This window comes from Salmo trutta, chromosome 14 (genome assembly GCF_901001165.1).
Source record: "Salmo trutta chromosome 14, fSalTru1.1, whole genome shotgun sequence".
In the NCBI taxonomy this organism is placed as follows: Eukaryota; Metazoa; Chordata; class Actinopteri; order Salmoniformes; family Salmonidae; genus Salmo; species Salmo trutta.
In genome coordinates, this window is record NC_042970.1 from 52,177,678 (window position 1) to 52,321,856 (window position 144,179).

At 42.7% G+C, this 144,179-nt stretch overlaps 3 protein-coding genes across 10 annotated transcripts; 2 read left to right on the forward strand and 1 right to left on the reverse strand.

Moving 5' to 3' along the window:
• The first annotated feature begins 52,456 nt into the window (after window positions 1–52,456).
• Window positions 52,457–96,901, forward strand: LOC115208366 (replication termination factor 2). 3 transcript variants are annotated; one of them, XM_029776364.1, is made up of 9 exons: window positions 52,457–52,639; window positions 53,685–53,779; window positions 54,085–54,178; window positions 54,267–54,406; window positions 56,497–56,575; window positions 80,249–80,356; window positions 82,793–82,847; window positions 95,368–95,445; window positions 95,933–96,901. In XM_029776364.1, exons 1-9 carry the CDS (start codon window positions 52,571–52,573, stop codon window positions 96,124–96,126), a joined length of 912 nt encoding a protein of 303 aa, XP_029632224.1. In that variant the 5' UTR covers window positions 52,457–52,570; the 3' UTR covers window positions 96,127–96,901. The 3 variants fall into 3 exon arrangements, with proteins under 3 accessions (XP_029632224.1, XP_029632227.1, XP_029632226.1); XM_029776367.1 differs by lacking the exon at window positions 95,933–96,901 and adding an exon at window positions 95,533–95,878; XM_029776366.1 differs by having other exon boundaries at window positions 52,459–52,639; window positions 95,936–96,901.
• Window positions 62,159–74,388, reverse strand: LOC115208365 (beta-1,3-galactosyl-O-glycosyl-glycoprotein beta-1,6-N-acetylglucosaminyltransferase 7). Of its 2 annotated transcripts, none has more exons than XM_029776362.1 (4): window positions 73,587–74,388; window positions 71,158–72,188; window positions 69,708–69,803; window positions 62,159–62,892 (listed from the first exon to the last, which is right to left on the reverse strand). In XM_029776362.1, the coding sequence occupies exons 2-4, from the start codon at window positions 72,122–72,124 to the stop codon at window positions 62,654–62,656; spliced, it is 1,302 nt and encodes a 433-aa protein (XP_029632222.1). In that variant the 5' UTR covers window positions 72,125–72,188; window positions 73,587–74,388; the 3' UTR covers window positions 62,159–62,653. The 2 variants fall into 2 exon arrangements, with proteins under 2 accessions (XP_029632222.1, XP_029632223.1); XM_029776363.1 differs by lacking the exon at window positions 73,587–74,388 and adding an exon at window positions 72,732–73,572.
• Window positions 96,902–98,464: 1,563 nt separating the features above from the next.
• Window positions 98,465–114,029, forward strand: LOC115208367 (transcription factor AP-2 gamma). 5 transcript variants are annotated; one of them, XM_029776370.1, is made up of 8 exons: window positions 98,465–98,535; window positions 102,468–102,917; window positions 103,123–103,174; window positions 104,791–104,874; window positions 105,902–106,124; window positions 109,698–109,816; window positions 111,281–111,422; window positions 112,414–114,029. In XM_029776370.1, the coding sequence occupies exons 1-8, from the start codon at window positions 98,506–98,508 to the stop codon at window positions 112,706–112,708; spliced, it is 1,395 nt and encodes a 464-aa protein (XP_029632230.1). In that variant the 5' UTR covers window positions 98,465–98,505; the 3' UTR covers window positions 112,709–114,029. The 5 variants fall into 5 exon arrangements, with proteins under 5 accessions (XP_029632230.1, XP_029632232.1, XP_029632229.1 ...); XM_029776369.1 differs by lacking the exon at window positions 98,465–98,535 and adding an exon at window positions 100,855–101,305 and having other exon boundaries at window positions 104,791–104,862; XM_029776368.1 differs by lacking the exon at window positions 98,465–98,535 and adding an exon at window positions 100,867–101,305.
• Window positions 114,030–144,179: the final 30,150 nt, after the last annotated feature.

Genomic DNA, 144,179 nt, shown 5'->3' on the forward strand with positions numbered 1-144,179 from the left:
GATCCATGGCCGAGCCTAGGCGGTGGAGGAGGCCGGCATGTTGGGAGACCTGCTCAGCCATGGATGGCGCTTCTGCTCCTGCTGACTCCATAGGTTTAGGTGCGGGATTCTGTCAGATGATTCTAGGAGTGGTGGTTGGAGTCAGGCGCAGAGAGCAGAGGTAAAGTATACAGTCTTTATTTTCTCCGGCAACAAACTGGTCACGCCAAAACAGAAGGGCGCGTAATAATAATGACCAACCCAAAACACAGGGCAAAACGGTCCGAAGAGAGAAAATAAGACGTCAGCCAGCACAAAACACAAAAACACAAAAACATCCAAAATACGACTAGCGAAGCAACTACATTCACAGGCCCACCGTCCTGAGTGGACAACAAACAATCCCGCACAAAAATCCCAACTGAAAACACACATTAAATAAGTCCCCACTAATGACATACACAAAACAGGTGCGGAACAGACAGACAAACTAAACGAAACTGAAACAACGATCGGTGGCAGCTAATAGGCCGGCGACGACGACCGGCGAGCGCCGCCCGACCGAGGAGGGGCGCCACTTTCGTTGGATCCTGTGACACAGAGCCTATCCGCACATTTTTTAAGGTTCATTTGACAAATGCAGGTGTGTTAGAAACCTTAGATTTTGCTCTTTCTGGTGGTATATAGGAAGCAAAAAGTTTGGGCTGTATGCCACTCTGTAGGAGGATTTGCATTTACACAGGCAGCCTAATTCTGATGTTTTTTTTTACTAATCAGATCAGCACTGAAAAGGATCTAATGTGAAAAGATCTGATGTGATTGGTCAAAAGACCAATTAGTGGAAAAATGATCAGAATTGGACTGCCTGTATAAACGCAGTCTCTTCATTCACAATTGATAATATTGTCACCCATCAGACTCGTCAGTTTAATTTTGTATTTTGCCTATATCTATTACATGTGTTTAATTCGTTTCAATATAGTTTAGGTGTTGTTTCTACGGCTCATTATCAGTTAGGGAGGCAACTGTCAGCTGAAGAAGGAGCAGGGAGAAAAAATGATGGCCTCAAACTGAACACAACCTCTTTCTTAATGTACAGAACTGACAGAATCTGAATCATCCACATAAGTATTAGATTTCAAATATTCCACTTATTAAATGTAAGCACATCAATAAATTGTACAGTTATAGCAGGGCAAAACCGTTAAACAGAACTTTACAGTAGCTCATATTCTTGAGCATGTCTGCACACAGCATGGTGTCATTTCATGGCCCATCCTTTCTACCCATATAGAATCATGAAAAGGCTTTTCAAAAGAACCTAACTTTTTTTTTTTTTATCCCTGAACTGGCTGAAGTATCACTCTGTCCTCCATCATTTCCTTGTCTGCTCTCCAAGTGGAGTTTGAAAGGCCAGATGAAGTACAGCCTCAGGTTTCTACCAGTGTGTGTCTGTGCGCGAACGTGTGTGTGTGTGTGTGTGTGTATGTTCATGTGTGTGTCTGGAATGGGGTCTAGTTCTGGTAGCCCTGGCCAATTCAAACAGAGCAATTCCTTACCAATTAGAAACGCTAAATGCATTTGACTCAGTGCCATGCCCAGTCTGATACGTGCAATTAATGTGGCCCTCGTCTCCACTGACTGGTTCAAATGGATACAGTTACAGTTCAAGGCAAGTGGTGGTGTGATTGTGCAGAGACGATTGTAGACCTTTAAACAGAGCTGACATGAACATTCAGTGGCTGTGGTGCTCAATGTTTCAGCCGGGGGTGTGTAACTTTGGTAGCAATAATACTTGTAGCCATCAAGGGTTGAATTTCAATTGTGAGGGGAAGTACTGCAGGGCAGTTGATGATATTATATTGCCACAGCGGATGGACTATAGGAACATTGATAACTGTATCATTACACAGGGGATAAACTGTGACAAAAGCTTGAAAATGTCACTTGATTTCAGGTGAATGACTTCTACTCATAGTTATGCACATAAGGCTACTGTACGCTAAATATGATACATTCTGTTTCCATCCGTGTTTGGTCCATCCCTGTCACATTGTGGCTCACCTCTGGGCAAAAATTGGTTGAGTAAACATAGTTTAATTGTTATTTGTACACTACTACTACTACTACTACTCTACATACCCATGTTACATGATTGGTTGACTTTTCAAAAAGTCATCAACCTGCATAGTTTTAAACCAACTATTTTTCCGCCAATTTTAACCCAGATTTCAACCACAAATGCCCAAGTCTCAACGTTTGGTTTATTTCAAGTTGAATTCCAGTTTGTTAACAACAATAAAATCTCAACCAAAACTGGATGGTTTTTCTGACTTTGCCACAGTGATAGAAGGCCAGTGTCAGGCTTGGAGTCTTGGCTTTCATCAGATTAGGGAGTTTAAGTATTTCAAAGAGAGTTTACTAACAGTGAGAGCAATCCATTGCCTAATGAAAATCCATACCTCAAAACATTTAGCTGTGTGTGTGAGACAAGAAATGTAATAAGAACATCTGAATTACAGGAAGGGCTAATCCAACCAGCCGACATAATGGAGAAGCATTTGTCTTTGTTTGTCTATTCGTTTATTTAGTATTTTTGCATATCGAAATATGACTGCAAGACCAAATCCCCAGAAATCTATTTCTTGCCCCAAATTATGTTCAAATCTGTTTTTTTTTCTGGCCTGATTTTCAAACAGCTAATCAATCATTAGGCCATAGATGTCTACACAATGTTACCACTCCACTAACTAATGGTCACTCTCAAACAATCACGTCGATGGTAAACTAATCTGAACCCTGGAAGGCACAGGAAACCAATCTTATTAGCACTTAATGAGCTATCTGCCAAGGAAACTTTCATCTTGGAACCGGCCTGACAAAAAGCCTAAGAGCAAGTCTGATGTGACTCACCACTTCTGTGTGAATGCCTACTGTAGGGGTGACCGGGGCAAAAAGTAACATTTACAGTCTTTTGCTTATTTATGAAAATATTAGATTCATAATATTTTTATATAAACATACACTTACTCCACATTGAAAAACTCCCTAGAAAGGCAGGAACCTAGGAAGAAACCTGGAGAGGAACCAGACTGGGGCGAAGGTTCACCTTCCAACAGGACAACGACCCTAAGCACACAGCCAAGACAACGCAGGAGTGGCCTCAAGACAAGTGTGAATGTCCTTGAGTATCCAAGCCAGAGCCCGGACTTGATCCTGATGTAACGCGGGTCGTATAAAGGGGACCAAGGCGCAGCGTGTATAGTGCTCATATTCACTTTTATTATGAAGACACTAGAACAAAACGACCGACAACAGTTCCGTCACGTGAAATACACTACACAGAAAACAACTACCCACAAAACCCAGGAAGAAAAACCCCTACTTAAATATGATCTCTAATCAGAGGCAACGAGGATCAGCTGCCTCCAATTAGAGATCAACCCAAACAATCCCAACATAGAAATAGAAAAACAAGAACTTAAACATAGAAATAGAAAACATAGAACAAACACAAAAACACCCCCTGTCACGCCCTGACCTACTCTACTATAGAAAATGACATCTTACTAGGATCAGGACACCTGATCAAACATCTTTGGAGAGACCTGAAAATAGCTGCGCAGCGACGCTCCCTATCCAACCTGAGCTTGAGAGAATCTGCAGAGAAGAATGGGAGAAACTCCACAAATACAGGTATGCCAAGCTTGTAGCGTCATACCCAAGAATATTCAAGACTGTTTCCAAAGGTACTTCAACAAAGTAAAGGGTCTGAGTAATTATGTAAATGTGATATTTCAGTATTTTATTTTTTATACATTTGTCATTATTTGGTATTGCGTGTAGATTCATGAGGGAAAAAACAATTTAATACATTTTAGAATAAGGCTGTAATGTAACAAAATGTGGAAAAAGTTGAGGGGTCTGAATACTTTCCGAATGCACTGTATAGGGCTATATATCAATCTAGAACAGGATTATCTATTTTGGATGCAATTTGAATGGAGTGATGGAGAGAGAGAAAGACTACGAGAGAGTGATTGTGCGTGCACTGATTTAAAGCAACAATATTCGAGTGTTAGGCTGTTTTTAAAACTATGCAGCTGCAACTAAAACAAATTACAATCTTTACAATTGAAAAACAAGGTCAAGATTGGTAAATTAGAGAGCATTTGGTCTTTATATTACTGTAGCATAGGATATGCCGCAGAAAATGTAGGTCTACCTGTCACAAGAAAAAAAGTTACCATGATGAGATGACACTGTAGGTTCTTATGCATTGTGAACTGCACTCCATACTGAGATGAGCTGTCAGTCCCCACCCTGAGTGTTGATTCATCATGCAGAGGCCATAGAGAAACCAGATTTAGACATTGTATATCATTTAACAGTTCCATTTCATGCCATGCTATTCATATAAATAATTTATTATAATTTACCGGTTTCTCGCAGTTATTTATACCGGGAAAAGGGAGTGGGCGGTAAATCCCGGTAACCTGGTTCCCGCCATTCAACCCTAACTCACACTGGCTGCCCTCAGATATGCTTTGGCGTCTGTATCTTATCATTCTTGTACTGTACATGTCATTACTTCTGCTTATATATTTTCCCAGGGAAGAGAAAACACACTGTGAGCACAGCCAGCGAATATCTGAATTTCAGGAGGGAGGCCGAGGCCTCATTCATGCAAACGCTTGAGGCCCAGTGTCAGCAGCAGGATCAGCACTTCAATCAGATGCTTGAAAATGAGGCAGCAGCCAGTGTAGCAGACAGGACAGCCAGGGTGGTTGAAATGGCCCAGACCGCCTCATTTAACAACCGCTTCATAGCTTTTGAACAGTTTGCCAAGCCATAAAAGGACGTCAGACACCAGCAGCAGACATGTCACTAAACTAAACTGGTTCTTAAGTTCTTATGTAAAATACTTTTTTTTGGTTCACTTAAATTTGTACTACAACAAAAGTATTGTGTAGCTGGGTTTCAATTACTGTTAATTGAATATCGCCTATTGTTAAACAATGACAATAATGTACATTTTGCAGATTTTGGAGCAATAAACATCTTAAACATGCTTACTTGTGTTGATTTTAAATGTAGGAAATAACGATTAGGGATACATTCGTCAAACATAGAAGATAGAGTTGTGTAGTAGGGTATTCACAGGGGATAAAACGTATAAGGACATAATGTATGTCTAATGGTAAAATGAAAATATATTTGGTACTTTAATAATCCCCAAGGGTAAAATTGTGTGAGGTGTTTTAGTAACCAAAAAAGGGAGAGAACCAGTGAGCTAATGGACCAGGCTTGGTCTGTCATGCTAGAAGTTCTGTTTTTGGCCCAGGCCAAATGGTGATGGTGGAACTGGGTGTCTGTAACAGGAGGGAGAAAATCACAAAGAAAGAAAATAGAGAAAATATTTTATTAAACATTGTGTTCATTTGTCAATGGAACACATATCAACTCCCCATAGCATAGGTGGAGATCATATAGTTGGTTACTTTTCATCTGATTAGGTCAGGAAGGGTTTCTCATAAGAATGTGCTGCTAAATGACTCTTGCAGTATTGAATGAGGACAGTTAGCTATAACACTTGCAATATGCTGTGTATGATGTAGGCCTAGGTATGTAAAATGTATATCTATCACAAAGACAGATACACATTACGTAGCTAGCTAGCTAAATAGATGCATTGTACATGCATCCTAGGGTCCTATCACACACAGCATACTGCACGAGTAATACCGTATTGCAGGGTTGCACCTTATTGTAAGCAACTGTAATAGCTGTCCTCATTCCAAATAAGTCTTTCGATGCGTAAACTGTTCTTTCAACCGGCTGTAGCGATCCTCTCCTTGCATGATAACTTACAGTATGTTGTGTAATTGTCTCCTCTTGTTCAGTCTCCATTGCTGCCCACAAACAAAAATGAAAAGGATGGCACAAAACTCCTGGTTAACTCTTCCAGTGCGTCTTCCTCCTCCTTCCAAAAAACACCAGTCACCGAGGATAACAACAATGTCGCTGTCAAACCAAAAAGGCTAGTTCGTGCTGGTTCCGGCACGGCCTGGCACGGTTTGGTTTCTCTGGTGGAATTGTGCTATTTGTGGCCCGCCTGTTAGCTTGCACGATTCTTGCCATTCTCCTTCGACCTCTCTCATTAACAAGCTGTTTTCGCACACAGGACTCCCGCAGACTGGATGGTTTTTGTTTGTCGCACCATTTTCAGCAAACCTTAGACAATGTCGTGTGTGAAAAGTCAAGGAGGACGGCAGTTTCTGAGACACTGGAAACCGGCGCACCTGGCACCGATGATCGTACCACGCTCAACGTCACTGAGGTCACTCGTTTTGCCCAATAGAACAGTAACTGAATGCCTTGATGGATGTCTGCCTGCTTTATATAACAAGCCACGGCCACATGACTAACTGTCGGTAGGAACAAACCATTTTTGTGAATGGGGTGGTGTACCTAATTAACTGGCTGCTGAGTGTACATACAGTGCCTTCGGAAGGTATTCAGACCCCATTACTTTTTCCACATGTTGATAGGTTACAGCCTTAGACTAAAATGTATTAAATTGTGTTTTTCCCTCATCAATCGACACATAATACCCCATAATGACAAAGCAAAAACAGGCTTTTAGATTTTTGTTGCTAATTTATAAAAAAAATAATTAAATATGACATTTACATAAGTATTCAGACCCTTTACTCAGTACTTTGTTGATACACCTTTTGCAGCAATTACAACCTCAAGTTTTCTTGGGTATGACGCTACAAGCTTGGCACACCTGTATTTGGGAATTTCTCCTATTTTTCTCTCCAGATCCTCTCAAGCTCTGTCAGGTTGGATGGGGAGCGTTGCTGCGCAGCTATTTTCAGGTCTCTCCAGAGATGTTTGATCGACTTCAAGTTCGGGCTCTGGCTGGGCCACTCAAGCATATTCAGAGACTTGCCCCGAAGCCACTCCTGAGATGTCTTTGCTGTGCGCTTGGGTCGTTGTCCTGTTGGAAGGTGAACTGTCGCCCCAGTCTGAGGTCCTGAGCGCTTTGGAGCAGGTTTTCATCAAGGATCTCTCTGTACTTTGCACCGTTCATCTTTGCCTCGATCCTGACTAGTCTCCCAGTCCCTGCTGCTGAAAAACATCCCCACAGCATGATGCTGCCACCACCATTCTTCACCGTAGGGATGGTGCCAGGTTTCCTCCAGACGTGACGCTTGGCATTCAGGCCAAAGAGTTTAATTTTGCTTTCATCAGACCAGAGAATCTTGTTTCTCATGGTCTGAGAGTCTTTCGGTGCCTTTTGGCATACTCCAAGCTGGCTGTCATGTGCCTTTTAGTGAGGAGTGGCATCTGTCTGGCCACTCTACCATAACGGCCTGATTGGTTGAGTGCTGTTGAGATAGTTGTCCTTCTGGAAGGTTCTCCCATCTCCACAAAGGAACTCTAGAGCTCTGTCAGAGTGACCATTGGGTTCTTGGTCACCTCCCTGACCAAGGCCCTTCCCCGATTGCTCAGTTTGGCCGGGTGGACAACTCTAAGAAGAGTCAAAATAGTTTATCAATACATTTCTACCTTTATAATGTTGAATGTTGTAAAATTATTGAATTCCTCTCACCTGGTATCAAATAATTCTCAATTTTAGCATTTTTTAAAAAAGATTGATATATTATAAGTATTAATATTGCTGAGCTAATCGTATTTTGAGAATTCTGTGAATTTTTGAGAATGATAACGATGCGTTGGTATTGTGACCCTGCATTATTGCATTGACATGGAATTCTAATTAATGTGACTTCCAAAAGCAAAAGTCCCACTTTAAATATTGTAAAAATTACCTGTTATAAATTTTTAGCACCCTATTTCTCTTACACCGTTTAAGCTAGAAACGCCATTCAAACTTTACAACGTGCAGACTGATCTGGATTAACTTGCTATTATGCAACTTTTTGATAACATTTATACTTTTTAAACTTCGTGTTGACCTTAAAAAACATTATCCACTTTGATGGGATTTCTTCAACATTCTGAAAGTCTCATTATTAAAAACTCACAGACTTCCAACATTCTATTAATTATTAAAAACTTTTTGACACAAATGAGCTACTTTGAGCAGTGTCCCAACAAGTTAGACAAACACTGAGACGGTATGGAATCTTAGTCTACTTCTCTGATATTCAAATCTGAAATCAGAACAGAAATGTATTCTGCTAAGATAAATTACCACTGTTTAAATGAACTCCCTCAGAACTTAATAATTATAGCACTGGGGGAGTAGTATGGGTAGCTAGCTAGAGACTCGTCTTTTGGCAATCTCATATGTTCCATATGTAGCTGGATTTCCAGTGGAGTTTTTTATTTCCCCTTTGTTTAACCAGGTAAGCTCGTTGAGAACAAGTTCTCATTTACAACTGCGACCTGGCCAAGAAACAACACAGAGTTACACATGGAATAAAACAACGCACAGTCAATAACACAATAGAAAAAAAAGAAAGTCTATATACAGTGTGTGCAAATGGCATGAGGAGGTAAGGCAATAAATAGGCCATAGTAGCTAAGTAATTACAATTTAGCAGATTAACACTGGAGTGATAGATGAGCAGATAATGATGAGCAGATGTTGGTGTGTAAGTAGTGATAATGGTGTGCAAAAGAGCAGCAAAGTAAATAAAAACAATATGGGGATGAGGTAGGTAGATTGGGTGGGCTATTTACAGATTAACTATGTACAGCTGCAGCGATCGGTTAGTTGCTCATCGGTTGTTGGAAATAATATTATTTCTTTCCATGACAACATGTTGAGCGTTGAAAATAGAATTAGAATTAGAACAAAGTCAAAAACAAACATTTAGCTGTCAGCTAGGCAAGTTGTTGTATTTTGAGCTAAGACTTTTTGTGATTGGAATTGCAGTCTGTATTTAGTTTATGAATTTACACTTGAGCTAGCAACTTTTCACAGACTGGTTATTGCCTGAACAACAAAAAACGGTTGATAACAACCGAACGCCAACGAGATCTGTGGACGGAAAAAAATTATAGAGTTCTAACATTTGCATAACCTTTGTGACTGGAGGGTAGCTATGAGGGTTATCGAATCAGGATCAAATCCTCTGATCTCCTGGAGCTCATTAATGATAGAATGTTCATATTGGAAGGTTGAACAAAGGCCAGTCTTTTCGGGCAAATTACAGGAGTGGCAAGGAGTGGAATTTTAGCTAAAAAGACTGGTACGGAGGCTACTGAGGGAGCACATTCTAAGAACGAGACAATTAGTAAACAATGTAACTTTTGACACATCAGCTACTTTCACCACTTTCTCAATAACTTAGACACAAATTAGAGTGTATGAAATCTTAGTCTACTTTGCTATTCAAATCTGAAATCAGAACAGGAATAATGTTATGGGTGTAAGATGGCACAGTGATGCCATCTGTTGGTAAATGTTAATTACTGCAACTCCAGGGTCTTTACCGTGTGCTTGAGATACCCGGATGTATTGCAATGTACTGAACAAGACTGGTTACTCGCATCAATGCCTCTGTCTCGTCATTTAACATTCAAACATGGTGTCTGAGTCGGATAACTAACCATGCTTTCCGCAAATTAGAGTCCCCTGTTCTGGTTTACCAAAAAAATGCTTTTTGAGTAAAACTTTGCCGGAATTTACTTTAGCTAGAGTGAGTTTGCTAGCTAGATTCAGTGTTGTTAGCACCGGTTAGACATGACAGCGTACATTCCCTCTCCCGCCGTTATGAAGCTCAGCGGAGATTGGAGCAGGAACTGGGATACGTTTAGAGATGAATGGGAGGACTGCACTAGCCATAGGACTTCTGGAAAAGGACAATGAGGTAGTGGCTGCCACTTTGAGGACAATAATGGGAACTGAATGCCAACACGTATACAAACACAATCTGAACCTAACAAAAGTAGCTCAGCAAGGTAACGCAACAGCTATTCTTGATGCTTTTGAACATTACTTTAAGCTAGCAAAGAACGTTATCTACGAGCGTTATGTTTTCGGTTGTTGCAAACAGGCGGACGGGGAGTCCATTGACAGCTTTGTCACTAGGCTAAGGGAAAAGGCAGCTACATGTGACTATGGTGCTTTAAGAGATGAACTGATCAGAGATAAGATAGTGCTTGGCATAACTGATGAGGGTAGACGTTTGCTGAGAGAACGTGACCTGACGCTGGTCTTGGCAGTGGAGACATGCGGTGCAGCAGAGCCCTACTGATATACGGATAAGGTCCATGGAGCTAGAAAGGCAATATATGGACAATGTCAATGCTACATTCAGGCAGCCAGTAAAGAAATTCCCCTTTGCCACAGCTAATGCTAATACTATAGCCAACTCTGTATTAGCCAACTCTGCGGTAGACAACCCCAATACGTGCCGATATTGTGGCATTTCTCATCGACGGGGAAAAGAACACTGCCCAGCCTATGGAAAAATATGCAAATCCTGTGGTACAGCTAATCACTTCGCAAGGGTCTGCATGAAAAGCAATAGAAAGGAGGGTAAAGTGCACTCCATTGAAACAAACACAGATGAAGGGAACAACAGCACAGATGATGTATACGCTAGTGAGTGCATAGGGGCAGTGAGGGCACTCTGCTACTTAATAATAAACCAGAGCAATGCCAGCTAGATTCAGGGGCCACGTGTAACGTTATGAGCCTTAAAGAGAAAAGGAGGCTCGGGCCCAGAGACAAACTCACACAGAGTAGCACCAAGCTGAAACTATTCAGGCCAGTTCATGACCTCTTGTTTGTGACAGAATGTGTTTTACCTGGCCAGAAACACACCCTTGAGTTTGAAATAGTTGAGGGTAGTCAACAGCCATTACTGTCAGGTTCTACATGTGAGCGCCTTGGGCTTATTAACTTCACCATCCCAGCTGATCTTAACATTATAGACAAAGTCCAGGCTGGGCCCCTGAGCAAGGAGACACTCCTAAGCAAGTACCATGATGTCTTCAACGCACCGGTCGAGTCAGTTCCCGGCGAAGTCCACTTTGAGTTGGACGCAGCAATCCAGCCTGTCCAGTGTGCACCCCGCAATGTATCAGGGGCCACAAAAGCAGCTATGAAGGCTCAGCTTGACAAATATGAAGCAGATGGCCACATCATATCCGTCACCGAGCCTGCAGACTGGATAAGTAATATGGTTATCGTCAAGAATCCAGACAAGCTACGGATATACATTGATCCTAAACACCTCAACCGGGCTCTGCAACATTCACATTACATTATGCCCACGTTGGAGGATGTTCTTTACAAGCTCCCGAAGGCCAGAGTCTTCACGCTCGTGGACACTAGAGATGCCTTCCTACATTGCAAGCTCGACGAGCCCAGCAGCAACATGACCACTTTTTGGACACCCTAGGGCAGGAAGAGGTGATTGAAGCTCCCGTTTGGTGTCTCCGTGGCTCCAGAGGTGTATCAGCGGAAACAGCACGAGCTGTTGATGGGACTCAGTGGCGTGGAACCCATAGCAGATGACATCCTCGTAGTGGGCTGTGGGGACAGTGATGAGGAGGCAGAATGTGACCATGACGCCAAGCTGCTGGCCCTGATGGTCAGATGCAGACAGGTCAAGCTAAGGCTAAGCATAAAAAAAGCTTCAGTTTAAAGTGCCAGAGGTCTGCTTTCATGGGCACATCTTAATACAACTACTAGCATCAACAAAAACATTTAAAAGCATTGAGGCTGATGCAACAGATCAGAACGTTTAGCTTAAAATGTCGATAAACTATTAGGCTATTTCTTCACATTACACACGGCAGTTGCTTCTAAGCGCTAATGTTCCAAAATGCAACCAATTAGCGGGAAAACACTGTTCTAAAAAGTGACCACAAATTATGCATGTGATTCTTTAATATAAAGGTGCATTTCTATGGTGAAAATTATCTTCACCAAACTTGAAACGTGACGCCTATGTATGCCAGTTGGGCTCTACACCGGTTAATGTGCTTAATTTTAAGAAGTTATTTAGACACTTTAGTTGTGATACAAACCTTATTAAAACATATAGGCATATGGGCTAAGCTACATGAGGTGTGCAACTATGATTTGATAAAGTCGCCAAAGTCATGTTTCTTGCCTCACTGCACACAAGCTGGGCATTATTCACAAGCGATAACATATCATTCACAAGTGATAGGCTAATATTGTCACCCATCAGACTATTCTTGATTTAATCTTGTCTTTACATATACTAAATAATGTGTTTGACATTTGTTTTGATTTATGTATAATGGACCAGAATGGTCCTGTCTCGAAATGGGCAGGGGAAAAAAAAATACATGTCATCAATTCACTTAAATAGCGTATGGAGGACGATTTTCCGATGGTTCATTTTCATATACTCCTGTTGTAAAAAGAAGCAATGTGCTTAATATTAGGAAAGTTGAGGAATAAACAAAGTAGGCCTAGCCTATAGAAAGCGGATGGGACCTTCCTATTTTTAATAGAGGCCATCAAAACTCTGTATTCTCACACAATTGCATAGCCTATAGAAATATTCTAAAACATGAGCTCATGGGCTCTCAAGAAGTGTTTGATTAGATTTTCAATTACCTTTGCGTTGATGTCAAAGTGATTAGAGGGACAATAGAGTGCTGAGTACCAGGCAGTTAGCAAGTTTGGTAGGCTACTAATGACAATCAGCAGCATCAGAGCTTGGAGAAGCCTAGTTACCGTGACTAAACGATCACATGGAATTTGACTGTGGCCACGACTTGTGACTGCCGGTGTGGTGGTAATATTGTCCAAGTAACAGCCCTAGGTGAGGGTGATATGTGTAACCATTTTCACCAAATGGTTCTTTGCATATCAGGAAGAGCTCTTTACTGGTGTGATGGTTGTGAAGAACCATCCTGTCCTTTACCTCTCCACCATGTTGTCCTTTATGCCATGAAATGCTACTACATTGTTAAAAAGTTTCTGTAATTTTACGTTGCAGTGAAAGTATGGTAAACAACAACAAATTACTGCATTTTGTGCATTTGTGCCAACAATCAGTGGAAATATTGTACCAGTTTGTGTCTGATGGTTATGTTGTCAAAGTTGAGCACCTCTTTTAACACTGTCACTTCTGTAATTTTTGTAAGAGTATGTGACAAAGAGCTGCACTGTTAAGAGGTTACTGTGCATTTCACACTAACTTAATGGCAGTTAGTTACCTATTTTGTGTTACCTAACTGGCAACTAGCTATCAGTAAAATATTCTAAAATTCACAGCAACTTAATAGCTGTTAACTGATAGTAACTTACTTGTAACTATCTGCCAGTAACTTACTGTACTTTAACTAAACATTTTTGATTACAGGATTAGTTAAAAACTACTAAGCATTAGTTGTGGTGAGCATACTTAGGACTCAGCCTCACCTGTCTCACCTCTTGGTTGGCAGCAAATGTACCTTCCTGACCCACCATCAGGTCAGTGAGTGTGACAGAGATCAGCCACACTAAGTTACTGTAAACAGTAAATTATTGAAAAATATGCATGAACTTCTTGGTGACCAACTGCCATTAAGTTACTGGAATATGCACAGTAACCTTTTGAGTGCAGCTCTTGATTGTCACAAGCTCTTACAAAGATTGTAGAACTGGAGTGAACTGTCACGCCCTGACCATAGAGAGCCTTTTTATTCTCTATTTTAGTTAGGAACACTCCCCCTAGTCACACCCCGACCTATCTAGTTGTTCTGTTTCAATGTTGGCCTGGTATGGTTCCCAATCAGAGGCAGCTGTTTATCGTTGTCTCTGATTGTAAATAAAAGATGTCGAATCGATTCCACGCTGCACTTTGGTCCGTGACAGAAGATCCCACCACAACAGGACCAAGCAGCGTGCCCAGGAGGAGAGAGTATCCTGGACATGGGAAGAGATTTTGGATGGGAAGGGATCCTGGACTTGGGAGGAAATCCTGGCAGAATAGGATCGCCTTCCTTGGTGGCAGACGCAAGGAGAGAAGGGAGAACAGCGACGATGCCGGGGTTCGTGGCCACAAGGAAAGCCCAAAGGACAGCCCCAATTTGTTTTGGGGGTGTCACACGGGGTGGTTGGCAGAGCCGAGGAATGAGCCAGAGACCATCAGGGAGTCGAAGGAGAAACTCGATGAAAGATTCTGGAGAGAGGTGGTGGTGATGAGAGTGCTGTAGCGCGGGCGTGCTGAGGAGCATGACACCAGTCCGGTGTCATCTGCACCGGTTTCACGCATCTGGCCTTCAGTGCGCCTCCCCAGTCCGGTACGTCCTGTGTCTCCTCCTCATACTCGCCCTGAGGTACGTGTCCCCAGTCTGGTACGTCCTGTGCCTGCTCCCTGCACTCGCCCTGATGTACGCCTCCACAGCCCAGTACGTCCTGTGCTAGCTCCCCGCACTCGCCGTGCGAAGTGTGTCATTGTTCTGGTACAAGTTCTGCCGGTTCTACGCACCAGGTCTCCAGTACGCCTCCACAGCCCAGTACGTCCTGTGCCAGCTCCCTGCACTCGCCGTGCGGAGTGTGTCATCTGTCCGGGACAAGTTGTGTCAGCTCTACGCACCAGACCTCCAGTACGCCTCCACAGCCCGGTACGTCCTGTGCCTGCTCCTCGCACTCGCTCTGAAGAGCGTGTCACCAGTTCGGTGCAACCTGTACCGGCCCCACGCATCAGGCTTCCAGTGCGCCTCCCCAGTCCAGAGCTTCCGTCGACGGTCCCCAGGCCGGAGCCTTCATCTGCGCCGGTGCCCAGTCCAAGCACGGTGTCCAGTCCCGCTCCATGGCAGGAGCCTTTCTCTGCACCGGTGCCCAGTCCAGGCACGGCGGCCAACTCAGCTCCAAGGCCGGAGCCTTCCTCTGCTCCGATGCCCAGTCCATGCATGGCGGCCAACTCAGCTCCATGGCCGGAGCCTTCCTCGGCGCTGGTGCCCAGTCCGGGTGCGGCGTCGACCCAGTTTTTTTTGTGCGGTTCACCTGTAAATAAAAGATGTCGAACCGATTCCACGCTGCACTTTGGTCCGAGTGTTCCTATGATGAGCGTGACATGAACAAATTAGGTACTCAACCTTCATCAACATAATGATTAACCACTTAAACTGGTACAACACTTCCACTAACGGTTGGCACAAATACAACTTATTTTAGACCATGCCCCGCCAGCACATTGCCCCCACCTACATTTCAAAGTGCAGTAATGATTTCACTTTATAATTAAAATATTGTGTAGAAAAATGTTCCATTTACCAAAATTTACCAGTACCATGTGAGTACCTTACAGTGTGTGCCATTAGTGCATTCTAAGTATAACTGTAGAACCTGTCATTGGTTCTACCTGGAACCAATGGGTTCTTCATGAGAAGGTTCTAAATGGAACTCAAAAGGATTCCCCTACAGGGACAAATCAAAGGGTTCTACGTGGTACTCAAAAGGGTTACGTGGTACTCAAAAACCCACCTAGGGTTCCTTATGAGAGGGTTCTAAAAAAATGGAAGGGTTCTACAAGGCACCCAAAAGGGTTCCCCCATAGGGACAAATGATAGAATGTCTATTGGTTTTAATCTCTGTCATACCCACAGACCCAGGGGCATAGCAGGATATTCAGGTCGCTGGCAACTGAAAGCTTGTGAGTTCAAATCCAAAATGTGGTTCACTCCCAAGTAATCAGAATACAGCAGAATAATGTCCCTTACAACAATAATACCTTAAACCAGCTAAAAAAAAACTGACTTTTTGTATATTTTCCATATTTTCACAGAAACCAGTGTGTAATGACTTCTCTTATGGTTCCTAAAATCACATTCTACTTTTAACAAAAACACTCATAATTTTTCATATTTCATGCACAACGCATATGACGGACACTTCATACATTTTTAATTACATCACAAAATGACAAACAAAATGACATTACTGTTCTATACATCACCTCTGACCATGTTCTATGTTAGAAATATTGTTACAGTATTCGCTTTAGAACGTGTTAGAGTTTCAGCGGGAAAAGTTCTGTTGAAACAAAATACATTCTTCTGGTGAACATTGGAGAGGGAGAGCGGAATGTTCTGTCCTTGATTTAAAACAGGGCGTGAGTTGTTAACCCCCCCCCCCCTCGGGGTCTGGTTGAAGTCATTCATTGCAAACATTATCTGACCTATTTGGATCCTCACAGGACAGTCATGACAGTGATAAGGGTATAGCTGTAAGGCACCAGCAGACAGTCTACAGGGATGACCTATGGACCTCTGGGGGAGAAACTGGTGATTAATGTAGCTGTAGAGTCAAAGAGCTTCAGGGTCTATTTTCAACTTTACCAAGACTGGTATTTTGCTCGCAACCTTAGGCGATCCTAGTATAAATCCTCATTAAATGTTCCGCTGTGCATGTGCGTTTATGCTTGCACAAGCACCACATGCCAAGGGCAAGAAAAGCAAGAATCCTGGTAGGCTGCAACCTGGGCAGAGTGAGTCTGACGTCACCATTTAATTTCCATGACCGTATGTCAGTAAGAATCGGCGCCGAACTCAAGCCATATGCCAAGGGGGCCTGTAGTGGTTTTACTATAAGTCAATGTGTCTTAAACCATTGTAGTGGCGATAGGTATGAAGGAGTCTATTTCATAGCTATGTTATCCACGGAGGAGCTAACCTCATGATGGAAGTACTCTATAAGCACTGAACCAGTCATACGCGGTGTGATCATGGTTCATGATTTCTAATAACTTTCCTCCTGAATGGAGGGTTCTATTTATTGGTGGCATGTGTGTTAACCATCAGAAGAGTGTTTTGGTGACTACTACCTCATTTGTCGCTGTTATCAAGGGCAATTCGAATTGTTAGGTCTCTAACCTTACTGACTGTGGCTGGACTGACTGTTGCTGCCATTGGTAATGGTACCCAAGGGGACCAGCTACTCTACCAATTGCTTACATAATGTTATCCTACCAGAACACATGATTAGAGGATTTTACTAGCTGCATTGTAGCTGAGACTACGCATGGCAAGGAGTGATTATTGTTACCATTTTTTGGGGGGAGGTGGAAAGTCCATTGGACTTCTTTTACGACCAGTGTGGGGACACCTCAGTGATATCTCAAGATGTATTTTAAGGTTATCCCCGTCGAGGGGCTTATCCGCTCCTCTCTGTTCTTGTGGGGAAGTTTACAACTTGATTTGTTTCCTGATCGGGCAGCCTCATACAGTGTTGCACGTAGTCCCCCCCCATCCCCCACTGGCCTTGAAGAGGCTCATCATGGGTCTGGGCTAGTATTCCCCACCCTTTTTGTCTCGGGACCCCCCCACCAGCGGTTGGTGTTGGTGTCCGAGGCACAAACTAAAAGGTCAGACCCTTTGTATGAGTTGTCAGCAGCCACGTTGTTAGTAGGTTGGCTGTAACCTTTCAACCAAATCTCCTGGTGTTTGTGATTCAAAACATTCAGTGGCTGTCGTGGCCTGCTATTTACCACAGTGCCCGCGTGTGGCAACTGTTCCAGTACCTGCGAACTGAGACAAGGATATCTTTCACCAGTTGGAGTCGCCGGGTCAGTGGTGGGACTGACACCATTAGTTTCATTGTAAGGGGTTTCAGTCCCCCTCAAAGCGGAAAATATATCATCGTAAGCAGAGTCCACTCTGAACGTTGATGCTTTGTTTCCTGAGACGGCCACGGTGCTTGTGGAAGTGTCTGAAGGACAAAATAAGTTCATCTTAGCTACAGTATCACATGACTCCAAGGAGGAGGGAATTTGCTCACTCACAGAGACTGCTGCTCAAAATCATGAAAATAATAGTCAATCAGGTTTGCTGATTGAACGTGACGAGATGTAATATCTGCTTGATTCAGATTCTGCACCAAGAGGTATTGAAATGTCTTTTTCCCAAGGGGTCCTTTCGACAGATACTCCTTGTGGATGACTGTGTTGCAGCTAGCGTTAGGAGAAGAAAGTGTGGTCAATGGAGACGGCACGGTTACTTCTGACCATCATTGGTAGTTTTTCCCAATCCATCAGTGGGACCAAACGATCCATCAAGTCTGCTCCGAGTAGCAGGTGTTCAGTGTTGAGGCTGGTAACATACACAGGGTGAACAAGCAATATGTCTTGGAAGTGTAGTTTCAGCATGAGTCGCATTGTGAGAGGCGAGTAACTTCCGTATTTAACCAATGTGAAGCTGGGTTCACAGCCCTTTTGAGATCATTGAAAAACGTTTGAGAGATGAGAGATGTTGTCGAGCCCTAATCAATTAGCGTATCACGGGTTAAGCAGTCCTCCAGGACTGTTTCCAGGTCGCAACTTTCAGAGTTGCATTTTGTGGTCATATTCCCCACAAGGTGAGGTGTTTGTTCGGAACAGCATGATGTGTCATTTGTGTTCATGGTGAAAAAAGATTTATCGGCGTTTGAGTGGAATTTGCTATTGCGATGTTTACCTTGTGTGTCGCAACATTTGTATCTGAGTCTATAGTCAAAGCCGGTTGGCTTGTTTCTTGATTGAGCGGGCCCTGGATAGGGTTTTGAGTGAGCGGGGGTAATTTGATAATTTACGTCCTCGCTAATGGTGTTAATTTCGCAGCACTGTTCTCTGGCAAATCGACACCTAGTCATGGCGACTTATCTTTTTCCTCTTTGTCAAATTTTTGCCACTTTTGTACTTCTCTTAGCCTCTCTAGGGTATGTGGGACGAACTCGTCCCACCTACGTAACAGCCACTGAAATCCAGTGGCGCGATTTTTGAATCGTTAGAAATACTATTACTTCAATTTCTCAAACATATGACTATTTTACAGCTATTTAAAGACAAGAATCTCGTTAATCTAACCCCACTGTCCGATTTCAAAAAGGCTTTACAACGAAAGCAAAACATTAGATTATGTCAGCAGAGTGCCCAGCCAGAAAAAATCAGACACCCATTTTTCAAGCTAGCATATCATGTCACATAAACCCAAACCACAGCTAAATGCAGCACTAACCTTTGATGATCTTCATCAGATGACACACCTAGGACATTGTGTTATACAATACATGCATGTCTGTTCAATCAAGTTCATATTTATATCAAAAACCAGCTTTTTACATTAGCATGTGACGTTCAGAAAAAGCATAACCCCGGCAAACTTCCGGGGAATTTACTAACAGTTTGCTAAATTACTCACGATAAACGTTCACAAAAAGCATAACAATTATTTTAAGAATGATAGATACATTACTCCTCTATGCACTCTATGTCCGATTTTAAAATAGCTTTTCGGATGAAGCACATTTTGCAATAATCTAAGTACATAGCCCGGCATTACAGGGCTAGCTATTTAGATACCCACCCAGGTCAGCCTCCACCAAAATCACATTTCCTATAAGAAAAATGTTCTTACCTTGCTTGTTCTTCATCAGAATACACTGCCAGGACTTCTACTTCAATAACAAATGTTGGTTTGGTCCCAAATAATCCATCGTTATATCCAAACAGCGACGTTTTGTTCGTGAGTTCTAGACACTATCAGAATGCTTCTTCACGGTCCCGCGCATGGCGCATTGGCGTGTCAAAAATGTCTAAATATTCCATTACCGTACTTCGAAGCATGTCAACCGCTGTTTAAAACCATTTATCTCGTAGATAAGTGATAATATTCCGACCGGGAGTATGCATTGAGCCTAAACAGCCGAATAAAATTTATCCTCAGGAGCGACTCGTGCACACGCCTCATTCAAAGGTCCTCTGAGTCGACACTTACAAAAGGTGATAATGTGTTTCAGCCTGAGGCTCCCTCGTAAACCTTCAGTTATTTCCCGGGCTCTGAGAGCCTATTGGAGCCCTGGGAATTGTCACGTTACAGCTAAGATCCTTACTTTTCAATAAAAAGATGCAAGACGCACGACTCCTTGTCAGACAGGGTACTTCCTGCTTGAAACCTTGTCAGGTTTTTGCCTGCCATAGGAGTTCTGTTATACTCACAGACACCATTCAAACAGTTTTAGAAAATTCAGTGTTTTCTATCCAAACCTGAACAATAATATGCATATTCTAGCTTCTGAGTTGGTGTAGGAGGCAGTTAAAAATGGGAACATATTTTTTCCAAAATTCTCAATGCTGCCCCCTAGCCCGTAGAGGTTAGCAGATCTTTTAGAGAGCATCGGTCTACGATTTGATCATCATTGAAGCCCTTCTTACCCTTGTGCCCTGACAATTTGTGTGGGTTGGGTGTAGGAACGTAGCGATCAGGTTGATTGTAGCTATAATTGTTTCGCTGGCGATGTTCTTTATAGTTATTTTGACCGCGGTGGTTATTGGTATCGTGGTTTTGTGGTAGATTCCATTGTTGTGCATCATCTCTCACCGCTCTTATCCCTGATGATGCACCCTCTAACTGGAGTGAGTGCTCCTGTTCAATATTGAAAACCGAGATGTCACGGCTATTAGCGCGGCTCACTTTTGATGCCTCAAAAGCTATGCTCGCAAGCTTTCTGAGTTATGAGATTGACAAACCAACATGTGACCTTGTCACATGTCTATTTGACGTTGGCTTCAACAGGTAAAGCCTGTCAGTACACGTAGCGTTCGGGTAGCCATCCAAGGCGTCATCTATGTCTGCTAAAAATGTCAGTGTCGTTTGGCTTCCCTGGAAAGGGGTCAAGGGTGCAGAGGTTTTTGACGATCTTGTCAAGGCGTTCCGCGCTAAGTGCGCGGAGAGGGTTGACTTCATCCTGTGGGGAATTTTGGCCGAAAGCCCAAGAGGACAAGCCAAGCTTTGGCTTTGTTGGCGCCATATTACTCTGTGCCGAATGGCCATGAGGAAAAGACAGAGACACCTGAGAGAGGTAAAGTCCGAAACCTTCTGTTGTCTTCACTCCTTTGTGTACCGAGCTCCGGTTGCTATGTTGCGTAGTCACACTGTAACGTGTGACTGTTCTGGATTTCCTAAGGGTGGTATTCTGCTGGGCGCTTAGAGTACTTATTTTAGACACGTGAGTGTCGCAATTGCTCCGTTCTGCCTCATAGTTGTCTGTAATGGTTTGCAGGTAGAGGTCTTGAGTGCGGAGCGAGAGATTCAGTGATGAGATTTCCTTCACTTGCTTAGAGATAATTTTGTCCATATTCCTCACCTGGGTTCTTTCATCATTCATTTGGTCAACAACTTCAATGAGTTCTGTTGTTTTTGTCATCTCAGGCTGGGTGGAAATTAAATTGGATACTGTTAAATTGATAAAGGTAGCTCAAAGTGGACTCTTCCATCCAGAGGGAGCGGGCGCAAGACCTGTGACTTGCTTTGCTTTCCGGACCAGAGCGCCATACTGGGGTGGTGTTAAAGGGATACTTTGGGATTATGGCAATGAGGAATAAAAAAATATATATATATATATTTAACCTTTATTTAACCAGGTAGGCCAGTTGAGAACAAGTTCTCATTTACAACTGCAACCTGGCCAAGATAAAGCAAAGCAGTGCGACAAAAACAACACAGGGTGTTGAGGTAAACAAATGTACAGTCAATAACGCAATAGAAAAATCTGTATACAGTGTGTGCAAATTAAGTAAGGCAATAAATAGGCCAATAGTGGTGAAGTAATTACAATTTAGCAATTTACACTGGAGTGATATATGTTGTGACGGCCCTGAAATTTCCTGAACCGTCTCAGTGCTTCTCCTTCCAATAGAGCGCTTTCCCTTTAATTCCCAATTAAATAGTGCTTCTCCTTCCAATAGGGTGATTTCCCTTTAATTTTCAATTAAATAGCCAGCATCAGCTGCGCAAAAGTGGATGGAAACGTGAATGAGGATGTGTTCAACCCTCAGTTCTGAAGCGTCTCTCTTCCGTTTGTTGTGTTGCTTTAAAAGTGCTTTGTGTAGCCTAATAGCAAATCTACCCAGGATCGGATCCACTCTTTGCGTCCATAGACTACACCTCTCCGTAGTTTTTCGTGGCCTTTCTCCGCTGGAGATCTGTCGGTGGATTGGCTTGTCTGACTGACCGACTGACTACAACCTTTTTGTATACGGTATTTCATTTGTTTTGGTGTGATGTATACCGTGATGATTTATGTAGTTAGTTGTGAGGGCGTATTAAGATTTGATATGCTTTATAAGTGTTTGTGGTAAAATATTTGTTATTTTGATTGTATGATTGACACTGGGTTTACGCTACATTGGGATGAACGGCCAAACATTGCGCGACTAAGGTCACTTGAGTTCCCTGAACTTGTTTACCGGGCTGGACTCTTTTAGGCCCGAGGTACAGGACATTTCTGGAGGAACTAGAGCTGTTTAAAGCTCATTATTGTATATTGTTATATGTGTGTGTGATCATTTGTTAGTAATACAACCACGCAAAAGAATACAGTTGTTGTTTTGTAAGTTCTTTCCAATGTTTTAAGGGTTTATGAAAAGTGTATTTCCATCCTGACTTTTACATGAGTCCTTTGTATTGGTGTAGACTTGATGGACCAGATGGGACTCATTCCCTCCCAAACTAAAAGGAGAAACCAATATTTTCTCTGGTAGGCACAACCTACCTGGCACCCCTATAAATGATAACCTCAAGTCAAAACCGTTACATAAAAAATGGCACCCCAGATGGGACCTCAACATTGAGAAATAACCAAAGCAAATCTATTGTGTGGAATTAAAACAATGGATTCACCCCAAGAAAATGTGCTCATCCATATCATACCTGTCAATGGGAATACACAGGGCCAGTCTGACCATCGAGCCGACAATACAAATCATAATGTTAATGGAGTTGATTTGGGCCAGAGCCCTGGGAATCTGAATGCTCTGTCTGGACCACAGGCCACAGGAGGTCTAACCAGTTACTCGCTTATTGACATGGATCTGTGTGGAAGTACTGAGCTAGCCCTCCCTCTGACGCCCAACCTTCCTCCATTGTCTGGTTTATCTCCAGAGGTTGTAGTCTTACAAGGTGACATCCTTGATATTCGTCGGACTCAACAACATCTCCAAACTTTAATCCACCATAAATTCAAATGTCTGAGTGAAGAGCAACAACAGAGTGCCATGGAATTCAGAAAGGAAGACGGGATGTTACTGGTGCCATGGACAAGCAGTTTGACTACCAACAAACCCAACTCACTGCCACTCTCCAGTGGCGCTTGCAACATCATCACACTGAGGTCCTCAAGGATGTTAATTCTGTTTTTTCTCCTCTGGTTAACACTGTAGACCACTTGCAGAAAGAGCTCTCTAATTGTGTTAAAATGTTGGCTGACTTGTCTGTTGACATGGCCTCCATTCGGCACAACTCCTTGCACAGAGCTTCTCTGGTGTCCACTTCTGTTCAGACCACTGAGGGCCAAGCTGGCACCTCAGAACAGCTAAGACAAGACCATGCTGCAGCCACCCCTTACAGGATGCAATCCACCATGCATCCTGGTGTTCATTTTCATGGTCCGATAACTCCCTCACCCTCTACTTCCTCAATCCCTCCTAGCTCTTTTGTTCATGGTGATGTGAGTAGACGTGATGTGGGGGCGATGCCCATTAAATTGCAATTTCCCACCTTTGGGAAAAAGGATGACAGTCCTGATCTGCTAATGTATCTGGAAAGATGTCGTGACTTTCTTGCCCTCAATCCCCTGGCTGACGAAGAACTCCTTGCCACATTGAGGAATGTGTTGCATGGGACAGCTCGAGACTGGTGGGATGTGGCACGTCTCACCACTACCTCCTGGGCTGACTTTGAGGCCAAGTTTTCCTCTGCATTTCTGTCTGAGGACTACACAGATGAGCTGGCAGACAGAGTCAGGAATCGAGTGCAAAGAGAGAAAGAGAGTATCCGTGACTTTGCATACGGTTACCACTCCCTGTGCAGAAGGTGGAAACCTGGCATTGAGGAGGAAGAGGTCATTAAATTGATCTTGAACATCAACCCACTACTAGCCAGTCAACTCAGAGAAAGAGCCACCACTGTCGATGGACTGGTTCGCCTGGGACAGCAGTTCGAGAAGGACAGAGAATGCCAACAGCAATATGAACAGAGAAAGAAACAGACACCCAAACCGTTACCCAAACCAGACCATCAACAACAGCCAGAGTCTCCAGCCAAGATCCCTCCCATGTTCTGTTGGAGATGTAGCCAAAAGGGACATTCTTCAGCTACATGTCCAAGACCATATCAAGTAAACCCTTCCAGAAACCACAAATCACAACAGGCCAACACACCTAACTCCCTTCGCAGGAACGACCATCCTACTCTGGGTGCTTTGACCAGAGCTGAAACCCCAAGAGTCACTGCCTACGCCCCCCCCCATCGACATCCCCTTCCTTTCAGTAAATACCGCACCAACTGGTGGTACCCCTGTCCATAGGTCCATGGACAGGAAGAGCCATCCTGGACACCGGGTCATCCTACACACTGCTCAATGAGAAACTGTGGAAGGAGGTTAAAGGTCCACAATACAACTTGAAGCCGTGGACAGAAGGTCCACTCTATCTGGCTGATGGTGAGGCTAAACGACCACTTGGATGGAGTGAGGTAGAGTTCCGCCTGTCTAACCACTCCTATATGAATACTTCTGTTATAATACAAACCAAGAACCTTGCTTTTCCTGTCGTGTTGGGAATTGATTTCATGTACTTCAGTGGTGTCCAGATTGATATCGCACACAATTGCTACTGGTTTCCATACAATCCGAGCAAGAAGCATTTCTTCCAGTCAGAAGCTACAAAGTTACCTGATTGGGGTCCAAATGTGGCAGTCTTCTCTGCCATTGCTCCGGTACCACTAACCCTTGATAATCCTTCTGATGATCTCCTTTTACAGGCTGTGAGAAGAGCTCAGCTGGAACAGCCAGAGGAGTTGAGGCTGTTGGAACAGCTGCAGAATAACGCTGATGTATGTACTTCAAAGCTGGGACGTACAGGGCTCCTGAAGCACAAAATATTCCTTACACAGGAAATGCCGATCAAGCAGAAGCTATATCGTTTGTCCCCAGCGAAGCTAATCATCCAAAAGGGACTCATTAATGATATGTTGACACAAGATATAATTGAACGTTCATTCTCTCCCTGGGCTGCTCCTGTTGTCCTCATCCCAAAAAAGACCGGTGGTCTTAGATTTTGTGTGGACTATAGGAAGACCAACAAGGTTTCCCAGACTGATGCCTATCCTCTTCCCACCATTCAAGAGATCCTGGAGTCATTGTCTGGCGCGGTTGTGTTCACTAACCTTGACCTCAATAGTGGCTATTGGCAGGTTGAGATGGACCAGGAAAGCAAGGACCAGACTGCTTTTGTCTGTGCCAAGGGCTTGTTTTCCTTTAAGGTGATGCCTTTTGGATTAAAGAATACACCTGCCACTTTCCAAAGACTCATGGAGATTGCGTTAGGTGAGCTCAAAGGGAAGATCTGTTTCGTCTACCTGGACGATATAATTATCTACTCCCAGACCAGAGAACAACACTTTCAAGATCTTCAAGCAGTGTTGGACAAGCTAAGGGAAGCTGGTCTGACATTGAACATGAAGAAGAGCAACTTCTGCCAAACCTCCCTGAAGTTCCATGGCCATATTGTGTCTTTTGACGGCACACATGTGGATCCTGAAAAGACCAAGGCGGTACAAGATTTCCCTGTCCCAACCACACTCAAGGCCCTTCAACGGTACCTTGGGATGGCTGGATGGTACCATCGGTTTGTGTTGAACTTCTCTCAGGTGGCAGAACCCCTCAACACATTGAAGCGAAAAGGTGCGAAATTCCAGTGGACGGCAGAGTGCCAGACCTCTTTTGAAACCTTGAAACGACACCTTGTCACACCTCCCATTTTGGGTCATCCCAACTTTGATTGCCCTTTTGTTGTTTACACTGATGCAAGTGATGTTGGACTTGGTGCTGTTCTAGTCCAACAGACTGGACTTGGCACTGAAGAAGTGCTAGCGTTCGCCAGTCGGACATTGAATGGAGCAGAATGGAACTACTCCACAACTGAGCAAGAGTGCCTTACAGTTGACTGGGCTTTGGAAAAGTGGAGGTACTACCTGGAGGGAAGACACTTCACTGTGGTTACTGACCATTCCTCTCTTGTGTGGGTGTTCAAGACCAACAAACCAAGGACCAGACTCATCAGATGGGCTCTACGGTTGCAAGAGTTCACCTTTGCAGTAGAATACAGGAAAGGAAAATACAACACTGTTCCAGATGCCTTATCCAGAGCTCCTGCTGGTGGTAATGGTGGCCCTCATCTTACATGTGCTACTATCCTGTCAAGCAGTCGAGACTCACCCAAAACTGACTTTCCCATCTCTGATGAGGCCATTTGGAAAGCCCAACAGGATGATCCAGAAGTACAGGCTTTGTACCAGACTATCCTGGAAGATGGAGAAAAGATGGTCAATCCTACCACCAAGCTGACCATCATTGAAGACAAAGTCTACCGAGTTGTACAACTACCTCACAGAACACTATACCAAATGTACATACCTGAAACTCTACGCCTTCAACTGCTTCAACATTTCCACGAAGACCCGTTAGCTGGTCATTTGGGCAGGTTCAAAACCTACAAGCGGTTGCAAGCATTACTGTACTGGCCACATCTGAGCATGGATGTGAAGTCACACATCCGAAACTGTCAGGTTTGTCAAATGTACAAACCAGAAGGTATAAAGCCTGCTGGCAAGTTGCAGCAAACTGTGGTTACCCGACCTTGGGAAATGTTAGGAGTGGATTTGATGGGCCCATTTCCTAGAAGCTCCAATCAGAATGTGTACATGCTTGTTTTTGTTGATTACTATTCCAAGTGGGTGGAGCTCTTTGCCCTGCGTCAGGCCACAGCAAGGACTGTCTCTAACATCCTTATGAAAGAGATCCTGACTCGCTGGGGAGTGCCTGATTACATCCTGTCTGATCGAGGTTCCCAATTCGTCTCTGATCTCTTTGAGGAGACCTGCCAAAGATGGAACCTGAGACAGAAGTTGACCACGGCCTATCACCCACAGACCAACCTCACAGAGAGTTAATCAAACCTTGAAGACAATGGTTGCTTCCTATGTAGGGACCCAGCACAAACACTGGGACAAGCACCTAAACGAGTTTCGATTTGCACTGAATTCTGCTGTGCAAGAGTCCACTGGAGTCACACCTGCAGAGCTGAACCTGAGTCGTCCCCTCCGAGGACCCTTGGAGATGGTGCTACAGCTCCAGCAGGTTACTCCAGATGCTGCTTGCTATGGCCAGGTAGTCCATCTCCATGACTTGAGAGCTCTTGTCTCAAAGAACATGATCCAGGCTCGACTCAAGCAGAAGACAAATTATGATAAGAAGAGACGAGACATGCAGTTCCAGCTTCGTGATCGGGTGTGGCTTCGCTCTCATCCTTATTCAAAAGCTGAACAATTCTTCTCGGCCAAGCTCGCTCCTAAATGGCAAGGACCATATAGGATTGTGGAGCAGAGCGGCCCTTTGAACTATCGAGTGGTGAAAGAGGACACAGGTGAAGATATGCGCGTTGTCCATGTCTCACGCCTTAAGGCCTGTTACCCCTCGGCTGAGGAATTGGAGGAGATTGAGCGCCGCAAGGTCCTGGAGATCTTTGAAGAGGAAAGTGAGGAGACTTTTCTCGGATTCCCAGACCCAGAAGTCTCACGCCTTAAGGCCTGTGACCCCTCGGCTGAGGAGCATGAGCGCCAAAGAGTAATGAATATTTTTGTAGAGGAAAGTGATGAGGAGACCTTTCTCGGTTTCCCCGACCAAGATGTGCCTTCCAGGGCAATGGTCGGCTTTTTCCAGGGGAGGGGGTGTGTGACGGCCCTGAAATTTCCTGAACCGTCTCAGTGCTTCTCCTTCCAATAGAGCGCTTTCCCTTTAATTCCCAATTAAATAGTGCTTCTCCTTCCAATAGGGCGATTTCCCTTTAATTTCCAATTAAATAGCCAGCATCAGCTGCGCAAAAGTGGAGTTGTGATGGAAACGTGAATGAGGATGTGTTCAACCCTCAGTTCTGAAGCGTCTCTCTTCCGTTTGTTGTGTTGCTTTAAAAGTGTGCTTTGTGTAGCCTAATAGTAAATCTACCCAGGATCGGATCCACTCTTTGCGTCCGTGGACTACACCTCTCCGTAGTTTTTCGTGGCCTTTCTCCGCTGGAGATCTGTCGGTGGATTGGCTTGTCTGACTGACCGACTGACTACAACCTTTTTGTATACGGTATTTCATTTGTTTTGGTGTGATGTATACCGTGATGATTTATGTAGTTAGTTGTGAGGACGTATTAAGATTTGATATGCTTTATAAGTGTTTGTGGTAAAATATTTGTTATTTTGATTGTATGATTGACACTGGGTTTACGCTACACTGGGATGAACGGACAAACATTGCGCGACTAAGGTCACTTGAGTTCCCTGAACTTGTTTACCGGGCTGGACTCTTTTAGGCCCGAGGTACAGGACATTTCTGGAGGAACTAGAGCTGTTTTAAAGCTCATTATTGTATATTGTTATATGTGTGTGTGATCATTTGTTAGTAATACAACCACGCAAAAGAATACAGTTGTTTTGTAAGTTCTTTACAATGTTTTAAGGATTTATGAAAAGTGTATTTCCATCCTGACTTTTACATGAGTCCTTTGTATTGGTGTAGACTTGATGGACCAGATGGGACTCATTCCCTCCCAAACTAAAAGGAGAAACCAATATTTTCTCTGGTAGGCACAACCTACCTGGCACCCCTATCAATGATAACCTCAAGTCAAAACCGTTACAATGTGCAGATGAGGACGTGCAAGTAGAAATACTGGTGTGCAAAAGAGCAGAAAAACAAAAACAAGTATGGGGATGAGGTAGGCAGTTGGTTGGATGGATGGGCTATTTACAGATGGGCTGTTTACAGCTGCAGCGATTGGTAAGCTGCTCTGAAAGCTGACGCTTAAAGTTAGTGAGGGAGATATAAGTCTCCAACTTCAGTGAATTTTGCAATTCGTTCCAGTCATTGGCAGCAGAGAATTGGAAGAAAAAGCGGCCAAAGGAGGTGTTGGCTTTGGGGATGACCAGTGAAATATACCTGCTGGAGCGCATGCTACGAGTGGGTGTTCCTGTGGTGATCAGTGAGCGAGATAAGGCGAAGCTTTACCTAGCAAAGACTTATAGATGACCTGGAGCCAGTGGGTTTGGCGACGAATATGTAGCGAGGACACGAGCATACAGGTCGCAGTGGTGGGTCGTATATGGGGCTTTGGTGACAAAACGGATGGCACTGTGATAGACTGCATCCAATTTGCTGAGTAGTGTTGGAGGCTATTTTGTAAATGACATTACTGAAGTCAAGGATCGGTACGATAGTCAGTTTTACGAGGGTATGTTTGGCAGCATGAGTGAAGGAGACTTTGTTGCAAAATAGGAAGCCGATTCTAGATTTAACTTTGGATTGGAGATGCTTAATGTGAATCTGGAAGGAGAGTTTACAGTCTAGCCAGACACCTAGGTATTTATAGTTGTCCACAAATTCTAAGTCAGAACCATCCAAAGTAATGATTCTAGTCGGGCGGGCGGGTGCAGGCAGCGATTGGTTGAAGAGCTTGCATTTCGTTTTACTTGCATTTAAGAGCAGTTGGAGGCCATGGAAAGAGTGTTGTGTGGCGTTGAAGCTTGTTTGGAGGTTTGTTAACACAGTGTCCAAAGAAGGGCCAGATGTATACAGAATGGTGTCATCTGCGTAGAGGTGGATCAAAGAATCACCTGCAGCAAGAGCAACATCATTGAAATATACAGAGAAAAGAGTCGGCCCGAGAATTTAACCCTGTGGCACCCCCATAGAGACTGCCAGAGGTCCGGACAACAGGCCTTCTGATTTGACACACTGAACTCTATCTGAGAAGTAGTTAGTGAACCAGGCGAGGCAGTCATTTGTCATTCAGGCAGTCATTTCAGAATATTACATATTTCAGTTGCTCCACCTCAACACAAGTGATACTTCGCGATTGTGGCAACGAGGCCCTTTATCTACTTCCCTAGAGTCAGATTAACTTGTGGATACCATTTTTATGTCTATGGGTGCAGTTTGAAGCAAGTTGCTAACTAGCACTAATGCAATTGCTAACTAGCATTAGCGCAATGACTGGAAGTTTGTGTATCTGCTATGATGTGGAAAGTGTATATTTTTATGACATCTTATTCTGGTCGCAAACTGGTTGAAAAAGGTGTTTTTTTATTTGTATTAATATATGGAACACAAACCGGCCGTGCATACATTATTTTACCGCCCCCCCCGCACCAAATGCAATCACGACACGCAGGTTAAAATATCAAAACAAACTCTGAACCAATTACATTCATTTGGGGACAGGCCGAAATGCATTAAACATTTATGGCATTTAGCTAGCAGGCTTGCACTTGCTAGCTAATTTGTCCTATTTAGCTAGCTTGCTGTTGCTAGCTAATTTGTTCTGGGATATAAACATTGAGTTGTTATTTAACCCTAAATGCACTAAGTCCTCCACTCTGACAATTAATCCACACAAAACGGTCAACCGAATTGTTTCTAGTCATCTCTCCTCCTTCCAGGCTTTTTCATCTTTGAACTTATATGGCGATTGGCATCTAAACTTTCATAGTATTACCATGACAACCGACAGCTCAGTTTGTCTTTCAATCACCCACGTGGGCATACCCACGTGCCATCTCCTCATTGGTTATCTGCTTCTATAAACCAATGAGGAGATGGAAGAGGCAGGACTTGCAGCGCGATCTGCATCACAAATAGAGCTGACTTCTATTTTAGCCCTTGGAAACGCAGACGCTCGTTGGCGTGCGCGAGCAGTGTGAGTACAATAATTAAATAATATAGACTTCTAAATTTATTTTGGCGAGCGGTGTAGTCACGGTATTACTGACCAGAATATTACGGATTTTTCTGACCACCATATGAAAGGTTGGTCATAATTGTGACCTCCTATATGTGCTATATTATATACTGGTAATAGTTAAGACCTCATCATAACCTGGTAATGACCACCTGACTACAGCTTATTACCTACTGTATTTCAGAGGATAAAATTGGATATTGAAAACATTGTTAATTACATTTCTATTTGTTTCCATAGTTACCAATTACATTTTAAATCTGCATACGGTAATTGTATCATAATTCAATGGAGCACAAACGAGTGGTACAAAAGGTATATTTGCTCCTCTGTTCCTTCATATTGAGGTGGGACATACATTTATTGGTCATCAATCTGAAACATTTTAAGAAAGAAGATATCAAAATTAGACAGTAGCTGGATAATGACTTTTTTTTTTACTTATCTTTAAATGGTGAAGTTTTGCTTTATCCTAATAAATGCTGTAATATTCAAAACAACCATTTATAAAACACACTGCTCCATAATCCTGAGGCCATTGTCCCAGATAGAGGTTCCGCAATTGAGGACAGCTTGACTGTCTTTAAAAAAAAAAAGGTAAATGCAATAATGTAAGTATGTACTCTAAAAAGAAAATCTTCCTGGAGGCACATTTAGGGGTTGCTCAGATTGCAAGATCTGCAATACCCCTAAAGGTGCTTCCAGGAACCTTTTTTCTGAGGAACCTTTTAAAAAGGTTCCACAAATAACATTTTAGGGTGTTAAGGTTCCTGTAGGAACCTTTTATGTCCAATGTATTTGTTATATTGTGGACACTATATAAATAATTACATTGAATATGTTATTGTACTTACCTGCAGTATAGTATGATTACTATTCATGTGTTTATGGTTATTTTTGGCATTGGCCTTGACCGTGAACTTTCGCTTTGATGATGTCATCACCCAGAGTTGTGCCTGTTCAATGCAACTCTACCACAGGATGAGTGGGCTGTATAGCTTTACTGTATTTGTACCGTTTGTACATGGCTGTACACCTTTTATTTATTAGGTTTAAAGTAAAGGAAAGTAGTATTGAATTGCGTATGGACATTCCTTGTCAAGTTACTGCAGTATTCTATTATTAATAATAATAATATGAACAATAATAATGCAAATAACATTGAGTGGCAAACGTGTAAAGTCACAAATTCATTTTATTGACTTTGAAAGTCACAGAAATCTCACTTGCAGATATCACAGAAATCTCTGGTCTCCCTTAACCCTCTCTACAGCAAAAAGTTTGCCATTCGTACAACATTTGTTGGTAATTTACCTCTCTCATCAATTCCCAGAACGCATTTCAGAATTAACAGCATAGTGCTTTACACTGATGCTGCATAATCAATATTAAAAGGAAATGGACCCCCATTGCCACTCCCAATCCCATGGAGATGTACTCCGGCTCTTCAGTGAGTAGCTCCTCTACATCCAGGAAGAGTTGGATGTGGCTCTCATCCGCAAAAGGATTCCCCTCTATCCTTATGGTCGGTGATGGGAACTTTACACACTGTAAGATGTAAAAAAATTATAACAAAATTACTTGAGTCATATTTCAAACAGTAATGTAACAACTGAGCACAGTACACCTTACACAGTACTAACTTTGCATTTATTGATTTGTCTGCTGGGAAATACATACCCTGTCTGTGACGTACAGCTCACTTGGATATTCTTTGAAGGGGTAAGGGAAGAGTAAAATGGCTGCAGTGATCTTCAGACCTTAGAATCAGAACAGCTCCATTCTGTTAAGGGTACATTTTACATGCAGTAACATTGATAAAAAAAAATACCCTTTGTGAGCCTCCTCCGTGTATGAAAGAAGTGCAGTCTTGTAGAGATTCAGCAAATCCACGGCCATACCCTTCCTCTCCGTTTCTGCAATGATTTTGTTGGCAACTGTGCCAAATTCGGACAGAACGTTTCTGTTCACATCCATACCGAATTTGCTCTCATCTCGGAGAAATTCTGAAAGTCAATTTCTTTATAATGCATCATCAACATATCTTCAATTCAGATGACTGTACTTGGCTATGTTACATTAGTTGTGTTTTTTACCATTTCTTCCTACAGACTTTTCGTCCACTTCAAATCAAATGTTATTGGTCACATACACATTGTTAGCAGATGGAAATGCGAATGTAGTGAAATGCTTGTGCTTCTAGTTCTGACAATGCAGTAATATCTAACAAGTAATCTAACAAATTCACAACATCTACCTTATACACACAAATGTAAAGGGATGAATAAGAATATACACATATATGGATGAGCGATGGCCATGCGACATAGGCAAGATGCAGTAGATGTATAGAATACAGTATATACGTATGAGATGAGTAATGTAGGATATGTAAACATTATTAAAGTGGGATTATTTAAAGTGACTAGTGATACCTTTATTAAGTCCATTTATTTAAATGGCCAGAGATGTATGTTGGCAGCAGCCACTCAATGTTAGTGATGGCTGTTTAACAGTCTGATGGCCTTGAGATTGAAAAACAGCTTCTATCTCTCGATCCGAGCTTTGATGCACCTGTACTGACCTTGCCTTCTGGATGATCGCGGGGTGAACAGGCAGTGGCTCGGGTGGTTGTTGTCCTTGATGATCTTTTTGGCCTTCCTGTTACATCGGGTGTTGTAAGTGTCATGGAGGGCAGGTAGTTTGCCCCTGGGGATGCGTTGTGCAGACCACACCACCCTCTGGATAGCCTTGCGGTTGAGGGCTGTGCAGGTGCCACACCAGGCGGTGATACAGCCTGACGATTGTGCATCTGTAAAAGTTTGTTAGTGTTTTAAGTGACAAGCCAAATTTCTTCAGCCTCCTGAGGTTGAAGGGGCGCTGTTGCTCCTTCTTCACCACACTGTCTGTGTGGGTGGACCATTTCAGTTTGTCTGTGATGTGTACGTCGAGGAACTTAACTTTCCACCTTCTCCACTACTGTCCCGTCAATGAGGATGCGGGGGTGCTTCCTCTGCTGTTTCCTGAATTCCACGGTCATCTCCTTTGTTTTGTTGACGTTGAATGAGAGGTTGTTTTCCTGACACCACACTCGGAGGGCCCTCACCTCCTCCCTGTAGGCCGCCTCGTCGTTGTTGGTAATCAGGCCTACCACTGTAGTGTCGTCTGCAAACTTGATGATTGAGTTGGAAGCGTGCATGGCCACGCAGTCATGGGTGAACAGGGAGTAGAGGAGAGGGCTGAGAACGCACCCTCGTGGGGCCCAAGTGTTGAGGATCAGCGGGGTGGAGATGTTGTTTCCTACCTTCACCCCCTGGGGGTGGCCCGTCAGAAAGTCCAGAACCCAGTTGCACAGGGTGGGGTCGAGACCTAGGGTCTCGAGCTTAATGACGAGTTTAGAGGGTACTATGGTGTTAAATGCTGAGCTGTAGTCAATGAACAGCATTCTTACATAGGTATTCCTCTTGTCCAGATGGGATAGGGCAGTGTGCATTGTGATGGTGATTGCACTCGCTCACCGAGGCTTGGTGTTGTGAGATGGTTGGTAGTGGCTGTGCTGGTGGTGGTAATAGCACGGGTGGGCTTGGTGGTGGTGAGGGCTAGATAGGTGGGGCATTGTCTGGAAACCGATGAGTGGGCACCACCACAGTTGGCACAGCTGGCATCGTTTTTCTCTTTGGGGCATTCTTTATGGTGGTGGTTTTCAGCACATCGCAGACATTTGACATGGTTTTTGCAATCGGTGGATACGTGGTTGAATTCTTGACATTTGTAGCACTGCTTAATGCTGGTGGGGGGTGGCCGTGCTCTTTCCACCCTGAAGTGGAAGTTGTTCATGTAGAATCCCTCTAGCAGTAGGCCAGGCGCGTCGTCCGGGTTGTTGAGGTGAATACGGATGAAAGTAGTCGGTTGCTGTGTGGCTCGGCTGACGATCCTGTATACTTTGATGGTTGTAATGCGCTGCCTCTCCAGCTCCTGTTGGATTTCTTCGCTGGTGGTTTCCATTTGGATGCCCTTGATGATTAGCTGCTTGGTGAGTCTGTTGTCTTGGGTGGTTTGGTTTCCTCTCTGTGCCAGCCTGCACTTTATTGTTACCCCATTAAAGGCCCCTGTGGGCCAGGGGGAGAGGAGAGAGTTCAGAGAGTGGATATCCTTGACAAATACAAGGATTCCACCTCTTCTCATCTGGATGAGCTTTTGCAGTTGGATATTAGGTTTATTGCGTAGGATTTCTTTGTAGATGTCTTTGTTTGAAGGAGGTGGGAGGGCATCGCTGTTCAGGAAGTCAATTACCACAGGAGACAGTATCTGCTTGTCGCTTGTGCCTTCCCTTCTGGCCTGTTTTTGTGGGTGGCTGCTGTACAGCTTCCCATATCTTTCCATATTCTGAGTGACAATATCAGAATAGGTATCTTGAAGTGGGGATAGAGGTAGGGCTTGTGGAGGGTTAGTTGCTGTGGTATCGTCGTGTACAAGGGCCGTGCTCATTTTCATGAGGGTATCTTGTAGTTGGAGAGCAAAGGGGGCAAGAGGGGTTGATTGGGTATGTTTGTTGAGTTCGCTGGCAAGGTATTGGAGCTGGACTAGTACTTCCTGGAGCGCAATAGGGTCAGTTTTGTCCTTGGTAAGTGGTATTTCTTCTCTGGTGGTGATGCTTGGTGGAGAAATTGGGATGGTGCACTCCTTGGGTGGCCTGATAGCATTCATTGACTTGCTGGGTTCTTCAGGGGTGGGTTCAGGAGAGTTGGTGCTCTCTTTTTGCACTATAATTTCTTGCTGGATAGAAGTGGCATAACAGTCCAGTGATAATGTGTTTTTCTTGCCTGATTGGGACTTGCCGTACTTGGATAGGCGGGGATCCTTTTTGGTTTGATAATGGGGGTTTTCCTCCACAGATTGTGTCCTAGTCATGTCTGATATCCCATCAAAAGCTTTGGTCCATATCAATTTTCTCTGTTCATTTGTGATTGGGGGTGCAGTAGCCATTGTTGGTTTTGTAGTGAGGCTTATGGTAGATTCAGGTTATTTAATTTAGACAAAAAACACTTTCTGATGATGGGTTAGTGCCAGTGGTTAATTATAAGATATATACTGGAAATGGGAGCCAGACACAGAGCAACTTGGTTCAAACAATGTAGATTTGTTAGTTAGGATTAGGGGGCGGGGCAGTGCAGAGCAACGTGGTAGAAGACCAATGTTATGTTAATTAAAAGCTAGAATACTAGTGCATGATCAGGAAACGACTGCAGTGTAGTTGTTAAAAACAGGCTAAAAACGATGCGGTTTGAATGTGTTTCAACAATTAACTACGCTATCAGTGATGAAATGATTATAAAAAACTGGAAACCCTGTCCATTAATCCTGTGTTTTCCCGCCTTAATTCTAGCCTTCACTTCAGCAAAGCTGAGTACAGGCTGAACCAATTTAGAAGACATGTTCACTGCTTTCTCAGTGTAACCCACCACACTCAATCCATAGGCAGAGCCAATGATTCGTGGGCAGACGATAGATTTTAGGCCAACTATCCTGCTTTAGCAGATGTATGATGCCTCAATATTCCCTCAACTTTAGTGACCGGTCTAATAGTCAAGTAACACTAGGTTACAGTACTATTTTCCAGCACGGTGACACACTGGTGGCAGTCTAAACATTCCCTGTTGTATTGACAGTGTCAAACAAAGGCTATGTTACACGTGTCTCTCTCTCTCTTCTGTCAAAAAAAGAGCGGACCTAATGGGAACCCAGCCCATTAGTCCTGCAACCTTTCTTAACTCAAGTTCTGTCCTCAACTACGCTGAGTACAGAACGAGCTAGAGAGTTAGACGACATGTCCAATAGGTAGAATCGGATAAAAGGAGACAGTGACGACCACAACGCCTCTGCACAAATATCCTCTACCCCAATTCTTCTGAAAAGTGCCGTAGACGCCGCTACACGAGTGGAGTGGGCTCTTACGCCATGAGGCATTGGTCGGCCCGCCGCCTCATAAGCCGTCTCAATGCCTTCGCAAAGCCAATGAGACAGCCGCTGTTTTGAAAGTGGTCTACCAAGTGCGTTAGCACCGTGACACACAAACAACTGAGGTGATGACCTAATCATCGGCGTGCGCTGCACGTAGCACGCTAAGGCGCGCACCAGGCACAGGCAATGAAGTCTCTCCTCTCTCCGCTCCTCATGAGGAGGGGGGGAGAAAGCCTGTAGCTCAACAGTCTGTGACCTGTATGAGCTCTTAATAACCTTCGGCGTAAATGCCGGGTTAGGACGTAACACCGCTCTGCTCAAGTCGCCATTTATGGCAAGGCAGTCGGGTCTCGTCGAAAGAGCACACAAATCACTGACACGCTTGGCTGTAGTCAAGGCAAGCAACAGTGCCGTCTTCAGAGACGATATCTTGAGGGGAATTTGATTCAATGGTTCGAACGGCGTCTCACAGAGCGCCTCGAGTACCAACGCTAAATCCCACTGTGGTAGCGTGGCTCTAGCCACTGGCCTAAGCCGCCGCGTCCCCAATAGAAACCGTTTCACTAAAGGATGACTGAACACAGTGTCTCTGCCAAACCCCTCATGAAAGGCTGAAATCGCTGCCGCGAACACCTTAATGGTGGCGGGTGAGCGCTGCTTGTCAAACATGAACTGTAGGAAAGAGAGCACACTCTCAACCTGACAGCACACGGGGTCCACATTCTCTGTAACGCACCATTGTGAAAACACGCTCCATCTACTGGCATAAGTCCTGTATGTGGAACTGGCACGTGAGCCCTGTATGGTTCTGATTACCGAATCAGATAACCCACGGCGCTCTAACCTGTCCCTCTCAGGAGCCAGACCTTCAGTGGCTGGCCGATCAAAGGCCATTGCTCTATCATGCCTGCCGCCTGAGACATCGCGTCCTGTCGATGTAGAATTGGCCATGATGGCGCAATCAACATTTGAATCATCTCCGCGTACCATGGAGCCCCTGGGCGGTCGGGGGCTATCAATATGATTGACAGCCCTCCTGTTCTCACACGGGCTAGCAGTAGGAGAATGCAGGACAGCGGTGGAAATGCGTACAGGAGAACCTCTGGCCACTGGTGCGCAAAAGCGTCTATCCCTAGTGGCGGTTCGTCCTGGGCTCGTAGAGAAAACCATAGGGGACATTGCGCGTTCACACGTGACGCGAACAGGTCCACCTCGGCTCTCCCGAACCGTTCCCATATTTGGAGAACAATCTCGGGGTGCAGTCGCCACTCGTCGTCTCTGGGACCCCCTCGAGACATGAGGTCTGCTCCGATATTCTGACAGCCTGGGATGTGTGCTGCTGTCAACGAGCTCGTGAGCCCACAGCCACAATTCCTCCGCCAACCGGTGGAGTGCAGGAGACCTGACTCCCCCTTGGCGATTTATATAGGCTACTGTCGTTCTGTTGTCTGACCAGACCAGCAGGTCGTGCCCCCGTAGGGTGTACACGAAGTGGGTCAGAACCAGTAGAACCGTTTCCAATTCCAGGAGGTTGATGTGACGTCCCGATTGGGACCACACACCCCGACTGCCCGAGCCTGACATGTCCCTCCCCATCCAGTCAGACAAGCATCTGTGTACACTGCCTATTGTGACCCCTTGTGTCATTACGCACGGGTCTCTCCAATAGTTCAGATCCGCTCTGAGCGAGAGGGGAACTGTCACCAACCGACGACGGTGCCTCACTGGGTCCAGTCGTAGTTGAGCAAACCATCGCTGTGTTTTGCGTATGTGCAAAAGTCCCAGCGGAACCACGGAGCGGGCAGACGACATGAGACCCAAAAGTGTCATGACGGAATGCGCCGTCACCATGTGATTCGGATAAAACTTTCTCAGGGCTAGCAACAGGGCAGCCCGTCGAGGATCCGAAATTCGCGCCCTCATAGTCACAGTGTCTATCTGTAACCCCAGATAGACAATCTGCTGACTGGGCCAAGGCGCACTCTTTTTCCAATTGACAGCGAACCCCAGACGCGTGAGGTGAATCACTGTCTGTGTCGTGTGTGTGATCGCCAGCTCTGCTGACAGGGCCAAGACCAGTAGGTCGTCTAGGTAGGCTAATAGCCTTATCCCCTGACGGCGCAGCGGCTCCAATGCCGCCTCCACACATTTGGAAAACGTGCGAGGTGCCAGAGCGTACCCGAATGGCATTCTCGCATACTCGCACACCACCCCTTGAAAGGCGAAACGCAGACATTTCCTGTGACGCGGAAGTACCGGCACATGAAAGTATGCTTCCTTTAGATCTATGCTCACACAAGTCTCTGTTGTGAATACATTCCAGTAGACGTTTTGTCGTGAGCATTCGGAAAGGCCGCCCTCACATGAAGTGCAGCGCTCTCTCCCGTCCTCTCCCCCTCGTCCCGTCATGGCCGTCGTCTCTTCTGACTGCCTCTCGGCTGCCAGGGCGACGAAATAAACGGGGTCTCTCTCGTCGGTTTCACCGCCGCCTTCTCTGGTGCCGCCGGAGGGGCTGGGCCCGCTCTCGGTACTCCAGGTGCAGCTGCTCGACGGGCTCTCCGTCTGGCCGTAGACCCTGGTCTACTGGAGACGGTGGAGCGATGGGGATCTTTCGTAGCTGTCTTAGACCCTCCTGCCAAAGGCAGGTGTCTAGCCAGCTGCTTTCTCTCTTCCTCAAGCTTCCCGAAATGTTGGTTTGATCCAAAATAATCCACAGCGGCGTTTTGTTTGTGCGTTCAAGACACTATCCCAATGGTAAATAAGGGTCACGCGCATGGCGCATTTCGTGACAAAAGATTTCTAAATATTTCATTACTGTACTTCGAAGCATGTCAACCGCTGTTTAAAATCAATTTTTATGCTATTTTTCTCGTAAAAAAGCGATAATATTCCGACCGGGAGTCATTAAATCCGTTCAGAGACGATAGAATAAAAACATGGTGTGGTATCGTGCACGAGCATGAATCCCTTTGTCCGCTGATAGACCACTTAGCAAAAGCGCTCGTGTGTTTCAGCCAGGGCTTTGAATTACGTCATTCAGCTTTTTCCCGGGCTCTGAGAGCCCATGGAAGCCGTAGGAAGTGTCATGTAACAGCAGAGATCCTTTGTAATGGATAGAGATAATAAAGAAGGGCAAGAAATGGTCAGACAGGGTACTTCCTGAACAGAATCTTCTCATGTTTTGGCCTGCCAAATGAGTTCTGTTATACTCACAGACACCATTCAAACAGTTTTAGAAACTTTAGGGTGTTTTCTATCCAAAGCCAATAATTATATGCATATTCTAGCCGTGAAAATACTGCCCCCTATCCATAACAGGTTAAAGAAAGGAGTAAACAGCTAGGGCATTCTGGAGGATCTGTGAGGCTGCCCCTAGCGTGCTTTGAACCTAAGCACACAAAACAAAGTTTGTGTGGGTCCAAAGCCGCCATAGTGGAGCAGCGACACTGAGCTCTTAAAAGAGCTATTGGGGGTGGAAAAGGTGTGCTCATATTCGGACGACGTCAACAACAGGATATTGACGACGGGTTCGTCCTGAGATTTCTTCTCTTCTAGGCTTCTTCAGTCCAGTCGCTGAAGATAATGGGAGGCTGATTGAGGGGAAGCATCCCCTTATATAGGGACACCTGTACTCCTATTGGCTGCAGGTGTGTGCATAATTTTCTCTCAGGCTGTTCGCTGCGGGGTAAACCACTTAGGAGCAGAGCTCCCCTATGGGGCGGAGCTCCACGATGTAGGACTACGTTTCTATTCAAGCGTTGATTGACATGGTAATGGCCCGATAGTATTGGAGAAAAGTTGAAAAAACTGACCCCTCCAACGCTGTACATTAAATTGTGACGTGTCATGACGTAACGTAAACCACGCATAATGCAACTCATTCTGTGTCGTACAGCCTCTCTCCACCAGGTGTAGCGCTTCTCTCGCAGATTTAAAAACAAGAAAGGGACAGGGTAAGGGGGATACCTAGTCAATTGTACAACTGAATGCATTCATTTTTTGCGTCATCACTGCAAGCCATCATGACTCTCAAAAGCCGCGACAGCCACTGTTTACTTCTGAAGATAACTTTAGCGCCGCTCTAAAACCCCGATTCAAATTCGACACAAACCTTCAAATAGTAATGATGATACATTATATAAACTCTTTATAGTGTTTTATTTACATTTTAGAGATAAGTTGGACAGATCAGGTGAAAAAAGTGGTTTCCCCACGTGACATATCTCCCCCTTTCCCTATCACGCAGTAGGTTTCGCTTCCCCACCCGCCATTTTTAAAAAGACACGACGGAGCTCACTGCCTTCGTCAAACATGCAGAGATGGGCAGCATGAAGGTCTCGTCATTGATTTAGTTGGAAAGGGAAGAAATTGTAATTTACAATGTCATTGATATTACAGTTGCTTTGGAAGTATTAGGTGCTAAAATAAGGTCAAATGTACGTTACAGCGCAATGTACAAAGGTGCGTTAGCTAACACTAGCTAGCTTGCTGTTGCTAGCTAATTTGTCCTGGGATATAAACATTGGGTTGTTATTTTACCTGAAATGGACAGAGATACTAATGAATATCCACCAACAAACTTCATTCTAGAGCTGGCTGAATATGTTTTGACGTATAACTATTTCAGGTTTGATGGTGAATACTACCTCCAAACGAATTGAACGTCGATGGGCTCTACATTTGTTCCGAGTTATGCTAACCTTTACATGGGTCTTTTTGAAGAACGTTTTGTTCATAATGAAAACAAAAATCTTTTTTTTTGCATATGGGAAGGAACTGAAAAAGAGCTGTCAGATTTTATGGCACTACTCAATGACATTGACCCTAATCTCAAATTCACTATTGAACGTGACACTCAACGTGTTCATTACCTCTATGTGGATTGAGAGATCAAATGGAACCCTGTTTACAACTCTGTATAGAAAAGAAACGGACAGAAATACTCTATTGCAGGGGGACAGCTTCCACCCTGAGCCATTAAAAAGAGGACTTCCAAGAAGCCAATTTTTTAGACTGCGCCGTATATGCTACTCCACAGAGGATTATCTAGAAAAAGCAGCGGAGATGCGCATTAGGTTTCTAAGAAGAGGCTATTCGTCACAATGTGTGGATGAAGCTCTTAATTTGGCATTGGAAAAAACTCGAGATGAACTATGACAAAAAAGACCCGCTGGAGAACACTCCGTAATGTTCACAACTACATATACTTTGAATTTGCGAAAAATGGGAGGTGTGGGAGGTGTGGTCAAGAAACGCTATCATTGGACCCAACTTTGCCGGCTGAATTTAAAAATCCATCACTTATTGTGTATAGGAGAGGTCGCAATTTACGCGATAAATTGGTTCATGCCAACTGCCAGCCACAAAAGAAAATCAGCCAGGCTCTTTTACGCCCTCTACCAAATGGTAGCTATAAATGCAGAGGATGCGCACAGTGCAACAATATGATAAAGTGTGAATATTTCTGCCACCCACACACAGGAAAACGGTTCCAAATAAATGACATTATTGTGTGTTCCACCACCCATGTTATTTACATTATTAAATGTCCATGTGGGCTCTGCTATGTCGGTAAAACCTCCCGCTCTCTCAAACAGAGAATTAGTGAACATAAAAGTTAAATCAGGAGAAACGACAGGGATTATCCAGTCGTTGTACATTTCAATGACCTGAGGCATGACATTTCTACCTTTTTAGATTTTGTGGCATAGAGAAAGTTAAGATATCAGACAGGGGAGGTGATATTAATAATACTCTGAGTAAAATAGAATGTTTTGGGATTTTCACCCTCCAGACATTATTTCCTAAAGGACTTAATGATGAAATGCCTATGTATGTTATGTTGTGAATTTGAACATGAATTATGTGCCTATTGAAGATTACTCGGATGTTTTTCGTATGATGTACCCAATGACTAATGAAAACGTGCTATGTCCTCATTGTGGTTTTACAGACGTGTTTAATATGTCTTATACACTTTTGTAATATTTATGAAATGCATATTGTTATATTTGGTAGCACTTATTTGTTTTTTCCTTTGCCTTCAACCCCATTTGACGTGTGGAACAGATGTGGGTGGGGCTAGGTCTACATAAGGGTGCAACATTTTTTTAAATCACTAAAGCTCTGACGAAGGCCGTGAGGCCGATACGTAAGCTTATTAAATATCAGTGATACTATCAAGAGCAGTGTGCTATTTCCTTTTACCTTCATCTTGTTCAATTGTTGCCATGCACCTGCAATTAAGATTGCTCAGATGTGCGAGTGCCTTCTGAATTTAGTATCTTGAATAGACCAACATATCATTGGAGGACACAGGATGTAATCTTTACTTGTAATTTATTAGTACCTGATTTACACCACTATTTATTATGGAGACCAATACTCAACTATCTCTATTGCTCACAGAACGGTTACCAATCTAGGACCGGTGATAGCGCCGCCTATTGGTTAGATAAGCCAGCATCATTTATCACTCTATAACACTCCTCCCCCCATAAATCTGAACTAACTCTTGGTTAGTTTAACATTTTAAGATTTAAAACCTACTGTATGAGTATTCCAACAACAATCTCCGTCCTCACTTCTAGGGACTGCCCTATCCAGAATAGCCTACTCTCTCACTTTGACAGTTGGGGCTGCTAACATTATCCATTCACCTTCCTCCATGGCTGTTAGTTAGCTACCTTCAAATGCATTTGGAGTTTTTTACAGCTAGCTAATATGAAGTTAGGTAGCTGGTGATATTTAATTAACTTACCCAGATATCTATACAGTATGTAAAGTTGGCTAGCTAGCTAGCTAGCTAGCCAACTAGCTAGCTCATTCAGCAGCTCATTTGAGTTAGCCTGCGCTGTAGCTAGTTAGCTAATAATACATCGTTTTTTAACATTTTTGAAATGTATTTACTTACTTGAATATATTCTCCCAGCCATATGGAGAACTGGAAACAGGGCAGCAAAGTTTGTTTGTCACCAGAGTGTTTTATTGCATATTACTATTGAACTATTTAGCCATTTAATAACCAGACCTTCATTGCTGGATTGGCTTGTGGGGAAAGCCAACTCCACACTATTTGTCACGCATCTGGAGGAGACAGTGGAAGAAACACATTTGGCAAATCGAAACCTCGCTCATCCAGTGGACCCCAAACGACTTTATCTGTTAATGGGTCAGGAGATGATGCCACTCCCTCGGACTCACATTCTGGTGCTGCTGGCAGCGATATGTGTGGCAGAGCCCCTTACCACCCCCCATGTCAGCGACAACGAGGTCCTGAAACACACAGAGGCATCATTCAGCAAGAGCCAGAACCTAGAGATTGAGAACGACATTGGGAATTTTAGTAATACTGAGCAGGGGGATGGACCAACCGCAACCTCTGCAGCCTCTTTCACCACCACATCTAGCCCTGCTCCTACCCCCACCCCCACCCCTCAGTGCCCAGGTAATCAGGTAATGTTGGTGGGCAGCGACGGCTGTGGGTGCCCTGTTGTCATGGTGAATATTGGAGGAGAGATCTGCACCTACCCTGTGGGATACACTCTGCAGGGGGCAGCAGAGTGCCTAGATAAAGATGAGTGCAAAGGGGAGGGGCCAGGAGCATGCATTCTCCATGCCAACTGCACAAACACACCCGGCTCCTACCTGTGCAAATGTCTCCGTGGTTAACTAATGGGTACAAGAGGATGCCAAGATATTGATGAGTGTGCTCTAGCTGAAGTGACAGGGCTGCAGGCGTGTGGGTCTGGGGCTGACTGCAGGACCACCCCTGGATCCTTCTCATGTTCCTGTCCAATTGGATACGTTATAGCTCTTGATGGACACAGTTGTGTGGACGTTGATGAGTGCAGCTTTGAGGAGCAGTGTCGCAGGGAGCTGGGGAACGTGTGTGTGAACACCCCTGGTAGCTTTGTGTGTCAGCCTGGCTTCAGAGCCGAGGTCCCAGCCTGCATCGGCCTCACTCCCCCCTATCTGAGATATCGACTGCAGCCCTCATCCTCCACATACAACACCCGTTTTGCCAGTCACATTCTGTTAAAGGTCCCCAAAGCACACACACCCCTGGGTCACTCCTCTTTTCAGTTCGCTGCAGCTAACCACTGGAACGAGCTGCAGCAAACACTCAAACTGGACAGTTTTATCTCAAATCAAAATCAAATCAAATTTATTTATATAGCCCTTCGTACATCAGCTGAAATCTCAAAGTGCTGTACAGAAACACAGCCTAAAACCCCAAACAGCAAGCAATGCATGTGAAAGAAGCACGGTGGCTAGGAAAAACTCCCTAGGAAAAACTCCCTAGAAAGGCCAAAAACCTAGGAAGAAACCTAGAGAGGAACCAGGCTATGAGGGGTGGCCAGTCCTCTTCTGGCTGTGCCGGATGGATATTATAACAGAACATGGTCAAGATGTTAAAATGTTCATAAATGACCAGCATGGTCAAATAATAATAATCATAGTAGTTGTCGAGGGTGCAACAAGCACGTCCGGTGAACAGGTCAGGGTTCCGTAGCCGCAGGCAGAACAGTTGAAACTGGAGCAGCAGCAAGGCCAGGTGGACTGGGGACAGCAAGGAGTCATCATGCCAGGTAGTCCTGAGGCATGGTCCTAGGGCTCAGGTCCTCCGAGAGAAAGAAAGAGAGAAAGAGAGAATTAGAGAGAGCCCCACACCACTAGAGGGATGTCTACAACCACCAACTTACCGTCCTAAGACAAGGCCGAGTATAGCCCACAAAGATCTCCGCCATGGCACAACCCAAGGGAGGGGGGCGCCAACCCAGACAGGAAGATCACGTCAGTGACTCAACCCACTCAAGTGACGCACCCCTCCCATGGACGGCATGGAAGAACACCAGTAAGCCAGTGACTCAGCCCCTGTAATAGGGTTAGAGGCAGAGAATCCCAGTGGAAAGAGGGGAACCGGCAAGGCAGAGACAGCAAGGGCGGTTCGTTGCTCCAGCCTTTCCGTTCACCTTCACACTCCTGGGCCAGACTATACTTAATCATAGGACCTACTGAAGAGATAAGTCTTCAGTAAAGACTTAAAGGTTGAGACTGAGTCTGCGTCTCTCACATGGGTAGGCAGACCATTCCATAAAAATGGAGCTCTATAGGAGAAAGCCGTACCTCCAGCCGTTTGCTTAGAAATTCTAGGGACAATTAGGAGGCCTGTGTCTTGTGACCGTAGCGTACGTGTAGGTATGTACGGCAGGACCAAATCGGAAAGATAGGTAGGAGCAAGCCCATGTAATGCTTTGTAGGTTAGCAGTAAAACCTTGAAATCAGCCCTTGCCTTAACAGGAAGCCAGTGTAGGGAGGCTAGCACTGGAGTAATATGATACATTTTTTTGGTTCTAGTCAGGATTCTAGCAGCCATATTTAGCACTAACTGAAGTTTGTTTAGTGCTTTATCCGGGTAGCCGGAAAGTAGAGCATTGCAGTAGTCCAGCCTAGAAGTAACAAAAGCATGGATTAATTTTTCTGAGTCATTTTTGGACAGAAAGTGTCTGATTTTTGCAATGTTTCGTAGATGGAAAAAAAGCTGTCCTTGAAACAGTCTTAATATGTTCTTCAAAAGAGAGATCAGGGTCCAGAGTAACGCCGAGGTCCTTCACAGTTTTATTTGAGACAACTGTACAACCATCCAGATTAATTGTCAGATTCAACAGAAGATCTCTTTGTTTCTTGGGACCTAGAACAAGCATCTCTGTTTTGTCCGAGTTTAAAAGTAGAAAGTTTGCAGCCATCCACTTCCTTATGTCTGAAACACATGGTTTCTATCGAGGGCAATTTTGGGGCTTCACCATGTTTCATTGAAATGTACAGCTGTCTGTCGTCCGCATAGCAGTGAAATTTAACATTATGTTTTCGAATGACATCCCCAAGAGGTAAAATATATAGTGAAAACAATAGTGGTCCTAAAACGGAACCTTGAGGAACACCGAAATGTACAATTGATTTGTCAGAGGACAAACCATTCACAGAGACAAACTGATATCTTTCCGACAGATAAGATCTAAACCAGGCCAGAACTTGTCCATGTAGACCAATTTGGGTTTCCAATCTCTCCAAAAGAATGTGGTGATCGATGGTATCAAAAGCGGCACTAAGATCTAGGAGCACGAGGACAGATGCAGAGCCTCGGTCTGACGTCATTAAAAGGTAATTTACCACCTTCACAAGTGCAGTCTCAGTGCTATGATGGGGTCTAAAACCAGACTGAAGCGTTTCGTATACATTGTTTGTCTTCAGGAAGGCAGTGAGCTGCTGTGCAACAGCTTTTTCTAAAAATTTTGAGAGGAATGGAAGATTCGATATAGGCCGATATAGTTTTTTTTATAATTTCTGGGTCAAGATTCGGCTTTTTCAAGAGGCTTTATTACTGCCACTTTTAGTGAGCTTGGTACACATCCGGTGGATAGAGAGCCGTTTATTATCTCAATCTCTTCATTCAAAGACTCAATCATGGACACGCTTACTGACAGTTGTGGCTGCTTTGCGAGATGTATTGTTGTCTCTACCTTCTTGCTATTTGTGCTGTTGTCTCAACCCAATAATGTTTGTACCATGTTTTGTGCTGCTACCATGTTGTGTTGCTACTCTACCATGCTGTGTTGTCATGTGTTGCTGCCTTGCTATGTTGTTGTCTTAGGTCTCTCTTTATGTAGTGTTGTCTCTCTTGTCGTGATGTGTGTTTTGTCTTATATTTATATATTTTTTTATCCCAGCCCCTGTCCCCGCAGGAGGCCTTTTGGTAGGCCGTCATTGTAAATAAGAATTTGTTCTTAACTGAATTGCCTAGTTAAATAAAGATTAAATTAAATTAAATTACAAACTTGCTATGCTGAATTCTTGATGCACAATCGAATGTGCTGCCATATGCTCCCAGCATGCCCACAAGCGAGTCACAATGGGCGGCCTAAGTGGCATGCGGCAATTACCGATTGCTAGTGACCATGCCCCATCCCACGCCACCTTCGCGCAGCCCAAAGGTCCCCTGCCCTCTCTGCTTCTCACCGCTTTCCTTGAATGGGAAAGGCACTGCGTGCTAGTGAACATGGGGCCAGAGAAAGTGAAATATTCCTCGATATTAAAAAAGACACAAGCTGCAAGTAATAACAACGCAAGATTGTCGAAACGCGCATTTTATGGCTTATAAATGTGTGGAACAAAGTTCTAACAGTCCTGAATAACAACTTACATTAACATACTCATAAAAACAATAGCTCTTTGCTGTATTGGTTGAGTCTCTCTAGTTATGGTTTTAAAAGTTTTGAAATCTCACATTATCAACTTGTGTGCGTTCGAGGCTTCTTCTTTTTTTACGGTCTATGGTGTGAGGAAACTGCAGACATGGTGATCTATCTGATTGGCCAGCGGTAGACTTTTTAGGTGCACTTGATTTGCTCTCTGGGCCTGAGGGGTAGATGAAGTTCTACCTAAAGTTCAGACAAATGAAATGGTTCAAAATGGAAACACTTTGCCTTCCCGGCCCTAGGGCTGTTGAATCAAGTGCAGGTACCATAAGGCTGCCTGTGCACAGAGGTCTTCTTCAGCAAGATGGTGCCGACAGAGAGGGTCGCCTCACTTCTAGTCCTTAGGAAACTACACAGTATTTTGTTTTTTAGATGTAATATTTCTTACATTGTTAACCCAGAAAATCTTAAGTGTTATTATATACAGCCAGGAATAACTATTGGATATCAGAGCAACTTCAACTTACCAACATTACGACCAGGAATACAACTTTCCCAAAGCAGATCCTTTGTTCGCACCACCACCCAGGGCATTTGATCTGATTCCAGAGGCCTCCCCAAAACAACGTCACCACAGAAGTGGTAGACGTAGCGGCCTTCTGGTCAGACTTCGGAGGCGTGCACACCACCCACCACTTCCGAGTATATTACTCGCGAATGTCCAGTCTCTAGATAACAAGGTAGACAAAATTAGGGCAAGGGTTGCTTTCCAGAGAGACATCAGGGATTGTAACATACTCTGTTTCACGGAAACATGGCTCTCTCGGGACATGTTGTCGGAGTCGGTACAGTCACCGGGATTCTTTATACGTTGTGCTGACAGAAATAAACATCTATCTGGGAAGAAGAAGAGCAGGGGTGTATGCTTCATGATTAACTCCTCATGGTGTAATTGTAACAACATACAGCAATTCAAGGGCTTTTGTTCACCTGACCTAGAATTCCTCACAATCAAATGCCGACCATATTATCTCCCAAGAGAATTCTCGTCGGTTAATGTCACAGCCGTGTATATCCCCCCCTCAAGCCGATACCACGACGGCCCTAAAGGAACTTCACTGGACTCTATACAAACTGGAAATCACATATCCTGAGGATTAATTTATTGTAGCTGGGGCTGGGGGTTTTAACATATAATTTAGGTAGCTTTCTTCTCAAATTTGCTATCAGCATATTGATTGTAGCACTCGTGCGGGCAATACACTGGATCACTGCTACTCTAACTTCCTCGACCCAAAAAAGGCCCTCCCCTGCCCTCATTTCGGCAGATCTGATCATGACTCAATTTTTCTCCTCCGGTTCTATAGGCAGAAACTCAAACAGGATGTACCAGTGCCAAGAACTATTCAATGCTGGTCTGACCAATCGGAATCCACGCTGAAAGATTGTATTGATCACGCGGACTGGGAAATGATCCGGGTAACCTCAGAGAATAATATTGATTTATACGCTGATGTGGTGAGTGAGTTTATAAGGAAGTGCATTGGAGATGTTGTACCCACTGTGACTATTAAAACCTACCCTAACCAGAAACTGTGGATGGATGGCGGCATTCGCGCAAAACTGAAAGCGCTAACCACCGCATTTAACAATGGAAAGATGACTGGGAATATGGCCAAATACAAACAGTGTAGTTATTCCCTCCGCAAGGCAATCAAACAAGCAAAATGTCAGTATAGGGACAAAGTGGAGTCACAATTCAAAGGCTCAGACACGAGACGTATGTGGCAGGGTCTACAGGCAAGCACGGATTACAAAAAAGAAAACCAGCCCCGTCACGGACACCGACGTCTTGCTTCCAGACAAACTAAACACATTCTTTGCCCACTTTGAGGATAATACAGTGCCACCAACGCAGCCCGCTACCAAGGACTGCGGGCCCTTCCTCTCCTTCTCCATGGCCGACATTTAAATGTGTCAACCCTCGCAAGGCTTACGGCCCAGACGGCATCCCTAGCCGCGTCCTCAGAGCATGCGCAGTCTGCTGTCCCCACATGCTTCAAGATGGCCACCATTGTTTCTGCACCCAAGAAGGCAAAGGTAACTGAACTAAATGACTACCGCCCCTGTAGTACTCAGTTCTGTCATCATGAAGTGCTTTGAGAAACTAGTCAAGGATCATATCACCTCCACCTTACCGGCCACCCTAGACCCACTTCAATTTGCATACCACCCCAATAGGTCCACAGATGATGCAATCACATGCACACTGCCCTATCCCATCTGAACAAGAAAAATACGTTTTGTAAGAATGCTGCTCATTGACTACAGCTCAGCATTCAACACCATAGTACCCTCCAAGCTCATCATTAAGCTTGAGGCCCTGGGCCTCAACCCCACCCTGTGCAATTGGGTCCTGGACTTCCTGACGGGCCACCCCCAGGTGGTGAAGGTAGGAAACAAAATCTTCACTTCGCTGATCCTCAACACTGGGGCCCCACAAGGGTGCGTGCTCAGCCCCCTCATGTACAGTGCCTTGCAAAAGTGTTCACCCCTTTGTGTTTTTCCTATTTTGTTGCATTACAACCTGTAATTTAAATAGATTTTTATTCATGTAATGGACATACACAACATAGTCCAATTTGGTGAAGTGAAATTAATAAAATAACTTGTTTAAAAAAATACAAATAAATGTAAAACAGAAAAGCGGTGGGTGCTTATGTATTTACTCCCTTTGCTATGAAGCCCCTAAATAAGATCTGGTGCAACCAATTACCTTCAGAAGTCACATAAATAGTTAGATTGCACACAGGTGGACTTAATTTAAGTGTCACATGAGCTGTCACATGATTTCAGTATATATACACACCTGTTCTGAAAGGCCCCAGAGTCTGCAACACCACTAAGCAAGGGGCACCACCAAGCAAGCGGCACCATGAAGATCAAGGAGCTCTCCAAACAGGTCAGGGACAAAGTTGTGGAGAAGTACAGGGTTGGGTTATAAAAAAATATCCCAAACTTTGAACATCCCACGGAGCACCATTAAATCCATTATTAAAAAATGGAAATAATATGGCACCACAACAAACCTGCCAAGAGAGGGCCACCCACCAAAACTCTTGGACCAGGCAAGGAGGGCATTAATCAGAGAGTCAACAAAGAGACCAAAGATAACCCTGAAGGAGCTGCAAAGCTCTACAGCGGAGGTTGGCGTATCTGTCCATAGGACCACTGTAAGCCGTACACTCCACAGAGCTGGATATTACAGAAGAGTTGCTAGAAAAAAGCTATTGCTTAAAGAAAAAAATAAGCAAACACGTTTGGTGTTCACCAACAGGCATGTGGGAGACTCCCCAAACATATGGTTGAAGGTACTCTGGTCAGATGAGACAAAAATTGAGCTTTTTGGCCATCAAGGAAAACGCTATGTCTGGCGCAAACCCAACATCTTTCATCATCCCGAGAGCACCTGGTGGCAGCATCCTGCTCTGGGGCTGTTTTTTTATCGGCAGGGACTGGGAAACTGGTCAGAATTGAAGGAATGATGGATGGGGCTAAATACAGGGAGATTCTTGAGGGAAACCTGTTTGTCTTCAAGAGATTTGAGACTGGGACGGAGGTTCACCTTCCAGCAGGACAATGACCCTAAGCATACTGCTAAAGCAGCACTTGAGTGGTTTAAGGGGAAACATTTAAATGTCTTGTAATGACCTAGTCAAAGCCCAGACCTCAATCCAATTGAGAATCTGTGGTATGACTTAAAGATTGCTGTACACCAGCGGAACCCATCCAACTTGAAGGAGCTGGAGTAGTTTTGCCTTGAAGAATTGGCAAAAATCCCAGTGGCTAGATGTGCCAAGCTTATAGAGACATACCCCAGGAGGCTTGCAGCTGTAATTGCTGCAAAAGGTGGCTCTACAAAGTATTGACTTTGGGGGAGTGAATAGTTATGCACGCTCAAGTTTTCTGTTTTTTTTTCCTTATTTCTTGTTTGTTTCACAATAAAAAATATTTATCATCTTCAAAGTGGTAGGCATCTTGTGTAAATCAAATGATACAAACCCCCCCCCCAAAAAAATCAATTTTAATTTCAGGTTTTAAGGCAACAAAATAGGAAAAATGCCAAGGGGGGTGAATACTTTCGCAAGCCACTGTATTTGGAAGGGTGTGAGAACCATGAGCCTCCTAGGTTTTGTATTTAAGTCCATGTACCTAGAAGAGGACGGAAGCTAGCTGTCCTCCGGCTACACCATGGTGCTACCCTACAGTTGCAGCAGTAGAAACAAATATTTGGGTGTGAGAGATTTTAGTGCAGAAGGTGTACAGGAAGTTTTGAGAGATGGGGTTCCATCCTCCCATGCCGACGGCCTGGTGTTGGATCATTTAGGGCCAAAGTAGTGGGATGGGGTGGTAGGTTTTGGGGATAGTGTATACGATAGATGGTTGTGCAATGTAAAAAAAAATACCTTCCCATTTTCATTGTGACCAAAGTGTGGAATCCGCACTCCGACCTGCGAAAGGCAGCAATATGCAACACAGCGTCTAGTCTACCGGAAATACAAACGAAGAAGAATATATTACGCGTTTGTTTACAACCAGCCTGTTCGTCTTTTCTCCTTCAGACCAGTCCAAGAAATTACTTTTGTGCTTTTTGTTAAAATGGGATGTGATGGTGGAACTATTCCTAAAAGGCATGAGTTGGTAAAAGGCCCAAAGAAAGTTGAGAAGGTATGTAGTGGTATAACGTTAGCTAGCTTTAACCTAACGTAGCAAGCGTAAAATAAACGAGCTAGCCTGCACTTTAGCTAACCTTTTTTCAAACACGTTAGCATTTTTTTTATTTTCTAACGGATGTTTACATGTTTAGCTAACTGGCTTCGCTAGCTAACGTTCGGGATGTTTTTTTTTTTAATCAGGGAAGATGTGTCCGCCCAAACTGAACTAATATTAGATAAATGAAATGTATACATTTAGGTAGCTAGCTTTCTTTTATTAACTAGCTAACGTTAGCTTGTTAATACGCCATGTTCACACTCAGCTAACGTTAGTTCTAACTGCTTTAGCGCCTATTGACGATGGTATAGTCTGACCGAAGATGTTTTGTAAGAGGACCGACGCTTTCTCTAAACGTTAAAACACATCACTTGCGGTACGTTTTTGGAAACATAAGGAACGTAACTACTTTCATATCAGATTAATAGTTTCAAAAAACAAAATGTATGTTCAATTACTACACCTTTTATATAGGGTTATGGTTCCCACACGGCCATGTTACAGAGCTTTTTTACGCAACACACGGCGTGGACTAGCTTGCTGACTGTTAATTAGCATCTGTGACCTGTTGTCACTGAAAAATACTGTCAGCTGCAATTGTGTTAAAACCAGGGGTTGGAACAGAACCAGAAAATAACGACATTTGTTGAGGATCAGAAACGGGAGTGAAAGTGGTCTGTGCTGTTCCGGTGTTGTGCCAAACATCTCTCCCCTGCCAGAATTTCCCCCTCTTCGCGTTCTTCATTGCTGCGACTTGCTTGCTAGTTGAGATTGCTGCTCTTCACTCAGTTGTCAGTTTAGCATACATTTCACTAATCTTAGTAGCAGAAAGCATTTTTGTCAGCAGTTTCGGTGTTTTTGGCGGTTCTAGCTTGTATGGCGCCCTGGGCGACCCCTCTCCATGCACCATGGCTGTTCCCTCTCTATCACTATTCTTGCAAGCAAAGTATTTCAGATATAACCGAGCTAAATTGAATGTGTAAATCTTTCTCCACTACAGGTTGACAAAAATGCAGAGCTTGCTGCCCGGTGGAAGTACTGTGCTCTCAGTACAGAGAAACTCCGGCGCCCTATTGTTGCTTGTGATCTGGGAAGGTGAGGACTTTTTAAAATCAGTTTGTTGTTGTGAACTACCGGTAGTCATATAGTATGACACCATTTTGTATCTAGCAATCTACAATATTTTGTGTTGGCATTATCAGTCTCCTAGGTGTCCCTATTAGATAAATGGATATAATCTTTCATAATATTAAAATGCAATCAGGAAGTAAGTGCTGCTTGTTGATTGGTTGCAGTTAAGAATGAAATGGCGCTGAATATTAGTAGCTTAGATATAGGCTACTTTTAGATACTTCTATCACACATGGATTTCATAATCAAAATGCTTTTCTTCCTTACAGACTTTATAACAAAGATGCTGTGATTGAGTACCTTCTGGATAAATCTGCAGATAGACCCAACAGCGAGGTTGCATCACACCTTCGTGGCATTAAGGTATGGTAATTTTCCATGATTTCAGCTGAGGCCACATATCATTGCGTTATCTAAAGTGAATCAAAGGTGTGTGTGTGTCATTCCACAGGATATAAAGGAGCTGAACCTGACTGACAACCCAGCCTGGGAGGGTGAGAGGAGGAACACCAAAGGGGACCGCTATGAGGACATGCACTGTGCCATGTTCATCTGTCCTGTGGTGGGCCTGGAGATGAATGGCAAACATAGGTACGTTGCTATGGTGTGCACTAATGAATATGACTATATACAAGCATCTCGTCAATGTCTCTGCATCTTATCAATGTCTTTCAATGACAAGCGTGGAGTGGGGCATTTTCACCCGGAAGTGTCATCTCATTTTGTTGAGTTCTGGCACTGAATCATGTGCATTAACCTACAGCCTGAGTGCCAGCCTGTCTGTGATATAATTTTAACTCTGTCGCAAACCGATCTGGGACCAGGTTATGTGCAGTAGGCCTCAGTGCGCATTGCCCCATTTTTTTTTTTTTTTTTTTTTTTTTTTTTTTTTTAGGTCCAATGCAGCCTTTTAAAAAAAAATCATTTCTGGGTAATAATTTTAAGAACCTTACTGTAATTGTTTTCAATTAAAATTGTCAAAAATAAACAAAAAGCTTCTTAGAAAATAGCAGTTTCTCAAGCAAGAATTTTACTAGGACTGTCTGGGAGTGGTCTGAGTGGAGAGGGGGAAAAATGAAAACGAGTTGTTATTGGCAGAGAGGTTTGGAACTCTATTGGTCTGTTAACTAGTTTCGAGTACTTTGCACAAGTACAGTGAAATGCTTTTCTTGCAAGCTCTTTTCCAACAATGCAGTAATCAATATCCGTAGTACTATAAAGTAAAGTAGAACAAAAACACATGAGTAAGTAAGCTATATACAGGGTCAGTGCCAATACCATATTTACAGAGTGCAGGGATACTGGAGTAGTAGGGGTAGTTACATTTTATGTCATTTAATGCATGTGGACACCTGCTCGTCGAACATTTAATTTTTTATCATGGGCATTAAAATGTAGTTGGTCCCGCCTTTGCTGCTATAACAGCCTCCACTCTTCTGAGAATTGCTGTGGGGACTTACTTCCATTCAGCCACAAGACCATTAGTCAGGTCAGACACTGATGTTGGGCGATTAGGCCTGGCTCGCAGTCGGCGTCCCAATTCATCCCAAAGGTGTTCGATGGGGTTGAGGTCAGGGCTCTGTGCAGGCCAGTCAAGTTTTTCCACACCGATCTTGAAAAAACATTTCTGTATGGACCTCGCTATGTGCATGGGGGCATTGTCATGCTGAAACAACTGTTGCCACAAAGTAGGAAGCACAGAATCGTTGAGAATGTCATTCTATGCTGAAGCGTTAAGATTTCCCTTCACTGGAGCTAAGGGGCCTAACCCAAACCATGAAAAACAGCCCCAGGCCATTATTCCTCATCCACCAAACTTTACAGTTGGCACTATGCATTGGGGCAGGTAGCGTTCTCCTGGCATCCACCTAAACCAGATTAGTTGGTCGGACTGCCAGATGGTGAAGCAGTTGGTAGAGCATGGTGTTTGCAACGCCAGGGTTGTGCGTTCGATTCCCATGGGGGACCAATATGGAGAAAAAATGTATGAAATGTATGGACTCACTACTGTAAGTCGCTCTGGATAAGAGTGTCTGATAAATGACTAAAATGTAAAAACAAATGTTAAAAATTATTCATCACTCCAGAGAACGCATTTCCACCGCTCCAGAGTCCAATGGCGGCAAGCTTTACACCACTCCAGCCGAAGCTTGGCATTGCGCGTAGTGAGCTTAGGCTTCTACTGTCAATGTTTGTCTATGGAGATTGCATGGCGGTGTGCTCAATTTTATACAGCTGTCAGCAACAGGTGAGGATGAAATGGCCAAATCCACTAATTTGAAGGGGTGGGGATTTTCTGCCACCAGATCCCATTTGACTACAATACCACTATGGCTGCATTTACATAGGCAATTGTGATCTTTTTTTCACTAATTGGTCTTTTGACCAATCAGATCAGCTCTTTTGCCAAATATTGGGCAAAATATCGGAATTGGGCTGCCTGTGTTAATGCAGCCTATGAACCACAGTGGCAGCTTGGCTTGATAATGATCCCCTGTCCAATCCCAATTTGCTAAAATATCACCATTGCTAAATACAAAAGTTGTGATAAAAGAGGGTGATAATTCCTATGGCAGGGTTTTTTTTTTCATGTACTGATGGTAGCACTATATTTTCCCTTACAATAGACGTGTTGCGTCACAATCTTAGCCCTAAACGTTATGCGATATTGTTTCTCTCAGGTTCTGTTTCCTGCAGACCTGTGGCTGTGTGTTTTCAGACCGGGCCCTGAAAGAAGTCAAGACTGAGATCTGCCACAAGGTAGGACACAAGGTAGAACAGTGCATTCGGAAAGTATTCAGACTCCTTGACTTTTTCCACATTTTGATACGTTACAGCCTTATTCTAAAATTGATTCAATAGTTTTTTCCCTTCATCAATTTACACCATAATGACAAAGCAAAAACAACAGGTTTTTAAAAATGTTTTGCAAATGAAAAAAAACGATCACATTTACATAAGTATTCAGACCCTTTACTCAGTACTTTGTTGAAGTACCTTTGACAGCAATTACAGCCTCGTCTTCTTGGGTATGACGCTACAAGCTTGGCACACCTATATTTGGGGAGTTTCTCCCATTCTTCTTGGCAGATCCTCTCAAGCTCTGTCAGGTTTAATGGGGAGCGTCACTGCACAGTTATTTCCAGGTCTCTCCAGAGATATTTGATCAGGTTCAAGTCCGGGCTCTGGCTGGGCCACTCATTGACATTGAGACTTGTCCCGAAGCCCCTCCTGTCTTGGCTTTGCTGTGTGCTTAGGGTCATTGTCCTGTTGGAAGGTGAACCTTCGCCCCAGTTTGCGGTCCTGAGCACTCTGCAGCAGGTTTTCATCAAGGATCTCTCTGTACTTTGCTCCGTTCATCTTTCCCTCGATCATGACTAGTCTCCCAGCCCCTGCCTCTGAAGAACATTCCCACAGCATGATGCTGCCACCACCATGCTTCTCCGTAGGGATGATGCCAGGTTTTCTCCAGAAGTGACTCTTGGCATTCAGGCCAAAGAGTTCCATCTTGGTTTTGTCAGACCAGAGAATCTTGTTTCTCATGGTCTGAGAGTCCTTTAGGTGCCTTTTGGCAAACTTCAAGCAGGTTGTCGTGTGCCTTTTACTGAGGAGTCTGGCCACTTTACCATAAAGGCCTGATTGGTGGAGTGCTGCAGAGATGGTTGTCCTTCTGGAAGGTTCCCCCATCTCCACAGAGGACCTCTGTCAGAGTGACCATCGAGTTCTTGGTCACCTCCCTGACCAAGGCCCTTCTCCCCCGATTGCTCGGTTTGGCCGGGTGCTCTACAGACAATTCCTACGACCTATTGGGTTGGTTTTTGCTCTGACATGCACTGTCAACTGTGGGACCTTATATTGACAGGTGTGTGCCTTTTCCAAATCATGTCCAATCAATTGAATTTACCACAGGTGGACTCCTATCAAGTTGTAGAAACTTCTCAAGGATGGTCAATGGAATAAGGAATCACCTGAGCTCAATTTCAAGTCTCATAGCAAAGGATCTGAATACTTTTGTAAATAAGTTTTTTTCTTATATACATTTGAAAAATTTCTAAAAACCTGTTTTTGATTTGTCATTATGGGGTATTGTGTGTAGATGGAGGAAAATTTTTTATTTAGTCCATTTTAGAATAAGGCTGTAACGTAACAAAAGGTGGAAAAAGGGAGGAGGACTGAATACTTTCCGAATGCACTGTAAAACATACACCACATCTATTCAACAAGCTGTGCACTACATTTGTCAAATTAGTAACAAAACAAGGTACCACCATGGTTAACTTTTTTGGTTGTTGCGTAAAACCAATAAAAGGGTAGGCTCTCACAAAGTAGGTAGACTCCAATATCTTCATTTTTTTCCCACTAGCAGCAGCAGGGGAAAAAGCTTTTTCACATGTGTTTCAGTCCAAGCCTTCAGTGTGTACTAAAATAAGATATTGGAATGTTCTGTATGCAAACCTACCCTCTTATTATTGAATCAGTTATTACCCTGTCCACACATTTTCCTTTGTTACACACAACCTGCTGTTATAGCCAGTCATCTGTATTTTGACAGTAGGGTGAGTTTTCAAATGGAGGGTGGTGCTGTTTGTGTCTTCTACAGTAGATTAATCAACCTTTAGGACGGCGTGTCCCAGCACAGTTGTCAGACAGGTACATAGAGGTGGTGCTAACTGTGAACCAGTTAGCTGTTTGTGCTCACATGTGAATGATTAACCCTCCGGTGTGCTGTTTTTGAGTTGTTTGAGTTCCATGGAGTTGACCACAGGTCCATTTCTGTTCTTATTGCTTCAATTATTTGCCTTGATATGGAGATACGAATTTCCCTGTTTTGAAATTACAAAATTATACACTGTGGTTTAGCAAAGGAAAGCAAATAAAATGTTGGAGTTACTGTATCTGTTTGCCATCTTGCACATAGAAAAGTAACATGGTGCCTCATTCACCATGCCTGCTGCACTGTGTTCTCACATTTGTATTGATTACATGTTCTATTTAAGGTAAGAATGTGATAGGTGAGGTAGGACACACAATACACAGGAAATCCTATTGAGAAACAGCAGATCACCTCTGAAACATTGATGTGCTGTAACTTTACGACAGTAAAAGCCCTCCTCGGTGTCATGGAAACCAGATAACCCCCCCAGCCCTGTACCTGTCGTTATTCCCAATCCCATGATGCCTCCTGCCAGCTGACCGGAACCTGAGCCAGGCTAAATGAGGAAGCTGCCAGATGATTGGAAACCATGTGGTGCTGTGGTATTAGTTGCAAAAACCTGACCCTAGGCCACACATTGACTAGGGTCTGATTTCAATGATGGACTCTTATTTTTGGGGAGCATAGAGGAGCTACATCACTGCCTCTGATCTCCATCTTGCTAACTACTATTTTGTGTTTTATTCAAGCGGATAAAGTAGTGACGTAGGCAGTGGTGTAGTTCCTCTATGCCAAAAGAGTCCATTATTGAAACGAGACCCTAGTCACTTGGCTAACGTCGAGTTTTCAGGACTACTGTGGAATCGGGAGAGCAGCACAACAGGTCACCTTTCCGACTCCATCAGAGCGTGAGAGCAGCATTGTTGTGGTCATCCACTTGTGGGAATTTTCCTTGCTAACTCTCAAGGGGGAACAGATCCAAGTGCCTTGTCCATTTGCACTGCATGTGATTGTACGATTTGTGTGTGCAAATCGTATCAATAACCCTTTTGCAAAGTCATGAAGCAAAGCAAAGATCAAGCTAAGTTTAGACCAAGTGAATTTCTAACAAATGTTTTAATGTATTCAAAGCATTTGGGAATTTTAGCGAATAGCTAAACTCCCTTTACAGTGAACAAACAACAAACATGTTTTGGATAAAAAAAAAGTGCATGCTGTATGATTTCCACTTTCAAGCCCTTAATATGTTACATTTCTTGAAATCAATAGAAATATGGTTTGTTGTCAAAGTGGCAGTTGAACACCTTAACTGCCTCAACCTAATTCATATTTATTGGACCCTGTTCTCTTAAATTGACAACATACACAATGTAACAATATTTAATGACACTGCAAATGTTTAGGCCTATTTGGCTTATTATACGGTTGTACTTTGCCAGTACTAAGCTCAGAGGGTATCGTTTAGCAGTAGTTGAAATTATCAAAGAACAGTGGGACATTCTTTTTACGTAACTTTAAATAATTATTAACCTATTTTTGTAATAGTTGCAAAACAAATAGGAAACAATGTTAACGGGTCATGATTAGCACATGCAACATGATTACCTTTTAACAATCACACCTTTTTACTGCTCTTTATTAAGCTTTACGTATCAGCCTCAAGGCCTTCATCAGAGCTTTTGTCAGTGTTTTTAATTTTCACCCACTTCGAATGGGATTGGAGTATAAGGAAAACAAGCATATGTTACCAAATATAACAATGTGTATTTCATAAGTATTCTAATAAAGTGTGTACATAATATATATTAAACAAGACTGTGAAACCACAATGAGGACATTGACCCGTCAAGCAAGTTTTCATAAATCATTGGGTACAGTACAAGAAAAAACGTCAGTTATCTGAAGTGGCGGCATTAACTTAAAATGTTCACATTTACTACATAACAATCACAGACAAACATATATAAAGCTGTCACACAATATAATAGTTTACTTTTAAATGGGTTATTTTTAACATGTAATCGAATGTGTAAAAAAAAAAAGAAATCTGAGAAAAAAAGATTTTGTGTTAACGCAGCCTATGAACCACAGTGGCAGCTTGGCTTGATAATGATCCCCTGTCCAATCCCAATTTGCTAAAATATCACCATTGCTAAATACAAAAGTTGTGATAAAAGAGGGTGATAATTCCTATGGTAGGGTTTATTTTTCATGTACTGATGGTAGCACTATATTTTCTGCTGATTTTGTACGTTTGCCCACTGACAAAGAAATGATCAGTCTATAATTTTAATGGTAGGTTTATTTGAACAGTGAGAGACAGAATAACAATAAAAAAATCCTGAAAAACTTATGTCAAAAATGTTATAAATTGATTTGCATTTTAATGAGGGAAATAAGTATTTGACCCCTCTGCAAAACATGACTAAGTACTTGGTGGCAAAACCCTTGTTGGCAATCACAGAAGTCAGACGTTTCTTGTAGTTGGCCACCAGGTTTGCACACATCTCAGGAGGGATTTTGTCCCACTCCTCTTAGCAGATCTTCTCCAAGTCATTAAGGTTTCGAAGGTTGACATTTGGCAACTCGAACCTTCAGCTCCCTCCACAGATTGTCTATGGGATTAAGGTCTGGAGACTGGCTAGGCCACTCCAGGACCTTAATGTGCTTCTTCTTGAGCCACTCCTTTGTTGCCTTGGCCGTGTATTTTGGGTCATTGTCATGCTGGAATACCCATCCACGACCCATTTTCAATGCCCTGGCTGAGGAAAGGAGGTTCTCACCCAAGATTTGACGGTACATGGCCCCGTCCATCGTCCCTTTGATGCGGTGAAGTTGTCCTGTCCCCTTAGCAGAAAAACACCCCCAAAGCATAATGTTTCCACCTCCATGTTTGATGGTGGGGATGGTGTTCTTGCGGTCATAGGCAGCATTCCTCCTCCTCCAAACATGGCGAGTTGAGTTGATGCCAAAGAGCTCCATTTTGGTCTCATCTGACCACAACACTTTCACCCAGTTGTCCTCTGAATCATTCAGATGTTCATTGGCAAACATCAGACGGGCAAATATATGTGCTTTCTTGAGCAGGGGGACCTTGCGGGCGCTGCAGGATTTCAGTCCTTCACGGCGTAGTGTGTTACCAATTGTTTTCTTGGTGACTATGGTCCCAGCTGCCTTGAGATCATTAACAAGATCCTCCTGTGTAGTTCTGGGCTGATTCCTCACTGTTCTCATGATCATTGCAACTCCACGAGGTGAGATCTTGCATGGAGCCCCAGGCCGAGGGAGGTCTTTTGTGTTTCTTCCATTTGCGAATAATCACACCAACTGTTGTCACCTTCTCACCAAGCTGCTTGGCGATGGTCTTGTAGCCCATTCCAGCCTTGTGTAGGTCTACAATCTTGTCCATGACATCCTTGGAGAGCTCTTTGGTCTTGGCCATGGTGGAGGGTTTGGAATCGGATTGATTAGGATAACTCCCTTTAAGAGTGTGCTCCTTATCTCAGCTCGTAACCTGTATGAAAGACACCTGGGAGCCAGAAATCTTTCTTATTGAGAGGGGATCATATACTTATTTCCCTCATTTAAAATGCAAATCAATTTATAACATTTTTGACATGCGCTTTTCTGGATTTTTTTGTTATTTCTGTCTCACTGTTCAAATAAACCTACCATTAAAATGATAGACTGATCATTTCTTTGTCAGTGGGCAAACGCACAAAATCAGCAGGGGATCAAATACTTTTTTCCCTCACTGTATGTGGTTCTGTTGTCAAAGTGCACCACAGGTCAGTAAAGGTCCTTGTTTGACGTGGGGGGAGACTTGTGAATTCCTTAGTGATTATGGTTGCGTCATCCTCTCAGCCACTGTGCCTCTTAGTGATACACAGAGCCTAAATTTACCACAAAGCGTTTCAGGACAACTGAGATATGTCAATAACAAGTCTTCCCTGCTCACCTCGCAAACAGTTTCTTACAAATGGAGAAGAATGTCAGATAATTGTCGTTTAGCTTTTGATTGCGTGTCCATGCAGTGACTTTCTCAAGATTTGAGCTAAACGCACCAACAGAAATGCATAAAGGCCCTAGCAGCACACTTTAGTACAGCCCTCTGAAGTGATACAATAACCAACCAGTATTGAAGAACTACATCCATTTTGGTCAGGAAGAACCCCACAACCTCATCAAAGTCCTACCGTGGCATTGAAAAGAGAGGTGGCATTGCCTTGGGTGGCAAGTTGCCACCATGACTGGATGGGAACCATGGCTTGCTGCAGGACCTTGTCTCTGTGCCACTGCTCCAGGCAGTCCAAAGCTTCTGGGAAGGACTTGCTCTCGAACTTGTTGGCAAACATGCTGTTTCTGTCGATGATCCACTGCAAATCCTCCAGACCATAGATGCAGATGTCCCTAACATAGTGGCCTGCGGAAAGACGTGCAGCAGAAAGGACATAAAGATGAGATTCAGATCAGTATCAAATTCTATCATCTGCTGTTGCTCAAACAATGGCGCCGGAGGAGATGGCTGCCGTTTCACGGGCTCCTAACCAATTGTGCAATTTAATTAAATTGTTTCCGCATTGTAACTTTTTTGGTACATAATGTTTCTGCTACCGTCTCTTATGACCGCAAAGAGATTCTGGATATCAGAACAGTGATTACTCATCCCGAACTGGACATAGACTTTTTTTCTGTAATGCGTCTGACGCAAAGGATTTACTGCTGCTCCCGGAACCAGGTCCAAATCCCCGTCATTCGTATGAATAGGAAACGGAGATACAGAGGCCGCAGATCCGGGTGCCTGGTGAGAATTAGTCAGCGACTGGGTAACCTGCCTCTACCATTCGTCCTATTGGCCAACAAGCAGTCACTGGAGAATAAACTGGATGAGCTCCATTTGAGACTATCCTACTTAAGGGACATTAAACTGTAATATCTTGTTTCACCGGCTAAACGATGACATGGATAATATACAGTTGGCAGGGTTTTCCGTGCATCGGCAAGACCGAACAGCTACCTCCAGTAAGACGAGTGGTGGTCTGTTTATTTGTCAATAACAGCTGGTGTGAAATTTTTTGTATTAAGGAAGTCTCAAGGTTTTGCTCGCCTGAGGTAGAGTACCTCATGATAAGCTGTAGACCACACCAACTACGGTGAGACCAATTCAAGACCGGAGGAAATCGAGTCAAGACCGAGACCGGGAGGGGGACAAGGGGTCTGAGACTGAATCAAAACCGAGGACAGAACAATGCGAGTCCAATTCAAGACCATGATTGTAATTTTGTTAAATCACCACCATAATAAGGGTTCAAAATATCCAGTATTTCTGTGTTCATCTTTCAGAACAACATATGGATTCTTTAGACATTCAGGATAGTGAAAAAAAATGCACGCTGAGGGAAAATAGAGCCACTCTACAAATTATTACTAATCCAAACACAGTTGGGAACAATGGGCCTTTACACCTTCAGAGAAGGGCTAAGGATTTATAAAATAATTATTATAATTATATTATTTTCAACGATGTTCTGATTTAATCTCTTATGTTTTTGTTGGAAAGGGTTAAGCATCTCCAATCCAAAATTAAATCTAGAATTGGCCTCCTATTTCACAACAGCATCCTTCACTCATGCTGCCAAACATACTATTGTACTGATCCTTGACTTCGGCGATGTCATTTACAAAATAGCCTCCAACACTCTACTCAGCAAATTGGATGTACTATGTCACAGTTCCATCCGTTTTGTCACCAAAGCCCCATATACTACCCACCACTGCGACCTGCATGCTCTCGTTGGCTGGCCCTCGCTTCATATTCGTCGCCAAACACTCTGGCTCCAGGTCATCTAAGTATTTGCTAGGTAAAGCCCCGCCTTATCTCAGCTCACTGGTCACCATAGCAACACCCACCCGTAGCACGCGCTCCAGTAGGTATATTTCACTGGTCACCCCCAAAGCCAACTCCCCCTTTGGCCGCCTTTCCTTCCAGTTCTCTGCTGCCAATGACTGGAATGAATTGCAAAAATCACTGAAGCTGGAGACTTATATCTCTCTCACTAACTTTAAGCATCAGTTGTCAGAACAGCTTACCTATCATTGCACCTGTTTTAAAAAAAAAATTATTTCACCTTTATTTAACCAGGTAGGCCAGTTGAGAACAAGTTCTCATTTACAACTGTGACCTGGCCAAGATAAAGCAAAGCAATGCGACACAAACAACAACACAGAGTTACACATGGAATAAACAAACGTACAGTCAATAACACAATAGAAAAGGTCTATATATAGTGTGTGCAAATGGCGTAAGGAGGCAATAAATAGGCCATAGTAGCGAAGTAATTACAATTTGGCAAATGAACACGAGGGATAGATGTGCAGATGATGATGTGCAAGTAGAAATACTGGTGTGCAAAAAAAAAAGTTAATAAAAACAATATGGGGATGAGGTAGGTAGTTGGCTGGGCTATTTACAGATGGGCTGTGTACAGCTGCAGCGATCAGTAAGCTGCTCAGATAGCTGATGCTTAAAGTTTGTGCACCTGTACATATCCCATCCGTAAATAGCTCACCCAACTAGCTCATCCCCATGTAATTTTTTTTTTTTACTCCTTTGCACCCCAGTATCTCTACTTGCACATTCATCTTCTGTCGACAATCTACTGTCAAATCCTTTTCATATGAAGAGAAATTATAGATTAAACGTATTGGTGCTATTCGGCCATTGGACATAAACATTACACAAGAAGTTGGAAATCGCAAATTCAACAATGTGGGGGTTTGGAAGGAATCAGTGGCTAACTGCAAGGGTTGCAAAGCAATCGCTAGCCTGCTATTCAGTGGAGTGGGTATGTGATCCAAGTCTGGGTTTAAGGGTCTCATTTCCAAGCTTAGGTACACTGCAGCATCCACCGAGAGGCTCTTGCTGCCAAGGGAATGCCTGACAGCTTGAAAGATGTTTTGGACACTACAGTGAAAATGGGTAACGTTGTTAAAGCAAGGCCCCTGAACTATGCAATGATATGGGCAGCGACCATGCAACGAACGCTTTTACAATATACAGAAGTGCGCTGGTTATCAAGGGGCAAAGTATTGATGCGTTTTTTTGACTTGAGAGACTAGCTTAAAGTTTTATTTACTGACCATAATTTTCACTTTTCTGACCACTTCCATGATGACGAGTTTCTCACACGACTGGCGTATCTGGGTGATGTTTTTTCTCGCCTGAATGATCTGAATCTAGGATTACAGGGACTCTCCGCAACTATATTCAATGTGAGGGACAAAATTGAGGCTATGATTAAGAAGTTGGAGCTTACGGACAATGTCAATTGTGATATAGCGAAGCACCTGAGTGAGTTGGGTGCGCAATTACGCAGGTACTTTCCCGAAACGGAAGACACAAACAACTGTATTCGTTCTCCCTTTCATGCCCTGTCTCCAGTCCCCTTACCAATATCTGAACAAGAGAGCCTCATCGAAATTGCAACAAGCGCTTCTGTGAAAATTGTATTTAATCAGAAGCCACTGCCAGATTTCTGGATTGGGCTGCTCTGAGTATCCTGCCTTGGCAAATTGTGCTGTTAAGACACTGATGCCCTTTGCAACCACGTACCTTTGTGAGAGTGGATTCTTGGCCATCACTGGCATGAAAACTAAATAGACACAGACTGTGCGGAAAATGATTTAAGACTCTCTCCAATACAACCCAACATTGTAGAGTTATGTGCATCCTTTCAAGCACACCCTTCTCAGTTATTCACAATTTTCGATGAACAAATAAGGTTTTATATGTAAGATGGTTAAATAAAGAGTAAAATGATTGATTATTATTATATTTTGTGCCCTGATCCTATAAGAGCTGTTTGTCACTTCCCTCGAGCTGGGTTGTGACACAAACTCACACTCATTTGTATGTTTAATAAATGTATAGTGTGCGTGGCAGGCTTACAATGATGGCAAAAAAAAACATTTGAAGGTGCGCCCACCCTGGTGCTAGAGGGGGTACGCAGTTGGAGGTTGAATGTTTTGAAGGGGTATGGGACTATAAAAAGTTTTGGAACCACTGGTCTAGAGGGTCTACACCAGAAGTTAATGGTTATTTTCGGGAGGAATGTATATGGTGGGTGCATTTAAGCTTGGAATGTGCAGGGAAAACGATCACGTGGCAGCACTGATAAGGGGAGAAAGCCGTGGATTAGTGATGAAGGGGGTCGAGGTCAGGTCACATTAAGAGAGAAGGAACAGTTTATTGCCCGTATCACATAATTTCCTGCCTAGCAGTATATATGCCATGTTTAGCAAGAAGGAGGAGCCCACCTAAATTGGGGATATATATATTACCACTTTTGGAAATGTGTTTTTGTCTGTTCAGGTGTTCGATCCTTTGGTTTGAATAAACTTGGCCTAAGCTTTCATAGTGTCCATTGAGTTCTTACTCAGATATTTAGAACCTAACACAAGCAAAAACTAAAGCAGGAAGTACGAGTGACTCACTCAATATGAAAGTGGTCAGATGATGCGGATGCTAAGCTACAGGACTGTTTTGCTAGCACAGACTGGACTATGTTAGGGGATTCATCCGCTGGCATTGAGGAGTATACCACATAAATCACCAGTTTCATCAATAAGTGCATCAATGACGTCATCCCCACAGTGACCGTACGTATCATATCCCAGCCAGAAGCCATGGATCACAGGCAACATTGCAACCGAGCTAAAGGCTAGAGCTGCTGCTTTCAAAGAGCGGGACACTAATCCTGACGCTTGTAAGAAATCCTGCTATGCCATCAGATGAACCATCAAACAGGCAAAGCGTCAATACAGGACTAAGATTGAATCGTACTACACAGGCTCTGACATTCGTCGGATGTGGTAGGGCTTGCAAACTGTTACGGATTAGAGGGAAACCCAGCCATGAGCTGCCCAGTGATGCGAGCCTACCAGACAAGCTAAATGCCTTATATGCTCGCTTCAAGGCAAGCAACACTGAAGCATGCATGAGAGCACCAGCTGTTCCGGACAACTGTGATCACACTCTCCGTAGCCAATGTGAGTAAGACCTTTAAACAGGTCAGCATTCACAAGGCCAGGTGTACTCCAGCGCATGCTGGCAAGTGTCAACTAGCAAGTGTCTTCACTTATGGCCTTGCCTACACCTAGCAACTTGTTTTTCAAATTATATGAGCAAAAAATATTCTATTGTTTTTGGAATGGCTAGCCAGGCAACATTAAACAGGACTATTTATATAATGAAAATGAATTCGGAGGGCAGAAATTATTAAATATTAAACGACTAGACCTCTCACAAGGCTTCAGTCACACAAAAGCTATACCTAAATCCGAACTCACTCTCTAGTAGAATGTCTCACCCCATGTTCAAGAGTGGCCTTTTTTCTTTTTATTCAGATTACATCCTGTCACTTTCAGTTATTTGAAAATAAAAGAATCTCAAATTTATATTATTAAAACAAGCCATAGAAAGTTGGTTGCAGTTCTGCCCACAAATGTTCTATGGGATTGAGGTCAGGGCTTTGTGATGGCCACTCCAATACCTCGACTTTGTTGTCCTTAAGCCATTTTGCCACAACTTTGGAAGTATGCTTGGGGTCATTGTCCATTTGGTAGACCCATTTGCGACCAAGCTTTAGCTTCCTGACTGATGTCTTGAGATGTTGCTTCAATATATCCACATAATTTTCTCTCCTCATGATGTCATCTATTTTGTGAAGTGCACCAGTCCCTCCTGCAGCAAAGCACCCCCACAACATGATACTGCCACCACCGTGCTTCACGGTTGGGATGGTTTTCTTCGGCTTGCAAGCCTCCCCCTTTTTCCTCCAAACATAATGATGGTCATTATGGCCAAACAGTTCTATTTTTGTTTAATCAGACAAGAGGACATTTCTCCAAAAAGTATGATCTTTGTCCCCATGTGCAGTTGCAAACCGTAGTCTGGCTGGTTTTGGGACAGTGGCTTCTTCCTTGCTGAGCGGCCTTTCAGGTTGTGTCGATATAGGACTCGTTTTACTGTGGATATAGATACTTTTGTACCTGTTTCCTCCAGCATCTTCACAAGGTCCTTTGCTGTTGTTCTGGGATTGATTTTCACTTTTCACACCACAGTTCGTTCATCTCTAGGAGACAGAATGCGTCTCCTTCCTGAGCGGTGTGATTGCTGCGTGGTCCCATGGTGTTTATACTTGCGTACTATTGTTTGTACAGATGAACATGGTACCTTCAGGCGTTTGGAAATTGCTCCCAAGGATGAACCAGACTTGTGGCGGTCTTGGCTGATTTCTTTTGGTTTTCCCATGATGTCAAGCAAAGAGGCACTGAGTTTGAAGGTAGGCCTTGCAATACATCCACAGGTACACCTCCATTTGACTCAAATGATGTCAATCTTCTGGAATTCTTTAGACTAGTTGAGTATCTGGAGCATCAGCATTTGTGGGTTCGATTACAGGTTTAAAATGTCCAGAAACAAAGACCTTCCGAAACTCATCAGTCTATTCTTGTTCTGAGAAATGAAGGCTATTCCATGTGAGAAATTGCCAAGAAACTGAAGATCTCGTACAACGCTGTGTACTTCTCCCTTCACAGAACAGCGCAGACTGGCTATAACCAGAATAGAAAAGTGGGAGGCCCTGGTGCATAACTGAGCAAGAGGACAAGTACATTAGTGTTATAGTTCCTCTGTCCAGTGTCTGTTCTTTTGCCCATCTTTTTTCTTTTTATTGGATAGTCTGAGATATGGCTTTTTCTTTGCAACTCTGCCTAGAAGGACAACATCGCGGAGTCGCCTCTTCGCTGTTAACGTTGAGACTGGTGTTTTGCGGGTACTATTTAATGAAGCTGCCAGTTGAGGACTTGTGAAGTGTCTGTTTCTCAAACTAAACAGTCTAATGTACTTGTCTTCTAGTGTACATATTACCTCAGTTACCTCGACTAACCTGTACCCCTGCACCTTGACTCGGTACCGGTACCCCCTGTATATAGCCTCTTATTTTATTGTTGCTTTTTTTAACTTTAGTTTATTTAATAAATATTTTCTTAACCATTGTTGGTTAAGGGCTTGTCAGTAAGCACCTGTTGGCGCATGTGACATACGATTTAGATTTGTGTGTAAACAGTTTGCTTCCTAATCAGAAGACTAATCTGGAATCAAGGAGCAAAACATGCCCTAAACAAGTGAGGTCAAGAGTAGAAACTGACTTTGACTGGGATAGGGAGTTGTTGTACCTTTGCATCCATTGTGTACAGTCCCCTCTTGGTCCCTCCATTTGATTGTCCGGATCTTGCCGCCCCAGCCGCCTCCTACGTGACTTCCTGGCGCTTCTAGGAGCAGATAATCGATCCAAAACAGATCATCTCATTCTCACGTTTCATTATAGGCTCTCACATGTCACTTGCAGTGCCTTCAAAGTATTCATACCCCTTGACTTATTCCACATTCTGTTGTTACACCCTGAATTCAAAATGGATTACATTTGTTTTGCTAATTTATTGAAAATGAAATACAGAAATCTCATTTACGTAAGTCAATACTTTGTAGCATCACCTTTGGCAGCGATTACAGCTTAGAGTCTTTCTGGGTAAGTCTCTAAGAGCTTTCCACGCCTGGACTGTACAACCTTTGCCCATTATTCTTTTCAAAATTCAAGCTCGTCAAATTGGTTGTTGATCATTGCGACGCCATTTTCAGGTCTAGACATCGATTTTCAAGTGGGTTTAAGTCAAAAAAATTTGCTCGGCCACTCTGGTAAGAACACTCTGGTAAGCAACGCCAGTGTAGATTTGGTCTTGTGTGTTAGGTTTTTGTCCTGATGAAAGGTGAATTCATCTCCTAGTGTCTGATGGAAAGCAGACTGAACCAGGTTTTCCTGTAGGATTTTGCCTGTGCTTAGCTCCATTCTGTTTATTTTTTTTTATCATGAAAACCCCATAGACCTTAACGATTACAAGCGGAGGGTTGTTGAATCTGTGTTTGAAATGAATTGCTCGACTGTGGGACCTTACAATTATCTGTATGTGTGGGGTACAGAGATGAGGTAGTCATTCAAAAGTCCTGTTATATACTATTATTGCAAACTGAGTAAGTCCATGCAATTTATTGTTGTTTAGCAAATTTGTACTCCTGAATGTATTTAGGCTTGCTATAACAAAGGGGTGGAATATTTATTGACTTATTTTTCCTAGCCACTGTGTTTCTGCATTTCTTTCTCTTTGGGGTTTTAGGCTGGTTATCTGTAAAGCACTTTGACAACTGCTGATGTAAAAAGGGCTTCATAAAATACATGTCATTGAGCTACGCTGGTTTACTTTACTTAAAACAATGTAGGCATGTTGAACCCATTCCTTTTTAAGTTTCAAGGCTAGAAGTAATCTTCGAACACCCCAAATAAATGTACTGTAAGTCAGCCTTTCATGAACTCAGTTACTAGGTCACCAGGATTTATCGACTAAGCATGGCTATGTCGTCTCCTAGATTTTTGCTTTGGGATACATCTCAAATTGGAAAGGTTGTGCGTGACATAGCTATGCACTTATGGAAAGATTGTAGATGTCTTATCTGTTTTCCTCACGGATTTAACAGTTAGAAATGTCCCTATGCATTAATATAAGCTCAGAACCAATGGTGTTACAGAGATTACAAGTTGCTTTTTGTGTTGTTTGTAAACTTGTACTTTACCTTTAATGTGATTGAGCGTCACCCAGTAGTGCTCATCTGGGCTGAATGTGTCTTTGGACCACTCTAGCAGGTCTCTGGACACGTGACTCCTCAGTACAAACTCCACAAAGGTCTTGGTTAGTGCGTAGTAGGCTGTGCCAAAGTAAATCTGCAGCCTGTGGGGCGGAGCACCTTTCTTCGGGCCTCCGCGCTTGGGGGCCACGTGGGAGCCCCTGACCTCCCTGTACTGCAGCTGAGTCCGGTGCCTCATAGCTGCAGGCTGCTTGATGCCTGGGGTCATGTTCCTGTCCCTCCACTCCTTGCTCTGCATGTAGCGCACCAGCTCCAGGTTGCTCTTTACAGGAAAGTCCTGGCCGCACAGGTTGAGCACCTTCCTCCAGGGCACAGGCGACGCGGTCAGGTCCCTCATGCAGTTGATGTCGGCCTGCAGCCGTGAGAAGCTGGCGTAGGTCACCATCTCGCTGTGGCTGGCTAGGAACACATTGGGGAAGCAGCCCACAAGGCTCTCCACGGCTTCCCTGTACTCCCGCGGAGCCTTGGCGTCCACGTGGACACAGTAGACATTCTGCGGCGTGTAGATGGCCCGCAGCAGGCGCACCAACAGCTCCAGCTCCTTGTGGACAGTGAGGATGAAGGCCAGAGGGTAGTCTTCCTCCTCCCGGCTCAGCGGGCTGGTGATGAAGTGAAGCTCCCTCACCAGGCGGGAGCAGTGCTGGTCCCCACCTCGACTTCCCATACCCAGAAGATATCTCTCCACCTGGCAGTCACGGCGTTGCCATGCTGGCGAGCCCTTTGTGCTGGGGAGGAAAGCTTGGCAGTACTTAGAGAATGGCCTGCAGCCCAGGGGCCCACTCTGACCCTGTGGATCTGTGCCAGCCATGGCCCTCAGGTAGATGACCGAACAGATGAGCATGCATATTCCCAGGCAGAACAGGAAACTGCACTTTGCGCCTTCCAGCTGGAGCATAATAGTCCAGCACTGGACGGACACCACGCAACCACCGGCAGCAAAAGACCAGGGTTAGGCTGTACTGTAAAATGACAAAGCCAGACTTGAGACATGAAAAAAAAATTTAAGACATACTTTTTATGGAAGATTATTGAAAAATAACCACAATTATTGGCAATGTTTTACAATCTAAGAATAATCGGTTTCCTCATTGCAATTCATACGGGGATTCTTTCTAGAGGTGTTTAACGACCCAGCACACAGCAAAGATGAATAGCTTTTTATGGAGTGCTTATTAATCTGATCACAACAGATGATACAAGTGAGTAGAGAGGAAATGCATAGATAATGCTGCTAGATGGACTGAGGAAGCTGGCTCAGGAAGTTGAAGAAATGAATCATTAAGCAATGCAAGAGACAGACTCATAGACATCAGAATAGATATGCACATTTGAATTTTGAACCTAGCCATGCAAACAAGGTTTGTATTTTGCAGTATACAGGTTTTGAAATATGGAAATGCTCTAGCTCCTAGATACACAATACCCTGGATCTAAATAGGATCACAGAGCCATAATTATCGTCATACATTTTCTTAATCGCTTGTAAATCAAAGTAGGTCTACCTGTTGTTCCTGCCAACAGATTGATTATATTTTGTAAGAAGTGAGCTACACTGCTTCGCTCATTCACTACACTACCACTGGTGGAGAATCAATAAGAATCCAGTAGAAAAGGGACAACTTTTGCTCCTATAACAACCTCTGCAGTTGCCTGATATCACACTAGAGAGACTTATTCACCGGAGACTTGCTAGAACCCGATAATCAGTGGCAGCCCGTTGAAGAGATTTGGACATTGGGCTTGTTATGCAAGTATGTAATGAAATCCCAAGGGTCTCCCACATCAACTACACAGGCCATTGTGACATCAAGGGAAAAAACAAACAAGATTGGTCTATGCCGTAATTATGTCAACAGACAGATAAATCCCTGGGGGTTCTATTCAACTTTATCTTATTCTTGGCTTACTGATTCTGAGAGACGTCTTGTTTGCTTATGACAAACTGCCATTGATTTATTTTTTGTAGGTAATGGGAGACTTTTTCAAAGAAATGAAACCGTCAACTGGCGTTGTTTATTTAGAAACTAAGCAAACTATGTGTGGATAGCAGTGTATCATCCAGTGTGCAAGATTTTTAAAAAAAAATGTGAACCACCTGTTACCATTTATTAGTTGGATTAAACACTGCTAGTTCTCATGGAGCCATGCTTTTATTTTATCACCTGTTAATGGATTGAGTAATTAACCAGATATTCCATCACTCTTAGGCATTTGTAATTGAAAGCTCATTGTGGGAATGTTTAATACCACACACATCATAGCATACTACCCTCAGCAACATTTTGATTCAGAGCAAATACAATCTTCCGTTACCTCCAAGTGTTACACGCACACAGAGGATAAGGCTATCCAGTTACCTTAATTGCAGTTGAGCCCGGGGTCCTTTCGCTGAAGAATAGGTTAAACATTAAGCGCCTGACCAAAAAATGGCGAGCCGGAACCAACAGGGAGTCAAGCCTGGCGCACGAAGGGAGCTGGAGCCATGGGTTGTCAAGGGATGGGCTGGTGGAGCTGATGCTGCTGCAGTTTGCTGTGCGTTGCTTTTGTTATGGTTGTCTCAGGGTGGCATGTGGCTCGCAAGGTCGTTGTACTCCGCATCCGTCTCTGTTTTGAGCGTGTGTGTGTGCCTGCGTGTGTGTCATTTCTTGCCCTCACGTCTGTGGCTGAGGCGCTCCCACTGCATCCCACCTGGTGGGATGAGGGCCGGCCCTGCCTGGTAACGGGCGGATTCTCTCTCATTTGGCGCACACACACACACACCCATATACAAGCACCGGCAACCTTTCCCGACAGTCTCCTACCACCTTTAAAATGATCTTCAACTACCTTGCTTAATTTTTTCTCTCCATCTCTCCGCAATTGCTCTCTCTCTCCTTTCCCAATTTTAGATTTAACACAAAAAAAGCTAAGCAACCCCAATCTTCCTTCCAATGTCAGATTTGCAGCAGTCGCAGCATGGATTATGGATCTTATCCTCGACTCATTTCTCTCTGCCTCTCTCGCTCCCTCTCTCCTGGGAGAGTTCTCAGATGGTTCTGCTGCTGTGGCTGGTTTAGTGCTGTGCAGAGTAGAGTGCCGCCGGAGGCAGCAACAGCCTCAGCCAGTGTTTTGTTTGCTGCCTGGTCAGCTACTGAGATTAGTTATTGTTGTGTTAACAGGGCCACATGGCCAGAGGTCACATTGAGCTGACACCAGGACACAATAGGTCCCCCCTGCTGGTGGGCTTTTGTCTTTCTGTGGCCGAGTGTGACGTTATGAGTGTGTACATGAGTGTGCACGTGCGCATTTGTCACTCATTAATGAAAATAAACATTCAGTAGTAATGCACAGGTCTGGTTTTTTTGAAAGAGGGGGGGGGAAACCCAACAGAAGCTGTTGATTTGAGTAGAATAGTGTTATTTTTTATTTTTTTCATTATTCCACAATTTTGCTTTTAGCCTGCCAAATTATGGATATAATGGCCTCCCCTCTTATCACTTCCTGTTGAACACAGAATGAGGAAGAGCTCGGTTTTTGTTTGGAAAGTTTGTTGTTTGAAAGTGTATTGGAAAGTTCTTGGTAGCGACCTAGCTTCTTAGTTTGGATCCGGCAACGCAGTTGGCATCAGTTTCTGGGACTGCTTATCTCTTTCCAGTGATCCTGCTGACCAAGGACGTGTCTGAGGAGCTATTTGGCGTCGCAGCTAGCTTAGCTGCTAGCTAGCTGCATATCAAGCTAGCAAGGTTTTCTTGAACGCAGCCCGCGACGAGGTTAGCCATTGTGGCTGGGACCACGGATTGTCCCGGGTTTGTGGCTGTCTAGATCCCTGCTGTTGTTTTCAATCTTCCCTGTGACCTGCCCTGTCTGGAACTGCGAGGAGTAACAGTGTAACATACGTTGCTAGCTACCATGACAAAGACCAAAGCCAGCGGGAGTACTGTTGAGGACAGTGGTGTCTCTCTATCACACGTGAAGGATCTTTTAAATGAACAAAAAGAGACCTACAAGCAGTTGTTACAACAACAAGAAAATAGCTTCAAGTATTTTGTCCAAATTCTCGTGGATTCTACCAATAAAAGAATGGACGACCTGACCAGAGATTTCCAGGACTTGAAGAACAGTTTGCAGTTCTCCCAGGGTCAGCTCGATGAGTTGAAACAAGAGAATGGCAAGATGACAGCAATCTGTAAGTCATTGAGAGAGGACATCAGTTCTGTGTGTGAATCAGTGATAACAATGACAATCTGATTTATCAATCTCGAGGGACAATCAAGGCGGAACAACATGGTTGTGGACGGAATTGCAGAATCTCCACGAGACCTGGACAGAGTCTGAGGATAAAGTGAGGAAAATGATCTCTGAGAAATTGAAGATGGACCACAGGAAGATTGAGGTGGAGTGTGCCCACATGACTGGAAAACCCACCACCGGCCCAGGCCAATAGTAGTCAAGTTCCTGAGGTTCAAGGACAAGGTTGCTGTTCTGGAAAGAGCCAAGAAAGTATATCTTCCTCTATGAGGACTATCCTGAAGCTGTGTACCAGAAGAGGAAAGAACTGATCCCAGCCATGAAAGCTACCAGAGCGCATGGGGACATTGTGTACATCCGCTATGACAGGCTCATTGTCCACCCACCCTCCCAGAAGCGTGGAATGGATGAGAGAGCTAATCATATGGTTCGTAGCCTCAACTCCGCAGCACACACACACCAATTGATTAATGGACTGCTGAATGTATTTTTTTCTCTTGCTTTGTCTGCTCTTTTCAGTATTGTCTATCTCTGATAAGCTACCCAGGAAAGGGCTGAAAACAGCCCATATTAATATATGCAGCCTTTAGAAATAAGGTTAATGAAATCAATAACTTGCTAACATCAGATAACATTCATATATTAGCAATTTCTGAGACTTACTTCGATAATTCATTTGATGATACATCAGTACAAGTATAGAAGAGACAGAAATGCTTATGGGGGAGGTGATGCTGTATATATTCAGAGCCATATCCTTGTAATGCTTAGAGAATATCTTATGTCAAGTGTTATTGAAGTGTTGTGGTTGCAGGTTCACTTGGCACATCTAAAGCCTTTTCTTTTGGGGTATTGCTATAGGCCACCAAGTGTATGTAATGTAAACAGAGGTCTACTTTCTTGGGGACCTGAATATTAACTGGTTTTCATCAAGCTGTCCGCTCAAGAGGAAGCTTCTTACTGTAACCAGTGCCTGTAATCTGGTTCAGGTTATTAATCAACCTACCAGGGTGTTTACAAACACTACAGGAACAAGATCATCCACATGTATCGATCACACTTTGTTCTAAAGCTATATCCGTACCCATTGGATGCAGTGATCACAATATAGTGGCTTTATCCAGGAAAGCCAAAGTTCCAACAGCTGGGTCTAAAATAGTGTATAAGAGATCATACAAAATATTTTGCTGTTACTCTTATGTGGATGATGTTAAAAATATTTGTTGGTCTGATGTGATTGAGGAGCATCCAGACACTGCACTTGATGAATGTATGAAATTGCTTCTTCCAATTATTGATAAACATGCACCTGTTGAGAAACTGACTGTTAGAACTGTTAAGGCTCCATGGATTGAAAAACTATTGTTGAAAGAGATGGGGCAAAAGGAGTGGCTAATAAGTCTGGCTGCATATCTGACTGGCTTACTTTATGCAAATTGAGAAATTATGTGACTAAACTCAACAAAAAGAAAAAAACTTTTATGAAGCCAAGATCAATGATATAAAGAATGATGGAAAAAAACTTTGGAGTACTTTAAATGAAATTATGGACAGAAAGACAAATTCAACTCCATCTTTCATCGAGTCAGATGGCTTATTCATCACAAAACCATTTGATGTTGCCAATTGTTTTAATGATTATTTCATTGGCAAACTTAGGCAGGAAATCCCCACAACGAACAGTGAGCAATTGTATTAATGCATAAAAAAACAAATGGTGAAAGAAAAGCAGTGCAAGTTAGAATTTTTTTAAGTTAGTGTCGGAGAGGTGGAAAAACTGTTATCGATCAATAATGACAAACCTCCTGGCATTGACGACTTAGATGGAAAGCTACTTAGGAGTGGCTATCAAGTCAGCTACCATCCTATCTGTCATATTTTTAATCTGAGCCTAGAGGGAAGTCTTTATCCTCATGCCTGGAGGGAAGCCAAAGTAATTCCGCTACCCAAGTGTGGTAAGCGGCTTTTACCAGTAATAAACTGGTCCTGAACATCTCTAAAACTAAGAGTATTGTATTTGGTACAAATCATTCCTTAAGTGCTTAGACCTCAGCTGAATCTGGTAATGGATGGTGTGGCTGTTGAACAAGTTGAGGAGACTAGATTACATGGAGTTACCTTAGATTGTAAACTGTCATGGTCAAAACATATAGATTCAATGGTTGTAAAGATGGGGAGAGGTCTAGCCGTAATAGAGAGGCTCTGCTTTTTTGACAACACTCCAAAAAGCAAGTTCTGTAGGCTCTAGTTTTGTCTAATCTTGATTATTGTCCAGTCGTGTGGTCCAGTGCTGCAAGGAAAGACCTAGTTAAGCTGCAGCTGGCCCAGAACAGAGCGGCATGTTTTGCTCTTAATTGTATTCAGAGGGCTGATGTAAATACTATGCATGCCAGTCTCTCCTGGCTTAGAGTTGAGGAGAGACTGACTGCATCACTTACTTATATAAGAAACAATGTGTTGAAAATCCCAAATTGTTTGCATAGTTAACTTACACACAGCTCTGACACACACTTATCCCACCCGACATGCCACCAGGGGTCTTTTCACAGTCCCCAAATCCAGAACAAATTCAAGAAAGCGTACAGTATTACATAGAGTCCTTATTGCATGGAACTTCCTTCCATCTCATATTGCTCAAATAAACAGCAAACCTGGTTTCAAAACACAGATAAAAAACACCTCGTGGCACGACGACTCTCCCCTATTTGACCTAGATAGTTTGTGTGTATGCATTGATATGTAGGCTAGGTGTGCCTTTTTAAAAAAAAATGTATGTAGTTCTGTCCTTGAGCTGTGCTTGTCTTTTGATGTTCAGTGTTATGTTTCATGTTTTGTGCGGACCCCAGGAAGAGTAGCTGCTGCCTTTGCAACCGCTAATGGGGACCCTAATAAAATACCAAGTACCAAATGTGTGATAGTCATACGGTATATTTCTTTGCATGCACACTGCGTGAAACCGCATACAGTGCATTTGGAAAGTATACCCCACAATGACAAAGAAAAAAACAGGTTTTTAGAAATGTTTGCGAATGTGTTAAAAATTAAAAACAGGGATACCTTATTTACAAAAGTATATTCAGACCCTTTGCTATGTTACTCAAAATTGAGCTCTGCTGCATCCTGTTTCCATTGATCATCCTTGAGATGTTTCTAAAACTTGATTGGTGTCCACCTGTTGCAAATGCAATTGATTGGACTTGATTTGGAAAGGCACACACCTGTCTATATAAGGTCCCACAGTTGACAGTGCATGTCGGAGAAAAAACCAAGCCATGAGGACGAAGGAATTGTCCGTAGAGCTCCGATACAGGATTGTGTCGAGGCACAAATCTGAGGCACAAATTTTATTCAGCTTTGTTCAATTGTATTCTTCATACTATAAAATAATGACACAGAATAATAAGTAAATCTTGTCTGCTAAATGAACTAGTGCAGCCCACAGCCATTTGGCATATCTACATCAGGACCTAACATAAGGACAACTCAGAGTATGCTAGTATTTTCTTCTGAAATAGATTACATTTTCTTCATGCTTCTTTAGACCTGTCTAAAATAAATAATAGATTTAGGAGGTGTGGAAGCCAGGAGATGCTAAATGTGTTTTATGTTAATTAACTGTCAATTACCGTGAGGTCGACAGTTATTTGCTTGACAATCACCGGCTGACAAAATTTTGTGAAAACCACAGCCCTAGTCTCCACACGTTATTGGATTGTCAACATTGCAGAACCAAAAATGGGTCTCTGTTGAAGGTTGTAGGTCAGCAGGATAACAACCCAAACACACATCAAAAAGCACCCAGGAACAGTTCAAGAATAAACACTGAACTGTTCTGGAGTGTCCAGCAACGACTCCAAATCCGAATTCCATCAAACCTATGGCGAGATGTATAAACAGCAGTTGGTGGAAGGCACCACTCGAGTGGGCCAAAGAAGGCACTTTTTTTTTGTTTCTTTTTTATCTCAAGTATTAGTTCCTGGGTGCCATTTTTGTTTTAGTTAGCTTAATTAGGCTAACATTGTATTTAAAAAAAAATGGTTCTGAAATGGGGAATTACTTAAAGGTACAGGGATGCCATTATATTTGGCCACCACTATCTTAGTACTAGGCTTAGGTTATTTATTGTTTTGTGATTGTAACTATGTTCCATTGCGATTTGGATAGTATTATTTACTAGGGCTGGGAATTGCCAGTCACCTTACGATACAATATTATCCCAATATTTAGGTGCCGATACGATTATGTATTGCGATTCAATACTGTGATTTTGAGATTCCATGGTCCAAATATAATGCTCACTATATGTCTGCTGCAGAGGGACAAGAGAGAGCCATGAGATTTTTTGTTGTTGTTAAAAGCTCCCTATTTAAAAAGTAGATGGAGAACAAGCTATGAAGGAAAAATACAGAAGTTTTGGTGCAGGTAGACAACTGTCGCAAAAATGATATTGCGATTATTGTCAATGATACTATACGATATATTGTCAAAAATAATATCCCGATTATATAACTATTCACCCATCACCTTCTTGCTTCATGTCCTTGTTGTTGTGGCTCTAAAGTACACAAAATACATGTTTATATGTTCTATATTTGCATTGAACATTGTGAATAAAATACAAGACGACATACCCGTAGTGGAGTTTAGAATCCCTACATGTGTTTTCCTATCATAAACCATCCCTGTAATGTTAAATTAATGGATTCAAATAAAATACTCAAAAGCATAACATATGTCATGAAAATAATGTATAAGAATGTCGGGGCTTAATAAAACCTTCTCTTGGTTGCAGTGTGGCGACCCGTTCAAAGACGAAAACCTCGTCGTCCTCAACGGGACCAAGGAAGAGGTGGAAAAACTGAGGGAGAAAATGGAGGAGAAGAGGGCCAAGGCAACAAAGGTACACATTCGTAGAGTTTTCTAATAAAAAATGTAGACATGCATATGCATTGACGTCAGTGAAAATCGTACTTACTCTAAGTGGAAGTAAAGATTCTCCGCTTACCGGTTATGTCAGTTACCTGGAATTTACTGTAACATTAACCACGTTTCCATCCAACCATTTCATGCGGATTAATTACATGATGCATAAAAAAAGTAATGGGCTGATGGAAACATGAAATGCCAGTGCAATTGTATAAATGCCGATAGACAATTAATTTGTTCGTCATGGTGGAATCTTTTTGTGTCTGTAAAATGAATTGTGCGAGAAATGGTGGTGGAAACGACTTTATTCGCAAATATTGATATAATAACAATCATATTGATGTATACTTGGAGTCACATGGCGATATGTTGTGTGGTCCTCCCACTATGATTTGGGAAAGGGTGCAGTTTATTAGGCTACAGATAAGTATTATTTTTTTTTATCATTAACTTCACATGGTGGTGAATGTGCAAGGTGATGCGCTTGATGCTCCTTTCCAATAATATCCAGGGTCTTATTCTGGTGACATTATGATCCATGCTTGGCTGCCGTTTGACAAATACAAATAATATCACTCTTATCCATAATAATCTCAAAAAGTAGGTAGCCTACCAGCACTGTATCTGCGAGTTGTTGGCTAGAGCGCATATGCCAAGACCAGAGTGGGCACATTTTCTAAACAAGTTTTTGTGACTGGCCGATTTTAATTAGGGCTGATTTCAAGTTTTCTAACTATCGCTAATTGGCATTTTTGGACACTGATTATGGCTGATTACATTGCACTCCACGAGGAGACTGTGTGGCAGGCTGACCACCTGTTAAGCGAGTGCAGCAAGGAGCCACGGTATGTTGCTAGCTAGCATTAAGCCAAGGTAAGTTGCTAGCTAGCATTAAACTTATCTTATAAAAACAATCAATCTTAACATAATCACTAGTTAACTACACATGGTTGATGATATTACTAGTTTATCTAGCTTGTCCTGCGTTGTATGTAATCGATGCGGTGCCTGTTAATTTATCATCGAATCACAGCCTACTTCGCCAAACGGGTGATGATTTAACAAGCGCATTCACGAAAAAAGCTCTGTTGTAGCACCAATGTGTACCTTACCATAACCATCAATGCCTTTCTTAAAATCAATACACAAGTATATATTTTTAAACCTGCATATTTAGTTAATATTGCCTGCTAACATATTTATTTTAAGTAGGGAAATTGTGTCACTTCTCTTGCGTTCTATGCAAGCAGAGTCAGGGTATATGCAGCAGTTTGTGCTGCCTGGCTCGTTGCGAAGTGTGTGAAGACCATTTCTTCCTAACAAAGACAGTAATTAATTTGCCAGAATTGTACATAATTATGACATAACATTGAAGGTTGTGCAATGTAACAGCAATATTTAGACTTAGGTATGCCACCCGTTAGATAAAATACGGAACAGTTGCATATTTCACTGAAATAATGATAGTTTCCGGATTTGACCATATTAATGACCTAAGGCTCGTATTTCTGTGTGTTATTATATTATAATTAAATCTATGATTTGATATTTTATAGAGCAGCCTGACTGAGCGGTGGTAGGCAGCAGCAGGCTCTTAAGCATGAATTCAAACAGCACTTTCCTGCATTTGCCAGCAGCTCTTCGCTGTGCTTCAAGCATTGTGCTGTTTGACTTCAAGCCTATCAACTCCCGAGATTAGGCTAGCAATTACTATAGTGCCTATAAGAACATCCAATAGTCAAAGGTATATGAAATACAAATGGTATAGAGAGAAATAGTCCTATAATAACTACAACCTAAAACTTCTTACCTGGGAATATTGAAGGCTCAAGTTGAAAGGAACCACCAGCTTTCATATGGTCTCATGTTCTGAGCAAGGAACTTAAACGTTTGCTTTTTTACATGGCAAATATTGCACTTTTACTTTCTTCTCCAACACTTTGTTTTTGCATTATTTAAACCAAATTGAACATGTTTCATTATTTGAGACTAAATAGATTTTATTGATGTATTATATTAAGTGTTCATTCAGTATTGTTGTAACTGTCATTATTGTAAGTATTATATATATAAATTGTCCGATTAATCGGTATCTGCTTTTTTTGGTCCTCCAATAATCTGTATCGGCGTTGAAAAATCATTATCGGTTGACCTCTAGACTAAACCATCAGTAGAGTTGAAAATGCGATGGGAATTTGGGAACTTGCATGGGAATTTACCAACAAAATATATTTTATGTGCACTCCGTCATCACGCAGAACCTTTTATCCGCAGAAGGTCAGTTTGATGGAAACACGTCTCTGGTGGGAAAATGTGCATATTGTTTGATGCAGATTCAAGAATATTTGCATGAAAATCTGTCGTCAATTGGATGGAAACCTTGCTATTGATCTTTTTTTTCTTTTTGTAGAAATCAAAGAAGAACAAAGTTGCTGAGACTGTTGCCAAGCCGTCTGACTCAAAAGGTAGGAAGTGACGATGATGCTTGACAAATATCATATTTTGGTTTTATATACACAGGCAGAAATTGGTACAACCAGTTTGCAGAATGAATTACAGTTTTGCTTTTCTATATTGATATTGCCCCCTGCCTAGCTCAGTTGCCACCCACTTAAAATAATTTGGACTTTCAATGGAATTGATTAACATTTTTGGGATACGCGTGTAGCGCTCCTGACATAGATTTCAATTGAAATTATTGAGAAAACAATGGGAGAAACAGGTGTAAATACCATTAAAAAAGCATAACATGCCAATCACATCAATCTTCAGTCATCTAAGGTTATGTCTGACAGAGATCTACATGGTGATGGAAAATATGTCCACAACGGCCAATGACATGAGCTAGCAAAGTAACCATGCAAAGCTTGACCCTATTAGTTGCTCAAACACCAATTACTCATATTTGTTTTGAATGCTTTTGGTTGCGTGATAGAACACATTACTTTGTATTATGTAGTCTTGGGTTGTGTTCCAAACGGCACCCTATTGCCTATGTATTGCACTTACTTTGACCAGGGCCCATACAGCTCTGGTCAAAATTAGAGCACTATATAGGCAATAGGGTGCCGTTCTGTATTGCTTAGTCTGTATGTATGTGTATAGGTTTGTTCCTTATTGGTTAGTTATTTATTTAATAATGCCCGAGAAGCTGGTGTTTGGAGGATATATTGTAGAGGGCCGACAAACCGTGACAATATATCCTCCAAACACCGGCTTCGAGGGCATTATCGCTTTTATACACCGGGTTACCAACATATTCAAATAATGATTTACATATTTTCATTAACGTTATTTTGATACATTTCTTTTCATACTATTTCATCCTTCCACAAGCTATAGTCCCGACACAAATCTAGGGTTGCTACCCAAACCGGTTGGACGTTTGTTCTATCGGTTCGAGTTCCAGAAACGCGACCCAGTCATTGTCTTTTTGTTCTGTATCTATGGACGCAACCGAGTTGTTCGTTCTAAATGTTCCAATGCCATACTGGCTGGCAACATTCTTATCCCATACTTGCTAGCTAGCCAACTACAGCTAACTTACTGTAATGTCAAACATTGCAGCTAGAATAACAGCAAAGTAGCTGCATTTGCGTTTAAGTTATTTTGAAGTGATATTTATTTAAATACAGTGTATTCGGAAAGTATTCAGACACCTTGACTTTTTCTACATTTTGTTACATTACAGCCTTATTCTAAAATGGATTAAATTGTTTTTTCCCCCTCATCAATCTATACACAATACCCCCATAATGACAAAGCATTTAGAAATATTTGCAAACCGGAATAACATTTACATAAGTATTCAGACCCACCTTTGGCAGTGATTACAGCCTCGAGTCTTCTTGGGTATGACGCTACAAGCTGCACACCTGTATTTGGGGAGTTTCCCCCAGTCTTCTCTGCAGAGCCCCTCAAGCTCTGTCAGGTTGGATGGGGAGAGTCGCTGCACAGCTATTTTCAGGCCTCTCCAGAGATGTTCAAGTCCGGTTTCTGGCTGGGCCACTCAAGGACATTCAGAGACTTGGCCCGAAGCCACACACTTGTTTAAATCCAAGATGGCGTAGCAGTCAGACGTCTTTTGTTCTTTGTCTTGTCGTGTCACATGTATATACCTTTTTTAATATTTTTCTTCGCATATCTTTTTTTTCTAAAACTCAACTTCAAAACACTTTCCTGCAACCAGACTCACCCAATGTGGTGCGGATCTGTTTTTTTTGTAAAGTATTTTTATTCACCTCGAATCTGGAATCCCCCAACAGAAGCTAGCCAGCTCACTAACTACTAGCTAGTTGTCAGCTAACCACTGCTAGCGGTCATCAGCTAACCATTTGCTCGGAAAGCTCTTTGTACAACGTGACTCAAACCAGAGCATACCGAACCTATTTTCACTCCATATCCCCGGATTCCTACCGCAAGCTCTGGACATTTTCATCTGGATCACAGCTAGCTAGCTGCTATCGGAGTGACTACTGGCTAACTTCGGTCCCGGAGCTAGCCCATGCTAGGCCCTTTCTCTCGGCTAGCTAATCAGCCACTCCTGAGCTACAATACCTGGACCCCTTCTACTGCCGGTACGGGACACGGAACCCCACCGATCCTTCACGACTGGACTACGACGTAATCTGCTCGAGGGGGTACTAAGCTGGCCTCTACATCGTGACGTCCCCTGAATGCCCGCTAGCCGTCTAGAGCATATTGGACTGTTAGCTGTATATATCCATCGGCCAATTTCTCGGGCCACTATACCTATTTTGCCAATTTGGACATGGACCCCTCTGCTACTCGGAACCCTACTAATCCATCACGACTGGTCTATCGACGTCACCGCACGTGGGGGATAAAACAGACTTTCCTCCGTCGAGACGTCCCTCTAAGGCCCTTCTGCTAGCTTGCTATCCCCGGTCTGCTAGCTGTCTGAATCGCCGTGTCTCCAGCCAGCCCAACCACTCACTGGACCCCTATTGATCACCCGGCTACGCATGCCTCTCCTTAATATCAGTATGCCTTGTCCATTACTGTCCTGGTTAGTGATTGTCGTCTTATTTCGCTGTAGAGCCTCTAGCCCTGCTCAATATGCCTTAACCTACCATTTAGTTCCACCTCCCACATATGCGGTGGCATCACCTGGTTTAAACGTCTCTAGAGACAATATCTCTCAACATTACTCAATGTGAATTGATTGCCCCCCATCTATCTTCAGAGCTCGTGCTGCTCGTTGACCTAAACTGTGACATGCTTAACACCCCGGCCATCCTACAATCTAAGCGGATGCCCTCAATTTCACACAAATTATCAATGAACCCACCAGGTACAACCCCAAATCCGTAAACACGGGCACCCTCATAGATATCATCCTAACCAACTTGCCCTCCAAATACACCTCTGCTGTTTTCAACCAAGATCTCAGCGATCGCTGCCTCATTGCCTGCATCCGTAATGGGTCTACGGTCAAACGACCATCCATCACTGTCAAACGCTTCCTAAAACACTTCAGCGAGCAGGCCTTTCTAATTGACCTGGCCCGGGTATCCTGGAAGGATATTGACCTCATCCCGTCAGAAGAGGATGCCTGGTTATTCTTTAAAAGTGCCATCCTCACCATCTTAAATAAGCATGCCCCGTTCAAAAAATGTAGAACCAGGAACAGATATAGCCCTTGGTTCTCTCCAGACCTGACTGCCCTTGACCAGCACAAAAACATCCTGTGGCGTTCTGCATTAGCATCGAACAGCCCCTGTGATATGCAACTTTTCAGGGAAGTTAGGAACAAATATACACAGGCAGTTAGGAAAGCTAAGGCTAGCTTTTTCAAGCAGAAATTTGCATCCTGTAGCACAAACTCAAAAAAGTTCTCGGACACTGTAAAGTCCATGGAGAATAAGATCACCACCTCCTAGCTGCCCACTGCAGTGATGCTAGGAAACACTGTCACCACCGATAAATCCACTATAATTGAGAATTTCAAAAAGCATTTTTCTACGGCTGGCCATGCTTTCCACCAATAGCCCTCTACCCCCCACAGAATCTGGTCCCCTACAAATCAACCGGGCTGGACAATCTTAACCCTCTCTTTCTAAAAATATCTGTCAATTGTTGCAACCCCTATTACTAGCCTGTTTAACCTCTCTTTCGTATCGTCTGAGATTCCCATAGATTGGAAAGCTGCCGCGGTTATCCCCCTCTTCAAAGGGGGAGACACTCTAGACCCAAATTGCTACAGACCTATATCTATTCTACCCTGCCTTTCTAAGGTCTTCGAAAGCCAAGTTAACAGATTACCGACCATTTCGAATCCCACTGTACCTTCTCCGCTATGCAATCTAGTTTCAGAGCTGGTCATGGGTGCACCTCAGCCACGCTCAAGGTCCTAAACGATATCATAACCGCCATCGATAAGAGACATTACTGTGCAGCCGTATTCATCGAACTGGCTAAGGCTTTCGACTCCGTCAATCACAACATTCTTTTTGGCAGTCTCAACAGCCTTGGTTTCTCAAATGATTGCCTCGCCTGGTTCACCAACCACTTCTCTAATAGTGTGTCAAATCGGAGGGCCTGTTGTCCGGACCTCTGGCAGTCTCTGTGGGGATGCCACAGGGTTCAATTCTCGTGTCCGACTCTTTTCTCTGTATACATCAAGGATGTTGCTCTTGCTGCTAGTGATTCTTTGATCCACCTCTACGCAGACGACACCATTCTGTATACCTCTGGCCTTTCTTTTGCACTGGGTTTTGCCACTGGGTTAACTAACCTCTTGACAAGCTTCAATGCCATACAACACTCCTTCCGTGGGCTCCAACTGCTCTTAAATGCAAGTAAAACTCAATGCATGCTCTTCAACCGCCAGCCTAGCATCGCTACTCTGGACAGTTCTGACTTAGAATATGTGGACAACTACAAATACCTGGGTGTCTGGTTAGACTGTAAACTCTCCTTCCAGACTCACATTAAACATCTCCAATCTAAAATTAAATCTAGAATCGGCTTCCTATTTTGCAACAAAGCATCCTTCACTCATGCTGCCAAACACACCCTCGTAAAACTGACCATCCTACCGATCCTTGACTTCTGCAAAGTCGATAGCCTCCAACATTCTACTCAACTAATTGGATGCAGTCTATCAGTGTCATCTGTTTTGTCACCAAAGCCCCATATACTACCCACCAATGCGACCTGTACGCTCTCGTTGGCTGGCCCTCGCTTCATACTCGTCGCCAAACCCACTGGCTACAGGTTATCTACAAGTCTCTGCTAGGTAAAACCCCGCCTTACCTCAGCTCACTGGTCACCATAGCAGCACCCACCCGTAGCACGCGCTCCAGCAGGTATATCTCACCTGTCACCCCCAAAGCCAATTCTTCCTTTGGCTGCCTCTCCTTCCAGTTCTCTGCTGCCAGTGACTGGAACGAACTGCAAAAATCACTGAAGCTGGAGACTCTTACTTCCCTCACTAGCTTTAACTTCTTGGGGCTATGTGGGACGTTAGGGTGCGCCACGGGTGGCACGCTATCAACAGCAGGTGCATTTCAAGAGCGGCAAATTTGAAACCAAATAAATGTCAAAATTCAAATTTCTCAAACATACAACTAACTTACAGCCTTTGAAAGATAAACATCTCCTTAATCTAACCACGTTTTCCGATTTCAAAAAGGTTTTACGGGGAAAGCATAAAGTTAGGTTATGTTAGGAGAGTACATTGACAATAGCTGTGTGTAGTGTATTGTCGATTCAAAGATAGGTGTCACCAAAACCATAAAATCAGCTAAAATTATGCACTAACCTTTTACAATCTCCATCAGATGACACTCTTAGGACATTATGTTAGACAATGCATGCATTTTTAGTTCTATCAAGTTCATATTTATATCTAAAAACAGCGTTTTACTATGGCGTTGATGTTCAGGAAATCGTTTCCCTCCAATACCGGCAGTCAAGTCATGACAACAAAATAATTAATTAATATTAGAAAACATTGGTAAAATATTATATTGTCATTCAAAGAATTATAGATTTACATCTCTTGAACGCAATGGACTTGCCAGATTTAAAATTAACCTTACTGGGAAATCACACTTTGCAATAATCTGAGCACTGCGCCAGAAAAATATGCATTGCGATACAGACTAACCGCCATGTTGGAGAGATCTAAAATCGAAAATACTATGTAAATAATCCATTACCTTTGATTCTCTTCATCAGATGTCACTTCCAAAGAATCCCAGGTCCATAACGAATGTAGTTTTGTTCAAAAAAGCTCATCATTTATGTCCAAAAACCTCCGTGTTGTAGCACATGATCTAAGCCAGCCGGACTTCACATCACGAACGGAAAAAATATATTTACGTTCGTTCAAACATGTCAAACGTTGTATCGCATAAATCATTAGGGCCTTTTTTAACCAGAACATGAATAAAATTCAAGGCGGACCATTGGGTTCTCTTTTAAAACGTTTCGGAATGAGAGTACCCAACATGAACTCGCACGCCAGGTGTCTAATGGGCCATCGCCGTTCCAAAGCTCTTCTTCAGTCAGATCTCACTGTAGAAGACTCAAAACACTTTGTAAAGGCTGGGGACATCTTGTGGAAGCAATAGGAAGTGCCAAAACATTCCTCATCCCCTTTGTTTTTCAATGGTATAGGCTTAAAGTCAATTCAACACATCAGGTATCCACTTCCTGTCAGAATCTGTCTCAGGGTTTTGCCTGCCAAATGAGTTCTGTTATACTCACAGACACCATTCAAACAGTTTTTGAAACTTTAGGGTGTTTTCTATCCATATATAATAAGTATATGCATATTGTAGTTACTGGGTAGGATTAGTAACCAGATTAAATCGGGTACATTTTTTTATCCAGCCGTGAAAATACTGCCCCCTATACCCTAACAGGTTAAACACCAGCTGTCAGAGCAGCTCACAGATCACTGCACCTGTAAATAGCCCATCCAATCTACCTCATCCCCATACTGTATTGATTTATTTATCTTGCTCCTTTGCACCCCAGTATCTCTACTTGCACATTCTACCATTCCAGTGTTTAATTGCTATATTGTAATTACTTTGCCACCGTGGCCTATTTATTGCCTTACCTCCCTTATCTTACCTCATTTGCACATGCTGTATATAGACTTTTCTACTGTATTATTGATTGTATGTTTGTTTGTTCCATGTGTAACTCTGTGTTGGTGTATGTGTTGAACTGCTTTGCTTTATCTTGGCCAGGTCGCAGTTGCAAATGAGAACTTGTTCTCAACTAACCTACGTGGTTAAATAAAGGTGAAGTGAAATATAAATAAATAAATAAATAAATAAATAAATAAAAACTCCTGCGTTGTCTTGGCTGTGTGCTAAGGGTTGTTGTCCTATTGGAAGGTGAACTTTCGCCCCAGTCTGAGGTCCTGAGCGCTCTGGAGCAGGTTTTCATCAAGGATCTCTCTGTACTTTGCTCCGTTCATCTTTCCCTCAACCCTGACTAGTCTCCCAGTCCTTTCCGCTGAAAAACATCCCCACAGCATGAAGCTGCCACTACCATGCTTCACCGTTGGGGTATTGCCAGGTTTCTTCCAGACGTGACCCTTGGCATTCAGGCTAAAGAGTTCAATCTTGGCTTCATCAGACCAGAGCATCTTCTTTCTCATAGTCAGTCTTTTAGGTGCCTCTTGGCATACTCCAAGCGTGCTGTCATGTGCCTTTTACTGAGGAGTGGCTTCTGTCTGGCTACTCTACAATAAAGGCCTGATTGGTGGAGTGCTGCAGAGATGGTTGTCCTTCCGGAAGGTTCTCCCATCTCCACAGAGGAACTCTGGAGCTCTGTCAGAGTGACCATCAGGTTCTTGGTCACCTCCCTGACCTTCTCTCCCGAATGCTCAGTTTGGCCGGGAGGCCAGCTCTTGGAACAGTCTTGGTGGTTCCAAACGTGTTCCGTTTAAGAATGATGGAGGGCACTGTGTTCTTGGACATTCAATGCTGCAGAAATGTTTTGGTACCCTTCCCCAGATCTGTGCCTTGACACAATCCTGTCTCAGAGCTCTACGGACCATTCCTTGGCTTGGTTTTTGTGCTGACATGCACTGTCAGCTGTGGGACCTTATATATAGACAGGTGTGTGCCTTTCAAAATCATGTCCAATCAACTGAATTTACCACAGGTGGACTCCAATCAAGTTGTAGAAACATCAAAGATGATCAATGGAAACAGGATGCACCTGTGCTCAATTTGAGTCGTATAGCGAAGGGTCTGAATACGAATGTAAATAAGGTATTTCTGTTTTTGTTTTTTAAGAAATGTGCTATAATTTCTAAACCGGTTTTTGCTTTGTCATTATGGGGTATTAAGTGGAGATTGATGAGGAAAAACAATTATTTAATCAAACAAAATGTGGAAACAGTCAAGGGGTCTGAATACTTTACGACTGCGCTGTACATCCATAACACTGAGCTAACGATGTGCAATTAAAAAATATATATAAAAAGATTCCCCCTGTGCACAAAATATGCTCTCTCTTCAGGACACTGTTGTTCAGAGAAGCTAGCCAACAACACAGCTAACACAATCATTTCAAACTGGAGCTAGAAAGACCGCAAACTAGCTGCACTTTGTTTTGTTTGACCTGTTTTCTATTAAAAGGTCTTTGTATATATCCATAAAAATGATACTGATTCATGATTTCAACTGGCTGAGAAAAGCTTCCTGTGTCTTATCCCGACTCCGTTCATTACTATGGGACAGCTGGCGATCTAATTTGAATATTGAAACATTTACATTTACATTTAAGTCATTTAGCAGACGCTCTTATCCAGAGCGACTTACAAATTGGTGCATTCACCTTATGATATCCAGTGGAACAACCACTTTACAATAGTGCATCTAAATCTTTTAAGGGGGGGGGGGGTTAGAAGGATTACTTTATCCTATCCCAGGTATTCCTTAAAGAGGTGGGGTTTCAGGTGTCTCCGGAAGGTGGTGATTGACTCCGCTGTCCTGGCGTCGTGAGGGAGCTTGTTCCACCATTGGGGTGCCAGAGCAGCGAACAGTTTGGACTGGGCTGAGCGGGAACCGTGCTTCCTCAGAGGTAGGGGGGCCAGCAGGCCAGAGGTGGATGAACGCAGTGCCCTTGTTTGGGTGTAGGGCCTGATCAGAGCCTGAAGGTATGGAGGTGCCGTTCCCCTCACAGCTCCGTTGGCAAGCACCATGGTCTTGTAGCGGATGCGAGCTTCAACTGGAAGCCAGTGGAGAGAGCGGAGGAGCGGGGTGACGTGAGAGAACTTGGGAAGGTTGAACACCAGACGGGCTGCGGCGTTCTGGATGAGTTGTAGGGGTTTAATGGCACAGGCAGGGAGCCCAGCCAACAGCGAGTTGCAGTAATCCAGACGGGAGATGACAAGTGCCTGGATTAGGACCTGCGCCGCTTCCTGTGTGAGGCAGGGTCGTACTCTGCAAATGTTGTAGAGCATGAACCTACAGGATTGGGTCACTGCCTTGATGTTAGTGGAGAACGACAGGGTGTTGTCCAGGATCACGCCAAGGTTCTTAGCACTCTGGGAGGAGGACACAAGGGAGTTGTCAACCGTGATGGCGAGATCATGGAACGGGCAGTCCTTCCCCGGGAGGAAGAGCAGCTCCGTCTTGCCGAGGTTCAGCTTGAGGTGGTGATCCGTCAGCCACACTGATATGTCTGCCAGACATGCAGAGATGCAATTCGCCGCCTGGTTATCAGAAGGGGGAAAGGAGAAGATTAATTGTGTGTCGTCTGCATAGCAATGATAGGAGAGACCATGTGAGGATATGACAGAGCCAAGTGACTTGGTGTATAGCGAGAATAGGAGAGGGCCTAGAACAGAGCCCTGGGGGACACCAGTGGTGAGAGTGCGTGGTGCGGAGACAGATTCTCGCCACGCCACCTGGTAGGAGCGACCTGTCAGGTAGGACGCAATCCAAGCGTGGGCCGCGCCGGAGATGCCCAACTCGGAGAGGGTGGAGAGGAGGATCTGATGGTTCACAGTATCAAAGGCAGCAGATCGGTCTAGAAGGATGAGAGCAGAGGAGAGAGAGTTAGCTTTAGCAGTGCGGAGAGCCTCCGTGACACAGAGAAGAGCAGTCTCAGTTGAATGCCCAGTCTTGAAACCTGACTGATTAGGATCAAGAAGGTCATTCTGAGAGAGAGAGCAGGAGAGCTGGCCAAGGACGGCACGTTCAAGAGTTTTGGAGAGAAAAGAAAGAAGGGATACTGGTCTGTAGTTGTTGACATGGGAGGGATCGAGTGTAGGTTTTTTCAGAAGGGGTGCAACTCTCGCTCTCTTGAAGACGGAAGGGACGTAGCCAGCGGTCAAGGATGAGTTGATGAGCGAGGTGAGGTAGGGGAGAAGGTCTCCGGAAATGGTCTGGAGAAGAGAGGAGGGGATAGGGTCAAGTGGGCAGGTTGTTGGGCGGCCGGCCGTCACAAGACGCGAGATTTCATCTGGAGAGAGAGGGGAGAAAGAGGTCAAAGCACAGGGTAGGGCAGTGTGAGCAGGACCAGCGGTGTCGTTTGACTTAGCAAACGAGGATCGGATATCGTCAACCTTCTTTTCAAAATGGTTGACTAAGTCATCCGCAGAGAGGGAGGAGGGGGAGGAGGATTCAGGAGGGTGGAGAAGGTAGCAAAGAGCTTTCTAGTGTTAGAGGTAGATGCTTGGAATTTAGAGTGGTAGAAAGTGGCTTTAGCAGCAGAGACAGAAGAGGAGAATGTAGAGAGGAGGGAGTGAAAGGATGCCAGGTCCGCAGGGAGGCGAGTTTTCCTCCATTTCCGCTCGGCTGCCCGGAGCCCTGTTCTGTGAGCTCGCAGTGAGTCGTCAAGCCACGGAGCATGAGGGGAGGACCGAGCCGGCCTGGAGGATAGGGGACAGAGAAAATCAAATGATGCAGAAAGGGAGGAGAGGAGGGTTGAGGAGGCAGAATCAGGAGATAGGTTGGAGAAGGTTTGAGCAGAGGGAAGAGATGATAGGATGGAAGAGGAGAGAGTAGCGGGAGAGAGAGAGCGAAGGTTGGGACGGCGCAATACCATCCGAGTAGGAACAGAGTGAGAAGTGTTGGATGAGAGCGAGACGGAAAAGGATACAAGGTAGTGGTCGGAGATTTGGAGGGGAGTTGCAATGAGATTAGTGGAAGAACAGCATCTAGTAAAGATGAGGTCAAGGGTATTGCCTGCCTTGTGAGTAGGGGGGGAAGGTGAGAGGGTGAGGTCAAAAGAGGAGAGGAGTGGAAAGAAGGAGGCAGAGAGGAATGAGTCAAAGGTAGACGTGGGGAGGTTAAAGTCACCCAGAACTGTGAGAGGTGAGCCATCCTCAGGAAAGGAACTTATCAAGGCGTCAAGCTCATTGATGAACTCTCCAAGGGAACCTGGAGGGCGATAAATGATAAGGATGTTAAGCTTGAAAGGGCTGGTAACTGTGACAGCATGGAATTCAAATGAGGAGATAGACAGATGGGTCAGGGGAGAAAGAGAGAATGTCCACTTGGGAGAGATGAGGATTCCAGTGCCACCACCCCGCTGGCTCGATGCATGCGAGAATACGTGGGCAGACGAGGAGAGAGCAGTAGGAGTAGCAGTGTTATCTGTGGTAATCCATGTTTCCGTCAGCGCCAGGAAGTCTAGGGACTGGAGGGTAGCATAGGCTGAGATGAACTCAGCCTTGTTGGCCGTAGACCGGCAGTTCCAGAGGCTGCCGGAGACCTGGAACTCCACGTGGGTCGTGCGCGCTGGGACCACCAGGTTAGAGTGGCAGCGGCCACGCGGTGTGAAGTGTTTGTATGGCCTGTGCAGAGGGGAGAGAACAGGGATAGACAGACACATAGTTGACAAGCTACAGAAGTGTTGTTTCTTGTATTATTGTCTCGTGTCTTTAGAGAACTGTTTCACTTTGATATCCTTTTTCTTCTGTCCTGATTTTCTCTTTCTTTTCTTCTGTTAACTAGATATTCTTTGTTATTCTTCGTTAGCTAGCTAGCTTCTTCCAAAAAGAGTCCCTAGCAACTGCTTAGCAACTGGTAAACAATTCAGCTAGCTAAGATAACTACAATTTTATGAAAAATAGTAACTTTTTTCAAAAGCCTATCTTCTTTGTTTGTTGCTTGTTTTTTCTCCTATTCAGTCTTGCAGTTTTCTTTTGATTTTTTACGATGTACTTCACTCTAAAAACCATGTAAATTTCAATATTTGTAGGAGCTCATTTTTCAGCAGCTGCTGCTCAATTTGGAATTCCGGAACAATGTTGCAAGTGTTCGGAGAGACAGACAGCAAGGTTTATACAAATCTCTGCTGTTGAAAATTAAATGTTAGTCTAAAAGAAATGAGATAATGTCTAGATTATTTTTATAGTGGACATCAAGTTTATAAATTGCATGGCTGGGCTGATGAGACAGTGGACTGCGTAGTCGGATGGAACAGCGTAAATAGGCATGGTAACTTGTAGAATAGACATCAGCTGGAATGTGCTTTTAGCACATAGTGTTAGCACATAGTGGTTAGAAACAGAAGGTCCATGTTAGCCTTTATGCAACGGGTGGGAATAATCCTGACTACTCATTGGTTAAAACCACATTCCAGCCAAAGTCCGTTCCACAAATTACCATCCTCCAAACACCGGCTTCTTGGGCATTGTCACTTAAATATTGCTCTCAAACTAACCTATAGCTTCGATGAGAAGATGTCTTGATCTGAGGTAGATAAATGTTCGTCAGGTCAAAATTAGTTTTTGTAATGGTTAAAGACCCACTCCAGCCTACTTTGATTAGCTTTTGAAACATACATAATGTTCAATGTATTCATCATATTCACACTATTGTCAAAGATTGTACCTCTCTTTTCAGACACAGACAGGAGCTTTATGAAATGTTTTGGAAACATTCTGTTTTTCTCCCCAAAGTGCCAGAGTGTTATAAATGTTTGTTAAAACATTCTATGTATTTCTTGTTACCATTCATCTCTTTTGTTCCTATATAGAAAATCCAGAGTCCACTGAAACTGTTTCTTCAGAGGGCCAAACTTCAACAAAAAATGGTGGAGACAACAGCCAGCCAGGTATTTGTAGTTTATTTTACTAGGGAGGGATACAAACACATTAAAGAGATACTTCAGGATTTTGAGGCACTTTATCTACTTCCCCAGAGTCAGATGAACTCATGGATACCATTTATGTCTGCATCCAGTATGAAGGAACTTAGAGGGAGTTTCACCAGCCAATGCTAACTAGCATTAACTCAATGACTGGAAGTCTATGGTATGTACTAGCATGCTACCAGTTACTATAGACTACCAGTCAGTGCGCTAATGCTAGATATTGCCTTTCAGACACTATAACCTCTCCTTACAGTTCATAACTCAGCAGCATGATGTTTCTAACGTTATAACTGTCATTGTAATATTGAGGAAGGCACTAAACCCTTAAAGTGTGTGTGTGTATTTGGGGTGGTTGAGATAGGCAGAAGACCAATTTCCATTTGGCACAAAAAAATGATATTTTATTTTATCCTATACAATTAATGGTAATTTTGTCTTCTCCCGCAAGCAGTCGCTGAACCCCCTGCTTCTTCCAGCACCAAGGTGGTTACACCCTCGGCGGCAACCGGAAGCAAGAGGTCCATCCAGACCATGGAAGAGAAGTCGGAGACCTACAAATCTCTCTTCACCAGCCACAGTTCAGCCAAACGCACCAAAGACCAGACGTCCAACTGGGTCACCCACACCCCCTACCATTTCTAAATTACTTCACCTCCCCTATATCACCACCAAGTGGTCATGGCAGGCAACACACAATCAGGTTGTATATTTGAAGGGTATCTATAAAAAGTTATTAATGACACATTCATAACCCATACTTAATACATTCATAAGAAGTACGTGAGCATTTCATAAATGCTTATGTCAACAACCGCAAGTTGAAAGTTCACATTTCTGTGACAAAGGCAATATCAACTTGCTACTGCTTATGAATGTGTAATATGTGGGTTATGAAACCTATGTCTGTATCCTTCAAGTAAAGTCTTAAGGAATTTGACATTTTTCTTATAGGTATTCTTGGCTCAGGCTAATGAATCAATAGCCTATAGTAAACGCTATTAATGCTCCTTTTTCTAGCAATGTCTGTATTATATGTAGGTCTTATCTAGGTATCTATGGATAGATGTAGATTTGGCAAGTCATTATGGTTTGCTATGCAATATGACATATAAATGTTTTGGGCCTAGTTTATCTTTTTTTGTATAGGAAGTGGAATAGTGAGTGTTTTTGTGCTGTTCATTCAAAACATGCTTCCAATAAGCTCATTACTTATGTCTACACTCAATGTTGATGTTTCCTCCAAATAGCTTGTCACCCACCACCCATTAAAATATAGATATGAGGAAAAAAAGATTGTTTTATTCACATGTGCATATTTCATTTTTATTTATATAATTACCTTTGATATACTTTTTTCCGCTTATGTTTGTTGAACCCAAACAATGTCAAAATAAAGACTGTCCTTTTACTTAAAAAATGCATTATTTTTTATATGGAACAACATATTATAGTAGTGTGTACAAGTAAAGCTGCATTAGGTCGACTCAATACGGGATTTTTTTGTTGTCCTTTCAATTTGTGTTTTGGGTGTATCACCAAACTACTTTTTTTACTGTATATTTATTGTAACTTCTGTACCTCACCTTTTCATGACACTGCAGGGGTTTTTTCAGGTTTAAGAGTGGATTTATAGGATTTAAGGTATATTTGGTTTTCAATTATATTAGCCTACTTTTAGTACACGACCATGAAAGTGTAAATAAACCCAAAAGAGCGCAAATTGCAAATGTGTAATTTTAAGTCACACGTAGGTGTCAAGGCTTTAATAATTCCTGTCACAAGATGGCAGCAGAGTTGTAACTGCCTTAGATTCTACTTAGAGTAGTAGAACTCTGGAATTATACTCTGCGGATAACTAGATTATACTAATTTAGGATATGACCACTGGAAAAAGTCGCATTGGGACATATTTCTCATGCAAGTAAATTAATTAAATACAGTATGTGTGTAGGCCTACTCTTTCGATGAAAGACTATGAGGAAAGCCCCTCAACGTTTCAATTTGATGTAGCCTATGCCCTATAGGCCTGTCTACATACTCTGAGCTTTAATTCTCATTCTTCCCAAATCCCATGCCCTTGTAAAAAAAAAAGCTATCTTGTATTTTCTTCTTAATTATTAGGCATTTTACATATTTATAAACATGTAGTCCTCAAAGATGGATTAAACTGAATCAAATAGTGCGACCATGCATTTATTCTCATTCATTCACCTGACATTTTCACAGTACATAGCTTATACATTGACGGTCAAGAGAACAAGATCATTATGCAAAATAAATACCACGAACAATATAGGCATATGATTAGTCGTTGCATGATAATGTGCATTGTGATTCATCATCAATTTAAATGAAACTTTAAAGGAAAACCAGGCAATGCATTTTTGTTAGATTTCAGCCGTTCATTGAACGAAAACTGGAATGCGTCAATAATGTGTTGATGTTGTAGTAGGCCTAACTAAGTAAGTAGTTTAGTTGACAGGTATTTCGCTATAGGCTATTCTTATCCTCTGGCATTTGGCTTTGAAATTGCGACAATTTCAGGATATATATTTGAATCTATCTACCCTACACACGTTTACGATAGTCTAAACAATAAATGTGATGTTTATATGGGACGAGATTAAATTAGTCCAGTGGTTTAGGCTCAAAGAATCCCCACAATAAATTGTATAAGAAAATTGAGCTGTAGTTGATCGAAAAGGAGTAAGCCTAAGCCTATATTGACAGATCCTCACATGGTTTACAAAATGATTTATTCGATGAAGATACACTTTCATAAGTAAGATTTTACTCTGCAATGTGTAGATTCAACAGCAATACAATTTCAGAGAGATGTAGAAAAGTCTAACAGCATCACACTAGGTTACAACTGGAATTTGCATAGGCCTTCACTCAGGTGTATTACCATGCAGGGCGCATGCGCATTCCAAGAAAACCAGGTGAAATCAGCAATATAGACCACTTGCGAATTCACTCATTCGTAGCCACATCACTGGAATTATACCGCGTTCCTTGCAGATGTCTTTACTGGAGAGGCTAGACTGGCGGGTAAGCGAATGCATGTTTTGCTTTATTGTGTTATTTGAAAACATTAAAGGGTTATTCATTGTCTATCTTTCGACCTAAGTCAGCACGTTAATTGTAGGTTTTTTAGGACCTTTGGAATAGGCTACTCCGCGGTATTTGATAGTGGCTGCTAAATATGCTATTTGAATTCATTATTAAAGACAATAATTATGATGATATCAATCAATCAAATTTATTTATAAAGCCCTTTTCACATCAGCCGATGTCACAAAGTGATAATAGACCATATAACGTTGATCCATTGAAATAAGGTGATCCTCGAGTGCTCACGATTTAGAAAGTTGAAATCCTGCAGAAGATAAATAGTATAGGCCTGCATTTGCCATACACCTGGTCACTATACACTTATAACTTGTGTGACTTAAAAATACGTGACCAACGGCGACTAAGAATCATAGTTCATATTGGCAACTGGTTTTCTGATAACTTGGCTTGTGTTATTCATTTCAAGAACATTATGTATCCTGGTTTTCACAATACTCAGTAGACCCAATTTGCTCCATATAATAACATATACTATTATAGACTACACTAGATACATGGTTCAATAATAAAATACTATAAATATAAATTTGAGTTAGGTGACTTTGAGATTGCGCATGTGCTTCAAAATTGATCATTTGTCTCTGAATTTCTTAGTTGCACATAGGCTATATAGCCTACATAAGCTAGCTTCTTCAGTGTGACAGATAATATTAGCATAATTCAAGTCTTTATTTTTCTATTTCGAAAGCGCATTTCATTTTCACGTTAAACCACTTGGCCCATGTGACGCCTAACGTGTTGCTAATTGCTTTAATGGATAACGATTTACTTTACAATTGTCTATTCTGTCAATAGTCCTTGTTTAAACGAATTGGCCTTGACATGAAAGTCATTGAAATGATATTATATATTTTTTAACTGTTCTCTACGCAACCGCAAGGCTCCCCTTGCGTGTCTAACTCGTTTACTCTGTACAACGGCGATGTAAAGATGCCTTAATTAATTAGTGAGCATTCATTTCTGGTTTATATCATGCACAGAAGAACCACACGCAGCTTACAGCCACCGCATCGTTCATGGATGAGTTGATCTTTGTTACCCAATTTTAATTGTTTCCCAGAGACGATGACCACATGCGCGCAACAGGCATAGAATCGCATTCCCAAAACCTTGATGATAAATTTAGACATCTGCATTGTTCTCCCATGCATAGAAATGATTATCAGACAGAAAATTATTCACACCATTAATTTACTGCTGTAGCCTATCTCTAGGACTAATTATATTTCACAATAATATTGGAAACTTAACAATTAAAAGAAAAGCCCAAGCATAAGTGTAGTCCTATTGTCTTTAAAAAACTTCCTTTTGCTTGAAGTAATGCATATCAACACATCAAAGGGAATCTTTATTTTGGATATTGCAGTGCTCCACCATAAATGTTAATTAAACTTTGAGGAAGATTTTCGTTGAGATCCCTGGTGCTTAGTGGTTTCGAGAAGAAAGATGCTTTTAAGCCTTGGGGTTTGTGAAAGCACCAAACTACAACGTGAAGCTCCGTAATGTAACTACGCATAAGTAAGTGTAAGTAGGTTTAAGTAAGTGTAAATTATTTAAACAATTAAGTTTAGCATGGAAATCGCAATATTTGATATGAGCGCCTTGAAGCTTGATGTATTAAGCGAAATATGCTAATTCGTTTTTCAGACTGTTGGCAAGCAACGGGTGGTGTGCTTTGCCAGTGAACCCCAACGCCTGGTCTAATCGAATGATTTTATGGAGTCAATAAAAAGTGAGAAAAGTAACAACATTTTGACAGCCCTGCAATGTTATTGGCGTGGATCGCATTGAAGGATACGCGCATAATGTTTTACATTGATTTTCGTATAGGCTATTGTTTTGCAAATGTGCTCATTGCATTGATTATCGTTTTGCTTAACATGGCAAAAAAATATATAGATATTCTCGATTACATTCATAGGCTATAATTGTTATCACTTTTTAAAGCAAGTTTTCCAACTATAATATTAATACATTTAGTTATTCAGCCACAATTACCAATAATAAGAGAATAATAATAAAGTACGACTGTTATTCTTATTATTTAATTAATTAAGCTATAGTAAGGTTATCGGAAGTATAGGCCTAATCCTATAATATTTGTGTCATGCGAGCAACTGCAGACGGACAGCAATATGATTGGCTCCAATAACAACCAATAACAACCAATCAGCAAACTTTTATTCCGCCATATTCAAGATGACATCATGACAAAGGCACGCCCCCTAAAAATATCTAACCTATGCAAATTTAGTACACATGCTTCCAAGCGGGTTCAGTAAGGAGAAAAGGTTTGAACATCATCGCTTTGTCCGTCAGAGGGAGTCAAGTTTCTTATTCAGCGCTTCTTCCCATATTCACTGAAGAACTGCTTACTGCGTCGTTGGGATGGAAAGGGATCTTGCTTGACAACCGTTTTCACTCAGTTGCTGTTGAGACCTACGTTGATAGCCGCCCGAATCACGCTCAAACGTCAGTGCGCTTCAAGGAACCGCCGCCCTCCTCTCGAGTTGAAGAAGTTGATTCATGATTTCTAGGAAGTACAGTATTACTTCATTTCCTACCTGGATTAACTCGTAGAAAACCAACAATTTACCTGGTCAACATTCTTGGTGTAACATTTTGCCTGTCAGAAACTATGCTGTGGAAATTAGCAGATAACGTGAAGTACGAGGACGACTGCGAGGTAAGTTCTAGCTATACACATAGACAAACCGCACGGCATTAGGCCTGCGTTTCAACAAGGCTAGGATTTATGAAAAAAACATTTTATGAAAATGTTGTGGCCCTCATGCGCTCCATCACACCATCGCATCAGAAATTGGTAGCCCATTTTATGGATATTTTTTTCGCGCCAATAGCTTTTAGGCAGACTTGATAAAAGCTTTACAGAATGAAAAGGATTTTGATGGAACATTTTTTAAATGATAAAGCATTTGGAATAAGACAGATCAGTGGTCGGTATATGCTATTTTCGTTGTCACTATTTGCTTTTATGGAATTCACCTTAAATGCAAGTTCAAGTGCATTAGGGCACCCATGTGTGATTTTCTGGTTTCTTTGCATTGTCAATATGTTTCTAAATATGCAACATTATTAGATGTCTTTAGGCTAATCTCGATGGGCTTTGACTCTATCCGCAGAATCTCCTCGACTAATGCATTGGCGACTGACGCCATGTAGTTTTGTTTTCAGTAAATAACTTTTAGATTAGACTATATGGATTGTAAAGTTTTTATTTTTTTTGTTACATGAGTTGGATTTTAATGAAAGTGGAAAGCTTTTTGATTTATTTAGGCTTATTTCTCTGTGAGTAACCTAAATCAGGTTATTGTAAATAATTAAAATTACAAAATTATTATTATTATTATTATTATTATTATTATTATTATTATTATTGGCCCACTTGGGTAGTAAAATAGTTCCCTCCTGTCTGTCTAATGAGAGCTGACCATGGTGACAACAATATCTCAACAGTCCACATAGATTGCATAAACTATCAGAACGTTTTTCAGTTTAACAAAATATGCATTATTAGGCTACTTTGAATACTAAAACCATGTATTGACTATTTTTTTTCTGAAAAATAGGCTGCCCTCCAGAAATTGAGTATTGCAATAAAATAAAAAATGTGCCTTATTTCGTCCACTAAATGTGAGCCATGCCTTCCTAAACGATGGTGAAAAATAAATCTCGATGTCAGGCCTAGCTGTCAACACAGTTGTTATTTCTAATTTTGTCGACGATTGTTGATTCACTATGAATTTGGTTGATTGACAAGGGGCACGACATTTTATAATTGATCTGAATATCATTGTCAACCTTAACGAAAGTCTCTCTGTCCCCAGGAAAGGCACGACGGGAGTAGCAATGGGAACCCCCGGTTACCTCACCTCCCGGCAGTGAGCCAGCACCTTTACAGCCCGTCGCCGTCTCTCTCCCACTCGGCCAACTCAGACTTCCAACCCCCGTATTTTCCACCTCCCTACCAGCCGATATCATACCCCCAGTCCAGTGACCCCTACTCGCACCTCGGCGACCCTTTCAACATCAACTCCATACACCAGTCGTCGAACCAGCAACAATCATGGCCAGGGAGACAGGGTCAGGAAGGACCTCATTCGCGAAGCGGACTCACTAGTCAGATTCTGGGCCTGGAAGGCGGCTCGTCCGCCTTGAGGAGAGAAGGTTTCCGACGGCCGGAACTGCTACCGCCTCACGCTCATAGCATTGAGTCATCCGTCATTGGTGATAATATAGGACTGCACGAAATGGGCCATGGCCTGGATGATGTTCAAGTGAGTGATTTCATTGTGATTTTGTTGCTGACTTTAAATTGAAAGAAGCATGACATCTAAAACAATACAAATATATAGTCATGCAACAAAGGCATGGTTTTATTATGGTTTCATCTAATGGATGGAATGGAAATGGCATATGTCACAATGAACTACCTTGTAAGAATGACTATAACATCACTTATATTAAACTTATTTTTTTCAGCATGTTGATGATCACAGTATTATAATGGCAGATCAGACGGTCATCAAAAAAGGTGAGTTTATTTTACTTTCCAGATAGCTACTTTCCTACTGTATATTAACTAATTGAAAAACGCTTTTACCACTTCAAGACAATACACTTACTGGTTTGTGAGATTGACATGCTTGGTGTATAAGGCACTGCGTGTGCAACAGGTAACAAGGATGCAATAGAGAAACATTGAGTGCTTTTTCCATTAACGCCATCCCTGAGATTGCTTGTTACTAAGTACATACCTGGAAAAATCTTCTTCAGCAATTATTTGTTCAGTGATGTCTTTGCATTTGATTATAAAAAATCGGAATGGGAAAGGCTTTTCGTTGTACTTGTTCGTACATACATTGATAATCCCCGTAGTCATGAGGTGCACTTAACTAAGCCTAGTTTGATCCTCTGTGTTTTCTCGTGCTGAGGTCGTTTGAATAGAGCACCAGAAAAATAACCTTTTCAAAATAGCAGGCTATAGCTGACAAGATGTAACTGTGAGGACATTGTGCAATCCTTGAAATCCTGCATTGACTGGGGAGAGAGAGGGGGGGGGAGAGGGGGTCTTTAGAGATCTACGCTGGTGCATTCGACTCCTTTTGAATTCCAGTTAAAAGCAGTCCAATGGATTGCTCTTCTCAAGACTCGCTGGCTGACTTTTTGCAAAACCAGCTTTAGCTGGGGTGTGGTGTCCTACTTGCAATTCAGTCATTTGTTGGGACATGAAATGTTTTGAATGAGGAGGATTCATAGTGTTATCTATTACGCCTTCCTTCAACAGTCTTTCGCTCAGAAGAAGGTCATGTTGTGCATTGATTTGAAATTCTGCACCACTTTTGTAACTCAATGAATTTATAGATTTGTCTAGATATTGGATTGATCATATTAGTAGTAAATGGATTATAGATGTTATAAGGTTTGTTAAAACAACGTCATTGTAGACATATAGGTTCAAGAACTGTAATGATAGATAACATTGTTGTGGTATGGTGGGTGACTACAGTTAGTAGTGTGAATGACATGTCCTTAGCAACATTGGCAAGAATGGTAAAGAGTTGATGTTGTCTTTTCTGTAGTAAAGCCTACATGTAAAATGCTAAACTGCTTGCTCCACAGGATGAAGCATGTGAACAAATGTATAGTTCACATGATATAGAATAGCCTAATGTGCATGCTCAAGTATTTATTTATGTTTTTAGACAAAATATTTTGCTGGTCATCTAGGCAGTAGAAAGCTTGAATATTATATTTAATCCAGCTATAACCATTTGTGTTAAAGCTACCTAAATGCTCCTAATGCCTCATTTTGCATACATATATATTTTTGTCAGTTGCAGGCATTTTGGATTTGAGACACACATTACATTGGTGGAAATTGTTTATTTTCAGATTTGAATCAATCCAATAATCTGATCAAACGTACAGTATTAAGGAGGTATCAAGTTGTACGATAAAAAAATTGTTGTCGTTAAAATGTGCAATGGCTCACTTTATTGGTCTTACACTCAAGGGCAGACTGTGGGTAGCCTACAGCCTACTGTACATGATTGTAAACGGTGAAAGAAAAACTTCCCTCTTAGTTGTTTAACCAATAGATGAGCTCTAAATCATAATTTTGCCCCCCTTTTGTGATTCTTCTCTCAGTACTAGGACTACGAGGGGGCAGGAACTTTGATCGCTTACAGAGGACTTATTATGAGGGGGGCATTCTTGCTGGTGAGGACGAAGGTATATGTAGTGTACTTTGTATGTTTGTCTGGGTGTGACTTGTTTGGTTTGACCCTTGAACTTTTGACCCAAAATGGCCACCCAGTTTGCCAGTTGGACAAGTCTTTAGATTAGGTTATTTTTAGTCACTCAATTAGAAGTAGCTACAGACCCTTGAACGTTTAATCCAAAATGGCTGTCCAATTTAGGCCCTGTTTCTGTATATAATTCTTCAGATAGGCAAGGCAGGGAGAAGGGATTCATTGGGAAGATTTCAATTGCATACTCCTCACCTTCACTCTCCTTGTCTCCTTCTCAAAACCCCTTGGAGGAGAAGGTCGGAGGGGAGGATACTCTGGCTTTCTCATCCAATGGGTTTTGAGAAAGAAACAAGGAGAGAGGAGGCGAGGAGTATGCAATTGCAATCTTCCCTCTGTGAAGAAGTATGGCGCAGTTGTGTATGTGTGTGGATGTCATGTCAGTGGGTGGTAGGAATGGGGAAACTTTTAGCTGTGACATGGCAGGAATTATCGTTATCTAGTTAAGGGCTACTTATGGTCAACATTTTGGCTTCCACAAAGTAAACATGTTTGTTGTTTACATGTAACAGTTCAGTCACCCTGATTTTTTTTTTTTTACAAATCATTATGATGGTGTTAAATTTCATAGTTTATTGTAAGTAAAAACATGTTAAAGTTGGAATCCAAGCTGCAGTGTTTGGAGGTTACAAACAGTGTGGATAAGATGTACAAATGTCGGCAGACGCAGCCAGTCTTGATGACTCAACCTGAATTTCTCAAAGAAACAGTCTCTTCTCCCAGAACATTTTTACAATGTAGCACAGCCTCCAGAAAGTCCAATGCTGTCTAATGTCCATCTGTCCTCGCCGCAAACCAAAATTCCCAATGGGACAATACAGATACATTTACCTTGATACTCCAACTTTTACTCTTACTTTTACTAATCCTACTCTCATGATCATTTCTCTTCAGATCTATATTAACCTACACTCATACTAACCACTCCTCCCTCTCCACCCCTTCCCCAGGCCCCATGTCTCTCCCCAAGAGCAACTCACTGGGCCTGCCCTTCCAGAAGGAGTCCCTGCTAGGCATGGTATCCAACCCCACCGAGGTGTTCTGCTCAGTGCCCGGACGCCTCTCGCTTCTCAGCTCCACCTCCAAGTACAAGGTGACTGTGGCTGAGGTGCAGCGGCGTCTGTCCCCTCCCGAATGCCTCAACGCCTCCCTGCTGGGGGGAGTCCTGCGCAGGTCAGTATCCGCACAACGTGAATCCATTATGAGATGGTTCTAAGACATTATAAGGGGTGTTAAACATGTATCGCAAAGCATTATAACATCATCATAATACGCTATATCCTGTCGGCTTTAAGTTTTTAGTTTTAGCCTGAAGGTTTAAATTAACAAATGCGTTATAACTGCATCGTAATGCATTATACTGGCAGGTGTCGCCGTTTTTTTATTGGGTGTAATTGTGAACAATGGCCAACATCTAGTCCGTTAAAAATATTGTTCACAGCAGCTCAAAGGATCAGCGATTGTGGTACAGCTGATGTGATGTAGTTAGGAGATCACAGAGAGATGTGCATACAGTACATTTCTCATTTACCACTGATGTTGCTCCTGTTTTACAGCTACTGTTAGCGAGCTACTTCCGGTTGCTGGATACTAAACGAGTGAAAGATTGTAGGTCTATATTCAGTTGTACACCTCTTAGAAAAAGAGTTGCTCTCTAGAACCTAAAAGGGTTCTTCGACTGCCCCCATTGGAGAAGCCTTTGAAGAACCCTTGTTGGTTCCAGGTAGAACTGTTTTGGTTCTACCTGAAACCTAAAACGGTTTTTACCAAAGAACCCTTTTGGAACCTTTTTATATAAGAGTGTAGGTCTATACTGTGAAAAGTTCATACCTGGTTCATGGACAGATGTTAATTTAGGAATGTTTAGTGCTTCTCTAAAAGCAGATGTGTCGCTGTTCCTCTTCATTGTTTGTGTGGAAGGACCGTGACTACCTTTGTTGTTGCTCTGCAATTCCGGGTACTTCGCTTTGGGATATGTTACATTAGAGTAGTTAGCACCAGTATGATAAATACTGGGGGGGGCTATAGGGCTGTTTTAATTGCTGCTGAGCAGTTGACCTTGTGCCCCATATATCAGCAGGCAGTCTGTAGAGGGACTAGGGGTTCGCTCCTGCCTATTTTTGCTGGGAATGCAAGTTTTTTACTTTCATGTGACCCCGCCAGTGCCACACACACACACACACACACACACACACACACACACACACACACACAATCTGAGGTACTGTTAACTAGGTCATGAAGCGATAGGCGAGGGTGTGGAGGGAGCGGGGCAGTCACACACACGCCTCCCCAAAGACTCTGTCTCTCTCACCCGCCACGGAGGGAGTGAAGCCTGCCACTCAGTCATGCGGAAAACTGAATTGGCTACAGCGAGTGGGGAATTTTAGTGTGTGTGTGTGTGTGTGTGTGTGTGTGTGTGTGTGTGTGTGTGTGTGTGTGTGTGTGTGTGTGTGTGTGTGTGTGTGTGATTTCCCTGCTATGTTATTAGGGCGGGAGAAGCATCATTTGACTGGAATATTTCAGAATACAAACAGTGTAGTTATTCCCTTCGCAAGGCAATCAAACAAGCAAAATGTCTGTATAGGGACAAAGTGGAGTCACAATTCAATGGCTCAGACACAAAACGTATGTGGCAGGGTCTACAGGCAGTCACGGACTACAAAAGGAAAACCAGCCACGTCACGGACACCACATCTTGCTTCCAGACAAACTAAACACCTTCTTTGCCCGCTTTGAGGATAATACAGTGCCACCGACGCGGCCCGCTACCAAGGACTGTGGGCTCACCTTTTCTGTGGCCGACGTGAGTGAGACACTTAAACGTGTTTACCCTCGCAAGGCTGCCGGCCCAGACGGCATCCCTAGCCGCGTCCTCAGAGCATGCACAGACCAGCTGGCTGGTGTGTTTACGGACATATTCAATGTCTCGCTATCCCAGTCTGCTGTCCCCACATGCTTCAATATGGCCACCATTGTTCCTGTACACAAGAAGGCAAAGGTAACTGAACTGAATGACTATCGCCCCGTAGCACTCACTTCTGTCGTCATGAAGTGCTTTGAGAGACTAGTCAAGGATCATATCACCGCCACCTTACCTGTCACCCTAGACCCACTTCAATTTGCTTACCGCCCCAATAGATCCACAGACAATGCAATCGCCATCACACTGCACACAGCCCTGTCCCATCTGGACAAGAGGAATACCTATCTAAGAATGTTGTTCATTGACTATAGCTCAGCATTCAACATCATAGTACCCTCCAAGCTCATAATTAAGCTTGAGGCCCTGGGTCTCAACCAAACCCTGTGCAATTGGGTCCTGGACTTCCTGACGGGCCGCCCCCAGGTGGTGAAGGTAGGAAACAACATCTCCACTTCGCTGATCCTCAACACTTGGGCCCCACAAGGGTGCGTGCTCAGCCCCCTCCTGTACTCCCTGTTCACTCATGACTGTGTGGCCATGCACGCCTCCAACTCAATCATCAAGTTTGTAGACGACACAACAGTAGTAGGCTTGACAACGATGAGACAGCCTACAGGGAGGAGGTGAGGGCACTCGGAGTGTGGTGTCAGAAAAACAACCTCTCACTCAACGTCAATAAAACAAAGGAGATGATCGTGGACTTCAGGAAACAGCAGAGGGAGCACCCACCTATCCACATCGACGGGACAGCAGTGGAGAAGGTGGAACATTTTTAATTGCTGGGCGTACACATCACGGACAAACTGAAATTGTCCACCCACACAGACAGTATGGTGAAGAAGGCGCAACAGCGCCTCAGGAGTCTGAAGAAATTTGACTTGTCACCTAAAACCCTCACAAACTTTTACAGATGCACTATTGAGAGCATCCTGTTGGGCTGTATCACCACCTGGCATGGCAACTGCACTGGCCACAACTGCAGGGCTCTCCAGAGGGTGGTGCAGTCTGCACAACGCATCACTGGGGGCAAACTACATGCCCTGCAGGACACCTACAGGACCCGATGTCACAGGATACATTATTGGCCACTTTTAATAAATGGATCACTAGTCACTTTAATAATGTTTACATATCTTGCATCACTCATCTCATATGTATATACTGTATTTTATACCATCTGTTGCATCTTGCCGGTGCCACTCTGTCATTGCTCATCCATATATTTATATGTATATATTCTTATGTATATATTCTTACACCATTCCTTTATTTAGATTTGTGTGTATTAGGTAGTTGTTGTGAAATTGTTAGATATTGCTGCACTGTCAGAATTAGAAGCACAAGCATTTCGCTACACTCGCAATAACATCTGCTAACCATTTGTTGTATGTGACCAATAAAATTTGATTTGTGTCATAGTGTATATTTTGTTTTTAGGTTAGGATGGGTATCGGAGGCTCTTTTTCATTTGATTTATTTGTTATCAAAAGTGAATGATGAGGTCTCCTTCAGGGATGGGGGAGACTTTTGCTGCTAGGTTTTCTCAAAGTGGTAGGAAGTCTGAAGTTTGGGTGACAGTAGCCCTTACAACATCACTTATTGATGTTTACTTTTCGATTCGTAGAAAAAATATTTAATCACAAATAGCCTATAGAATGGAATATGCTATATTCTTCTGTTTATAGGGACTGTATGACCGTTATGAATTCAGACATTTCTTCACCTTAAATTACCCCAATGTGGCCTTGTTCATATGAAAGCAGACATTTGTCAAGTAACGATGATGACACTAACTGTGTTTGTCCTTATTTTTCCAACAGAGCCAAGTCTAAAAATGGTGGCCGGTCATTGAGAGAGAAGTTGGACAAGATTGGGCTCAACCTGCCCGCTGGAAGGAGGAAGGCTGCTAATGTCACCCTGCTAACTGCACTGGTAGAAGGTACGCTGCCCTCTTCGTATTTAAAATTGTGGTCAATGAGCCAAAAACATATATTACATCATAGAAATACAATGCATAAGAACTCGTCTCCATCTTTACGCCTTGAACAAGTTGACTCGTCCAAAAGGGAGAGCCAATTGAATTAATTGTTGCACATATACAGAGATGTGATAAACAACATATAGTTTGGATGTCTTTGTAGTCATCCCATCAGAGATGGTCGTTTTGTTTATACCACTTCCACTGGTGTTGTACCATCTATTCATTATATTTATATGGTGAACCTAAACTCTGCGATACCATTACTGTGACATGATTACCTATATTCTTATAATATTGGCTGTATAAAACTTACTGGAACTTGGCTTCAATAGTAGCTGTGGCTGGTTTTGTCTTGTAATTTCCTCATTTTTGGTCAAAATGGCAGTGACCTAGCTGATGTTTGATTTTGTCTTTCACTACATTTAACTGCCTTTGAAGATCAAGGCAGCTTTGACATTATCCACCCTGACTGTCTTGGTGACATTTTGAGGTTACCAAGCAGCTGGCCAAGACCAGTAGAGTAAGCGAATAGCCCTGAAACACAACTTCACGGAGTCCAACCCTGTCTATTACGGCTGTGGCATTATCTAATACAGCACATGCGACCAAAGGACAAAGAAACATGTAGCTTGTAACCTTCCTGCCTTTCAAATCACACAAACTCTTGAAAGATGTAAAATACCCATCTCCTCAAATAATTTTCAGGGCAAAGTATTTCATTAAGATTTTTCTTGTTTAGATCATTGTTTTTAGGCAGGATAGTCACCTCTGTCTACTTTTTCATTTAATTCCATCTTTGAAGCTTTCGTCAGTCATACCTCGGCTAGACAGTGTCTAAGCAGTGACACATAGCCGTGCACCTAGCCGCCCGAAGCCACGTGTAATTTCATTTTTCCCCCATATAAACCCTACTCACTATAAATGGAGTGACAGTTCGGTGCAGGAGAATGACTCGGGGCCAGTGTTATTTAGAGACCTTCACAGTCTGAATTAAGGCTTGTTATAACGTGTTTGACTTGCCAGGGGGGTTAACTGACCTTAAAGCCTAATGTTTCTGAATAGCTACATTCCCCAAGTGATGTGTGTGTCTATCAATAAGTGCCTCTGTTTGGTGCTACAGGCCGTCCGGGTGCAGTTAGCCACATAAGCCCATTAAAGACCATGCAGGAAGTCACCCCTGAAGATGGGATATATTCATCTCAGTGGCACAGCTTCCCCCGAGCCAAGAGACTGAGCGCAACTGATTATTTATGTTGCACCACTTTAATGTTCCCCTTTCTACATATAGTGCCCCTGTGGGATGTGGGATGTCAGCAAGACCACATTCACATTTGTCTCTTAGATCATTTTTGTTGTTGTATTTTGTGTGTGTTTGTTTGTGTGTTTTATGTGTGTGCAACACTTGTGTGTTTGTCTTTATAGGTGAAGCCCTTCATTTGGCAAGGGATTTTGGCTACGTATGTGAGGCAGAGTTTCCGGCAAAGGCCATCGCTGATTACCTGGGTCGACCACATGTGGAACGCAATGAGGTCAACTCCCGCAAGAACATGCTCCTTGCTGCCAAGTGAGTCTCCCTCTCTCTCTCTCCTCCAAATTAAGGGATGTACCCTGCGGGTTTTGAAGGTATGTGACGTTTTGGACTCGGTTAAAACCTTTTTCAAATAGTTTTCAAGCTGCTCTTGATTTATAAAACATCTTGATGTCTTCACTACTTTTAAGACCTCCCAATTTCGTAGTGTGTACATGAAACAGTGTACACATATAAGTGGATCTTTGTCACCCAGACATAAATCCAAGAGTCCATGTCTGGGTCATGTACATTCCGTTTCCTTTATCTAATTTCTGTCATCTTTTTTTCAAAAAAGAATTTGTGTGTGTGTGGGGGTGCCATATATTTTTCCACTGTGCTGTGATGTTTCACAAAAATTCTGAACCTTTCGATTCTCATCATTTCTACAGGAAACGAAATATAAACACCTTTGCTAAGAGTTTTATTCTATTATTGATTGATTGACTATGACTTTTCAAATCACCCAGCAGTTCTATTTGCAGAGTTGGCTCCAAGTACATTTTTCAGCCATTCCTGAACCTGTGACCAAAAAAAAACTACACCTGGGCAGTACCAAAAAAAGTGATATAATGATTCTGTCTCTTCGCAGCAAAATCTGCAGTGCTAGGGTTGTTGTATCCCCCATATATAACTTTCTATTGGTTGCAATAATTTTGTATAATAATTTCATTTGAAAGCAAAGTTTTGAATCCAACGTTGTTTTGTGTATCAGTTCATAGACCATGTGCCATGGAATCGGTACATCGAAAATCTCCTCCCAACTATTTTGCAAACTGTATGGCGCAGCTGTACATTTATTGGTCCTTAAATGAAGCTGGTATACTTTTTTATATATCACAATTTTCTTTTGCCAATTTTGGTCTTTAAAGCAGAGCCGACAGACAAGTTCCTCACCTTATACCTACCTAAATCCAATAGTCTATGTCTGGGTCATGTACATTTCTTTACCTTTATCTAATTTCTGTAATCGTTTTCTTTTAAAAAGGCAAATCTGTAAGGAGTTCACCGATCTGCTGACTCAGGACCGCTCACCTCTGGGGAACTCGCGGCCGGCACCCATCCTCGATCAGGGAATCCAGAGCTGTCTGACCCACTTCAGCCTCATCACCCACGGATTCGGCTCGCCCGCCATCTGCGCCGCCATGACCTCCCTCCAGAACTACCTAAACGAGGCCCTCAAACAGGTGGACAAAATGTACCTGAGCTCTGGCAGCGACACGCAGGGCTCCTCCGACAACGGTAGCAAAGCCTCCGACAAAATGGAGAAGCACAGGAAATGAGGAAATGCTCTGACATTGGACTGTATAGCCCCCCCTTTCCCCTTTGGACTACTTTGACGTCCTATGTAGTAGCGAAATTGTCGATATGATTCTGATTCTAGATCATTTTGTGTTTTCACACAGTTGAATTTACAACTTCCTGTGCTTATGGCCTGTGCTCTTTTACGAGTAGAGCTTTTCAAAAGACTTGTCACTGCTTTTGCGTTGTTACTACCATTGGCTGGTTTCAATGCGAGATCGACCTACCTTGGTGCCTACTGTAATAGTAGGTGCCTAAGCTGCTTACAGCCAAAGGGCCTAGACGCTGTTGACATGGGGAAAGGAACAGAAAACAGACTTTGTTGTTTCCCTATAGGACATAATTTCAAGATGGGTCACTGTGGCTGTAAATTCTTTTCAGCGATTTTCCCTCCTCTTCTGTCTGGAGACAAATCCTCTGATTTCCTCTTTCTCTTCCGCGGTGCTCAGTTCCCATTGGACTTACCAAAGGACATTTTTCTACAGGAGATAAGAAAATCCACTTCATTCTTGTTTTCTTTGATGGTTAAACTTTCATAACGACTTCAATGGGTACGGTGTTATTGTGGTTTGTTCATGGGAGTTTCTTTAGTAGGTCTGGTAAAAAAAAAGAGCCTGTTTCTTTGTTTGTCTACATTCCACAGAAACCTTAGAGATGATTTGCAATGGCAGCCATTCAGTGTTCGATGAGGGATGGTTAGTTGTGGGTTGTGACAAAAGCCACAGCAATGGGGTCTTTGTTTCTTTTAATCCTGTCTTTAAGTACTTATATTGCCCATTGGTTCCTTTAGTATTTTTACAGTTTGCAATGTAAAAGGAATCAGTCCCCGTCCAGATTAGATATCCCTCACCTTCAGTACAAACTATTCCATGTTGATGTTAACTGTATCCAATCATAATCAGACATTTTCATCTAAATTGTATCTCTTTTAGCCAGAACACCAGCAAGAGTGTATGTGTTATGTTGTGTGAGTGTGTGTCTGTGTCTGCAAACTGTATATATTTCTTTTGAAAAAATTGTGTTTTTAATTAGACAATGAACTACAAACAGAGGATTTCCCCTGTTATCTTTACCTTGAATGTAAATATTTTCTAATTTATGTTGTAATTTAATGGGATATGTAAATAATGGTATCATTATGGTGTGTGGCTTAACTTTTTATAATGTGTTAAAGTTTTATAAATGGGTTAGTTTTTATAAAGTAGAGGTTAGGCAGTTGGTATGATATGCTTTTTGAATATGTGTAAAACTGTTTTAAAGTTATAGGAAAAAATTATAAAAAGTCAACCCTGTGTATAACAACTTTGTTGATATTCTCCCATTTGGGCAAGAGTTTTGCCTTGCATAGACATTTTTTGAGATCTGAGGCAGAGGCTTCTCTCCCTCTCTTTCCCTCTCTTGCAAAACACACACACACACACACACACACACACACACACACACACACACACACACACACACACACACACACACACACACACACACACACACACACACACACACACACACACACAAAGCAGCAATGTACAACAGGCAAAACATTTTCACTTGTGTGTTTCATAAATTATGGGCAAGTCATTTGCGTGAAGATTTTCCTATTAATAAATGGTAAAAAAAAAATGGGAACAATGGGCATCATTATATGTAGTAACTTAGCTACACAAGTAAGCAATGTTGCTTGGTGCATGAGGATGGTAGAAAAAGGCATCATGTGAGAGCAAAACATTTCTAGTTTATGTTTTCACTTAGTTAACCATTTGGTGCACAACACACATACTTGTTTGTCTCCCTAAAGATTTATTTTGTATTTGTATTTTTTTGTTCCCCTTTTTACATTTATATGCCCATCTTGGGAACAGGTGTTTTTGTGTGTTGCCCAATGTGTTGACTCTTGAGCAAGGCCGCTTAATCATCACTTACCCATCCCCACTGAATCATATGGCAAGTCTTTGTTTACATGGATCACAGAAACTCTCACAACACAAATCCCTGCCCCCTTTTTAAACTAAATGTGTCATACCATTATGCATATTAGACACTTGACTCAGATTACAAGGGGATTTCAGAGTATATCTCACTTAAGTGACACACATGTAGGAAGCCTACAACATACCTCCTATCTAGGCTATCCCATGCCTCACTGAAATGTGTTACCACTGACATACTTTTACCATACCTATTTTACTACCCTGTGTCTTATAGTGTTGTTTGGAGTGTAACAAAGTGCCTAGTTGGATAAATAGAAGCTGTTTGACTCACGTCATGCCTAGCAGCCCAACAAGTAGGGGCCTCTCCCTTAGAACCTGTTTGACCTGTCAGTCTCGCTATGGCTTAGCGCTCTCTAGCAGTTGTCTGTAACTGCCTTCAGTTACATTTATACATGTTCTTCTCCAGAGGGGTTGAAAGCTGAGACAGGGGGAACTGCTTCAATTGTCTTTGATGACCAATCTAGCACGGTTGCGGCAACATTTCCTCGCCTCAATGGCATTGATCAAAGGCTCTTTCTTTTCTTTCCTCTCTCAAACTAGTGTTAATGTTTGTCTACTGCCAGGCATTGCTTTTTGTTATAAGCTTTAGCCGCAAGCTAGTTATTAGCGACAGTAGGTAACTGTTTGCTCTTTTGAATGCCGCCCTCAGTGGATGTTGGAGTTTTGTGGGTTTACTGTCACATGCTCAGAATGTTATGATGTTTGAGATGGCTGTGGGTTCTGAATTACCTTTAACATTCTTTGCCTTCCAGGTTTTTTAATGACAGGTTTCACTCCTTTACGACATGTACAATATTCAATGAAAGCTGAATGATCCTGTATTTGTGACTGCTGATGAACACTCTAAAGACTTTTTTTTTTTCTCATGGAACGTTTGAACGTTTCCCCCCCCCCCCCCCCCCCCCCCCTGCCATACCAGGCGGTGATGCAACCGGTCAGGATGCTCTCGATGGTGCAGCTGTAGAACTTTTTGAGGATCTGGGGACCCATGCCAAATCTATTTAGTCTCCTGAGGGGGAAAAGGTTTTGTCGTGCCCTCTTCACGACTGTCTTTGTATGTTTGGACCATGATAGTTCGTTGGTGATGTGGACACCAAGGAACTTGAAACTCTCGACCGGCTCCACTACAGCCCCGTCGATGTTAATGGGGGCCTGTTCGGCCCTCCTTTTCCTGTAGTCCACGATCAGCTCCTTTGTCTTGCTCACATTGAGGGAGAGGTTGTTGTCCTGGCACCACACTGCCAGTTCTCTGACCTCCTCCCTATAGGCCGTCTCATCGTTGTCGGTGATCAGGCCTACCACTGTTGTGTCGTCAGCAAACTTAATGATGGTGTTGGAGTCGTGTTTGGCCACGCAGTCATGGGTGAACAGGGAATACAGGAGGGACTAATTACCAGAAGTGGAATTTTGTTTATTTTTTGTGTGTCGTAGAACAAAAGGAGTGTATATTGCGCCTCACCAGAATTAAGACTGCTTTCGATTTTTGGAGCAGGGCACCAATCCAAGGCATGATTTCTGGAGTGTCTGTGGAAGTGGGGGCTGAGAAGATCAAGATGAAAATTCTGGAGTAGTTGGGGGTCGACGATTGATGCGTATGTTCAATGGAAAGAATATAGAGACTACGTCTGCGTCAGTGTTTTTTAATGTCGCTCCCTACATTTGTCAAGATGGGATATGTGGGTTACCCTGTGAGGGCATTTGTCCCCAGGTTACTGCATTGTTTCGCTGCAAATCATTTTGGCATGTGTCAAGTGTTTGCAAAGAGTGTGACTTGAGTTATTATTTTGCTGCAGAAGATGATGATGTGGAATGTTGCAATTGTGGTGGGAATCATGTACATGAGCTCCCTGAATGTCCTGTAAGGGTGAAGGAGGCAGAGATTGCTAGGATAAGAGCTCCAGCGTGTCTCCTATGCCGAGGCAGCGGGTAAAGTTAAAGGATGTTGCCGTGGATACACCGCCGGATCCAGTGCTCTGGGTGCCGTTCGTAAGGTGCAGGATCCAGATACCCTTCTCGTGAAGAAAATACATTTTTGGGCATTTATTGCTATGGTAATAAACTGCACTGAATCAAATAAGAACTACAGAAATATCGATGTCATCGCATCTGCAGCTGAACTCTTCTTGGGAATGAAGGATGTAACCTGTGAGGAACTGCATGGTTTACTGACCAGAGCAGCAGTTCTGTCCTCTTAGGTCACCAGATCTGAGTAGGGCTCTGAGTATATTCTGAAGGACTAAGGGTCTTTGTTTTTTGTTTTGTATTTTGTTTTCATATGTTTGAGTGGATTAAACTTCAGTTTATTTCCCTTTTTCATTTAGAATTTCCCCCTTTTTTTTATTTCACGCATCCAGTAGTGGGTGGCAATACACCGTTTCAGGTGTAGTCCTCCCTAAAATACAGCTGAAGAAGAATGACATTGTGGTTCAAAATGGAGGAGGACAGATCGTGAGACACTCACTGGTTTCAAAGAAGGCAAGAATCCTAAATTGTTACCCAAGTTGTGTGAGTCATTCTTTTGGCATATTATCCTGTCTTGATTGAAACAAATGGGTTCAGTTAACAGCACCTCAGTGGGAATGTGTTCATATATGCTTGGCTGCATAACAAAATGTCAATGAGTCAGATCCACAGCAGCTCATCACTTCTTTTATCTACTTCCTTCTTGCCCTTTCCTAACAGACACAACATAACCACCATTCAAATCTGCTCCTCATTAAGAGTAATTTGCAGTTGCTCTAATCGGTACTGAAACTCCTGACCACTGAAACCACTTAATAGTGCAAGGTTGAAAACATGCCATGTCACATCCCTACCAACTACAGCCGTTCCTTATTTCCTCATTTAGAATATCACTCATTGTCCCTTAAAAATGGGTACAAGACAAAAATCAATACAGATAAGAGGGACACAAAAAAAGGGTCTAACCTGGGACTTGATTTTAAAGGAGGGCGAGGTGAGTTAAATAACGAGAACATCAAACAGCAACGTGGAATGGTAATCCGGGGGAGAAAATATGGAAGAAATTAATCCAAATTACAGATGAAGATAGGTTTAGCTAAGGGGGGGGGGGGGGTATAGGGGAAGGGGCAGGGAGGAGGGTGCACTCACTGCTTAAGTCACTACTCTTCTCTGCTTTTTGTTCTTTTATTTTGGACTCATTCTGTGGGAATGTGGTGGCCTGTCCCTCTTCCTCCTCGGCCGCCCACCCAAGAACCCCTCCTTCTCCTGCTCCTCACACATCCTACCAATTAGACTGCAGTGCAGGCTGCAGTGTCGCCGGGTCCACAGCCACCCATCTAACCCTCGCCTCCCCTCACAGGCAACAGATGTTTAGGTTTCTCAGGGAACTAGCTCTGCTAGCTACCTCCGCTAAGAACCAAAATAAGGATTTTTTCCCTCTTCTCTGAACTGCTAACTAACTGGAACTAGGGACTAGGACTCCACTTCTTATGATAGAGGTCACTTTTATCAAGGATAAGATTTCCCCCACTTTGCTATGGCCTCCTCTTCCTCTCTATTTAGCACAACAGAAAAACAGATCAATTACAAGATGGCCGACACCGAATCTCTAGCCAAATGAAAAGCATCTGTCGTCTCCCTAACAAACATACCTTGTCCACCTATCTAGCACCGAGCAACAACAGTAATTGGAACAAGCTGTTTAGTCAACAAACAGGCCTACATGTACAGACTTGGTACTGTGCGGCCCAAATGGCTGAACAAACACAGCCTTTACAGCAATGGAGTTGAAATGTCTAATCCTATTAGTATTGGACTTTGACATTTTTCCAGTATTGTCTTCATTTTCAATGGATTATAGCCCTTATGGATTATGAAGGTATTATTGATTTCTCCCTTCCACTTCTCTCCCCTAGCTCTATCTATCTGTCTCGTTCTCATTATTGATCACATGGCTGATTCCCAAGCCTATTGTGCTAATGATTGTTAGCGGACTCCTAATGCTATTGCAATGCGTTAGCCATTAGCATTGGGTGGGAGGACTCTGTAGGGGAGAGGGATCGGAGTCACCCACAAGCCACCTGTTAGCCAGCCCAGCCCTGCCCAATGCATCATGGGAAGGCTTGGTGATGCCAACTGCTAATCAGTGCATGACACCCACATACTGTAAACTTAAGAATTCAGGCCAATAGAATTGCAACCATTTTCGAAAAGCTAAGATTTTAAAGCTTGAATCCTTAATGGTGAAACTGCCATGTCCGTTTGCGATATTACAACATCAAAGAAGTTACTGCAAACAACAAACATCATTTTCCACTCAGACATCATTGCACGCGTGATAAATCGCAGATTGTTTTTTTTTACCACGTTGGGCAACGCTCCTCACTTCCGCTTTGCCAACAAAACAAAAACAAATAACTGTGGCCGTGCGGCAGACAGTAGTGCTGTTTCCCTTACTGTGGATTCCATCTTTAAGGAATAGGCCTACAACACAAAAATAGCCAAAACGAAGCATGTTATGAAATGTTATTGTAGATACTGTTATTGCAAAAGTGGAAAATTACAGATAAAATTATGGAAAACTACCCTAGATAACAGCAAAAAAAGTCACTTTTCCCACATAACTGAAACACAGTAAGGAGGTGAGGGATTTGGACAAAAGCTGATCTTTGTAATGGCCTATTGACACACACAGCACATACAGCATACATTAATTGTTCAGTTATAGTATAGATATTTCCAATGCAATAAAAAGTTTAAAGATCACCAAGAGCACGTTGTTTTGAAGCAAATGTTGTAGCAGAAAGCAAATGACCAATGAAACAAAGTACATACAGCCTTCAAATGAACAACTGTTTACCATCAATCATGCCTTCAAATGAACAGCGAGACAGTGAACCTCCCTACTTTGTTTCAAAGTATGGTAACGTTTGAGTGAACACATGAGATGAGAAATCTTCAGGGACGGAATGGGACCAGAAAATGGCCCAGGCATTTCGAACACACTGGCCCATTTGGGGCTCCTACACTGGCCCATGTTTTTCCCTTGAGGCCACCATTATAAAACAAATTAGGATTATTCTGCACATAACCCCCAATTTAGACCGGCCCACTGGGCAAAAGAGGGACCAACCCATTTTGCACTGCCAGAACTGCCCTATAACCAGTCCGTCTCTAGCAATCTTTAGACTGTCTAATACATCACTGACAAGTATCAACACATAATGCAAATCCACTTATTGTAACAAAGTGTAGCTCAAGTAATCAATGGTACGTAAAAAATCACAAGACTGGATTGAACGTCATGACTCAAATTTATGTGCATGGTATTCGAAGGTGTCATGTGTAGGTTATACGCTGTCATACCTCTAGATGTAGTGGGCCATTGCATCATACACACACTTCATGGGATATTATCTTAACTGTCATCTTTTAGTCATGCCTTTAAAGGGAAAACAACCCATACTGAATATTTTCATTCTAGTTTGAAACCTTAGCCTTGATGACACATAGTGCACTGGTTGACCCTTGTAAGGAAGTCATCAGGATATGTACAGTTTAAAAAAAATACATTGGTTATCATTATGCTAATACACATGTACAGTAGATAGAATTTACTTCAACATTGTTATGACTCTTGAAGGTCCTTAACAGTAATACAATGCAATTCATGTGATTACTACTACCAGTAATAGAGGTCTTAAAATAAAATAAAAACATCTGGGTGAGATGTGTTGTTTGATTGTTTGTGTTGGTCGTTGTTGCTGTGGCATAGTTAGAAGTGTGGAAAATAACTGTCCTTGAGGGGGAGGGATGGATAGTGAGAGGGGGGAGAGGAGTGGAGTTTAAGGGGGTGATTGGTGGAGGGGAGCAGGAATGCCCATAAGCAGGCACAAGCCTTTATGGTTCAGCTAAAGGTAAAACTCATTACTCCCACAGACAGTCCCTAACCAGCTGTACTGCATGGTTAAAGCAGATGCCCCCAGGTCTTTTGACTTTCGACTAATAAAGAAAACAGAGCAAGGGAGAAACACATGAAAACATCATACAGGGAGGGTACATACTGTACTGGGAGTTCTGGGAAATTGAGGGAAGTTAATTATGATGGTGAGATATAAGCAGAAATGTATATCAGAAATGTACTGAAAGTTAGAAAGCTAGTAATAAGTCGGAAGCTTGAGATATTTATGTAAATAATCAAAATGAGATGTGTATCTGTTAAAGTTAGAGACAATAGTAAACATGTGAGACCAAAGCTGTGCTTTCTTTGACAATAAATGCTTCCAGTATGGAGTGAATCACTGGAAACCACATTAATTTCCTGCATGTGTTTATTCAGCGGAGATGAGATACAAGCTGTCCAGACTTGTTTGCAATGTGCAGGATCAAGGGGGAAAAGATGAGTTGAGAGAGAACACTATATCCAGGGAAGGGCCATGGCTGAGAATTAGTGTTCTTTAAATGTACTGTATGACAATCACTTGAGGACTAGACAAGTTAGACAACACCAAAAGAGAAAACAAATGACAATCAGTTAGGATAATTTCTAAGAGCAATAAGAGGGATGTATGTGATTGGCATTGGATTTCTCCAAAGAAATGCATTAGCAAAATGTCTCAGGTCAACAATTGATTTATGATACATTGTTGGAGGAACCTACCTGGCAGATTGGTGCTATATATACGTACACATTGATAAATCAATTGGTGACAATATTATTTCATAGCAGATCCCATACTCACCACTTATTAAAAACCATAGGGGCGTGATCTGACAGCAAAATTGCCTTAGAAAAAGTGGGCTTCCTTCTCCATCCACATACCTCCCTCACACCTTACAACACCCATGTGCCATAGCAACCACAGCCAGTGTCCTAGGCCTGTTGAGTATTATGGTGTTGGAGAAAGACTCGTGTTTACAGTATACTCTGGCATCCGGCCAGGGTACAGATTTCTGCCTAAAGAGGGAAGGTGGTGATGAAAAGTGTCAATGCCGCCTTGTCAAATCGACTGACTACCCCCTCTTTAAGCAAAAGGGGACAGAGGAAGAAAAGCCTTGTTAGTCGCTCTTACTGAACTGGGATGTTCTCTACCCATCATTCCATTAATTCACATCTGAAGTCATTCTAGTTCATGCACACAACATGTCCAACTCTTAAAGTTCAGTAAAAGCTAAGTGATATATACTGAACAAAAATATAAACGCAACAGGCATCAATATAAAAAATTGGACTAAGTTACAGTTCATATAAGGAAATCAGTCAATTTAAATAATTCATGCTCCCTCAAAACTTGAGACATCTGTGGCATTGTGTTGTGTGACAAAACTGCACGTTTTAGAGTGGCCTTTTATTGTTCCCAGCACAAGGTACACCTATGTAATGATCATACTGTTTAATCAGCTTCTTTATATGCCACACCTATCAGGTGGATGGGTTATCTTGGCAAAGTAGAAATGCTCACTAACAGGGAGGTAAACAAATTTGTGCAAACAATTTGAGAGATATAAGCTTTTTGTGCGTAAGGCAAATTTCTGGGATATTTTATTTCAGCTCATAAAACATGGGACCAACATCTTCCATGTTGTGTTTATATTTTTGTTCAGTATAAATAATAATGTTCTGGGAACATCTTTTTTGTTCAGTATAAATAATGTTGTGGGAACAGACTTCTAATAACTCTAAGCGCAGATCCAAATTAATTTGCTAAAGCATTATTCATGCAAACACATATTTTTTATTGCGGCACGGCATCCGTGAGATTACAACCTATGATATTCTGTTCTCTATCCAAGGAATTAGTCTACTGCGCCACCAGGATGGAGCTAGCATGCTATGTTTTTTAACTCATACAAATCTGTTCATTTTTGTCTATTCAAACAGAAAAATTAAGATGGCGCAGGAGAAGAAGGCAGATGTTTTACGTGCCCACAGCCAATTGTGTTTTTTGGTTAGTTTATTTGCTTTGTTTGTAACAATTTGTTTTACTTATTTTGTACATAATGTTGCCGCTACCACCTCTTATGACCGAAAAAAACTTCTAGACATCAGGACTGCGATTACTCACCACTAGCAGAATCCTTTTTTCCTTTCACGACTCTGACAAGCCCGACACAAAGGATATACTGCTTCCTCGGGAACAGGCCCCGATCCCCGTGATATGCGTGAATAGGAGGCGGAGAAAGAGGGGCCGAAGGGCGGGCTGCCTTCCGAGAATTCGTAGGCGATCGAATAAACCACCACTTCCCTCCATTCTGCTAGCAAACGTGCAATCTTTGAAGAATAAAATAGATGAGCTTCATGGAGTCATGGCTGAACGACGACAATATCAACATACAGCTGGCTGGTTATACAATGTACCGGCAGGATCAAACAGCGGCTTCTGGTAAGACAAGGGGCGGCGGACTATGTGTTTTTGTTAACAACAGCTGGTGCACGATATCTTAGGAAGTCTCGAGCTATTGCTCGCCTGAGGTAGAGTATCTCACAATAAGCTGAAGACCACACTACCTACCGAGAGAGTTTTGATCGGTATTCTTCATAGCTGTTTACATACCACCACAGTCAGAGGCTGGCACTAAGACAGCTGAATTCCGCCATAAGCAAACAAGAAAACGCTCACACAGAGGCACTCCTAGTAGCTTGAGACTTTAATGCAGGGAAACTTAAATCTGTTTTTCCAAATTTCTATCAGCATGTTAAATGTGTAACCAGAGGAAAATGAACTCTGGACCACCTATACTCCACACACAGAGACGCATACAAAGCGCTCCCTCACCCTCCATTTGGCAAATATGACCATAATTCTATCCTCCTGATTCCTACTTACACGGAAAAATTAAAGCAGGAAGCACCAGTGACTAGATCAATAAAAAAGTGTTCAGATGAAGCAGATGCTAAGCTACAGGACTGTTTTGCTAGCACAGGTGGCATTGAGGAGTACACCTCATCAGTCATTGGCGTCATCAATAATTGCATCGATGACGTCGTACTCACAGTGACCGTACTAACATACCCCAACCAGAAGCCATGTATTACAGGCAGCATCCACACTGAGCTAAAGGCAAGAGCTGCCATTTTCAAGGAGCGGAACTCTAACCCGGAAGCTTATAAGAAATCCCGCTATGCCCTCCGACGAACTATCAAACAGGCAAAGCGTCAATACAGGACTAAGATCGAATCATACTACACCGGCTCAGATGTTTGTCGGGTGTGGCAGGGCTTGTAAACCATTACAGACTACAAAGGGAAGCACAGCCGAGATCTGCCCAGTGATATGAACCAACGAGACGAGCTAAGCTACTTCTATGTTCGCTTCGAGGCAAATAACACTGCAACAGGCATGAGCGCCCCAGCTGTTCCGGAAGACTGTGTGATCACCCTCTCCACAGCCAATGTGAGTAAGACATTTAAACAGGTCAACGTTCACAAGGCCGTAGGGCCAGACGGATTACTAGGACGCGTACTGCGAGCATGCACTGACCAACAGGCAAGTGTCTTCACTGATATTTTCAAACTCTCCCTGTCCAAGTCTGTAGTTCCAACATATTTTAAGCAGACCACCATAGTGGCTGTGCCCAAGAACACTAAGGTAACCTGCCTAAATGACTACCGACCCGTAGAAATCACGTCTGTATCCATGAAGTTCTTTGAAAGGCTGGTCATGGCTCACATCAACACCATCATCCCAGAATCCCTAGACCCATTCCAATTTGCATACTGCCCCAACAGATACACAGATGATGCAATCTCTATTGCACTCCACACTGCCCTTTCCCACCTGGCCAAAAGGAACACCTATGTGAGAATGCTATTCATTGACTACAGCTCAGCGTTCAACACCATAGTGCCCTCAAAGCTCATCAATAAACTGAGGACCCTGGGACTAAACACCTCCCTCTGCAACTGGATCCTGGACTTCCTGATGGCTGCCCCCAGGTGGTAAGGGTAGGTAACAACACATCCGCCACACTGATCCTCAACACAGGGGCCCCTCAGGGGTGTGTGCTCAGTCCCCTCCTGTACTCCCTGTTCACTCATGACTGCACGGCCAGGCATGACTCCAACACCATCATTAAATTTGCTAAAAGACACAACAGTGGTAGGCCTGATCACCGAACACGATGAGACAGCCTATAGGGAGGAGGTCAGAGACCTGGCCGTGTGGTGTCAGGATAACAACCTCTCCATCAACGTGATTAAGACAAAGGATATGATTGTGGACTACAGGAAAAAGAGGACCGAGCACACCCCCATTCTCATCGACGGGGCTGCAGTGGAGCAGGTTGAGAGCTTCAAGTTCCTTGGCATCCACATCACCAACAAACTAATATGGTCCAAGCACACCAAGACACTCGTGAAGAGGGCACGACAAAACCTATTCCCCCTCAGGAGACTGAAAAGATTTGGCATGGGTCCCCAGATCCTCAAAAGGTTCTACAGCTGCACCTAGTGTGGCAACTGCTTGGCCTCCGACCGCATGGCATTACAGAGGGTAGTGCGAACGGCCCAGTACATCACTGGGGTCAAGCTTCCTGCCATCCAGGACCTCTGTACCAGGCAGTGTCAGAGGAAGGCCCTAAAAATGGTCAAAGACTCCAGCTACCCTAGTCATAGACTGTTCTCTCTGCTACCGCACGGCAAGCGGTGCTGGAGCTCCAAGTCTAGGTCCAAGAGGCTTCTAAACAGCTTCTACCCCCAAGCCATAAGACTCCTGAACATCTTGTCAAATGGCTACACAGACTATTTGCATTGCACCCCCTCCCCACCCCCTCTTTACACCACTGCTACTCTCTGTTGTCATCTATGCATAGTCACTTTAATAACTCTACCTACATGTACATACTACCTCAACTAACCGGTGCACCTGTACATTGACTCTGTATTGGTACCCTCCTGTATATAGTCTCGCTATTGTTATTTTACTGCTGCTTACTTGTTACTTTTATCTCTTGTTCTTATCCATATTTTTTTTTACTTCATTGTTGGTTAGGGGCTCGTATGTAATTTCACTGTAATGTCTACAACTGTTGTATTCGGCGCATGTGACAAATAACATTTGATTTGATTTGAGACACCATTTCAAAGGAAAAGTCCCTTGTGTAGGGGACCTGCGTGGTTCTCGTGCCGGTTTCGACCGACATTTTCACTTATAAATCAATCTGTGGACACTGTAAATCGAAAGCCCTGGTTCCCACTGACAGAGTAGTATATTTTTTGAGCCTGTGTGGATCGGACATCTGAAACCACTTGCAACTGGGATATCCCTCCTAGCATTTAGTTTGCTCTTAGGTCTGTTTTAGGTCTATTCATCAACTCCTGGCTATATCACAGCCACTGACAAAGCACATGCCTGCTATCCTTACATCATAACGCAGCAGGAGAGAGTGGTTTCATCACTCTCATCACATTTAGAGATCGTTTTATAGCCGTTCATCTAAAGTATTTTATAGATTTTAAACAAAAAACACTTTCTGTTTGTTATAGATGGACAAGATTAATATGAGACGAAAGGCAAGTTCCTTGGTGAGATGTTTACAGCGGGGGGGCAGACGTTTTGTTCAAGAGAGACCTTTATAAAATATGCACATTTTCTCTGTGTGCATATGTATTTTACAGTTATACGGAAGGTGTAATCTTATAGTTAGTCATTTTATAATTTGATTATACTATATTTATAAAGCATATTCTGTAAGTCATTTCAAACCGTATTCATACAGTGTTGTTGAATAAGAAATACATCATTTAAAATATTACATTTTCATATTTTTATCATATTTGTACTGTGTACTTGAGCTTGTGTCCTCAAAAGTCACTACACCTCTGCAATTTATTATTATTTTTTACCAGAAAGGTGATATTTTAACCTTTCTTTGAGTATGCAGCATTACTAGTTATTGTTTGTGGCCCTCTCGTGATAAATACTGTAATTACTTTTGGGGATTACTTAGATTCCATTTTCGATTCCATTTAGTTACGTTGAGTTGGTTTTAAGATCAGGTATGGCCAATTAGTGGGAGCAGTCAACACACCTGAACACACTTAGAGACTCACTTAGAGAGAGTTTTGTTGATTCTGAGAATGGAATGTACATGTTTAAATTTTAGAACATTCTCTGAACGTTAAAAAAGTTATCTTGTGATTTTTGTGGAAAACATTACTTTAAATAGCATGAGGAAACCTGGAGGAAACGTTATGCTGAAGTACGGAAATTCCCACAGAATAACATTGTTTGTTAACATTTATGAACTATTTGAGAACATTTCCAATGTCAAACCAGTTGGAGAATGTTCCTAGAACATTACTAAAATTTACATTAAATGTAACCATGTTTAAGCCCCATACACTACCCACCATTGCGACCTGTATGCTCTCGTTGGCTGGCCCTCACTTCATACTCGTCGCCAAACCCACTGGCTACAGGTTATCTACAAGTCTCTGCTAGGCAAAGCCCCGCCTTATCTCAGCTCACTGGTCACCATAGCAGCACCCACTCGTAGCACGCGCTCCAGCAGGTGTATCTCACTGGTCACCCCCAAAGCCAATTCCTTCTTTGGTCGCCTTTCCTTCCAGTTCTCTGCTGCCAATGACTGGAACGAACTGCAAAAATCTCTGAAGCTGGAGACTCATATCTCCCTCACTAGCTTTAAGCACCAGCTGTCAGAGCAGCTCACAGATCACTGCACCTGTACATAGCCCATCTGTAAACAGCCCATCTATCTACCTACCTCATCCCCATACTGTATTTATTTATTTATCTTGCTCCTTTGCACCCCAGTATCTCTACTTGCACATTCATCTTCTGCACATCTATTATTCCAGTGTTTAATTGCTATATTGTAATTACTTCGCCACCATGGCCTATTTATTGCCTTAACTTACCTCATTTGCACTCACTGTATATAGACTTTTTGTTTTCTTTTGTTCTACTGTATTATTGACTGTATGTTTTGTTTATTCCATGTGTAACTCTGTGTTGTTGTATGTGTCGAATTACTACGCTTTATCTTGGCCAGGTCGCAGTTGCAAATGAGAACTTGTTCTCAACTAGCCTACTTGGTTAAATAAAGGTGAAATAAAAATAAATAAATAAAAAATGTTTAGGAAACATTCTGTTAAAGTAATGAAATACCAAGAAAATAACGTTTTTTGTCAAGTTCCTTAAATGTGCTGAGAATGTTCCAAAGCCAAGCAACCATCCTGCACCATTCCCAGAAAGTTGTGGGAAGGTTGTATGCAAAATAACCACAGGACAACCAGGCTCTCACCATGCTCGAAGAAACATATGGTTCTCAGAACATTATGTGCTAACTGGGTATGTTGTAATGTGCAGGGCATTAAATTGGCTTACTTTGCTGCAACAAATTGTGGTAGACCGGCTCTCATTGATCCAAGCAGTAGGTTTCCAATACCTTTGAATATTCAAACGTGTGAGAGGGAAAGCAAAATAATCTGTCAAAAGTGGGAGAGAAAGAGAAAGAGAGGGAGGGAGAGGAGACTTCACATCAATGGCTAGATATGAACAGCATGTTACACTTTGATGACCTGAAATGTCATAACTGAGAAAAAAGGGTCAGAAATCTCCCTCTCTCTGTGGGCTGTGTGTGTGTGTGTGTGTGTGTGTGTGTGTGTGTGTGTGTGTGTGTGTGTGTGTGTGTGTGTGTGTGTGTGTGTGTGTGTGTGTGTGTGTGTGTGTGTGTGTGTGTGTGTGTGTGTGTGTGTGTGTGTGTGTGTGTGCTTTCATATGTCTGTGTGTTTTTGTGTTTGTGCGTAAGTGCATATGTATGTAGTTGCTCGAATGAGTGTGTGCGTGTGTGTGCGTGTGCTTGCATGTGTGTGCTTGCATATGTCTGAGATAGAGCATGCACCTGTCTGTCCTGGGTAAAAAGAGTCTAAACAAGCGTGACTACCACAGACAACAGTTCTGCTGACGCCCACTTCTGGAGAAAAAAAAAATATAGAGCATGAGAGAAATAGCGAGGGAGGGCACCGAGAGAAAGAGAGGGACTGACAGGAAGACGAGGAGGAGAGAGAGAGAGAGGCAGAGTAGTGGAGGATAGAGAGATACAGTAGCTGTAGATAGATCCCAGATGGTAGAAACATGAGGCTGATAAACTTCTTATCTCAGCATGTTTTCACAAAGAGATATGCTGCATACAGTATTGTGTGATTAAGCTGTGGTCTGACTGCAGCTTACTTACGTTGTAAATATTAAAATCTAATCTAATTTTATTAGTCACATGCACGTGTGGAGCAGATGTTATTGCGTGTGTAGAGAAATGCTTCATTATCAGCGTCAATGCACTCTACTGTACAGTATATGTGCCATATAAAACTAGTTTGCAATAGTACAGTGGCAAGAAAAAGTATGTGAACCCTTTGGAATTACCTGGATTTTTGCACAAAATGGTCATAAAATTTGATCTGATCTTCATCTAAGTCACAACACTAGACAAACACAGTCTGCTTAAACTAACAACACACAAACAATTATACGTTTTCATGTCTTTTGGAAAAAGTATGTGAACCTTTGGATTTAAGTACTGGTTGACCCTCCTTTGGCAGCAGTAAACTCAACCAAACGATTTCTGTAGTTGCGGATCAGACCTGCACAAAGGTCAGGAGAAATTTTGGTCCATTCATCTTTACAAAACTGTTTCAGTTCAGCAATATTCTTAGGATGTCTGGTGTGAACCGCTCTCGAGGTCATGCCACATCATTTTAAACCGTAAGGTGTATTTTCTTCTGTTGAAGCCATTCTGTTGTTGTTTTACTTCTGTGTTTTGGGTCGTTGTCCTGTTGCATCACTCAACTTCTGTTGAGCTTCAATTGGCAGACAGATAGCCTTGCATTCTCCTGCAAAATGTCTTGATGAACATGGAAATACATTTTTCCGTCGATGATAGCAAGCTGTCCAGGCCCTGAGGCAGCAAAGCAGCCCCAAACCATGATGCCCCCTCCACCATACTTTACAGTTGGGAGGAGGTTTTGATGTTGGTTTGCTGTGCCGTTTTTTTCTCCACACATAGTGTTGTGTGTTCCTTCCAAACAACTCAACTGTAGTTTCATCTGTCCACAGAATATTTTTCCAGTAGCGCTGTGGAACATCCAGGTGCTCTTTTGCAAACTTCAGATGTGCAGCAAAGTTTTTTTGGGACAGCAGTGGCTTCTTCTGTGGTGTCCTCCCATGAACACTATTCTTGTTAAGTGGTTTACATATCGTAGACTCATCAGAGATGTTAGCATGTTCCAGAGATCTGTAAGTCTTTAGCCGACACTCTAGGATTCTTCTTAACCTCACTGAGCATTATGCGCTGTGCTCTTGCAGTCATCTTTGCAGAACGGCCACTCTTAGGGAGAGTAGCAACAGTGCTGAACTTTCTCCATTTATAGACAGTTTGTCTTACCGTGGACTGATGAGGCTTTTAGAGGTACTTTTGTAACCCTTTCCAGCTTTATTCAAGTCAACAATTCTTAATCTTAGGTCTTCTGAGATCTCATTTGTTCGAGGCATGGTTCACATCAGACAATGCTTCTTGTGAATAGCAAACTCAAAGTTTGTGAGTGTTTTTTATAGGGCAAGGCAGCTCTAACCAACGTCTCCAATCTCATCTCATTGATTGAATTCCAGGTTAGCTGACTCCTGACTCCAATTAGCTTTTGGAGAAGTGATTAGCCTAGGGGTTCACATACTTTTGCCAACCTTTACTGTGAATGTTTAAATTATGTTTTCAATATAGAAAATACAATAATTTGTGTGTTATTAGTTTAAGCACACTGTGTTTGTCTATTGTTGTGACTAAGATGAAGATCAGATCAAATTTCATGACTGACTTACGCAGAAATCTAGGTAATTCCAAAGGGTTCACATACTTTTTCTTGCCATTGTATATGCAGGGACAACAAACAGGTTGAAGGTTTTATTTCGGCATGATCTATTAGTTTCTCACAACTCAAAGGAGTAATGAGGATTTCTGCTGAAAACAATGGCATTGCATATCATTTGACCACTTGCTCATAACATTGATACACTCTTAGAAAAAAAGTGTGCTATGGGAGTTCCCCATAGGAGAACCCTTTTTGGTTTCTGGTAAAAAAACTTTTTGGTTCCACGTAGAACCATTTTGGGTTCCATGTTGAACCCCTCTGTGGAAACTGTTCTAGATGGAACCCGAAAGGGTTCTTCAAAGCAGAAGAATGCTTTTAGGTTCTAAATAGCACACAGCTTGCCCAGAGCTGATTTCAGAGTACCCAGTTAATATTGCAAACATGAAATAGATCTCATTCTCACAAGACATCAGTGTAGCTCTTGTAAGTTGTGTATGTTCATGAATGTGTGTATGTGCCTGTTTTATTTTGCTTATCTGTCTGTTTTCTGCTGTGGTGTCAGATGGCTATGGTATTTGTCATTGAACAGCAGATGTAAGGGTTGGGTATCGGACAGTTTCCCACACCATTGTCAACATAAAGATGTGTTGTGCTATGGAGAAATGTTATTATGCGATAACGATAACATAAATCATACAGATGCCTAATGATACCATGTCATGTTATCAGTCTTGGTTTATTGAAAAAATTGTTGATGGGGCATGAGGGAGTTTGTACCAAATTATATTGAAAAAAATATAAATGCAACATGTAAAGTGCTGGTCCCATGTTTCATGAGCTGAAATAAAAGATCCCAGAAATTTTCCATATGCACAAAAAAATTATTTATTTCAAATTTCGTGCACAAATTTGTTCACATCCCTGTTAGTGAGCATTTTATCCTTTGTCAAGATAATCCATCCACCTGACAGGTGTGGCATATCAAGAAGCTGATCAAACAGCATGATCATTACGCAGGTGCACCTTGTGCTGGGGACAATAAAAGGCCACTCTAAAATGTGCAGTTTTGTCACATAACACAATGCCACAGATATCTCAAGTTGAGGGAGGGTGCAATTGGCATGCTGACTGCAGGAATTTCCACCAGAGCTGTTGCCAAAGAATTGAATGTTCATTTCTCTACCATAAATCACCTCCAAAGTCGTTTTAGAGAATTTGGCAGTACGTCCAACCGGCCTCACAACCGCAGACCACGTGTAACCACGCCAGCCCAGGACCTCTGCATCTGGCTTATTTACCTGCGGGATCGCCAGAGGGGGGAAGGGGGAGTGGGTGCTCAGGTGTATTTCTGTCTTTAATAAAGCCCTTTTTAAAAGTAATCCTCGAAGTAATCATCTAGTTTTTCAAAAGTATCTGTAATCTGATGACAATATTTTAGCTGGTAACGTAACGGATTACAGTTACAATTTTTTTGTAATCCCTTACATGTAATGGATTACATGTAATCCGTTACTCCCCAGCCCTGCATACTGTATATAGCACATTAATTAGGCCTATGTACATATATGTTGACTGAGTGGGTTTTCTAACCCGGGCTTCTGGTGCGCCACAAGACTGTTAACCCACTGAGCTAAAACCTTTACATATACACTACCGTTCAAAAGTTTGGGGTCAATTAGAAATGTCCTTGTTTTTTAAAGAAAAGCTATTTTTTGTACATTAAAATAACATTAATGTTGTAAATGACTATTGTAGCTGGAAACTGCAGATTTTTTATGGAATATCTACATAGGCGTACAGAGGCCCATTATCAGCAACAATCCCTCCTGTGTTCCAACTGCACGTTGTGTTAGCTAATCCAAGTTTATTATTTTAAAAGGCTAATTGATCATTAGAAAACCCTTTTGCAATTATGTTAGCACAGCTGAAAACTGTTGTCCTGATTAAAGAAGCAATAAAACTGGCCTTCTTTAGACTAGTTGAGTATCTGGAGCATCAGCATTTGTGGGTTTGATTACAGGCTCAAAATGGCCAGAAACAAAGAAATGAAGGCTATTCCATGCGAGAAATTGCCAAGAAACTGAAGATCTTATACAACGCTGTGTACTACTCCCTTCACAGAACAGCGCAAACTGGCTCTAACCAGAATATAAAGAGGAGTGGGAGGCTCCGGTGCACAACTGAGTAAGAGGACAAGTACATTAGAGTGTCTAGTTTGAGAAACAGAGTCCTCAACTGGCAGCTTCAATAAATAGTACCCGCAAAACACCAGTCTCAATGTCAACAGTGAAGAGGTGACTCCAGGATGCTGGCCTTCTAGGCAGAGTTGCAAACAAAAAGCCATATCTCAGACCGGCCAATAAAAATAAAATATTAAGATGGGCAAAAGAACACAGACACTGGACAGAGGAAGATTGGAAAAAAGTATTATGGACAGATGAAATCTAAGTTTGAGTTGTTCGGATCACAAAGAAGAACGTGATCCGAACACCTAAGTGAGAAGCAGAAAAAATGAAAAGATGCTGGATGAGTGCTTGATGCCATCTGTCAAGCATGGTGGAGGCAATGTGATGGTCTGGGGGTGCTTTGGTGGTGATAAAGTGTGAGATTTGTACAAGGAAGGCTATCACTTAATTTTGCAACGCCATGCCATACCCCGTGGACGGAACTTAATTGTAGCCACTTTCCTCCTACAACAGGACAATGACCCAAAGCACAGCTCCAAACTGTGCAAGAGCTATTTAAGGATGAAGCAGTCAGCTGGTATTCTGTCTATAATGGAGTGGCCAGCACAGTCACCGGATCTCAACCCTATTGAGCTGTTGTGAGAGCAGCTTGACCATATGGTATGTAAGAAGTGCCCATCAAGCCAATCCAACTTATGGGAGGTGCTTCAGGAAGCATGGGGTGAAATCTCTTCAGATTACCTCAACAAATTGACAACTAGAACGCCAAAAGTCTGCAAGGCTGTAATTGCTGCAAATGGAGGATTCTTTGACGAATGCAAAGTTTGAAGGACGCAATCGTTATTTCAATTAAAAATCATTATTTATAACCTTGTCAACGTCTTGACTATATTTCCTATTCATTTTGCAAATAATTTCATGCATGTTTTCTTGGAAAACACGGACATTTCTAAGTGACCCCAAACTTTTGAACGGTAGTGTACATATATGCAAATGAGCTGAGGTAATATACATAAACATACAGGCTACATATACAGTGGGGGTCTAAAATTATTGACACCCTTGATAAAATAAATAATTCAAATACTGAGATATGTTGTATGCAAAACATTTTGTGGAAATTATATTATACTGTAAGGGGTGCATACTGGCGGCAGAGAAGTCAGACGCAGGAGAGCAAAAACTGTGTTTCCAACAGCGCAGTTTAATAATAAAAACCCACCGGAAAACAGAACAATCAATAAATGGGTACAAAACCCGACACACACCAGACATAACGTGCACAAGCACTTACAATAAACAATACCGGACAAGGACATGGTGTGAACAGAGGGTTAAATACACAACATGTAATTGATGGAATTGAAACCAGGTGTGTGGGAAGACAAGACAAAACAAATGGAAAATGAAAGGTGGATCGGCGATGGCTAGAAGACCGGTGACGTCGACAGCCGAACGTCGCCCGAACAAGGAGAGGGTCCAACTTCGGAGGAATTTGTGACATATACTAATACAATTGCTCAGAGAGAGACATTTTGTTTAACAAGTAGTATTTCTTTTCTCAAAAAGCCACGGGTCTAAATTGATACCCTTAAAAATTCTTAGAATTAAAGTAGTCAAAAATGTTGTATTTGGTCCCATATTCCTACCACGCAATGACTACATCAAGCATGTGACTTAGAAGCTTGTGATTAAGCATCTCCAATCCAAAATGAAATCTTGAATCGGCTTCCTATTTCGCAACAAAGCCTCCTTCACTCATGCTGCCAAACATACCCTCGTAAAACTAACTATCCTACCGATCCTTAACTTCGGCGATGTCATTTACAAAATAGCCTCCAACACTCTCCTCAGCAAACTGGATGTAGTCTATCACAGTGCCATCCGTTTTGTCACCAAAGCCCCATGTACTACCCACCACTGCGACCTGTATGCTCTCGTTTGCTGGCCCTCACTACATATTCGTTGCCAAACCCACTGGCTCCAGGTAATCTATAAGTCTATGCTAGGTAAAGCCCCGCCTTATCTCAGCTCACTGGTCACCATAGCAACACCCAGCCGTAGCACACGCTCCAGCAGGTATATTTCACTGGTCATCCCCAAAGCCATCACTTCTTTGGCTGCCTTTCCTTCCAGTTCTCTGCTGCCAATGACTGGAACGAATTGCAAAAATCACTGAAGCTGGAGTCTTATATCTGTACGTCTATCACGCCAGTGTTAATGCTAAATTTTAATTATTTCGCTGCTATGGCCTATTTATTGCCTTACCTCCCTACTCTTCTACATTTGCACACACTGTACATAGATTTTTCTATTGTGTTATTGACTGTACGTTTGTTTATGTGTAACTCTGTGTTGTTGTTTTTGTTGCACTGCTTTGCTTGATCTTGGTCAGGTTGCAGTTGTAAATGAGAACTTGTTCTCAACTGGCCTACCTGGTTAAATAAAGGTGAAATAAAATAAAAAATGTAATTAAACTCTCCAAACTTGGTGGATGCATTTGCAGTTTGTTGTGGTTGTGTTTCAGATTATGTTGTGCCCAATAGAAATAAACTGTAAATAATTCCCTCATTTGTTCTGCATAAATACAGTAGAGCTCAGTATTTGAATTATTTATTTTATGCAGTCATTATTGCTCATCTTCATCAAGGGTGTCAATAATTTTGGACCCCTCTGCAAATACACATATACTGTTCACACTATACACTGAGTGTACAAAACATTAAGGGCACCTGCTCTTTCCGTGACATAAAGTTACCTGGTAAATCCAGGTGAAAGCTATGATCCCTTATTGATGTCACTTCAATCAGTGTAGATGAAGGGGAGGAGAAAGGTTAAGGAATGATGGTATAGCCTTGAGAGAATTGAGACATGGGTTGCATATGTGTGCCATTCAGAGGGTGAATGGGCCCCCAAAAATATTTAAGTGCCTTTGAACGGGGTATGGTAGTAGGTTTGTGTCAAGAACTGCAACGCTGTTGGGTTTTTCATGCTCAACAGTTTCCCATGTGTATCAAAAATGGTCCGCCACCCAAGGACATGCAACCAGCTTGACACAACTGTGGGAAGCATTGGAACACTTTCGACGTCTTGTAGAGGGTGGGTGGGGTTGTAACTCAATATTAGGAAGGTGTTCCAAATGTTTGGTATACTCAGTGTATATATACATACATATACATACAAGTCACCTCACAGCTGCAGCTCCCTCCCATAGCAGGCCAGTCAACAGGGATCCAATGAGAAGGAAAAATGTGCAGCCTGTAAACAACCATCCTGTTCTGACATGTTCAAACAATTGTACCACACCAAGCAAGTCTACTAAAGCACGGTGAGTAATTCTTCGGAGAAGACAGACACTACAGCAACATCGAGGGAGACAAATAATAAAGTGAAATTTGCACATGCTTTGCTCTACACTTCTTTTACATACTTTCAGAGGTGTAGTCAATGTCAGAACTACTTAGTTGACAAAATAGTTAGCACTGTAGAAATACTGACCTCACAAAAACAGTCAACATATAAATAAGCTTACTAGGAATCAGGCCTAGGCTCTGGGGTTCAAATACTATTTCAAGACTTTCAAGTACTTTGCACATTTCCTTGAGCCTGCCTGGAGTGCCGGGTGGACAGGATTTGCACTTTTGGTACTGTTCTATTGGTTCCATTGCAACATGCAAACTCAATCAAACCCAGCTGAAGCATGTGACATGATTTCAAATAGTATTTGAACCCAGGTCTATTAGGAATGCTGACCTCACAAAATGCCATATCTGCTGGTCACAGGTCATTGGTGCCCTGAGCTACAGCCTAGGTACTTCCCTTCTATAACCTCTACACTTCACTTCTAAAGGGGACATACAGTAAACGCGTCAACGCAAAGAGAAGAAACACAAATCAATAGGTAACTAATGCACTGGAAACACAGTCCTCTGCATCCCAAATGCCACCCAATTCCCTATTAAGTGCACTACTTTTGACCAGGGTCCACAGTGCTCTGCCTATAAGAGTTAGAAAATGTAAGGAATAGGGTGCCATTTGGAACACAATCTTTAGGATGTAGCCAACAAACTGGATGGACGTAGAACACATACTTGGTGCTCATGTCTTCTGACTTCCAATCCTAGGTAAGGGTGCTCGGAAGTCGGACAGTCGACAGCGGTCACAGAAGGATGAGGTGGTAGTGTTTGTTTTTAAAGGTGGAATATTTAGTGTCTGCGCCACAGTTGAAACCCTAGCGGGGGTTTCCTCTTCCTGTACATATGCAGCAGCTGCCTGGTGAAGTTATAACAACATGGTCTCATTAGGTTATGGTCTCGTCAATAATCTTGATAAAAAGTATACTTAAAAAATGGAAATCAACCAAGCCTCCATCGTGAACACAATGGAAAAGTAAAATGCTTTATTATCTAAACAGTGCTCTACAGATGGTCATACTATCAACAAACAAAGGTTACAAAGGTTACTGCTCGCTAAGGTTACGGTTAGGGTTAGATTTAGAATAAGGGTTAGGTTAGGGCTAGGTTAAGGGTTAAGTTTAGGCTTAGGAAAAGGTTTAAGGTTATGGCTAGGGTTAGTAGATAGTTAGTTGAAATGTTACTGATAGTCTGTAGAGCATCTACAGATGGACTAAACAAATAAAGTGTTACCCAATACGCTTGACATTATACAGGGTTGTGTTATCGATCATCAGACTAGAGGGTAACTTATACTTATACTGTATTTCCCTATGATCTTTGTGATGCTGTTAGTTAGTTTAGTAACTTTTGTATTTTGTGCTATTATTTTAATATTTACAATACCAGTCAAAAGTTTAGACACACCTACTCATTACAGGGTTTTTCTTTATTTTTTACTATTTTCTACATTGTAGAATAATAGTGAAGAAATTAAAACTATGAAAGAACACATATGGAATCATGTACTGTAGTAACCCAAAAAGTGTTAAACAATTCAAAATATATTTTATATTTCAGATTCTTCAAAGTAGCCACCCTTTGCCTTGATGACAGCTTTACACACTCCTGGCTTTCCCTCAACCAGCGTCACCTGGAATGCTTTTCCAAAAGTCTTGAAGGAGTTCCCACATATGCTGAGCACTTGTTGGCTGCTTTTCCTTCACTCTGCGGTCCAACTCATCCCAAACCATCTCAATTGGGTTGAGGTTGGGTGATTGTGGAGTCCAGGTCATCTGGCATTCTCTCAACCAACTTTGTGAGGTAGTCACCCGGAATGCACTTCAATTAACAGGTTATTAAAAGTTAATTTGTGGAATTTATTTTCTTCTTAATGCATTTTAGTCAATCAGTTGTGTTGTGACAAGGTAGGGGTGGTATACAGAAGATAGCCCTATTTGGTTAAATACCAAGTCCATATTATTGCAACAGCTCAAATAAGCAAAGAGATAGACAGTCCATCATTACTTTAGAACATGTAGGTCAGTCAATATACATAATTTCAAGAACTTTGAAAGTTTCTTCAAGTGCAGTTGCAAAAACCATCAAGCGCTATGATGAAACTGACTCTCATGAGGACCGCCAGAGGAAAGGAAGACCCAGAGTTACCTCTGCTGCAGAGGATAAGTTTATTTGAGTTACCAGCCTCAGAAATGGCAGCCCAAATAAATGCTTCACAGAGTTCAAGTAACAGACACACCTCAACATCAACTGTTCAGAAGAGACTTCGTGAATCAGGCCTTCATGGTCGAATTGCTGAAAAGAAACCACTACTAAAGCACACCAATAAGAAGAAGAGAGTTGCTTGGGCCAAGAAACACGAGTAATTGACATTAGACCGGTGGAAATCTGTCCATTGGTCTGATGAGTACAAATTTGAGATTTTTGGTTCCAACCACTGTGTTTTTGTGAGACACAGAGTAGGTAAAGTAATAATCTCCTCATGTGTATTCCCCACCCTGAAGCATGGAGGAGTTGTGATGGTGTTGGGGTGCTTTGCTGGTGGTATTGTCAGTGATTCATTTAGAATTCAAAGCACACTTAACCAGCATGGCTACCACAGCATTCTGCAGCAATACGCCATCCCATCTGGTTTGCGCTTAGAGGGACTGTTGTTTTTCAAGAGGACAATGACCCAACACACCTCCAGGCTGTGTAAGGGCTATTTGAACAAGGAGGAGAGTGATGTAGTGCTGCATCAGATGACCTGTGTGTTAGAAAAATGACATATTTACCTGATTTGTTTGATATTAATAGTTAACAAATGGTAGGACATTTCTGTTCTGTTTAATTCTGTGTTTCTGTAAAGAGAAGGTTTCCACTCTAGCTTCCTGCAGTTAGTCTGGGCATATGGTCAAGAAATAGGTTTTGCTAGAGATAGCTTGAGCTGACAATGACTTGGTGATAAAAACCTAAAGCTGGCATTCCATAGGCAAGATGTAGTGTGTGTGACCTGAGATAGAGATAGCCTGGAAGAGTTTAGAACAATGCCTCATTATCTCATCATTCTGGCATCTGGGAAACTAAGCTGGGTTGGAAGTATAACAACATCCCATGCAGATAACCAGGAGATGGACAAAGGTGACATATGGGAATGTTGGAACCAGCCTGACTAAGCATTTTTTGATCCTATATACAGTTTAAGTTGGAAGTTTACATACACATAGGTTGGAGTCATTAAAACTCGTTATTCAACCACTCCACTAATTTCTTGACATAATTACCTGATTTGTTTGATATTAATAGTTAACAAATAGTAGGACATTGCTGTTAGGTTTAATTCTGTGTTTCTGTAAAGAGATGGTTTCCACTCCAACAATCTATAGTTTTTGCAAGTCAATTAGGACATCTACTTGGTGCATGACACAAGTCATTTTTCCAACAATTGTTTACAGACAGATTATTTCACTTATAATTCACTATATCACAATTGCAGTGGGTTAGAAGATTACATACACTAAGTTGACTGTGCCTTTAAACAGCTTGGGAAATTCCAGAAAATTATGTCATGGCTTTAGAAGCTTCTGATAGGCTAATTGACATAATTTGAGTCAATTGGAGGTATACCTGTGGATGTATATCAAGGCCTACCTTCAAACGCAGTGCCTCTTTGAATGATATCATGGAAAAATCTAAAGAAATCAGCCAAGACCACCACAAGTCTGGTTCATCCTTGGGAGCAATTTCCAAACGCCTGAAGGTACCACGTTCATCTGTACAAAACAATAGTATGCAAGTATAAACACCATGGGACCACGCAACCGTCATAACGATCAAGAAGGAGACGCGTTCTGTCTCCTAGAGATGAACGTATGTTGGTGCAAAAAGTGCAAATCAATCCCAGAACAGCAGCAAAGGACCTTGTGAAGATGCTGTAGGAAACAGGTACAAAAGTATCTATTTCCACTGTAAAACGAGTCCTATATCGACATAACCTGAAAGGCAGCTCAGCAAGGAAGAAGCCACTGGTCCAAACCGCCATAAAAAAGCCAGACTACGGTTTGCAACTGCACATGGGGACAAAGATCGTATTTTTTTGAGAAATGTCCTCTGGTCTGATGAAACAAAAATAGAACTGTTTGGCCATAATGACCATCATTATGTTTGGAGGAAAAAGGGGAGGCTTGCAAGCCAAAGAACACCATCCCAACCGTGAAGCACAGTGGTGGCAGTATCATGTTGTGGGGGTGCTTTTCTGCAGGAGGGACTGGTGTACTTCACAAAATAGATGGCATCATGAGGTAGGAAAATTAGGTGGATATATTGAAGCAACATCTCACGACATCAGTCCGGAAGTTAGAGCTTGGTCGCCAATGGGTCTTCCAAATGGACAATGACCCCAAGCATACTTCCAAAGTTGTGGCAAAATGGCTTAAGGACAACAAAGTCAAGGTATTGGAGTGGCCATCACAAAGCCCTGACCTCAATCCTATAGAAAATTTGTGGGCAGAACTAAAAAATGTGTGCGAGCACAGAGGCCTACAAACCTGACTCAGTTACACCAGCTCTGTCAGGAGAAATGAGCCAAAACTCACCCAACTTATTGTGGGAAGCTTGTGGAAGGTTCCCCGAAATGTTTGACCCAAGTTAAACAATGTATAGGCAATGCTAACAAATACTAATTGATCGTATGTAATGTGATGAAAGAAATAAAAGCTGAAATAAATCATTCTCTCTATTGTTATTCTGACATTTCACATCCTGAAAATAAAGTGGTGATCCTAACTGACCAAAGACAGGGAATTGAAAAACTGAGTTTAAATGTATTTGGCTATAAAGTGGATGTAAACTTCCGACTTCAACTATAATATCTGTTTGTTCATTTTCTGTTCAGGCTGCTCAGCCCAACAGTCAACACGTTTCATTATTGCAATAATTAATCAATATTAAATAAAGATGATTATTTTAAGAAATGACAAAGTCTCTCTCAGTACTGAAATTTATTCGACACCTGGCCTCCACAATCACCCGGCCTCAACCCAATTAAGATGGTTTGGGATGAGTTGGACCGCAGAGTGAAGGAAAAGCAGCCAACAAGTGCTCAGCATATGTGGGAACTCCTTCAAGACTGTTGGAAAAGCATTCCAGGTGAAGCTGGTTGAGAGAAAGCCAGGAGTGTGCAAAGCTGTCATCAAGGCAAAGGGTGGCTACTTTGAAGAATCTGAAATATAAAATATATTTTGATTTGTTTAACACTTTTCTTGGTTACTACATGCGTCCAAACTTTTGACTGGTACTGTTTATTTTTTAACCAATATTAACTTTACAGTGCCCATTCGTTCATAATTTTCCATCCTTCTCTACCATCCGTCAGTGGTTGGCACCTTTCTTCTAGCTGCCATGCCATTGTAGGACAGAGCTCAGGGATATCACAGATGATGATGAGGTAAAGGGTTTACGGGAACAAGATGAGTTTAGGTGATCTCCCTCTGCTCCGTCTACTGTCTCACACTGTGTGTGGCGGAAATGTGTGCGTGCATGTGTATGTATGTGTGTGTGTGTGTGTGTGTGTGTGTGTGTGTGTGTGTGTGTGTGTGTGTGTGTGTGTGTGTGCATGCATGTTCCATGTGTGACTTTGTGTGTGTATGTGTATGCGTATGTGTATGCGTGTGTGTGAATATGGGTATGTGTGTGTGTGTTTGTGTGTATGGAACAGCATGTACACTCATAAACATCCTCCGGGCAATAGGAGTCATTCTGGGAATATTTATTTTTGCTGGTAACGCAAAGAGGCAGCCAACCCCTAATCTTGCCTTCAGCTCTTTTCTCTGAAACACAGAGGAGGGGAGGAGAAGAAAAAGAGAGAGGGGTCGGGGGAAGGGGGGGTCAGTATGACTGGAGAGGATTCTCAAAGAGAGAGAAAGAGAGTGGTGGGTGCCAGGGACGTATGGGAAATAAATGGAAGAGGACGTGTGTTTGTGCACCAACGTGTGTGTGTGGGCAGATTGTGGAATGGGGGTGACTGGGGGCTGGGCGTGGAGACCCTGTATTCAATGGGGCTCTAAGGCAGAAAAAGGGGGCAGATGGGGGGTGGTGGAGGTGAGGAAGGGGGTTCTACTAGTAGAGAGGGTGCTGGGTGTTCCCGGAGGCTGAATGTGGCTCGCCGTGTGTCTGATTCAATGTGAATGGCAGCGTGCCGTGCGGCCCCATCCCAGCCAAATCCCTTTTGACACTCTTCGCCTTCTCTTAGATGTCGGTGTGGAAGGAAAGAGGGACACACACAACACCAGAGCAGGCACTGACTTTCTCTCTCTTACACTCTGTGGAACACACACACCGTCAGATGCACAGGGCACCTATTCAGTGGTGTGTACATTCATGACATGCCACATGCTATTTCTTTCACATGGGTCTACATGGACACGTGAACTACAGTATATGTGTTGATGAAACGGCAGCCTACATGGCTTGTGACAGCTCCTTGTGCCAATGCTGCTTTAGAGTTTAATCTTGGCTGGTAGATAATACATTTATGCTGCAATTAGAATTTTAGGCGGTCACTTGTCACACTAAACAAGACCACAATCAGCTTGAGTTATTTTGATTGTGAAGCACTGACATAGACACACAAGCCTGTCATTGTATATAGATCCTCAAGATTAATGTCTTTCCTTTCGAGATGGACCGATACATTTATATTCTTTCTTGCTCGACTGTCTTACGACAGTGTAAATGTATTTTTCCCTCATCACTATATTCAGTGTGACACTCCGTTACAGAGGGGACATGTTTGAGTGGATAACAGTTGAGTTCCCATCTGTATTTGGGGACATATTTTACCGTGGCACAGAGCTGAATACAAGTCCTGTGACAGGGGGATAGAGTCCTGCTGTTTTATGACCAAGGCTGCAAGTCCTCATGTCATCCTAGTGCCTGTCATTTGTTTGTGTCTGTCTGTGTATTTCTTTAAAATATTGGTTATTTTTGGGGGTCAATATTTGCATTTGTTTGGTTATTTTTTGTTGGGGGGTTATACAGGTATATTATCCATTTCAGGGTATAGGTTTATATAGGCTGCCACACAAAATTCTGTATAAAACAGGGAAAATGAAACAAAAAAGAAGCGGACCTCCACCCCGAACCTCCCATCCCATTCACCCAACCCCACCCAGCCAACATGTCTCCACCCCCACTCCCGTAAACCATGTTTTCCACCCCCCCTAGCAACTGGGGGGGTGTTTTCTCTTTCGCACTTCCCAGCCACAGAGAAAACTCTCCCTATACTACCCCTTCCCCATGGGCGTAAAAGTAAAGAAAGTAAAAAAGTTTCAAATATATACACATACAGAGCATTTGGAAAGTATTCAGATCCCTTTACTTTTTTCACATTTTGTTACGTTATGTGTTTTTTCCCCTGATCAATCTACACACAATACCCCATAATGACAAAGCATAAACAGATTTACAAATGTTTGCAAATGTTTGCAAATGTATAAACTGAAATATCACATTTACATAAGTATTAAATTAGCTAAACAACTACCGGTAGCCATATTAATGACAAAAAATAGAATAGGTTTTACAATTAGAGTTCTTTTCTATCTCGATTGTAAAACCTCTTCTCTTTTTAGTTGCAGATATGGTTACAAAACAGCAACCTACAACGAGCCACCTAAAGCTATGTTTACTAGCAAACGTTAGCACATGACTGGAGTTGGCTAGCTAGTTAGCCTGGCGCCTGCTAACTTGTCATGCACCCCACCTTGCGTTTGTAACATCAGTAACTGTAAATACACTGAACAAAAATATAAACACAACATGTAAAGTATTGGTCCCATGTTTCATGAGCTGAAATGATCCCAGAATTTTTTTAGACGCACATAAAGCTTATTTCTCTCAAATGTTTTGCACAAATTAGTTTACATCCGTTAGTGAGAATGTATCCTTTGCCAAGATAATACATTCACCTAACAGGTGTGGCATATCAAGAAGCTGATTAAACAGCATGATCATTACACAGGTGCACTTTGTGCTGGGGACAATAAAAGGCCACTCTAAAATGTGCAGTTTTGTCACGCAACATAATGCCACAGAAGTTA

Bases quoted from the DNA above. Each gene is read 5' to 3' on its own strand.
- LOC115208365 (XM_029776362.1), bottom strand. From the start codon at position 72,124: ATGCTCCAGCTGGAAGGCGCAAAGTGCAGTTTCCTGTTCTGCCTGGGA. The intron at 69,804-71,157 runs GTAAAGTACAAG...ATCTGCTCCTAG, and splicing joins GACGCTCAATCACATTAAAG to AAGCGCCAGGAAGTCACGTA. The intron at 62,893-69,707 runs GTACAACAACTC...GTCTTTCCGCAG, and splicing joins TGTACACAATGGATGCAAAG to GCCACTATGTTAGGGACATC.
- LOC115208366 (XM_029776364.1), top strand. From the start codon at position 52,571: ATGGGATGTGATGGTGGAACTATTCCTAAAAGGCATGAGTTGGTAAAA. The intron at 56,576-80,248 runs GTAGGACACAAG...TCTTGGTTGCAG, and splicing joins AGACTGAGATCTGCCACAAG to TGTGGCGACCCGTTCAAAGA. The intron at 80,357-82,792 runs GTACACATTCGT...TTCTTTTTGTAG, and splicing joins AGAGGGCCAAGGCAACAAAG to AAATCAAAGAAGAACAAAGT.
- LOC115208367 (XM_029776368.1), top strand. From the start codon at position 101,258: ATGCTGTGGAAATTAGCAGATAACGTGAAGTACGAGGACGACTGCGAG. The intron at 104,875-105,901 runs GTATATGTAGTG...CCCCTTCCCCAG, and splicing joins TCTTGCTGGTGAGGACGAAG to GCCCCATGTCTCTCCCCAAG. The intron at 106,125-109,697 runs GTCAGTATCCGC...TTTTTCCAACAG, and splicing joins CTGGGGGGAGTCCTGCGCAG to AGCCAAGTCTAAAAATGGTG.